The sequence below is a fragment of the Pristiophorus japonicus genome, chromosome 16 (genome assembly GCF_044704955.1).
Source record: "Pristiophorus japonicus isolate sPriJap1 chromosome 16, sPriJap1.hap1, whole genome shotgun sequence".
Taxonomy (NCBI): domain Eukaryota; kingdom Metazoa; phylum Chordata; class Chondrichthyes; family Pristiophoridae; genus Pristiophorus; species Pristiophorus japonicus.
This window is the reverse complement of record NC_091992.1, coordinates 32,897,792-33,041,970: the sequence shown is the minus strand read 5'-3', so window position 1 is coordinate 33,041,970 and position 144,179 is coordinate 32,897,792. Positions and strand designations below refer to the sequence as shown.

At 43.9% G+C, this 144,179-nt stretch overlaps 2 protein-coding genes and 1 pseudogene across 3 annotated transcripts; 2 read left to right on the top strand and 1 right to left on the bottom strand.

The window, feature by feature from the left end:
- Positions 1-32,610: 32,610 nt before the first annotated feature.
- vkorc1l1 (vitamin K epoxide reductase complex, subunit 1-like 1) lies at positions 32,611-99,754 on the top strand. The gene is made up of 3 exons (XM_070857206.1): positions 32,611-32,819; positions 86,325-86,434; positions 96,001-99,754. The coding sequence occupies exons 1-3, from the start codon at positions 32,629-32,631 to the stop codon at positions 96,225-96,227; spliced, it is 528 nt and encodes a 175-aa protein (XP_070713307.1). The 5' UTR covers positions 32,611-32,628; the 3' UTR covers positions 96,228-99,754.
- On the top strand, positions 51,706-51,907 carry LOC139227251 (U2 spliceosomal RNA; annotated as a pseudogene).
- A 1,174-nt stretch (positions 99,755-100,928) lies between the features above and the next one.
- gusb (glucuronidase, beta) lies at positions 100,929-138,294 on the bottom strand. Of its 2 annotated transcripts, XM_070857204.1 has the most exons (12): positions 138,103-138,294; positions 128,005-128,193; positions 124,611-124,792; positions 117,692-117,834; positions 116,868-117,061; positions 115,906-116,058; positions 114,964-115,142; positions 113,072-113,218; positions 112,842-112,926; positions 111,464-111,640; positions 108,542-108,677; positions 100,929-104,362 (listed from the first exon to the last, which is right to left on the bottom strand). In XM_070857204.1, the coding sequence occupies exons 1-12, from the start codon at positions 138,280-138,282 to the stop codon at positions 104,211-104,213; spliced, it is 1,917 nt and encodes a 638-aa protein (XP_070713305.1). In that variant the 5' UTR covers positions 138,283-138,294; the 3' UTR covers positions 100,929-104,210. The 2 variants fall into 2 exon arrangements, with proteins under 2 accessions (XP_070713305.1, XP_070713306.1); XM_070857205.1 differs by lacking the exons at positions 124,611-124,792; positions 138,103-138,294 and having other exon boundaries at positions 128,005-128,187.
- Between the last annotated feature and the right edge of the window lie 5,885 nt (positions 138,295-144,179).

Below are 144,179 nucleotides of genomic sequence, written 5' to 3'. Positions count from 1 at the left end.
CAACATGTTAGAGATCACCACAAGCCTTAGAATGAGGGGACACGGACTCCAGTGTAGAAGAATGAATCTGCACAGTTTACACTTAACTACTTTACGCAGAAGTTGGTGAATGTGTGGAATAGGCTTGGCCAGAGAGACAATGGAAGGAGATAGTCTGGACAAAATTAAGGGAGAATTCAATATATATATTAGGGAATGAACAGTTGAGAGTTTTTTGAACTGGCCAGGTGAACTGCGGAGTTTGTTCACATCCTGTATGATCTTATATTCCCCTGAAGGCACTGATATCTTGCTGGGCAATGGTTCTGTGGGTGTCAGGCACCTCCCATTGTTTCAATCTAGAGGCCATTATTCATGTGTGAGTTCTGATAGTGATTTGACCAAGTGGTGTGAGGAGAGGCAGGAAGGGGGAAATCACAGTGGAATCTGATACCTGCACTTCAATCAGCGGTTATTACGAAAGAAAGAAAGAAAGCATTGGATTTATGTAGCGGCTTTCACGACCACCAGACATCTCAAAGCACTTTACAGCTAATGAAGAATTTTTGGAGTGTAGTCACTGTTGTAATGTAGGAAACACAGCAGCCAATTTGCACACAAGCAAGCTCCCACAAACAGCAATGTGATAATGACCAAATAATCTTTTTTTTCGTATGTTGATTGAGGCCAGGACACCAGGGATAATTCCAATACTCTGCTTCAAAATAGTGCCATGGGATCTTTTACATTCACTTGAGAGAGCTGATGGGACCTCAGTTTAACATCCCATCTGAAAGACAGCACTTCCGACAGTACAGGCTCTCTCAGCACCACACTGGAGTGCCAGCCTAGATTGTTTTGGACTCAAGTCTCTAGAGTGGGACTTGAACCTGTAACCTTCTGACTCAGGCATGAGTGTGCTTCCTACTGAGCCACAGCTGACACTAAAACCCACTTGGTTTTCCCCTGCCTAAGCTAGGGCACTAAGGCAAATTGCAGCATCCCTACTACTGTCCCAATTGAGATTAGCCAGCACTGCACAGGCAGGCATCGAATCTGAGATCATCCTGGTGTGTACATGTGAGCTACTGGTTAAACTCACCAAGGCATTGTGGATAGTTCTCTACATAGACATGTGCTGCATAAATGCGGGCACTTTACATACAAAAGCACTTGAGAAAGTGCAGAGAAGAATATCAGGAATAATTAAAATTCTAGGTCAGAAATAGAAGTTCACAAACTTTAACTTGTTTTTGTTGGAGAAAGATTCCAGTAGGGTCATGAGCCAGATTTTTTTGTAATACTGAAAGGAATGAATAACATAGATTTAAGCAGGTTATTTAGGTTATACCATGCTAAGAAACATGATACAAAATTAACAAGCCTCAACTCTTGTTATCTGAGACTACAATGAATTATTTTCACAGAGTAATAGATATGTGCAACAGATTTTCCTCAAAGACAATTAAAACTTTGTTGATTCATTCCTTTAAAAGGAACCTAAATAAATAGTCCAGACAGGACTGAATGTCATAAGGATAGATGATCAAATTATGAAATACTATAGTTCCAGTAATGCTAGGATTTCTGGAATGTGTCCAATTGAGATTGAGTAATGTTAAGCTGATGTGTGGGAGTTTGGTCTTGCAGGATCGGGGCAGTTATTATGCCCCAAATGTTATTCTGGCTGAGATCATCTAACTCAGTACAGACTAATGATTGAACTGGACCTGCTGCTTTGTCCCATACTTTCACATGCTGTTGTTTTCAGGAGGAGACATAAAGTTGAGGTGCTTTTTTATTAAAAAAAGACTTGGATTTATATAGCGCCTTTCACGACCACTGGACATCTCAAAGAGTTTTACAGCCAATTAAGTACTTGTAAAAAAGTGTAGTCACTGTTGTAATGTAGGAAACGCGGCAGCCAATTTGCACACAGCAATCTCCCACAAACAGCAATGTGATAATGACCAGATAATCTGTTTCTTTGTTATGTTGATTGAGGGATAAATATTGGCCAGGACACTGGGGATAACTCCCCTGCTCCTGTCGTGGAATCTTTTACGTCCACTTGAGAGAGCAAATTATTGTTTAACGTCTCAACTGAAAGATGGCACCTACGACAGCATTGCACTGGAGTGTCAGCCTGGATTTTTTTTTGTGCTCACGTCCCTGAAATGGGACTGGAACCCACCACCCACAAGAGAGAAAATACTCAGTAGTTGACTCATCCTGGGTTATTGTCATGTGCTACATGGAGGAGGCTGGCGAGACAATGCAGTCAGCGGAGGCTTGAAAGCAGGTTATCTGCTCAGCCTTTTGGCTGCAAATTTTGCAGTGCATAGAAAGAACTGTGGGAAGAGAGAGAATTAATTTTAAAGTGGTGTTTTGTTTCTCCTTTTTCAGTAATTCAATATAATGTTCAAGGCTGGCTTTAATTTAAACTTGAAACTGCTGAAAATTCTTATGAGGATGCATTTGAAACAGCTGTCAAGGCCATGCACCCTGGAATTTGCTCCTTAAACTTCTACGCTACTCCACCTCCCTCTCCTTATTGAAAATCCTCCTTAAAACCCACTTCTTACCCATTTCTTACTTTGCATGGCATCTTTGTTTGTCTGAGTGATAAAGTCACTCTAGAAGTGTAAGTTGGTATTGTTACTATTCAGCAGTTGCAAGAGCATTCCTTCTCTACCTGGCCCACAAGGAAACCTTTTACAAGAATAATGTGCTTAGCTTTTCGACCCACTTCTGGGCCCGCTGCTGCTTCACACCAGGAGCTCTTGGTGAGGCGCCGAGAGATAAAATAACATTGGGGTCTGAATGATGTCATCAGACCTGGACTTTGGAATATCAATGAGGCCTTTGCTTGCCCAGAGCATGCCTGTTAAATTGGTGCGTTGTGTGAGGCCAGCAAGGAGCAAATGAGTAGGAAATGGTTTATCCACCTCCCCCACCTTCCATTTCGTTGGGCAAAGGGGGCTACAATTGGAGCTTTTATCCTAATTGCAGAAGCATTGCTTTCCCATTATTTAATTTAACAAAAACATGTCAGCTTATCAGGTTTTCTTATTTGATGATCTATTTATTTAGATCATTAAATTTTATTTTTCCAGTTAGGAATATTGTCTTTTATGCCTTTAAGTAAATTGATATTCCTTGATATCTTCAATCCAACAATAGCCAGAGGCTAGTTACAGCACATTTCATGATGTGTTTTGTGATGATAATATTCTCTTTCTCTCACCAGCATAGAACACTATTTTATCCTTGCGTGAAAATGCAAAAACATCAAAACAATTAACAAAGAAAATGAAAATACAATACACAATCACATATGCTATTAATAGGCTGTAGCATCCATGGATTTATAAGCCTGGATACAGTTGCTGCTAAACTTTATTTGCCTGCACTCCCTGCACAATTTAACAACTTTTAAAATGTATTGCATCAAGCCACTACTTCAAAAAAAAAAATTTTTTTTTAAGTCCAAAAGCTGAAATTGAAACTTATCTGAAGGATGTGTGTGTCCCTTTAAGAAGCTCTGACAGAGTTTCTGTACAACTGATGTATACACGTTCTTCCATGCGTGGTCAGGTGAGGGTGTTATGGTGTGCGGCGATGTCCAAAATCGCAGTTATGCATCAAATCAGGCGCTGCACACTGATTGATGTCCCGATTTGCACATTTGCATCGGAGAGGCGAGCAAAGACAATGGCAGCGCTGCCGACCTCTCCACCATGTCCCACGCCAGAAGCGAGGCGACTGACATTTTTTCAAGAAAACTGGACTTACCGGCCGGTGTTACTATGGGGAATTTCTCAGCCATCAAAATTTCTGCAATGCCCCATTCAGCATTTTCCTCAACAATAAGGCAATAGCCTGGATTTACTCTCACCAAAAATTATTTGAAATATTAATTAGCTATTCAGTGGGAGAACTGCTATGTACAATCTCAAACATTGCAATATCATCACGAGATGAGTCCTGGTGACAGTTCTTGTGCATTCCAGTCACACAGCAGGAGGCTTAGCTAAGGCAGACAGATGATTGACAGCCTCCTACTTTCAAGTCAAAGTCATTCCATACAGGGTAGCAACTTTAATTAACAGCTCTGTTGGCCAAGCGTCCCATCACACAGTCTTAAAGGGGACTTCACTTTTGTGGTCTCCCAGGAAAATGGTGGCTTGCGTTTCACAGCAGAAGCAAGAAACAGCCTTTTATATTTTTTTAAAGTCTAAATCAGATTTGATTTGAAAAACATAGCTTGAGAAGTGAGCCCATGTTGAGGGAGTTAGTTAATTGAATCTTTACTATTTATCATAAATGAGAACGATAGGAAAATTGATTGTTCTTATAGTGAGCACTGTATACTGTCCATTTGTAGTTTTTCTAAAATCTTTTGTAAAGAGAGAATTCAATTGGTGGCATGTGGGAGATTATAGTCTGCACACATGTGAAGCTGTTATGGACCCTGGGTCATGCATGCTACAGTTTACGAACATAAAAACATAAGAAATAGGAGCAGGAGTAGGCCAATTAGCTCCTTGAGCCTGCTCCGCCATTCAATAAGATCATGGTTGATCTGATCTTGTGTTCAGCTCCATTTTCCTGCCCGCTCCCCATAATCCTTCACTCCCTTAGTGCTCAAAAATCTGCCTATCTCCAGCTTAAATATATTCAATAATCCAGCCTCCACAGTTCTCTGAGGCAGAGAATTCCACAAATTTTCAACCCTCTGAGAGAAGAAATTCCTCCTCATCTCAGTTTTAAATAGGTGATCCCTTATTCCTAAACAATGGCCCCTAGTTCTAGATTCCCCCCACGAGTGGAAACATCCTCTCTGCCTCTACCTTGTCGAGCCCCTCAGTATCTTATATGTTTCAATAAAATAAGCTCTCATTCTTCTAAACTCCAATGAGTATAGGCCCAACCTGCTCAACCTTTCTTCATAAGTCAACCCCTTCATCTCAGAAATCAACCCAGTGAATCTTCCCTGAACTGCCAATGCATCCACTATCTCTGCAGCCACTTCTTTTAAGACCCTATGATGCAAGCCATCAGGCCCACCTTTAGTCCCATTATTTTACCGCGTGCCTTTGCTTTAGTGATAGTGATTGTTTTACGTTCCTCCCTCCTATAGCCCGTTGATTATTCACTATTGGGATGTTTTTAATGTCTTCTACCGTGAAGACCGATACAAAATATTTGTTCAAAGTCTCTGCCATTTCCCTATTTTCCATTATTAATGGAGAACACAGCAGAGAGAGAGAGCAGAACATAGCGTGCAGAGAGAGAGAGAGAGAGCTCCTCACCGACCTCCAGGCCTCCCGTTCCTCACCGACCTCCCACTCCTCACCGACCTCCCACTCCTCACCGACCTCCCACTCCTCACTGACCTCCAGGCCTCCCGCTCCTCACCGACCTCCCACTCCTCACCGATCTCCCACTCCTCACCGACCTCCCACTCCTCACCGACCTCCCACTCCTCACCGACCTCCCACTCCTCACCAACCTCCCGCTCCTCACCGACCTCCCAATCCTCACCGACCTCCCACTCCTCACCGACCTCCCAATCCTCACCAACCTCCCACTCCTCACCGACCTCCCAATCCTCACCAACCTCCCACTCCTCACCGACCTCCCACTCCTCACCGACCTCCCAATCCTCACCGACCTCCCACTCCTCACCGACCTCCCACTCCTCACCAACCTCCCGCTCCTCACCGACCTCCCAATCCTCACCGACCTCCCACTCCTCACCAACCTCCCAATCCTCACCAACCTCCCACTCCTCACCAACCTCCCAATCCTCACCGACCTCCCACTCCTCACCGACCTCCCACTCCTCACCGACCTCCCATTCCTCACCGACCTCCCAATCCTCACCAACCTCCCACTCCTCACCGACCTCCCAATCCTCACCGACCTACCAATCCTCACCGACCTCCCACTCCTCACCGACCTCCCAATCCTCACCGACCTCCCACTCCTCACCGACCTCCCAATCCTCACCGACCTCCCACTCCTCACCGACCTCCCACTCCTCACCGACCTCCCAATCCTCACCGACCTCCCACTCCTCACCGACCTCCCACTCCTCACCGACCTCCCACTCCTCACCGACCTCCCACTCCTCACCGACCTCCCACTCCTCACCGACCTCCCAATCCTCACCGACCTCCGACTCCTCACCGACCTCCACTCCTCGCCGACCTCCCACTCCTCACCGACCTCCCAATCCTCACCGACCTCCACTCCTCGCCGACCTCCCACTCCTCACCGACCTCCCACTCCTCACCGACCTCCCACTCCTCACCGACCTCCCAATCCTCACCGACCTCCCACTCCTCGCTGACCTCCCACTCCTCACCGACCTCCCACTCCTCACCGACCTCCCAATCCTCACCGACCTCCGACTCCTCACCGACCTCCCACTCCTCACCGACCTCCCACTCCTCACCGACCTCCCAATCCTCACCGACCTCCCACTCCTCACCGACCTCCCATTCCTCGCTGACCTCCCACTCCTCACCGACCTCCCACTCCTCACCAACCTCCCATTACTCACCGACCTCCCACTCCTCACCGACCTCCCACTCCTCACCGACCTCCCACTCCTCACCGACCTCCCATTCCTCGCTGACCTCCCACTCCTCACCAACCTCCCATTCCTCGCTGACCTCCCAATCCTCACCGACCTCCCATTACTCACCGACCTCCCGCTCCTCGCTGATCTCCCATTCCTCGCCGACCTTCCGCTCCCCACCGACCTCCCGTTCCTCGCCGGCCTCTGGGCCTCCTGTTCCTTGACCAACCTCCCACTCTTTGCCGATCTCTGGGCCTCCCGCTCCTCGCTGACCATCGGGCCTCCTGCTGCCGATTGCGTTACTCCCCTGCACCCCGCTGATTTCGGTTTTGGATCTCTGCCCACTCACAGCCCTCGTCCGGGCAGGTAAGTAATTGGCTGGTTGATTGGTAAGTATCTCTCTTTCTCTTTTATAACAGATAAATCTAATTAGAGGGATGGCAGTGCAGCTCAGTCCTGTGGCGTGCATGTCCTGCGGCATGTGGGAAGTCCTGGATGCTTTGCACAGCTTAGACAACCATGTGTGCAGGAGGTGTCTCCAGCTTCAACTACTTGAGCTCCGTGTTTCGGAACTTGAGCAGCGGCTGGTGTCACTACGGTGCATCCGCGAGGCTGAGAGCTACATGGATAGCACGTTTCAGGAGGTGGTCACCCCGCAGTTTAAAAGCATGCAGGCAGAGAGGGAGTGGGTGACCACCAGATGGAGGAAGAATGCTAGGCAGGTAGTGCAGGAGTTCCCCACTGAGTCCATCTTGCTTTCCAACCGATATTCTCTTCTGAGCACCGGTGGGGGCGATGGTGCTTCTGGGGAGTGTAGCCAGAGCCAAGTCCAAGGCACCATGGGTGGCTCAGCAGCACAGGAGGGAGGGACAAAGAATAAAAGAGCTTTAGTGGTAGGGGATTCAATAGTTAGGGGAATAGAGAGGGATTTCTACAGCCATAGACATGACTCCAGGTTGGTATAGTGCCTCCCTGGCACCAGGGTCAAGGATGTCACAGAGCAGATGCAGGGCATTCTGGCGGAGAGGGTGAACAGCCCAGAGGTCGTGGTCCATATTGGGACCAATGACATAGGTAGAAAGAGGGACGAGGTTTTACAGGCAGAATTTAGGGAACTAGGAGAAAAATTAAAGGGTAGGGCCGCAAAGGTAGTAATCTCCGGGTTACTAGCGGTGCCACGTGCTAATGAGTACAAGATAGAAGGATAGAGAGGATGAATGTGTGGCTGGAGAGTTGGTGCAGGAGGGAGGGCTTTAAATTCCTGAGGCATTGGGACCACTTCTGGGGGAGATGGGACCTGTACAAACCAGATAGGTTGCAACTCAACAGCGCCAGAACCAATATCCTCACGGAGAGTTTTGCGAGTGCTGTGGGGGAGAGTTTAAACTAGCTTGGCAGGGGAATGGGAACCTGAGAGCAAATTCAATCGGGAAGAAAATAAAGCTGAAATTGGAAAGCAAGAATGTAGAAAGTGAATCTGTAAGACAGAGGAAACCAGGGTTAATAAGTAGTAATCAAGGAGGTCTTCCTGTGCTAAATGGTATATACTTCTATGCAAGGAGTGTAACGAATAAGACGGATGAGCGGAGATCACAGGTAGACACTTAGGAGTATGACATTATAGCCATTACAGAGACATGACTGAAAGAGGGGCAGGTTTGGCAGCTCAATATTGCTGGTTACAGGATTTTTAGACAGGACAGAGAAGGGAGTAAAAAGGGGGGTGGGGATCACGGTATTGATTAAATAAACTATTACTGCTGTGAGGAGGGATGATATGTTGGAGGGATCATTAAATGAGGCCATATGAATTGAACTGAAAAGTAAAAAAGGGGCGATTACACTGCTGGGCAAATATGTAGGCAAATTTCTGTGGTCCAAAAACCATAGGGCAGTAATAGGGGATTTCAATTATCCTAATATTGATTGCGACAAATATAATGTGAAGGGTATCGAGGGTGCGGAATTCCTAAAATGCATTCAAGAGAACTTTTTTAGTCAGTATGTAACAAGCCCAACACGGGAGGTGGCGGTTCTGGATTTAGTTTTGGGGAATGAAGCTGGGCAGGCAGAAGGGGTATCAGTGGGAGAGCACTTCGGTGCCAGTTATTGTGTTCCTAACACATATGAGGCTGCATACAGGGAGGTTAAAGTAACAGTGACCTCAGTCTTTATTAAGACACTCCAGAGTAAGGAACAGGCCTTAGGGGCCGGCTTATATACAGTGCTCTCAAGGGATGCTGGGATCCCTTGTGACTTCAGGGGATGCACTCCCTGGTGACGGAACATGGGAGTGCATGCTTTACAGATACACAACACCACTCCCCACCAAAGTCAAAGTGAAAACTATTTACAAGGTGAGGCGGTTGGGAGCCTTTCTTTCCCTGGTGGACCGCCTCGGTACAAATGTCTGTTCTGGTGTGTTGGCTGTGCCCTCGCTAGGCTGGCGTGTTGTTGGTCCTGCAGGGCTGCTGGGTGAGCCTGGCCTTGCTGGACTGTTGGGCGTGATAGGTTCGATTTCCTGGTCCGGGGTGGTGTCGTTGATCCTTTGGGTGTGTGTTGTAGGCTCGAAAAATAAGGTGTCTGCTGTGAGTTGTTCAGGGCAGTCTGTGAACCGCAGCCTCCTTTGGTCCAGGTGCTTTCTGCAAATTTGTCCATTGTCTAGTTTAACTACAAACACCCTACTCCCTTCTTTAGCTATCACAGTGCCCGCGATCCACTTGGGACCATGTCCATAGTTTAGCACATACACAGGGTCATTCAGATCAATTTCCCGTGACACAGTGGCGTGATCATTGTTTATATTGTGTTGCTGCTGCCTGCTCTCTACCTGATCATGCAGGTTGGGGTGAACCAGCGAGAGTCTGGTTTTAAGTGTCCTTTTCATGAGTAGCTCAGCTGGGGGCACCCCTGTGAGTGAGTGGGGTCTCGTGCGGTAGCTGAGCAGTACTCGGGACAGGCGGGTTTGGAGTGAGCCTTCTGTGACTCATTTAAGGCTCTGTTTGATTGTTTGTACTGCCCGCTCTGCCTGCCCATTGGAGGCTGGTTTAAACGGGGCCGAGATGACATGTTTGATCCCATTGCGGGTCATGAATTCTTTAAATTCGGCACTGGTGAAGCATGGCCCATTGTCACTGACCAGTATGTCAGGCAGGCCGTGGGTGGCAAACATGGCCCTCAGGCTTTCAATGGTGGCGGTGGTGGTGCCACCCGACATTATTTCATATTCAATCCATTTTAAAAAAGCATCCACCACCACCAGGAACATTTTACCGAGAAACGGGCCCGCATAGTCAACATGGATCCTTGACCATGGTCTGGAGGGCTAGGACCACAAACTTAGTGGTGCCTCTCTGGGCGCGTTGCTCAACTGAGCACACACGTTGCATTGCCGTACACAGGATTCTAAGTCAGAGTCGATACTGGGCCACCACACGTGGGATCTGGCTATCGCTTTCATCATTACTATACCCGGGTGTGTGCTCTGGCGATCCGAGATGAACGTCTCCCTGCCCTTTTTGGGTAGCACTAGGTGGTTACCCCACAACAGGCAGTCGGCCTGAATGGACAGCTCGTCCTTTCGTCACTGGAACGGCTTGATTTTCTCTTGCATTTCAACGGGGATGCTGGCCCAGCTCCCATGCAGTACACGGTTTTTTTACTAGGGACAGCAGAGGATCTTGGTTGGTCCAAGTCCTAATCTGGCGGGCCGTGACAGGTGATTTATCATTTTCAAATGCTTCCATTACCATCAACAAGTCTGTGGGCTGCGCCATCATCAACAAGTTTGCAGGCTGTGCCATTTCCACCCCCGTGGTGGGCAAAGTTAGCCGACTGAGAGCATCTGCATAGTTCTTGGTGCCTGGCCTGTGGCGGATGGTATAGTTATACGCTGATAGCGCGAGTGCCCACCTTTGTATGCGGGCTGAGGCATTAGTATTTATCCCCTTGTTTTCAGCGAACAGGAATATGAGGGGCCTGTGATCGGTTTCCAGCTCAAATTTGAGGCCAAACAGGTACTGATGCATTTTCTTTACCCCGAACACACACGCTAATGCCACTTTCTCAATCATGCTGTAGGCCTTCTTGGCCTTCGACAAGCTCCTGGAGGCATAGGCGACAGGTTGCAACTTCCCCGCAACGTTAGCTTGTTGTAATACACACCCGACTCCGTATGACGACGCATCACATGCTAGCACAAGTCTTTTACATGGGTTATACAATACAAGCAGCTTGTTGGAGCATAAAATGTTTCTGGCTTTCTCAAAAGCAATTATTTGTTTTTTTCCCCATACCCAGTTCTCACCTTTACGCAATGACACATGGTATTATTGGGGCTCTAAGGGAGTGCTTAACCCAGGTAGGAAGTTACCAAAATAGTTGAGGAATCCCAGGAACGACCGCAGTTCTGTGACATTCTGTGGCCTGGGCGTGTTCCTGATAGCCTCTGTCTTGGCGTCTGTGGGCCGAATGCTGTCCGCCGCGATCTTTCTCCCCAAAAACTCCACTTCTGTTGCGATGAAGACTCATTTCGACCTCTTCAGCCGCAGCCCTATGCGATCCAGTCGCTGGAGGACCTCCTCCAGGTTTTGTAGGTGCTCGATGGTGTCCTGACCCATGACCAATATGTCGTCCTGAAAAACCACCGTGTGTGGTACCGACTCGAGTAGGTTCTCCATGTTTCTCTGGAAGATCGCCGCAGCCGACCGCATTTCAAACGGGCATCTGTTGTAGATGAATAGTCCCCTGTGCGTGTTGATGCAGGTGAGGTTGATGCACCCTTCGAAGACTCCTCCAGCTCCTGCGTCATGTAGGCCGAAGTCAGGTCGAGCTTGGTGAACGTCCTGCCTCCTGCCAGCATCGCAAATAGGTTGTCTGCCTTAGGTAGCGGGAATTGGTCCTGTAGCGAGAAATGATTAATAGTTACTTTATAATCGCCGCAAATCCTGACTGTGCCATCACTTTTCAGTACTGGAACAATTGGGCTGGCCCACTCACTGAATTCCACCGGGGAGATGATGTCCTCAAGTTGCAGCCTGTCTTGCTCGATTTCCACTCTCTCCCTCATCATGTGAGGTACTGCTCTCACCTTGTGGTGAATGGGTTGTGCCTCTGGGACCAAGTGGATCCGCACCTTCGCCCCAGAAAAGTTTCCAATGCCTGGCTCAAAAAGGGAAGGAAATTTGTTAAGAACCTGGGTACATGAGGCCTCATCGACATGTGATAGTGCTCGGATGTCATCCCAGTTCCAGCGGATTTTGCCCAGCCAGCTCCTTCCAAGCAATGTGGGGCCATCGCCTGGGACAATCCAGAGTGGCAGTTCATGCACCGTGCCCTCGTAGGTGACCTTGACCATGGCGCTGCCCAGGACAGTGATAAGCTCTTTGGTGTACATTCTCAGTTTCGTGTGGATGGGGCTCAGGGCTGGTCTGAATGCCTTGTTGCACCACAGTCTCTCAAACATCTTTTTACTCATGATGGATTGGCTAGCGCCAGTGTCTAGTTCCATGGCTACGTGTAAGCCATTCAATTTTACAGTTAGCATTATAGGTGGACATTTCGTCGAAAATGTGTGCACCCTGTGTACTTCAGCATCTGCCTCCTCTCTCTGAGGCTCGAAATTGCTTTGATCCACCATGGACCGATCTTCCTCTGCCACATGGTGGTTAGCAGGTTTTGCAGAGCTTGCAGCTCATCTGCAAGCTTGTTGGAGGTGCCCCATTGTTCCACAGCTCTTGCAAACATACCCTTTGAAGCGGTATGAATAGGTTGAATGGAAGCATTCACAATGCCAACAAGGTGTGAATTGCCTTGCATTCATCCTTTGTTGCGAACTCTGAGTCATCTGGGTCACCTGAGGCCTGCTGGCAGACTCGTGGTTTCTACCCTGTACATTTCTGCTCGCAAACACAGTTCCAGTTAATTTATGAACATTGCTAGCACTTGTGTGCTGAGAGATTTGTTTGGTGTTATCACTGGTGGACATAAACACCTGTGCTATCGCAATGGCCTTACTGAGGGTTGGTGTCTCTACAATCAAAAGTTTTCGTAGAATGGTCTCGTGGCCAATGTCCAGTACAAAAAAAGTCTCTGAGCATTTGCTCCAGTTAGCTATCAAACTCACATTGTCCTGCAAGTCGCCTTAGCTCAGTGACATAGCTCGCCACTTCCTGACCTTCAGATTGCTGGCACGTGTAGAACCGATACCTCACCACCAGCATGCTCTCCCTCGGGTTAAGATGCTCCCGAACCAGTGTACACAGCTCCTCATTCGACTTATCTGTGGGTTTCACCGGAGCCAGAAGATTCTTCATGAGGCTGTCGATCGGTGCCCCGCAGACCGTGAGGAGGACCGCTCTCCTTTTTGCAGTGCTTCCTTCTCCGTCCAGCTCGTTGGCTACAAAGTCCTGGTCTAGCCGTTCAACATAGGCTTCCCAGTCCTCACCCTCCGAGAACATCTCCAGGATGCCCACAGTTTGCTGCATCTTTGCGTTGGATTCGTATAATCGTCGCCAGTTATTGTGTTCCTAACACAGATGAGACTGCACACATGGAGGTTAAAGTAACAGTGACCTCAGTCTTTATTAAAATACTCAAGAGTGAGGAACAGGCTTATATACAGTGCTCCCAAGGGATGCTGGGATCCCTTGGGACTTTAGGGGATGCACTCCCTGGTGGCGGAACATGGGAGTGCATGCTTTACAGATACACAACACCAGTGACCATAATTCAGTCAGATTTAAGGTAGTTATGGATAAGGACAAGGATAGATCAGTACTAAAAGTCCCAAATTGGGGAAAAACTAACTTTGCTATGTTGAAAATTGATTTGGCCACAGTGGATTGGAAACGGCTACTTGAAGGTAAATCAGTGTCGGAACAGTCGGAGGCATTCAAGGAGAAGATCCGGAGGGCTCAGGCGAAACATGTGACCTTAAAGCCCCCTGGATATCTAAGGACTTACAGGGGAGGATAAAGAATAAAAGGGAAGCTTATGTCATATACTGACGGCTAAATACTGTAGAATCTCTGGAGGAGTATAGAAAGTTCAGAGTTGAAATTAAAAAGGATATTACGAATGCTAAGAGAGAGCATGAAAAATTCTTGGCAAGTAAAATCAAAGAAAACCCAAAGATGTTCTCTAAAGATATTAAGAGCAAGAGGATAACTAAAGAAAGGGTAGGGCCTATTAGATACCATGAAGGTAATCTGTGTGTGGAGGCAGAAGATATGGGTATGGTTCTTAATTAATACTTTGCGTCTGTTTTCACAAAGGAAAGGGGCAATGCAGATACTGCTATCGAGGAGGGTGTGAAATTCTGGACGAAATAAACATAGTGAGAGAGGAGGTATTAAGGGTTTAGCACCTTTGAAAGTGGATAAGTGCCTAGACCTGGATGAAATGCATCCCAAGCTGTTGAGCAAAGCAAAAGATGAAGTGGCAGAGGCCTTGACCATCATTTTCCAGTCCTCTTTGAATTCAGGCATGGTGCTGGAGGACTGGAGGACTGCTAATGTGGTACCCTTGTTTAAGAAGGCAGAAAGCGATAGGCTGAGTAATTACAAGCTTGTCAGCCAAACTTCAGTGGTGGGAAAATTATTGGAAAAAATCCTTAAGGACAGGATAAATCTACATTTAGAAAGACAAGGATTAATCAGGGACAGTCCGCGCAGATTTGTTAAGGGAAGATCGTGTTTGACTAACCTGATTGAATTTTTCGAGGAGGTAATCAGGAGGGTTGAAGAGTGTATATGGACTTTAGCCAGGCTTTTGATAAGGTCCCACATGGAAGACTGGTCACGAACGTAAAAGTCAATGGGATCCAGGGCAAAGTGGCAAGTTGGATCCAAAATTGGCTTAGAGGTAGGAAGCAAAGGGTGATGGATGTTTTTGTGACTGGAAGGATGTTTCTAGTGGGGTTCCGCAGGACTCAGTACTGGAGACCTTGCTTTTTATGGTATACATCAATGATCTAGATTTGAATATAGGGGATATGATTAAGAAGTTTGCATATGACACTAAAATTGGCTATGTGGTTGATAATGAAGAGGAAAGTCATGGACTGCAGGAGGATATCAATCTACTGGTCAGGTGGACAGAACAGTGGCAAATGGAATTTAATTCGGAGAAGTGTGAGGTAATGCACTTGGAGAAGGCTAATAAGGAAAGGGTATACACATTAAATAGTAGGCCACTTAGAAGTGTAGAAGAACAAAGGGACCTTGGAGTGCTTGTCCACAGATTCCTGAAAGTAGTAGGCCAGGTGGATAAGGTGGTTCAGGCGGCATATGGAATGCTTGTCTTTATTGACCGAAGCATAGAATATAAGAGCAGGGAGGTTATGCTTAAATTGTATAATGCACTGGTTAGACCACAGCTGGAATACTGCGTGTAGTTCTGGTCGCTGTATTATAGGAAGGACTTGATTGCCTGGAGAGGGTGCAGAGTAGATTTACGAGGATGCTGCCTGGAATGGAGAATCTTAGCTATGAGGACAGATTGGATTTGTTCTCCTTGAAACAGAGGAGGCTGAGGGGAGACCTCACTGAGGTGTATAAAATTTTGAGGAGTCTGGATATAGTGGATAGCAAGAGCCTATTTCCCTTGGTGGAGGGGATATAGGTTTAAGGTGGTTGGTGGAAGCTTTAGAGGGGATTTGAGGGGAAGCTTCTTGACGCAGAGGGTTGTGGGGATCTGGAGCTCACTGCCTGAAAAGGTGGTAGAGGCAGAAACCCTCACCACATTTAAAAGGTCCTCGGATGGGTACTTGAAGTGCCGTAACCTGCAGGGTTACAGTTAAGAGCTGGTAAGTGGGATTAGACTGGATGACCTCTTGTTGGCTAGCGCAGATACGATGGTAAGTACTTCAGGGAATCTAATACGGCCAGATTTTTCCCCCCAAATAGCCTGGGTTTATATCTGTCTTTTTGCCTCTCCTAGGAGATCGCATGTCTCCGTGTGGGTTGGAGTGTAAAATGTTGCGATACATGGGGTATCGCAGTTGTGCGGGGTGGACTGGTTGGGGCGGATAGAAACATAGAAACATAGAAAATAGGTGTAGGAGTAGGCCATTCGGCCCTTCGAGTCTGCACCACCATTCAATATGATCATGACTGATCATGCAACTTCAGTACCCCATTCGTGCTTTTTCTCCATATCCTTTGATCCCTTTAGCCGTAAGGGCCACATCTAACTCCCTTTTGAATATATCTAACGAATTGGCCTCAACAACTTTCTGTGGTAGAGAATTCCACAGGTTCACCACTCTCTGGGTGAAGAAATTTCTCCTCATCTTGGTCCTAAATGGCTTACCCCTTATCCTTAGACTGTGACCCCTGGTTCTGGACTTCCCCAACAATGGGAACATTCTTCCTGCATCTAACCTGACCAATCCCGTCAGAATTTTATATGTTTCCATGAGATCCCCTCTCATTCTTCTAAATTCCAGCGAATATAAGCCTAGTCGATCCAGTCTTTCTTCATATGTCAGTCCTGCCATCCCGGGAATCAGTCTGGTGAACCTTTGCTGCAATCCCTCAATAGCAAGAATGTCCTTCCTCAGATTAGGGGATCAAAACTATACACAATATCACCAACGCCCTGTACAACTGCAGCAAGACCTCCATGCTCCTATACTCAAATCCTCTCGCTATGAAGGCCAACATACCATTTGCCTTCTTCACCGCCTGCTGTACCTGCATGCCAACTTTCAGTGAATGATGTACCATGACACCCAGGTCTCGTTGCACCTCCCCTTTTCCTAATCTGTCACCATTCAGATAATATTCTGCCTCCCTGTTTTTGCCACCCAAGTGGATAACCTCATATTTACCTACATTATACTGCATCTGCCATGCATTTGCCCACTCACCTAACCTGTCCAAGCCACCCTGCAGCCTCTTAGCATCTTCCTTACAACTCACACTGCCACCCAGCTTAGTGTCATCCACAAACTTGGAGATATTACATTCAATTCCTTCATCCAAATCATTAATGTATATTGTAAAGAGCTTTGGTCCCAGCACTGAACCTTGCGGTATCCCACTAGTCACTGCCTGCCATTCTGAAAAGGACCCGTTTATTACTACTCTTTGCTTCCTGTCTGCCAACCAGTTCTCTATCCACGTCAATACATTACCCCCAATACCATGTGCTTTAATTTTGCACAGTAATCTCTTGTGTGGGACCTTGTCAAAAGCCTTTTCAAAGTCCAAATACACCACATCCCTTGTCCACTCTACTCGTTCTAGAAGATTTGTCAAGAATGATTTCCTTTTCATAAATCCATGCTGACTTGGACCGATCCTGTCACTGCTTTCCAAATGTGCTGCTATTAAGTCTTTAATAATTGATTGCAACATTTTCCCCACTATCGTGTCAGGCTAACCGGTCTATAATTCCGTTTTCTCTCTCCCTACTTTTTTAAAAAGTGGGGTCACATGAGCTACCTTCCAATCCAAAGGAACTGATTCAGAGTCTATAGAATGTTGGAAAATGACCACCAATGCATCTACTATTTCTAGGGCTACTTCCTTAAGTACTCTGGGATGCAGACTATCAGGCCCTGGGGATTTATCGGCCTTCAATCCCATCAATTTCCCTAACAAAATTTCCTGACTAATAAGGATTTCCATCAGTTCCTCCTTCTCGCTAGACTCTCGGTCCTCTAATATTTCCGGAAGGTTATTTGTGTCTTCCTCAGTGAAGACAGAACCAAAGTATTTGTTCAATTGGTCTGTCATTTCTTTGTTCCCCATTATAAATTCACCTGATTCTGACTGCAAGGGACCTACATTTGATTTCACTAATCGTTTTCTCTTCACATACCTATAGAAGCTTTTGCAGTCAGTTTTTATGTTCCCTGCAAGCTTACTCTCATACTCTATTTTCCCCCTCTTAATGAAACCCTTTGTCCTCTGCTGAATTCTAAATTTCTCCCAGTCCTTAGGTTTGTTGCTTTTTCTGGCCAATTTATATGCCTCTTCCTTGGATTTAACACTATCCCTAATTTCCCTTGTTAGCCACGGTTGAGCCACCTTCCCCGTTTTGTTTTTATGCCAGACAGGGATGTACAATTGTTGAAGTTCATCCATGTGATCTTTAAATGTCTGCCATTGCCTATCCACTGTCAACCCTTTTAGTATCATTTGCCAGTCTATCCTAGCCAATTCACGTCTCATACCATCGAAGTTACCTTTCTTTAAGTTCAGGACCCTAGCCTCTGAATTAACTGTGTCACTCTCCAGCTTAATGAAGAATTCTACCATATTATGGTCATTCTTCCCCAAGGGGCCTCGCACAACAAGATTGCCAATTAATCCTCTCTCATTACACAAGACCCAGTCTAGGATGGCCTGCTCTCTAGTTGGTTCCTCAACATATTGGTCTAGAAAACCATCCCTTCCAGGAAATCCTCCTCTACCGTATTGCTACCAGTTTGGTTAGCCCAATCTATACGTAGATTAAAGTCACCGATGATAACTGTTGTATCTTTATTGCACGCATCCCTAATTTCCTGTTTGATGCCATCCCCAACCTCACTACCACTGTTTGGTGGTCTGTACGCAACTCCCACTAGCGTTTTCTGCCCTTTGGTGTTCTGCACTCTACCCATACAGATTCCACATCATCCAAGCTAATGTCCTTCCTTAATATTGCCTCAATCTCCTCTTTAACCAGCAAGGCTACCCTACCTATTTTTCCTTTCTGTCTATCCTTCCTGAATATTGAATACCCCTGGATGTTGAGTTCCCAGCCTTGGTCACCCTGGAGCCATGTCTCCATAATCCCAATTACATCATATCCGTTAACAGCTATCTGCGCAGTTAATTCATCCACCTTATTACGAATGCTCCTCGCATTAAGATACAGAGCCTTCAGGCTTGTTTTTTTAACACTCTTTATCCTTTTAGAATTATGCTGTAATGTGGCCCTTTTTGATTTTTGCCTTTGATTTCTCTGCTCTCCAACTTTCCTTAACTCCTTTCTACCTTTTGCTTCTGCCCCCTCTATACCTGTCCACCATTGTTCATTGGTTTATATGTAACCTTCAGGGCTGCTGACTGAGGGCCGTGTGGCTCTTTGTCAGCCGGCGCGGACACGATGGGCCGAAATGGCCTCCTTCTGCGCTGTAAATTTCTCTGTTCCATGTTTCTATTCCCCAGTCTTATCCTCTAAGGGACGAATGTTTACTTTAGGTACTCTTTTCCTTTTTATCTACCTGTAGAAACTCTTACTATCTGTTTTTATATGTCTTGCTAGTTTACTCTCATAATCTATCTTCCCTCTCTTCATTATTTTTTTAGTCATCCTTTGCTGGTTTTTAAAAGTTTCCCAATTCTCTGGCCTCCCACTGATCTTGGCCACTTTGTATGCAATTGTTTTCAATTTGATACCATCCTTTACTTACTTAGTTAGCCACGGATGGTTCTCCCTTCTCTTAAATTATTTTCTTCTCACTAGAATATATTTTTGTTGAGAGTTATGAAATATCTCCTTTAATGTCTGCCACTCCTTATGAACCGTCTTACACTTTAATCTATTTTCGCAGTCCACTTTAGCCAACTCTGCCTTCATAACTTTGTAATCTCCTTTATTTAAGATCAGGACACTGTTAAGCAAAAAAGGATGCATTCTGGTTTATCAGGGACACAAGGTCCGCTTACTGGTAACACTGATCTTGAGAAAATATCTAGCACAAAAACTGTGACAACTTTGTTTTTGATTATCTTTTATTTCAAGTGCTCCTGCTTTACTCACTGTTCTCAAGATAGTGGAGAGGTGATTCTTTTTTCTGGTCCAGTTCCTACCCACTGTGCCACCAGCCTTCGAGAGGTTCACTAGCACAGGACTGCTTTTAACCTGATTCTCACGGTCTCAAGTGAAGCACCTTCCTTGCAATCCCAGCTAAGATCAGAAACTCCCCACATGCAGAGTTATGGTCATGAAGTCCAACTGTTCAGTAAAAAAAAGAAAATATCTTAAACTACTTTCAGTCCATCTGTTTATCTCAAAATGTTTTTTTAAACTTTGTGTTCCTGTTTTTTGAGTTCTGATTGGTCAATTGCTTAGGAGATGTTCACAGAAAGATACATTTGCATGGCACTGTTCAGCTATTCTGTGCCCTCACAATGGGCAGTGTGAATTAAACTCATTGGGAGCATCACTCTGGGGCAGATTGCAAATTCCCAGCTTTTCTGACTGAAGTCACCTTTTTAAGTTAAGTACTTTAATGGGAAAAAACTAAGCAAATAAAGAGAGGATAACAATTCATCAAGGTCTTTTTCAACCCAATGACCCCATAATCAGAAGCAACTACTTTAAACAACATTCCATGACATGAAGTGCAAACATGGATAGAGCAGAGAAGAACTGGAACTACCTCTGCAGCAAGAACACACCAGCTGAGCTTCTTTTGCATTTTTGAAATTAGTGACATTTATGTTGCATTTCAATAGGTGTTATCTTTTCAAGCATTTCATAATTACTGCATTTTGCATCCCATCCCAGATACTTACCATGACTGATTGGCATAAACAATGGTAGGTGTTGCAGATTTAGTACATACTAGTGGTCCATATGCTAAGTCAAAACTTATAATCAGTCTCTTATCTGCCTTAGTTGTCTTTGTTGCTGTTTTTCGATGTCTCTCCCCTTCTACTTCTGTCTTTTCTTCTCTTCCACTCACTCCAAACTCCCCTTAATTCTTTCTGCTTCTCTCTGTTTTGCACGCTGCTTCCTCCCCTCCCCACCCTACACTTCGCTCCCATTGTGTCCCCTACCATTTCACCTTTCCACTGCTCATTCCACTTCTCATTACCCCCTAACTCCTATCACTATCAAGCCCTGCCATTTACCTCACCCTTAACACTACTGCCCCACTCGAACACCATCCCTCCAAGGGCAGGTGGCAAGAGGCCAGCTCATCCTCAACCAGTTCCCTCCTTCCCATATCATCCTCCACTCCCTTCCAATGGTTTCCCCCAAAGCGACCTTTCTGCTCATCTCCCTATTTGTATTTTTCTGGCATCCTCTGCCTTACAGATGTAAGTTGTCATGTATTCAACCAACATTGTAACCCATGTATAAACTGACCTAAGTTGTACACGGTAGAAAGTCTACGGGCAATGTTCGCCGCCCACGGTCTACCGGACATCTTGGTCAGCGACAATGGCCTGTGCTTCACAAGCACTGAATTCCAGGACTTCATGGCAGGCAATGTAATTAACCATATTAGAACGGCACCGTTCAAGCCGGCCTCAAACGGCCAGGCAGAACGAGCAGTGCAGATAATCAAACAGGGGATGCTCAGATTCCAAGGGGGTTCCCTACAAACCCGCTTATCACGCCTCCTGTTGGCCTATAGAACCCGACCACACTTGCTCACAGGGGTTCCACCTGCAGAGCTACTAATGAAAAGGATGCTCAAAACCCGATTATCCCTTATACACCCCACCATGAAAGAAATTGTCGAGAGCAGGCGCCAGTCACAATATCACTACCATGACAGGAATGCGAGGGCGCGATGTATTGATGTAAATGATCCTGTTTTTGTCCTCAACTACGCTGCAGGGCCCAAATGGCTCGCAGGCACTGTGGTTGCCAAAGAGGGAAATAGGATTCTGGTAGTTAAACTTACCAATGGACAAATCTGCCGCAAACATGTGGATCAAACAAAAAGGAGGTTCAGCAACCCCATAGAAGAAGCAGAGGAAGAACACGATATAGAGTTCACTCCACCACAGGTGACTGAACACCGGAACCAAAGGGAGGAGAGCCCAGTCACTGTGGGCAGTCCGGACAGGCCTGAGGCACTGCAAACAGCAGACACTCAGGCCAGCGCCCAACAACCGGAGCCCCAACTCAGGCGCTCTACAAGGGAGCGTAAACCACCAGAGAGACTCAACCTGTGATCCCAATAAGACTTTGGGGGGGGAGGTGATGTCATGTATTCAACCAGCATTGTAACCCATGTATAAACTGACCTAAGTTGTACACCGTGAGAACACTGACCACTAGGTGGGAGACACTCCTAACCTGGACCTTCAGGTATAAAAGGGGAAGCTCCACCCACCTTCATCACTTGAGTGCTAAGGAATAAAGGACAGGTCACAGACTGACCTTCTCTCAAGCATGGGCCTCGTGTGCATTTATACTGTGTAGTAAGGACGTATCAATGGCGACAAGAAACTGGGATTTAAACCACGCGAGCATGGCCACTAGCAGAACAGATGAGAGGTACTGTGTTAAGGAATGGTTGGGACAGAGATTCAACATTGTTAAAGCAGCACACAGTTCTCCAGGCAGACAAGGGCAGTCAGGCATGCCCCAACATGTAGTCGAACCCAGAGGGGGCATTCGACAGAGACAATGGCAAGCTGAACAGCGATTCACGCCATTGCAAGGGACAATGCGGCCAGTAATGGGGCCATCAACACCTGTGAATGGTGCACTCAAGGACAATAACAGGGGCAGTAAGGGATGATCGACTGGCAAGGGACCTTTTGTTTCAAACCGCAACTCATGCTGGAGGCGTGGAGGCATACATTCAGCCGGAGTTTGCAGAGATGAGCAAAATACCTGCAGAAATTGCAGAAATGGACACTGGGGGAAATCGCTGGAAGCTGAAATTCAGCGAGTTCATGTGGAGCACGTATACAGTTCATACACCAGGATGAAAGTGCTCCTCAATGGCATCCCAGTATCAATGGAGTTAGACACGGGTGCCAGCCAGTCCCTGATGGGTATCAAACAGTTCGAAAAGTTGTGGGCATCCAAGGTCAGGAGGCCAAAATTATCGCCGATTGACGCACAGCTACGGACTTACACAAAGCAGATCATTCCGGTGCTAGGCAGCGCCACGGTAGTCGTGACCCACAAAGATTCGGAGAACAGGTTGCCACTCTGGATTGTCCCAGGGGACGGTCCCGTACTACTGGGGAGGAGTTGGCTTGCTGTCATGAACTGGAAATGGGGCAATGTCAATGCAATTTCCTCTGTGGAGCGAGTATCATGCTCACAGGTCCTGGACAAATTTGACTCATTATTTCAACCCGGCATTGGCACTTTCATGGGGGCCAAGGTAGTGATTCACATAAACCCGGACGCCAGACCAGTACACCACAAGGCCAGAGCGGTGCCGTACGTGATGCGGGAAAAGATAGAAGGCGAATTGGACCGCCTGTTGAGGGAAGGCATCATCTCGCCAGTCGAATTCAGTGACTGGGCGAGCCTGATTGTGCCGGTGCTCAAGGCGGATGGGTCGGTCAGGATATGTGGCGATTACAAGGCCACCATCAATTGGGTGTCACTCCAAGACCAGTACCCGCTACCGAGAGCGGAGGACTTCTTTGTGACGCTATCCGGTGGCAAACTTTTTTCAAAATTGGACCTGACCTCAGCTTACATGACCCAGGAGCTGGCGAGTGAGTCGAAGAAGCTGACCACCATCACGACACACAAGGGGTTGTTTGAGTACAGCAGATGTCCGTTCGGGATTCGCTCGGCTGCCGCAATCTTCCAACGAAATATGGAAAGCCTCCTCAAGTCGATTCCAGGGACGGTGGTTTTTCAGGACGACATCCTCATTACGGGTTACGATACTGAAGAACACCTCCACAACCTGGAGGAGGTGCGACGCAGACTGGACCGGATAGGTCTGCGACTGAAAAAGGCGAAGTGCGTCTTCCTAGCTCCAGAGGTAGAATTCCTGGGGATGAGGGTAGCAGCAGACGGGATCAGCCCTACTGCATCCAAGACGGAAGCGATCCAGAGAGCACCCAGACCCCGTAACACGACGGAGCTGCGTTCGTTTCTGGGGCTCCTGAACTATTTTGGTAACTTTCTTCCCAAATTGAGCACGCTGCTAGAGCCGCTACACGTGCTCCTATGCAAAGGTCGCAAATGGGTCTGGGGAGACAGCCAGGAAAGGGCTTTTAATAGAGCACGCAATTTGTTATGTTCCAACAATCTGTTAACGCTATATGACCCATGTAAGAAACTTGTGTTAACGTGTGATGCGTCGTCCTATGGTGTCGGGTGTGTGTTGCAGCATGTCAATGCCAAGGGTCAGTTACAGCCGACCGAGCTTATGCCTCCAGGAGTCTGTCCCAGGCAGAAAGGGGCTACGGGATGGTAGAAAAGGAGGCACTCGCATGTGTATATGCGGTAAAGAAAATGCACCAGTACCTGTTTGGCAGGAAATTTGAGCTGGAGACAGATCACAAACCCCTAACGTCTCTTTTGGCCGACAACAAGGCCATAAATGCAAACGCATCGGCCCGCATACAGAGGTGGGCACTCACGTTAGCTGCCTATGACTACACAATTCGGCACAGACCGGGCACCGAAAACTGCGCCGATGCACTCAGCAGGCTCCCACTAGCCACCACTGAGGGGGCTACCGAGCATGGTGCTGAGATGGTCATGGCTGTTGAAGCTTTCGGAAGCGAAGGCTCACCCGTGACAGCCCGTCAGATTAAAGTCTGGACAAATAGAGACCTGTTATTGTCTCTAGTCAAGAAATGTGTCCTGAATGGGGACTGGGCAGCCACGTACAGGGCATGCCCTGAGAAATTTAAACCATTTCACAGGCGCAAGGATGAACTCTCGATTCAGGCCGATTGCCTACTTTGGGGAAACTGCGTAGTCATGCCCCAGATGGGCAGAGAGGTGTTCATCAGAGAACTCCAAAATGGGCACCCGGGCATTGTCACGATGAAGGCAATTGCCAGGTCACACGTTTGGTGGCCAGGGATAGACGCAGATCTGGAACTTAGTGTTCGCAGGTGCAACCCGTGTGCCCAGCTGGGCCATGCGCACAGGGAAACCCCCCTTAGCCCCTGACCATGGCCCGCCAAGCCTTGGTCACGCATCTATGTGGACTACGCAGGCCCTTTCATGGGAAAAATGTTTTTGATTGTATTAGACGCCTACTCCAAATGGATCGAGTGTGACATTTTAAATTCAAGCACATCCTCTGTCACGGTAGAAAGTCTACGGGCAATGTTCGCCGCCCACGGTCTACCAGACATCTTGGTCAGCGACAATGGCCCGTGCTTCACAAGCACTGAATTCCAGGACTTCATGGCAGGCAATGGAATTAACCATGTTAGAACAGCACCGTTCAAGCCGGCCTCAAACGGCCAGGCAGAACGAGCAGTGCAGATAATCAAACAGGGGATGCTCAGATTCCAAGGGGGTTCCCTACAAACCCGCTTATCACGCCTCCTGTTGGCCTATAGATCCCGACCACACTCGCTCACAGGGGTTCCACCCGCAGAGCTACTAATGAAAAGGATGCTCAAAACCCGATTATCCCTTATACACCCCACCATGAAAGAAATTGTCGAGAGCAGTCGCCAGTCACAATATCACTACCATGACAGGAATGCGAGGGCGCGATGTATTGATGTAAATGATCCTGTTTTTGTCCTCAACTACGCTGCAGGGCCCAAATGGCTCGCAGGCAATGTGGTTGCCAAAGAGGGAAATAAGATTCTGGTAGTTAAACTTACCAATGGACAAATCTGCCGCAAACGTGTGGATCAAACAAAAAGGGGGTTCAGCAACCCCATAGAAGAAGCAGAGGAAGAACACGATATAGAGTTCACTCCATCACAGGTGACTGAACACCGGAACCAAAGGGAGGAGAGCCCAGTCACTGTGGGCAGTCCGGACAGGCCTGAGGCACTGCAAACAGCAGACACTCAGGCCAGCGCCCAACAACCGGAGCCCCAACTCAGGTGCTCTACAAGGGAGCGTAAACCACCAGAGAGACTCAACCTGTGATCCCAATAAGACTTTGGGGGGGGGAGGTGATGTCATGTATTCAACCAGCATTGTAACCCATGTATAAACTGACCTAAGTTGTACACCGTGAGAACACTGAACACTAGGTGGGAGACACTCCTAACCTGGACCTTCAGGTATAAAAGGGGAAGCTCCACCCACCTTCATCACTTGAGTGCTAAGGAATAAAGGACAGGTCACAGACTGACCTTCTCTCAAGCATGGGCCTCGTGTGCATTTATACTGTGTAGTAAGGACGTATTATAAGTGATTCACATTGACCTTTACAAACTGTCGACCAAACACAGATGTGATCATCAGTTGGCTTCAAGTGTCATCCGGTGTATATTTGTTTGAAAATTGAAGTAGCATTAAATTAATATGATAAAATATATATTCCTCTCGTCTCCTTTTCACCATGGATGTCCAATCCCTCTACGCCTCCAACCCCCACCAGGATGGCCTGAGGTTGCTCCGCTTCTTCCTTGAACAGAGGCCCAACCAGTCCCTATCCACCACCCCCCTCCTCCGCCTGGCTCAACTTGTTCTCACATTGAACAACTTTTCCTTTGACTCCACTCACTTCCTCCAAATTAAAGGTGTTGCTATGGGAATCTACATGGGTCCTAACGGTGCCTGCCTTTTCGTGGGATATGTGGAACATTCTTTGTTCCAGTTCCAGTCATGGCCCCTCCCTCACCTCTTTTTCCCGTACATTGATGACTGTATCGGTGACGTTTCCTGCTCTTGCCTGAACTAGAAAATTTCATTTACTTTGGTTCCAATTTCCACCCTTCCCTCACCTTCACATGGTCTATCTCTGACTCTTCCTTTCCCTTCTTCGACTTCTCTGTCTCCATTTCTGGAGATAGGCTATCGACATCCACCACAAGCTCACCGACTCCCATAGCTACCTGAACTACACTTCCTCCCACCCCGCTTCCTGTAAGGACTGCATTCCATTCTCCCAGTTTCTCCGTCTCCATTGCATCTGCTCTGACAATGCCACCTTCCACACGAGTGCTTCCGATATGTCTTCCCTTTTCCTCAACCGAGGATTCCCCTCTCTGTGGTTGACATTTCCTGCATTTCTGCTCTCACCCCTTCCTCTCCCTCCCTCCCAGAACTACGGCAGGGTTCCCCTTGTCCTCACCTTTCACCCCACCAGCCTCCAAATTCAACGGATCAACCCCCGCCATTTCTGCCACCTCCAGGGTGATTTCATCACCAAACATATCTTCTCCTCCCCTCCACTTTCAGCATTCCAAAGGAACTGCTCCCTCCACGACACAAAGCTCAATCACCCCCAACATCCCCTCCCCTTCCCACACACCTTCCCTTTTTTTCTTTCCGCCCCCTCCCCTTTAATGAAGGCATCCAAAGACAATTCAGTGGTTAAAATTAGTCATGTCATTGTGAAAAAATGTGAACTTATTATTTTGTATATATTCTTATTTTAAATATAGAAATTTCAGTTATGGGGGAAATGGCATATGAAAATATTTTCTGAAAACATTTTGAATGACTTATGGGAACCTGGTGGCCATTGTACAATCACAGGTTGATGTACTCTCATTATAAAATAATAGCTATTCTGTGCCATATTGAAAGTACCAATCACAAATCCACCTACAGGAGTAACAAGTACTGTGGCTAATTATGCAATAGTTTTAAATGAAACACATATCCCATGAGAAAATGTAATATATGATTGATATTTTACATAGAGATTAAAAAGGAATCGTTCAGAAGTATACATATTTTTCAAGGTTGCCATGCTGCAATTATACTCTACGCACAGGAGCAAGCTACGCTGTCCAGCTGGTATTTATGCTCCACACAAACCTTCTCACACCTCTCTTCATCTCACCCTATCACTACATCCTTCTATTCCTTTCTCTCTCATGCGTTTATCCAGCTTCTCCTGAAATGCATCTATGTGATTTGCCTCAACTACTCCCTGTGGTAATGGGTTCCACATTCTCACCACTCTCTGGGTAAATACGTTTCTCCTGCATTCCTTATTGGATTTATTGGTGACGATCGTATTTATGGGCCCTGGTTCTGGTTCCCCCCCGCCCCCCCCCCCCCCCCCCCCACAAGTGGAAACATCTTCTTTACGTCTACTCTCTCAAACCCTTTCATAATTTTAAAGCCCTCGATCAGATCATCTCTCCATCTTCTCTCTTCTCGAGAAAAGCGCCCCAGCCTGCTCAATCTTTCCTGATAGTTATAATCTCTCCGTTCTGGTACCATCTCCTTTTGTCCCTTCGCCAGTACCCCTATATCCTTTTTATAATATGGAGACTGGAACTGTGCACAGCATTCCAAGGAAGGAAAATGTGTGACATTAATTCAGTGAAACGAAGTTCATTGGGGGGGAGACGGTGGCGGTGAGAGTGGGGGGGGATGGTGGAAGAAGTCAGCGATGGATCAAATAGTACTGCTGCAACTTGCATTGATAATATTATCAGGGGCCATTGCATCAGAAAGATTTTTAAAATTGTTTTCAATTGTAAAAGGGAAATTTTCCCTTTCTAAAAAGAATGTAGAACTAGGGGGAAAGAAAGTACTCGTGCCAATGACCCCAGCACACCTGAGTCATTGGCATGCTTGTGCATATGTTTGGCATGGCAAATTTTATGGGTTGGTAAAATATGGATTGGCTCCACCAATTCCCTCCGTGGTGTAACTATTGGAGAAGCTGTGTTCGCTGTTACATGTTCTAGTCATGACACTGCTATGTGTTCTATTCAGGTTCCAGTATTCCGCTATTCTGGTAGCAGTTCAGAAAGCCACAGAGAATATAATGGACCTCATATGTGGATCTGTGGCTTCTGAGCCTAGCTACCAAGAGGGGAAGCACCCCTCCCCCACAACATATAGGCAGCACAACTGTCATTGCTAGCTTGAAGAAGATGCTGTGATGAAGTGCATTCCTCCTCAAAGCAAACATACAACAACTTGTATTTATGTAGCATTGTTAACATAGAATATGTTTAACATAGGTGCTTCATAGAAGCATAGTCAGAGAAAAATTGACACCGAGCCAAAAAGGAGATATTAGGATGGGTGACCAAAAGCTTGGTTGAAGAGGTGAGTTTTAAGGAGAGCTTTAAAGAAGGAGAGAGGGTTGGAGAGCTTTAACGAGGGAATTCCGGAACTTAAGGCCTAGACCTCTGAAGGCATAGCCACCAACGATGATGAGACGAAGGGAGTGGGACACGCAGAAGAGGCCAGGGTCGGAGGAACGCAGAGTTCTTGTTAGGTTGTAGGGCTGGAAAAGGCTACAGAGATAGAGACCGAGGCCATGAAGGGATCAGAACACAAGGATGAGAGTTGGGGCATTGGGCAACCAGGCGACAATGTATTGACTACACCTGGAAATCAAGGTACCAGGCTAACTTTTCAATTTCTGGAACCTATTCGCAAATGTCACACGACCTTGGCCCTTTTCATACACTCCCAGATCATTGCCCAAGAAGATCAGAACAAAAACATAAACTAGTAAATCTCACCCAGTGTCCCGCAAATGTTCACTGTCCAATTCTTCAAAAGCCTTCAAAGCAGGAGCTGGATTCTCCTTCATGATCTCACTGGGACTGCTACTGACCATTCTTCCGCTGGATCTCTGGTGGATTTCCCTTCCTTCCGCACGTGCGACCATACTTTTCTGGAGCTGCCACGGGAAAGGTAGGCCCTGGAAAGCAGCAATAACGACCCCGAAGAGTATTCAGGGTGGCACATTTGAAGCTTAGGAGATACAAGAGAGAAAAGTTCAGAGAATTAATGACGGAGAATTAGTGAATGGTTATGTTTATGCCCATACTTTGTTACATTTGAAAATATCAGTTTGAGAGATTTTGAGTTTTGAGATATTAGACAATAGCTTTTTGATAACAGCACGACAGGACTCAGGAGATGCAGTATTAATTTCTGCTAAACTCAAGAATAACGTGAGCAACATAATATAAAATCACTTATCCTGATTCGTATCTGCCAAAAGTTACCCATTTTAAATTAAGAAATTAAGGCTCAAAGATTTCATGTTATGCTTTTTCAATGAGAAATAAGTTACACTTAATATAAATTAGGAGTTAACAAAGAAAAAAAAGGGTTGTTAGTCACGAAATGTGGCAACAATAGATATGAGAGGTCACAGAAATTACTGCTCAGATTCATTCATATCTTTGAACAGGTTGTCTATTTTTAACTCCAGTTTTTAAAATAAGTATTTTTTTTAGATAATGTGAAGATATTAGTTGAGTATCAGCCAGTGACTCAGTTGGTAGCACCCTCACCTCTGAGTCAAAAGGTTGTGGGTTCAAGTCCCACTCCAGAGACTTGAGCACAAAGATCTAGGCTGACACTGCAGTGCAGTGCTGAGGGAGCGCTGCACTGTCGGAAGTGCCATCTTTCAGATGAGATGTTAAACCGAGGCCCCGTTTTCTCTCTCAGGTGGATGTAAAAGATTCCAACATCCGAGCCAGGGTGTCCCTGGAGATGGAGCACGCGGTGTCCATCAGTACGCTTGCGGCCTTCCGCGAGAGGTATGCACCGGAGGGACTGGAGTGCATCATCACCGCCGGCAACCAAATTTCAATTTGACCCAATAAGGTAAAAAGTTTAATTGATTTAATTTGTCGGTTTTAGTGTCCCTTTTAAGGGGGGCACTTGATTTATAATTTTCACTAAAATAATGTAAAAGATCCCATGGCACTATTTCAAAAAAGAGCAGGGGAGTTATCCCTGGTGTCCTGGCCAATATTTATCTCTTGATCAACATCACTAAAAACAGGTTATGTGATCATTTATCACATTGCTGTTTGTGGGACCTTGCTGAGTGCAGGACTGGCTGCTACGTTTCCTACATTACAACAGTGACTGCACTTCAAAAAGTACTTCATTAGTTGTAAAGCGCTTTGAAATGCCTGATGGTTGTCAAAGGTGCTATATAAAGGCATTGAATATATTTAAGGCGGAGATAGACAGATTTTTGAGCGATAAGGGAATAAAGGGTTATGGGGAGCGGGCAGAGAAGTGGAACTGAGCCCATGATCAGATCAGCTATAATCTTATTAAATGGCGGAGCAGACTCGAGGGATCCAATGGCCTACTCCTGCTTCTATTTCTTATGGTCTTATGTTATGTTCTTCCATTAACAGTGTCAATCAATTGTCATCAGCACCAATCACAAACTGGATGAAATGCTTTGCTATTGCAAAGAAAAACCTTAGGTGCAGAAATATCAATCCCTTGCTCTCTATGGGTTGCTGCACTGAATTGAGTGAAAACAGTGAGTGAAGCAATGACTGGGTGGCATTATCACCATCATCATAGGCAGTCCCTCAGAATCGAGGAAGACTTGCTTCCACTCTAAAAATGAGTTCTTAGGTGACTGAACAGTCCAATACGAGAACCACTGTCTCTGTCACAGGTGGGACAGACGGTCGTTGAAGTAAAGGGTGGGTGGGACTGGTTTGCTGCATGCTCCTTCCGCTGCCTGCGCTTGGTCTCTGCCTGCTCGGCGACGAGACTCGAGGTGCTCAGCGCCCTCCTGGATGCACTTCCTCCACTTAGGGCGGTCTTTGGCCAGGAACTCCCAGGTGTCCGTGGGGATGTTGCACTTTATCAAGGAGGCTTTGAGGGTGTCCTTGAAACGTTTCCTCTGCCCACCTTGAGCTCGCTTGCCGTGAAGGAGTTCCAAGTAGAGCCCTTGCTTTGGGAGTCTTGTGTCAGGCATGCGAACAATGTGGCTCGCCCAGCAGAACTGATCGAGTGTGGTCAGTGTTTCAATGCTGGGGATGCTGGCCTGGTTGAGGACGCTAACGGTGCATCTGTCCTGGATTTGCAGGATCTTGCCCCCCCCAGTCATCAAGATCCATGGCGCGGCCCTGGACAACGTGGACCACTTCCCATACCTCGGGAACCTCTTATCAACAAGGGCAGACATTGACGACAAGATTCAGCACCGCCTCCAGTGCCCCAGTGCAGCCTTCGGCCGCCTGAGGAAAAAAGTGTTTGAAGATCAGGCCCTCAAATCTGCCACCAAGCTCATGGTCTACAGGGATGTAGTGATACCCACCCTCCTGTATGGCTCAGACACCTGGACTATGTACAGTAGACACCTCATAACGCTGGAGAAATACCACCAATGATGTCTCCGCAAGATCCTACAAATCCCCTGGGAGGATAGACGCACCGACGTTAGTGTCCTCAATCAGGCCAACATCCCCAGCATTGAAGCACTGGTTGGCATTGACAGCTTGGCTGACAGCCTCCTCCCAGGGTTCCGTCCCCTCCAGGATCCTACCCACAGCCAGGATCCCGCCCACACTCAGGGTCCCGCCCACACTCAGGGTCCCGTCCACAGTCAGGCTCTCACCCCCTCCAGGATCCCACACACAGCCAGGGTCCCGCCCCATCCAGGGTCCCGCCCGCAGCCAGGGTTCTGCCGCCTCCCAGGGTCCCGCCCCCTCCAGGGTCCTGCCCACAGCTAGGGTCCCGCCCACAGCTAGGGTCCCACCCACACTCAGGGTCCCGCCTCCTCCAGGGTCCCACCCACACAGGATCCCATCCACTCCCAGGGTTCCACTTTCTCTCAGGGTCCCATCCACACTCAGGTTCCTGCCCACAGCCAGGGTCACGCCCACACAGGGTCCCGCCTCCTCCCAGGGTCTCACCCACACTCAGGATCCCGCCTCCTCTTAGGGGCCCGCCTTCGCTCAGGGCCCCGCCCACTCTCAGTGCCGCGCTCACTCCCAGGGTCCTGCCCCCTCCAGGGTCACGCCTATACTCAGGGTCCCGTTTCCTCCCAAGGACCCTCCCACAGTCCAGGTCCCACCCACACTCAGGGTCCCGCACAATCCCAGGGTCCCGCTCACAAACAGGGTCCCACCTCCTCCCAGGGTCCCGCCTACACTCAGGGTCCTGCCCACTCTCAGGGCCCCACCCACTCCCAGGGTCCCGCCCCCTCCAAGGTCCCGCCCACACTCAGGGTCCCGCCTCCTCTGGGCCCCGCCCACTCTCAGTGTCCCGCCCCCTCCAGTGTCCAGCCTCCTCCCAGGGTCCCGCCCACACTCAGGGTCCCGCCTCCTCCAGTGTCCCGCCCACTCCCAAGGCCCCGCCCACACCAGGCGCCGCTCTGATGACGCGGGCCGGAGGGGGGCGGGGATGACGCCACGCCGCCGCCGTGCTGACGTCGGACAATGCCCCTCCCGGCCAATCAGAGCGCGCAACGTCTCGGGCTCCGCGGCAGGCAGAGGGGGAAGATGTCGGCGCCCATCCTGAAAGTGGCGACCCCGAAATGGGAGAAAGTGGCGAGGGGGAGCGTCTGCCTGCTCGGGGTGCTGCTGTCCGTGTACGCCTACCATGTGGAGAGCGCCCGGGGCAGCGACCCCGGCTATGTGGCCATGTGCGACCTCAGCGAGCGCATGAGCTGCACCAAGGTGTTCGGCTCGAGGTGAGTTGGCACTGACTTTGTGGTGGTGAGGGTGAGGGAGGGGGCAGCCGGCCTTGCCAGGCACAGGCCTCCCCCTCCCCCTCCCCCTCCCCATCGGAGCTGTGGCGGAGGGACAGAGACAGCGCATTGCCCCAGCCTGCTCCCCATTCATACACAATTGCACGGAAACATGCTGCACAGCTGCAGGGAAAGGTTGCTGCCCACTCCAAGCCCAGGGGGTTTGACAGGTCGGGGGGAACATAAACAATGGGGTAACGCGATGTTGTCAGTCGCTTTAAAGTGCTTTTTTTGCTGGCGGTGATTAGGGGACATGCCACAGGCGACAGTGTTGTCTCTGAGATTTCAGCAAAGTGTGATAGTGGGCATGTGGAATGTGTACCTGCTTGAATTGTGAACTATATCCAACAGTATAGGTTTTGTCTTTCCAAACTTGGGTTGTGTCTGGAGAGAGCATTTTGAGCTTCATCACACCAGGGCGAAGTACTGGTGGTTAAGTGCTCTGTCACTAGTGGTGAGAGCAATTTGAGATGTTGAATGAATTATGAGTCTCTCAGGATCTGTTTTTGCCCAGCATTAAACTTTAACTTTTTCTTTAACTGGTAGTCTGCTGAACAGGCCCAGCGATGACACTGGAGATTACTGTTGAAGCCCATCACTCATTGGAATAGGCGTTGCTTTCTGCAGCCTTTATTTGCAACACAATCTTAATTGGATATGCTGAGATTTTCATGGGCATTGTCAGGGTCTGTTTTGGCGAGTACTACATTGATGCAGCAGAATATTGGGGTGTCATACGTGATGTGTTGTAGTTTTATGTGGAATAGTATGCGCATAATGTACAATGTGAGTCGGCAGATCCAACCATGTGTACTTTTAATATGCAGGAGATCTGAAGGAATATTTGTAACTTAATTTTGCTGAAAGTAATGTACAATCATGAGTAATGTAAGTCACTGACCGTGAGTAAATCTGCAGCAATGTATGCTATTGCACTGAATGTGTGTGCAAAAATTGGCCTTGTGTTGAACTCTGGCCTTGAAGTAGGGTATTTTTTAAACCAGCTGAACTCTGGTTCATGGCCCTCACTGGGAGCTCCTGGCTACTGGTGAAATTCAGGGCTACCATAATGTGCTATGCTAGAATTTATTGATGCAATTCAGGGAGATTGGTTGTTGGGGTACTGCTTGTTCAAAGCTCAGTTGGAACTGTTGATATCCGATTGTTTGACAGATCCATGTGGATATGATTGCATGGAATTGTGGGGTTTATTTAAAAAAAAACTATTCTTATAATTTGCAGCTAAGAGGAAGCAAGAAATGACGCCCCGGTTCAAACATTGGCATTACAAAGGTTTACTTGGCTGGATCATGTGGCATACTCTTTCTACATACCATTGTGACATGGGGTAAGATGGCATGAAGTTGTGGAATTTTAAGAAAAATGTTGTAATTAGAGCAATGAAGAAGAAAGGAGTAATAAACCCAAGTAGTAAAGTAGGCTGCTTGTTGGGGGCAGACTCGTTGTCTTCATCCCTATTTTTTGCCTCTACCTTAAATTTAATGTCATTTCTCCAAACTAATTTTTAGGGGAGAAATGCCATCATGAAGAACCCCATTTGAAAAATATGCTGTTGTGTGGGATTTCAAACCGATGCCCTCTATAAGGATATCTTTTGGAACTCAAATAGTTAGAGGTCTGATTTTAGAGTTCAGTTTTTAAGCTATTTGAAACCATGAGCTCTGATGTCAGATAATACGCTGAGACTGGATGGAGGAGTTGGAGCCCAGTGGGTAGCAAAGCTTAAAAAAAGTGAAAATTTGATTAGTCCTTGGGTAATGATGTTAATCGGTGACCCCATACTATTAGTCAAAACATTAACCCCATTCGGCTCCCCCAATGATCAGCACTTGCCTTTTAATGAATATTAAAATAAGATATTGAGAATGTTCAATAAAACTCGTTCACTTCTTGCTTCCTCATTGCTAGAATTACTCAAAAAAAATCTCATGACTTTGCCATCTTGTCCATAACTGTCATGTTGGAATAGGTCACCAAACTACACTCCTCCAGTCAGTAGACTGTGGTCACATGATCTTCAGTTTAGTCATATTATGCATGATAATAGATTGAATCCTAAAGTGCAAATTTAGTTGCAGCCAACTTATTGAAGTCCTGGCCATTAATAGCATCACTCAATCCTGTCTTAAATGTGTACCCTTTCTATACTGGGAATGTTACTTTGATATGTAGCATTAATAGGTTTTACCACTATCCTCTAGTTTGTTATCGTTCTGTGTAATTATTTGTGGTTGAAGTGAGTAGTGATGCATTTTTAATTTGAGGAGTCCAAATGTACTTTGATATTTTCACTTAATTCAGCCACTCCCTTTTGGCCTGGAAGGGAGTTATTGAGTGGTTTTGATAAGATTATAATGTCATGATCCATGAGGCACAAGCCCAAGTCAATCATGAACATCAGAACCAGATCATTTACTTCCTATATAACTCATTGCACTTAAAAAGGTGTATCACTGTGAAACCGACCGTATATAAATGCAAGCAGCACAGTTATTGCTGCCTTGTATTTGTATAATCTCGTATTTTAATGTTGTATTTTTAATTTTCTTCCTTTACACAGTAGAGGCTGGGTGAAGTAAGTGAAAGAGTCGAGATGGTGATGCAGTAGCAGAAGGTATCTTATAACCTCTAATACATATCGGATGATTGGGATGGTCACTTGGTCTGTGCTGTATGGGTTACTGCATTTAAGTTTGCGAATGATGTAGCTGATGATTGTGGAATTGTGTGGCTGGAATTATGTCAGATTTTTTTTCTCTCTGGCAGAATGCAGAAGAATATAATTAGTTTACTTTGAGCTTCAACATCTCAACATAATAGCTACTTGTGCATTTTGGGGGTTAGCAATGAATTGCCAAGAAATGTGTTAAATACTGTTAAAGCTATTTTTTTGGATTTTTCATTTATTTTTATTAGTAGAAGGATTAGTTGCATCCAGTCTTGTGAATATAGTTCTGAAGTGGGAGCCATTACAGGAGCTTCTCCTCAAACTAGCACTAAGTAATTATGCTGAATCAAATTGTCCTTGAAAGGAGAGATAGGAGAGGTTACTGCTGCACACAGAATGTCTCCCCCGCCTCCCTCATATCTCTTTAAACATAATTTTAAAACATTTCTATCCACACACTTTTCCTCATCCAACTGTTGAAATAGAGACTCATTGCACTGCCTCTGGCTCCAACTCAAAATGTTCCACAACCTGAAAGCTCCTTATTTCCCTTCCTCCAATGATCTACAGGCCTTCAAAACACTTAACCACTTCCTTGCCATCTAACCAACTCTTTTATAACTTGAAGTCCCTGCATTATGGTCATGACCCTTCACCTATATTTCTCTACAGTTTAAAAAAAACTAGAGATATCTTTGTTGGAGATATGATTGTAATTTTGTATCTTTGCCTTTGTTGTGTTCCTAAAACAGGGAAGTTAAAGTAACAGTGACCTCAGTCTTTATTTACACTCCAGAGTGAGGAACAGGCCTTAGGGGGGCCGGCTTATGTACAGTGCTCTCAAGGGATGTTGGGATCCCTTGGGACTTCAGGGGATGCACTCCCTGGTGGCGGAACATGGGAGTGCATGCTTTACAGATACACAACATCACTCCCCACCAAAGTCAAAGTGAAAACTATTTACAAGGTGAGGCGGTCAGGAGCCTTTCTTTCCCAGGTGGACTGCCTCGGTACAAATGTCTGTTCTGGTATGTTGGCTGTGCCCTCGCTGGGCTGGCGTGTTGTTGGCCCCGCAGGGCTGCTGGGTGAGCTTGGCCTTGCTGGGCTGTTGGGCATGGTGGGTTTGATTTCCTCGTCCGGGGTGGTGTCGTTGATCCTTTGGGTGTGTGTTGTGGGCTCGAAAAAGGTGGTGTCTGCTGTGGGTTGTTCAGGGCAGTCTGTGAACCGCAGCCTCGTTTGGTCCAGGTGCTTTCTGTAAATTTGTCCATTGTCTAGTTTGACTACAGATACCCTACTCCCTTCTTTAGCTATCACCGTGCCCGCGATCCACTTGGGACCATGTCCATAGTTTAGCACATACACAGGGTCATTCAGATCAATTTCCCGTGACACAGTGGCGCGACCATCGTTTACATTTTGTTGCTGCCGCCTGCTCTCTACCTGATCATGCAGGTTGGGGTGAACCAGCGGGAGTCTGGATTTTAGTGTCCTTTTCATGAGTAGCTCAGCTGGGGGCACCCCTGTGAGCGAGTGGGGTCTCGTGCGGTAGCAGAGCAGTACTCGGGACAGGTGGGTTTGGAGTGAGCCTTCTGTGACCCGTTTAAGGCTCTGTTTGATTGTTTGTACTGCCTGCTTTGCCTGCCCGTAGGTAAAACCTTCCTGGCTGGAGTAGCGGGTAGAGTTAGATCCCAGCCACCCTGGCCATCTTCCCTCGTGGGCGTAAACCGCGAGTTCTTCCACGTCTCGGGTGCAACCCCTGGCGGTCATGATCGGTGCTCTCCCTCCTGAACACCTGTACGTGAAGGATTCTTCCACGTCTCCTCGGTCGCTGCTGCTCATCCTTATCAGGGCGAGCAGGAACAGGATCCTTCTCGTGCTGTCCTCTTTCCTGTAGGGGCACATAAAACAGATTGTCTAGCCCTGAGAAAGCTCTCTGACTTGACAAAGGTGACTGAGTTCCATGTTGGGCTCTTAGTCTTTAATTGACTGGCTGTCTTATTCAGTTCCTTGTGGACTGGTTGCTTTTAACTTTTATCTTACAATCGTTCTGCTGGTTATCTTACCGGTGCTTCCTTAATAGCCATACCGGTAGATTCCTCTTGCTCCCGGGCGTTACCTGGCCTGTGCTTTTAACAGCTGCACAGGTAGATTCTTTTCCTTACCCCAGTTAACTAATACATATATACTTATCATAACACAGATAAATCTTACACTATTCTAAACTTATTCACTAAACATACTTAAATTCATACTGTTAAACATCCTTAAATTCGCATCGCTATATATGTACATCTGCCACCCGTCCCCAGGTGGCCAGGTTAATTCCTGCCTTCTCTTTTTCTTCTTCTCCCGCTGGGTGTCCAGCGAGGTAGGTGATAGATCGGTCTGCACCGTCTAACCCTAAGTACCCTGACCGGACGTGGGTTTGAGGCCCACACTATCGGGGGAACGTCCCCTCCGGTGCTGCAGCACACCGCTCCTTTGGGGGTGGCTGCCTGGTTCGTTTCTTCCCCTGGGGGTTCTGCCTGGTCGAGGGCTACGGGCTGGGGACTCTCACTTGGTGACTGGTCCACCGCTTATCTCTTCTGGGGGTCCCTTGTTGCCCGAGGCTCCCGGCTGGGTGTCCCTGCTCGCGGGCTGGTCTCTGACCTTGGGTGCCCTTTTGCGGCTGGTCCCTCTCCCGGGGCTGAACCATTCAAATTGGAGTGCAGGTGACCACGGTGTCTTTGGCCGTGGTGTACGGGGAATCCTTCTTAAGGCTCCGGCTGCTGGGGGTGCTTCCGAGTCCCAAATGATTCGGGGGACAGCTCCTCCGGCAACACAGTTCACCGCTCCTCTAGGTACACTCTGTGGGTCTGCCACATCCCCTGTGGGATTTCCACAGTCGGGAGCTGTTGGCTGGGGGTCCCTGTCTTTAGCACGGTTTACAGGTTTTGGCTGTCCCTTGCGTTTAGCTGCTGCCCCTGAGTTGAAATGTTTGCACTGATTTATGTGGCACTACTTTGTTCGGCGGGGCAATTTTATGGCATATACCATGGGGCTTGCCTTGTCGACAATGTGGTAAGGTCCCATGTACAGTACCTCAAAGCCCCCTACTCTAGCGTAATTTCTCACCATAACTGGTCCCCTATCTCCCACTCGTGGTGCTTGTGGGGTTCTAGCAGCAGTCGGTTACTCAGATGCTGGTTCCCCATGTTGTTAGCAGCCTGCCAGTGAATCTGTTTGAGGTGTTCAAACAGATTCTTGACAAAATGGTCCCGGTTCACCTCTCTGAGCTGACCTTCCGTGAGCACGGGGGCTAGGACATGGGTGGGGGTTCGCATTGCCCGACCAGTCATGAGCCCATGTGGGGAATACCCAGTGCTCTTTGACCAGCTACCCCGGATCCTCATTAGGACCAGCAGTAGGACATCTACTCATTTTTGGGGTGAGTCTCCCATCTCCTTCCGCAGCCTTTCTTTAATGGTGCGGTTTAAACGCTCCACAATACCTGATGACAGTGGGTTGTGAGCAACATGCCATCTCCCTTGAATGCCGAGCACATTAAGGGTTGCCTGCATTACCTGACCTGTGAAGTGGCTCCCCTGGTCAGACTCCACATACTGTGGTAGTCCCCACCGGGAGAATACCTCTTTCACAAGGATCTTAGCTGTTCCTAAAGCGGGGGCTGTTCGGCATGGGAAGGCTTCAACCCATTTGGAGAACACATCCACCTGGACTAGGCAGTACTTATATCCTCCCTGGGCGGTGGGTAGGGGCCCGATGTAATCGATCTGAATCGACTGCCATGGTCCCTCTACCCTCCTGATGTATCCCATAGACACCTTCCTTTTCTGGGGGTCAGGGTTGTTAGCAGCACACACTAGGCAATCGGCGGAGAGCTCGCGGACATCCTCCCTGAGTCTTGGCCACCACCCTGCCTGTTCCACCCATTGCCAGGTGGTTTCAGGTCCGGGGTACCCCGCTCCTAGACCCTCATGGGCTAGTTGGAGGAATTCCCTCCTGTGTTGCTGTGATACTACCCATTGCTCTCCCCTAAACAGCATGCCTTCTTTAATGGTCATGGCTGCTGCGCCATATGGTCCTTCTACCTATTCTCCCTTGGTTAGTGCGTTTAAAACCGTTCTTAGGACTGGATCCTGGGTTTGAACTGTTTTCAGGTCCGGGGCTAATACTACCCCTGCCCTGCCTGCCGTTCCTACCCTGCCCCTAACTGCTGCTATGGAGTCTAGGGCGTATGGATGCCAAAACTTCCCTGTGCGAGCACCCTCCTTAGCCAGCACGTCTGCCTGCTGGTTTCCCTGACCTTGAGGTTCAGTGGTCAAGTGGGCATTCACCTTGTGAATGTAAATCTCCCTTTCCTCCCCTACGGCCGTCATGATCGTTTTCAGCAGGGGCTTGATTGCCAAAGGTCTCCCGTCGGCTGAGGTATACCCCCGACGGGACCAGAGGGCCAGGTACTCCGTACACGAGTTGCATGTAAACATACTGTCTGAGCAAATCGTGTACGGGGTAGGGAATTTCTCAGGGTGTGTGACCACATATACTACCGCGGACAGTTCGGCATGCTGGGCGCTCATGGTGCTGGGGAGTTTAATAGACAGGGCAATATTCGCCTCTGGGTCATGGACTCTGCACCCTGTGAGTCGTTCACCAGCAGTTACTGTGCTCGAACCGTCCACATAGATTTCGCGGCCCGTGGGGTGTATCCCGGCCCGAAAACCTACATTGACTTCCCATACCCCTTCTACAGAGCACCGGTGGGCTGTCCCCAGGTAGATCATGTTAGCTGCGAGCCTTGGCTCGCAGAGGCCTTTTACCCTTGGGTCGATCTGGGAGAGGAGTAGGGTCCAGCGAGTGATGCGAGCACTGCTCACTGTTCCATCCTTAATCCTCCCATCCAGGAGCATCTGGGTAGGCATATGGTGAGTGAGGAGTGTGATAGGGGACCCTCCTGTGAAGATTAAGGATCTCTTCACAGCCCAGTGAGTGGCCAGTAAGTGCCTCTCACTGTTGGAGTACCCCTTTTCCACATCGGTGAGTATCCTGGAGGAGTAAACTACTGGTCTCAGCTGGCCGTGCCGTTCCTGTAACAGCACTGCGCTTAGACTGTCTCCGCTGGCTGCCACCTCCAGGAAAAACTCTCTCCACTGATTAATTGCTCCTAGGGCCGGTCCGGTCTGCAGCCTTTCCTTGAGTTGTTTAAATGCTGCCTCGCAACCCTCGTCCAAATCCCACTCCACTCCCTTGTGTAGGAGCCGGAGCAGAGGGGCTGCTGTGGCAGCATAATCCTCAATGAAGTCTCTGCAGTACCCTGTCAGCCCCAGAAAAGATCTCACTCCCGTTGCTGTGTTGGGGGCTGGTAATTCCTGTACTGCCTCCCTTCTGGCTTTGTCAATGGCTCTTTCCCCAGCGCGCACCGTCAGTCCCAGGAACTTTACTTCCTTTTTGCCGATCTGCGCCTTCTTGGGGTTAACTTTAAAACCTTCCTCCCTAAGTAGTTCCAGCAGTGGGCCATGCTCCTCACCCTCATCGGTGAATAGGAGCAGGTCGTCCACATACTGGACCAGCTACTGGGGTCTGCTAAAACCCTTCAAGCAGTTAGCCATGCATTGATGAAAAATGCTGAGGCTCTGATGAAAACCCTGGGGCAGGCAGTTCCAAGTGTACTGTTGGCCTTTAAATGTAAAAGCGAACTTGTACTGGTCCTCCTTTCGCAAGGGAATGGACCAAAACCCGTTGGAAATATCCAGCACCGTGAAGGTGGTTGCGGATGCTGGGATACATCCAATGAGGTCGGCGACAGCTGCGATTGTGGGTGCAGGCGGGGATGTTAAGGTTGAGTAGTCCACCGTGGCTCTCCAGGAATTGTCCGGTTTCTTAACTGGCCACATTGGAGAGTTCACATGGGTGGCTATCTGTCTCAATAGCCCCCTGTTTAACCAAAGAACTTATGGCCGTTTCCATGTCTGCCTCTGCTTCCCTGGGGAAATTGTACTGCTTTTGTGGTCGGGTCATGGGGTCCCCACTCCCACTGACCTTGACCCCGTTTACTCTCCCACAATCATGTTTGTGAGTGGCAAACACGGCGAGGTGTGCTCGCACACCAGCCTGGTACTCCACTGGAGTGTTACTGACCAGTAGTTCAAGGTCGTAACCCTCCTTTGGCTTCATTGTACACAGGGTCCTCTTTCCCTGTTTCTCTGGGATGACTGCTACCTCACTTTCTTTACCGGTACAGGCTGCCCCCCACAGACAATGGCTTCTTAAATCCACTAGAATCCGGTGACCTATAATAAAGTCAGCCCCCAGGATTCCTTTTCCCTCCTGCTCCCACTTCATCAGGACACACGTCCACTTAGTGTGCAATGTTCCTAATTGAATGGACAGCGGGATGGAGAATGAGCCAGCCTGTTCATTGTCCGTGAATCCCACGAGGCTGTACGGGGTCCCGTTTGATAGAGGTGAGGCTGTGGGGTCATCTGCATAGACTATGGTGCATGCTGCTCCAGTGTCCAGCAAATAAGTCCCCTTTACTCTCTCCACCTCCCTCTCGACGTACGGTCGCTTCCAGGCATCGTACACTAGGGGACACAGGTAGACAGGCTGCGCTGGTTTTAGTCATAATTCTGGGTGAGATGGGGCAGATGGTATCACTGTACCGGTGGCCGTGGCTACCTTCCCCGGACCCATGAGTGCAGTTCAGAGTGCAGCCACCACGGTCTCAAATGTTTGGGGAGAGACCGACGGCTCAGTATTTTGGGCTGGGACTGTGGGATTCTTTCCTACCCTGTCCTTCCAGGGATTCCTACAGTCCTTCCTCCAATGTCCATTCTTCCCGCACCCAAAACATTTACGCTTGTTTTCGGAAGGGTTACCCCCTTCCTGGTGTCACTCTTTCTTTCCCTGACTGGGTTTTAACTCATGTACCTTTCCCTTGGGTGGGTGCTCTTTACCCCTCCCTGCAGTTCCGATATGCCTAGGTCAGTTGCCTGATCACTGTTTCCTCGGTGGCTTGGGGGTGTCCCGGGTCAAACCAAAGCTCTGCTCTGGTTTAACCCGGGGGAGGCTGTTCGCCACTGCTCCGGAGCCATTGTGCCCGTTCGCCCGGTGTAAGGTTTGCCCGGTCGAGAGCCAAACTGCAGGCTCGCTGATACACAGGCTACAGCCTGTCAGCGAAAGCCTGAGGGGTTTCTCCCACAAGCTGCACTGTCCTCTCCACTCAGGAGAAGGCACTTTCCTCATTTAGACCCATGGCCTCCAGAACTTTATCCCCAACATTATCATATGTACCCCTGCCCTTTCTGCATTCCGCCGAAAGGGACTGGTACAGCTTGCTGTCCAGGGAGAAAAGGAGCAGTTTTACCTGCTCTGAGTCATCACGTCCACTCATCTCGGCTGCCTGTTCCACTTCCATGAAGTGGACAGAGGGGTCTCCCTTATGTGTAAGCTTACTCAGGTGGCTTACCATAGCCCTCAACTATTGGGTTGTGTGGGGAACCATGAATTAGCTCTCAAGAATCCCTGGTGCTCCACCCACTGTCGCGTTGAACTTTTGCTGCCGGACCGGACACATTGGTCCCGGCTCCGACCCTTTCAGTTCTGGCTCACCCTTCTCTCCCTGCTACCAAACCGAGTTAAACCCCGGCGCCACAGGTGGTGGTAGTCCGTACTCCCTGCCTGCCTGAGCAATTGTCCCTCCCTCCTGCTGCCCAACCGGGTTGTTCCCCGGCGCCACAGGGGAAACTGAACAGTTTTCTCCTGCTCTTCCAGGTCTGCCCGGGTCGTACCCGGACTTATGAGGCACACCAGGCCTCTTGCCCTGGACAGAGCGCTGTTTAAACTTTCAATTTGCTGCTGGCAGGGGCCGTGATCTCCCGACTCAAATCCCTGAGTGCTGGTTACTCTGTAGGCTGCCTGGATGTCTTTGACTCTCTCCTCCTGCTCTTTAATTTGTCTATTAAGACGATCGTTCTCTTCTTGCAGTACCAAATCATTTTTCTTAGCCTCAGTGACCTGACACTGCATATAATCCAACCTATTCCTGAACTTCTTCCCTTTGTACAGCCTTTCCTCGTTGTGCTTATGTAACTCTCTCATTAACCTTTCACCTATGATTGTTTGTGCACTAGACTGTTCCTCTGTCTCTCTCAGTTCAGCCCTTAGTTTCTCCAGTGTCGAATCTAAGAGTTGGACCTGTTTATGCAGACATACTAGCCAAATTGCCTTTTCCACCGCCTTTTTGTGAGTTTTACCCTCTGTTCACTGGGCTGCAACGTCCCCTGGATGCTCAGCGAGCAACAGATCGCGTACCCACTTCTTTGTTACATTCACTCTTTTGACCACATAGGAGGCAATCCTCTCTCCCATTTTACTACTTCTTTTCTCACAACCAAAGTCTGTCTCCTCACATCCCTTTTACCACAGTCCCTTCGTGGTCACCATTATGTAGGGGGTGGTGTTTTGATCAGGTTTCTCTGACTCCTTGACATTTTTGAGGCGCCCCACACCCTGGATTCAAGACTGTGGACTGATTTGGGGGTTGTGAGAAACTGAGACAGTCAACTGGTTTTATTATGTTCAAACAGAGTAAAAAGGGCACGTTTTTAATAATCACAGTAATCAGGTACAAATAGGGAGAAATGGCAACTCAAATGCTCTATATTTGGGAAGAATATATAACACATATAACAGATTAAAAGAACACAGTCCTCCCACCTCCCAAAATACTTATGCACTAAACCTGGAAGGGGAAAACGCACCAGAACATCAACAGGTAGGAACAGTAAGAAAAACTCAACCTCTCAGACCCACTATCTAGCTAGAATAGAACTCTGGGGTTTCAGGGACCATGCTCACCAATTCCCTTTTGACAGTTCCAACTCCGGGGTTCGCCTTAGCTGTCCGGGTTCTGTAGCCTGTTCCCCTGACCCTGTTGGGGACTTCAACCTGCGTCACTTCTTCAGTTGGGCTGAGTCCGCTGATGCGGTAAGGTGCATATTTGACTTGTGGGGTGAGTATTCACTTTTCCTTCGTTGGGGTAGTCTTAAAAGTTCTGTTAGGTAATGTTTTACACCTTGGTAGCATAGGACCAGCTTGTAGAGTGGAAAAATCTTCGGTTTTGTCGGGTTGGTTCCGTTTGACTGTTTGATGGTCCGAAACTTTCTGATAGTCGTTTTGAAAGCCTGTTTGCAGTCGTGGTGCTGTCCTTCTGGGTTTTAGAGATTCCTTTCGCCGATGTTTCGGGGTCCCACTTTTCGAGGCTGGTGTTAAACTTATGCAACGACACCCAGCTGCCAGAACAGGCCCTCAGTTATACTAAAACAGGCTTCCTTATCTTTGTGCTAAATCAGTTCTTGGGCTTTGTTTAAACTGTTCTGTCCATTGATTTTCAAATGTCTTCTTTGTCATGTTTTTGGTAGGCTAGTCAGCAGTAACTCGATTAGGGTGTGATAATGTGCTATCACTGGTTTTGCATTGTTTTGGGATTGTCCAGTTTCCTGGCCATCTAGTTGGGCCCATGATTTCCATAGTGGTTGATTGGGTAATTGGCTTCTTGCATATTTTGGATGAGTTCTGTAGTTTGGATAATGGCTGGTAATTTGATTATCTCTTAGGGGGTGAATTGGTGCTGCATAGTTCCCCCAGACAGTCTGGGATCCTTAATACACGAATTTGCTTCACAGAGGTTAGCCCCACCTCCTGTATTCGGTAACTCTTTTTCGCAGCCAAAATGTTGTAGAATCACCATACACACGACTCGAAGTCAGAGTCGATACCGGGCCACCACACTTGGGATCTGGCTATCGCTTTCATCATTACTATACCCGGGTGTGTGCTGTGCAGATCTGAGATGAACGTACCCCTGTCCTTTTTGGGTAGCACTACGCGGTTACCCCACAACAGGCAGTCGGCCTGAATGGACAGCTCGTCCTTTCGCCGCTGGAACGGCTTGATTAGCTCTTGCATTTCAACAGAGATGCTGGCCCAGCTCCCATGCAGTACACGTTTTTTTACTAGGGACAGCAGAGGATCTTGGTTGGTCCAAGTCCTAATCTGGCGGGCCGTGACAGGTGATTTATCATTTTCAAACGCTTCCATGACCATCAACAAGTCTGTGGGCTGCGCCCATCAACAAGTTTGCAGGCTGCGCCATTTCCACCCCCGTGGTGGGCAATGGTAGCCGACTGAGAGCATCCGCACAGTTCTCGGTGCCTGGCCTGTGGTGGATGGTATAGTTATATGCTGATGGCGCGAGTGCCCACCTTTGTATGCGGGCTGAGGCATTAGTATTTATCCCCTTGTTTTCAGCGAACAGAGATATGAGGGGCTTGTGATCGTTTTCCAGCTCAAATTTGAGGCCAAACAAATACTGATGCATTTTCTTTACCCCGAACACACATGCTAATGCCACTTTCTCAATCATGCTGTAGGCCTTCTCGGCCTTCGACAAACTTCTGGAGGCATAGGCGACAGGTTGCAACTTCCCTGCAACATTAGCTTGTTGTAATACACACCTGATTCCATACGACGACGCATCACATGCTAACACAAGTCTTTTACACGGGTTATACAATACAAGCAGCTTGTTGGAGCATAAAATGTTTCTGGCTTTCTCAAAAGCAATTACTTGTTTTTTTTCCCCATACCCAGTTCTCACCTTTGCGCAATAACACATGTAGGGGCTCTAAGAGGGTGCTTAACCCAGGTAGGAAGTTACCAAAATAGTTGAGGAATCCCAGGAACGACTGCAACTCCGTGACGTTCTGTGGCCTGAGCGCGTTCCTGATAGCCTCTGTCTTGGCGTCTGTGGGCCGAATGCCGTCCATCGCGATCTTTCTCCCCAAAAACTCCACTTCTGTTGCCATGAAGACGCATTTCGACCTCTTCAGCCGCAGCCCTACGCGATCCAGTCGCTGGAGGACCTCCTCCAGGTTTTGTAGGTGCTCGACGGTGTCCCGACCCGTGACCAATATGTCGTCCTGAAAAACCAAATGCGTGGTAGTGACTTGAGTAGGCTCTCCATGTTTCTCTGGAAGATCGCTGCAGCCGACCGAATTCCAAACGGGCATCTGTTGTAGATGAACAGTCCCTTGTGCGTGTTGATGCAGGTGAGGCCCTTTAAAGACTCCTCCAGCTCCTGCGTCATGTAGGCCAAAGTCAGGTCGAGTTTGGTGAACGTCTTGCCTCCTGCCAGCGTCGCAAATAGGTCGTCTGCCTTAGATAGCGGGTATTGGTCCTGTAGCGAGAAACGATTAATAGTTACTTTATAATCGCCGCAAATCCTGACCGTGACATCACTTTGAGTACTGGAACAATCGGGCTGGCCCACTCGCTGAATTTCACTGGGGAGATGATGCCCTCGCGTTGCAACCTGTCCAGTTCGATTTCCACTCTCTCTCCCTCATCATATGAGGTACTGTTCGCGCCTTGTGGTGAATGGGTCGTGCCTCTGGGACCAAGTGGATCCGCACCTTCGCCCCAGAAAAGTTTCCAATGCCTGGCTCAAAGGGAAGGAAATTTGTTGAGAACCTGGGTACATGAGGCCTCATCGACATGTGATAGTGCTCGGATGTCATCTCAGTTCTAGTGGATTTTGTCCAGCTAGCTCCTTCCAAGCAGTGTGAGGCCATCGCCCGGGACAATCCAGAGTGGCAGTTCGTGCGCCGTGCCCTCGTAGGTGACCTTGACCATGGTGCTGCCCAGAACCATGATAAGCTCTTTGGTGTACGTTGTCAGTTTCGTGTGGATGGGGCTCAGGGCTGGTCTGAGTGCCTTGTTGCACCACAGTCTCTCAAACATCTTTTTACTCATGATGGATTGGCTAACGCCAGTGTCCAGTTCCATGGCTACAGGTAAGCCATTCAATTTTACATTTAGCATTATTGGTGGACATTTCATCGAAAATGTGTGCACCCAGTGTACTTCAGCATCTGCCTCCTCTCTCTGAGGCTCGAAATTGCTTTGATCCACCATGGACCGATCTTCCTCTGCCACATGGTAGTTAGCAGGTTTTGCAGAGCTTGCAGCTCATCTGCAAGCTCGTTGGAGGTGCCCCATTGTTCCACAGCTCTTGCAAACATACCCTTTGAAGCGGCATGAATAGGCTGAATGGAAGCCTCCACAACGCCAACAAGATGTGAATTACCTTGCATTCATCCTTTGTTGTGGACTCTGAGTCATCTGGGTCACCTGAGGCCTGCTGGCAGTTGCAGACTCGTGGTTTCTGCCCTGTACATTTCTGCTCGCAAACACAGTTCCAGTTAACTTATGAACATTGCTCGCACTTGTGTGCTGAGAGATTTGTTTGGTATTATCACTGGTGGACATAAATGCCTGTGCTGTGCAACCCTTACTGAGGGTCGGTGTCTCTACAGTCAAATGTTTTCGTAGGATGGTCTCGTGGCCAATGCCCAGTACAAAAAAGTCTCTGAGCATTTGCTCCAGGTAGCCATCAAACTCACATTGTCCTGCAAGTTGCCTTAGCTCAGTGACGTAGCTCGCCACTTCCTGACCTTCAGATCGCTGGCACATGTGGAACCGATACCTCGCCATCAGCATGCTCTCCCTCTGGCTAAGATGCTCCCGAACCAGTGTACACAGCTCCTCATACGACTTATCTGTGGGTTTCACCGGAGCCAAAAGATTCTTCATGAGGCTGTAGTCGGTCCCCGCAGACCGTGAGGAGGACCGCTCTACTTTTTGCAGCTCTTCCTTCTCCGTAAAGCTTGTTGGCTACAAAGTACTGGTCTAGCCGTTCGACATAGGCTTCCTAGTCCTCCCCCTCCGAGAACTTCTCCAGGATGCCCACAGTTTGCTGCATCTTTGCCTTGGATTCGTATACTCGTCGCCAGTTGTTGTGTTCCGAACACAGATGAGACTGCACACAGGGAGGTTAAAGTAACAGTGACCTCAGTCTTTAATAAGACACTCCAGAGTGAGGAACAGGCTTTGGGGGCCGGCTTATATACTGGGATCCCTTGGGACTTCAGGGGATGCACTCCCTGGTGGCGGAACATGGGAGTGCATGCTTTACAGATTCACAACAGCTTTCCTGACCTCCAGTTTCACATCTCGTCTTGTCTTGAGTCTCTAGTTGTATATGTTGTGGGATTGGTTTTAATGGAAGCTAACACTAATACATCCAATGAGGAATTCGGGTGAAACTTCTTTACCCAGGGAGTGGTTAGAATGTGGAACTCGCTACCACAAGTAGAATAACATTGATGCCCCTAAGGGGAAGGTAGATAAGCACAAGATGGAGAAAGGAATAGAGGGTATGCAGAAAGGGTTCGATGAAGTGGAATGGGTGGAGGCTCATTTGGAGCCTAAACACCGGCACAGACCAGTTGGGCTGAATGGCTGTAAATTCTATGTAACCCTCAGGATCAGCCTGAAGCCAATCTGGGGGTACAGACATTGGAGGAGTCACTTCTGGCAGGATACACCCATTAAAATTAGTCGAGCTGTTCAGGAGCACTCTCACTGTACTGCTTCTGTAACCTCACTGGAGTGGACTGGCTCACAATGTCATTGAGAGACCCGTAGTAGCAGCTTTAATTACATTTTCTTACCTTCATGGAAGACTAACAGGTAGACATAATTTCATTTTTTTTCTAAATGGGGGCGAATAGGGGTTTAGAACAAAGAACCATGGATGTTCTAAATCCGAAATAAAAACAAAGTATAGAATCTGAGATGGTTGTAATCTAAACTTTGTAAACACTACTTTTAGTTTTTCCTTCTTCAACATTCCAATGCTGATAGCATAGAGACACCATAGTATACAAAGAAACAATATTAAGGCGGTGATGCTTTCAATCAAAACACAATCCATTTTAGCGACTAGAAAAGTTGTGTTGAGACTCTCCTGCTGGCTTGGTGAGTTTATCTAATGGGCAGTTGCGCCTACAGTTCAGCAATGTCCCAGTTATGATTCTCAATCTTTGCTAGTTTAGCTGGTCTTGGCTGGGGGTGAAGTAGGGTTGCTACGGTTGGCTTAAGCACTGGGAGAGGTGAAAACCACACAGTGTTCCAATAGAACCACAGAGGTTTACAGCACTGAACTGGTTTTGATCCCTGGCTGGAAGTGTCTAGCAAGAACTCTCTCTGGTCTGGGCCTCCCATGGTCAACTATCCTGGTGCACATTGGCGAGGCTTACACATTGAATGATGGCCAGAGAGCTTCTGCCACTGTATCCAAGATGAGACTTTTGGTTAATCGGGCAAGTTGTGGTAAAATCACATGGGAGGCGAAGAGGCTATTGTGATGTTAATTATTGCGAAGTAACACAAACGGTTGATAAGGTAGGATGTTAATGGAAATGAAAAAGTCACATTAGATTCGATATTACTGTGCAAATTTCAGTTGATTCCAGACCTAAAACAAAAGTTGGGAGTGGAAAGGCAAAACCAAGTCAATTGTTAAATCTCTCTTTCAGGTTTGTGTTTTAGGTGTTCAAGTATTTATTCTACTGATGTAAAATAAAGTACAAATTTGTACTCCCAACTTAGACCAAAGATATGTTGCAGTTGAGATATAGTTGGGAATGGCAGCATAATGGTTATGTTACTGGACTAGTAATCCAGAGGTTTGGACTGATGATCCGGAGACATGACTTCAAATCCCACCACACCAGCTGGGGAATTTAAATTCAGTTAATTAAAATAATTCTGGGGAAAAAAAAACTAGTGTTTTTGACCATGGTGACCATGAAACTACCGGGTTGTCATAAAAACCCATCTGCTTCACTAATGTCCTTTAGGGAAGGAGGTCTGGCATCCTTACCCGGTCTGTCCAATCTGCGACTCCAGACGAACTGCAATGTGGTTGACTTTTAACAGCCCTCTGAAATGGTCCAGTAAACCACTCAGTTGTACACAACCGTTACGACGAAGTCACCGTGGGAGTACCTTCACCACACGGACTGCAGCAGTTCAAGAAGGCAGCTCACCACCAGCTTCTCCAGGACAATTAGGGATGGGCAATAAATGCTGGTCTTGCCCACATCCTGTGAATTATTTTTTTTTAAAAGTTCCTTGCTTTATTGATCTTTAAAATGAGAGTTGTCACGATCAGCAATGCCAACTCTCGCAAATTAATCGCGAGATATGCAATTTTTAATGAAACTTTAACCCATCTCGCGATTCACCAGCAAAATCTCACATTTTCTTTCTCTGGGTATGACAGTGATGCTGGGCAGGAGTTGAACAGCACGGCAGTACTCCGATTAGTCAGTGCATGGCGTCGCCACTCAGCATTGGCCACGGAGATTGGAATATTCACCGGGGGCACGGGCTTTCTTATTGTAAAGGATGCCATCCGCTCACACTGGACTGCTCACTGTACAAGATAGAGGTGCTCCATGATCACCGTACACCTCGAACGGTCCACCACCAGGTTTCCCACCCTTGACCGCGCTCTTGGTTTACTTTGCAGCCAGCTCCGCTGAGCCCTTAAAAGCGATTGGAAAACCAGCCAATCAGTCACGCAATCCGACCACCGTGGCAGTCACTACTTTTGAGATGAAGGAAGTGGTGTGGGGTGGGAGCAGTCGGTTAGATTTGAGTTTCTCACAAACAAACCAAATTAGAAATGTAACTGAGGGATGTGTGATTTTTGTAAATATTATTTATATTGTGAAAGCAGTTGGACTTGTTTCCATCCAGTTGAATTCTTATGCGCCATTTATAGAGGGAAAAATAATCTCTAACCAAGATTAAGATTGCATTGGCTTGGATCTCAAAAGATCCCTGGATACAAAAAAAGACAAAGAAGTAAAACCCTGAAAACCTTTACCAAAACCAGCCCAAAGCTGGTAAAGTGCAAGTCAGGGTGGCTCCTGTAAACACTGCAGATCCTGCCTACTATTTGCCAATTGTCTTGGAACACACAATATATGTGCTGCCCATATCCTTCCTTCCCCTAAGGTACAACACCAACATGAATGTGGAAGGATGTCCTTAATAGACTACGTATATCATTGGCAGTTTTTGTTCCGATTACAATAACTTTGTGCTTACCTGATACTGAAAAATCACCCACCCAAAACTCAAGAGGAGTACCCAAACATAGCCATGTGGTGATAACAGATGGGATTGTTTAAAAGTTTTTTGTACAGCATTTTCAGATGCAGTAATATCGCTTCTCGGCCTTTTGGCTAAGATCATGCGTAACTGACCTGACAGGGGAGTAACCATGACCCCAACGTGGTTCTCCCTGGATCAGGAAGGTGATTCTCCTATGCTTTTTGGAAATAGGTGGTGGGTGGGGTGGCTTGACCCATCCACCTCCATGGCACGAACCTGGTATTGCAGTACTTCCAGGAACGGTGCTTGGGCTCTAGGCCTTTTGGCTAAGAGCATTGGCGCAGGGTGATCCTTGATGTGTGCAAGGTGACCTCTGGCGTTTGTGATCTGACAAAGAATTGGAAAGATTGGCAACGAAAAAAAAAAATATATTGTTTTGAAATAGGAGGTGGGTGGGGTGGCTTGACCCATCCACCTCCACGGAGGTGGGTGGGGGTCACACACCCATCTCCATGGCACGAACCTGGTATTGCAGTACTTCCAGGAACGGTGCAGTGGCTCTAGGCCTTTTGGCTAAGAGCATTGGCGCAGAGTGATCCTTGATGTGTGCAAGGTGACCTCTGGCGTTTGTAATCTGACAAGATGATCTGACAAAGAATTGGAAAGATTGGCAACGAATTAAAAAAAATATATATTGTTTTTGTAAAGAGCTTTGACCTGTTAAGAGATTAAATAAAGCCCCTAATGAGCTTTATAAACGAACTGTCAATCTATATTGGTTTATATTTGGTTTATGATTTCTTACCAAATCTCATGATTTTTTAAGAGTTTGTCTCCTGATTTATGAGATGGTGGGGTTGGCATTTATGCACGATCCTATCTCTAGGGTATGAGTTACCAATACATTAAAATAATGGCATTTTCTGTGATCTCTGCATTTTCCAGGGTACTTCATCATCATTATTTGATGCCTTTTACTTGGTTAATGTACTAAAATCATACAGTTGGAATAAATAATTGTATTATAGCGATACAATAATCTAATCTGATCAGTGCAGATATCTGCAGCTTGGTCACATTTCAAATAGTGCCCAGTCAACATGATATCACTTGAGGGTTATGTGTTTCCTTATCCTGCGTGCACGCACCCACTCCTCCCAGAAATGAAAACTTTAAACTATTCCCTTCCACCATGCCCACCTCAGGAATGAAGACTACCAGCATTCTGCTCTCAAAAATGGAGAGATAGTCCTTGCTTCAGCCTGAGGCACACGTGGCTAGCTGCAAATGTAGATATCAAAGCAGTTCAGTTCCATGCAAATAGTTGGTGCTTAATATAACAGCATGAAAATTAGTGGGTCTATTCTAATTACATAGGTTGAAGTTTGGTAAACGATGAGGGCCATCTCCTGAACGATCTTAACTTGCTGTGGATGAGGTTGTGCAATTATTTGACTTCTTGTAACCCATACTTTAGGACGATCAGTCTCCAGATTATGTTGAGCAACTTTTTCTTGAGTTTTTATGTCCGATTTTAAAAGATAGACCAACTGCCACCAGCAACTCGCCTTTGTTGAAAATATTTTCTCCCTTCCTATGTCATGGTTCTCCATGCGTAGTCGCTAGTTGAGAAGCTGGAAAGGCAGCTTGTAGCCCACTTCAGTATTGTATATGACAGCAGCCTGCAGCACCTCTCCTTGAATGGAAATGCCTAGCCTCCACTCTCATTAAAAATGGAATGGTAATTTAGCAAGCTTCCTGGGAGCTTTATACACCAATTTCAAACTTTGGTAAATTTGGCTTTGTATAAGTTATAGAAGTAAAAATATGTTCAGTTACAATACCGGATGTAGCAATTAATTGAAACCGATTTGCTTCCTTTATGTCTTATATAGGTACTCTATTAGCAAAACATGGGAACAGGAGTAGCCCATTCAGCTCCATGATCCTGTTCCAAAATTCAACGAGATCATAGCTGATCTCTTAACTCCATTTACCCGCCTTGGCTCCATATAATTTAATACCCTTGGCTATCAAAATTCTGTCTATCTCGGATTTAAAATTATTGATTGAGCTAGCATGTTCTGCTTTTTGAGGGAGAGTTCCACACTTCTGCCAGCCTTTGTGTGAAGAAGTGTTTCCTAACTTCTCTCCTGAATGGCCTGGCACAGATTTTAAGGTGTTCCCTTGTCCTAGACTCGCCCATCAGCTCTCTATCTAACCTATAAATTCTCTTTAAAATTCTAAGAACCTCACTCAAGTCACCCCTTAATCCTCTATACTCCAGAGAATACAAGCCTAATTTATATAATCTCCCCATATAATTTAACCTTTGGAGTTCTGGTGAATCTGCACTGTACTCCTTCCAAGGCCAGTATATCCTTTCTAAAGTGTGGTGCCCAGAACTGTACACAGTGGTCTAACCAACGCTTTATATAGTTGGAGCAAAACTTCCTTTCCTCTCTATATTCTCACCCTCTAGATAGAAAGAGTTGCCGTTTTGATTATTTTTTGTACCTGACCACTGCATTTTAGTGACTTGTGTACCTGGATCGCTAAATCTCTTTAGACCTCCACTGTTCCTAGCTTTTCACCATTTAAAAAAAATACTCAGATCTATCCTTTTTTTTTGTCAAAAATGGATGACCTTACACTTCCTGCATTGAAATCTATCTAGTGCAGTTGTGCCTCACTTAATCTATCAATATCTCTTTGAAATTTGATGCTCCCATCTACACTACTTAGTATGCAACGTATCTTTGTGCAGTCGGCAAACTTGGATATATGGCTCTCTATTCTAAGTCATGAATAAATATAGTGAATAGTTGAAGTCCCAGCACAGATCCTTGTGGGACACTAGTAGTCACTTTCCAAATCGAGTACATACCCATTATCCCTATTATTGCAATCTCCTAACCAGGTAAATAATTTGCCTTCAATTCCATGAGCTTTAATTTTAACCACCAGTCTCTTATGTGGAACCATATAGATGTCTTCTGGAAGCCCATATACACTACTTCCATAGACCTTTCACTGTCTACTACTTTTAATTCCTCAAAAAATTCAGTTAGGTTCGTTAGATGTGACCTACTCATTACATATTCGCGTTGGCTCTCTCTAATCAGCTCTAAATGCTCAGTCACTCTGTCCTTAATTATAGATTCCAATAACTTCCTCACAACATATGTTAGACTAACGGGTCTATCATTTCCTGGTTTTTCTCTCTCTCACCTTTCTTAAATAATGGAATTACATTTACAATTTTCCAATTTAAAGGGACAATTCCTGAATCGAGATCGCTTTGAAAGATTAGGCTAAAGCAACTGCAATTTTCTCATCAACTTTCTGTAAAACCCTGTGGTGGAAACCCTCCGGTCCTGGGGATTTGTCCGTCTTTATTTTTTCGAATACAGCTAGAGCTTCTGAAATCCGGAAACCTCGGGACCAAGGCCGTGCCGGATATCGTGTATTTCCGGTTTTCTGAATCTGCAATCCTTCAGCCTGAGGAGGGAGGGAGAAAAAGCGAGCGAAAGAGAGAGGACTTTTCTGTGAATGAGAAGAATATATACAGGCATTGTATTCTTTTCTCTTCTCTATTGTAATCTTATTCAGTTTGATTTATTTTTGTTCAGAAAAATTGTGGTACAGCCTACACGAAAATTTCAGATATTAATAGCATGCATGTGAGAACGGGTTGGCTCGGTTCAGGGTCATGGGGCGCATCTCCCTATTTGCGTGGTTTGATTTGGGGGCAGGGTCCGGTTGGTTCCAGACAACTCGCTGTGTTTTGTGCAGGTGTTGTGTTTTATGGGAGGTGCAGAGCAGGCTTTGCGGAGTTTCGCCGGATCTTGCACAGATGGTTTTAGGCGGACTGCCGGCGTGCAAGGCTGGGGTCATCATGCTTTGGACTTTTGGCGTGCCCGTGCTCTGGCCGAGGGAAGACGCCCTGGGGGTGGGGGGGGACCTGCGTTGCGGACCCAGGAATAGCGGTGCCTGTGGGTGTGAAGACCTGCAAGAAGAGGTGGGTTGGAGCTTTTCTCTTTTGGTTCTTTTTCGGCAATTTATTGGGTGGGGGTTTTGAGAGTTTTTGTTTTTTGGAATTTTGTTTGGTGTTTTCCCCCTTCCTTTGGCCCAGCTCGCAGCGGTAATCAGTGTGGCAGGTTGTCTGGATAACATTTTCCAGATTCCGGATGGCCCCTCCACAGATCGACGCAGTGTCAGGATTTCAGAACATTCCGAATTTCGGAACTCTGGATTTCGGACACTCTACCTGTACTGTTTTCTTGCTTGCATTAACTTTAGTGAATTACAATCATTGATTCATTATTTAGTTTCCTTGGAATGTCAGCTATGTTATCCTCTTCCTCTACTGTGAAGACTGACGCAAAGTAATTATTCAGTAAGTCTGCCATTTCCTTATTTTCATTTGCAATATTACCCACAAGTGTTTTTCAAGGTCCCGCATTGTCCTTGACTAGCCTTTTTCTTCTAATATAATTGTAAAAACTTTTTGTGTTAATCTTGATATCCCTTGCAAGTTTCTGTTTGCATTCCTTTTTGTGGCTCTTGCACTCTTTTTTTTTGTCTTTCTCTGCTGTTATATCTTTCCAAGTCTCCTGGATCGGCATGATTCTTTGCACTTTTGTATGCTCTTTCCTTTAGTTGTATGCGATCTCTCCCCTCTCATCGACCATGGGTGTTTTATTTGGTAAGTAGAGCTCTTGCTAAAGCAGCACTTGTCTAGCAATGGGTGTGGCAGTGTAGAGGTTATGTTAATGGTCTAGTAATCCAGCGGCCTAGACTAATAATCCACTTTGGGCATTGGTAGTACTTCTGGGACAATGGAAGCTATTCCCCATGGAAAGGGCTACATCTGAACAGGTAGGGTGCAATGTACTGGCAAAACGATTAAATAGGGAAGTGGTGAGTCATTTAAACTAGCGGGGAGGGACTGGGATAATAGGTTAAAATACACGTATTGCAATGAAGGAGAGTGGATAAGAAACTGGGGGAACCGGAAGCAATTATTTTACTGGAAGATCTGGACTTAATAGTATGAACAGAAACCTGGCTGCAAATTAGATAAGAATGGAAAATAAACATTTTGGGATAGAAAAGAAAGGAGATAAGAGTGGCAATATTGACAAATTAGGGAATACATTGTGTAGAAAGTGTTGATGTCACCAAGGAAGGAGTACAGGCTGTCAATATGGTTGGAGCTCAAAGATAAAATGTTACATTAGTAGGGGTGTACTACAGACTTTCAAATTGTGGGAAGCAAATAGAAGATGAAACAGAGATGAGTAGGAATTAACAATTCTTGCTCTGAGATTTTGGTTATCTGCTTATTGATTTGAGACAGAGGGGGACTAAATAGAGAAAAGGTAATGAATTACTAATGTTGGACTACAAGGGTGTAGGTGTTGCTAGATTTGGTTATGAGTAATTAAATAGACCAGATAGATGAGTGAAATGTGGGTGTGCACTATAGAAACTTGAGTTCATCCAATATTCTGCTGCCGGAATCCTAACTTGCACCAAGTCCCATTCACCTATCACCCCTGTGCTCACTGACCTACATTGCCTCCCGGTCTGGCAATGCCTGAATTTTAAAATGTTTATCTTTGTTTTCAAATCCCTCCATGGCCTCACCCTCATTTTGTAGCCTCCTCCAGCCCTACAACCCTCCGATATCTCTGCGCTTCTCCAATTCTGGTCTCTGGTATGTCCCCAATTTTAATCGCTCTACCATTGCTGACCGTGCCTTCAGCTGCCTAAGCTCTGGAATTCTCTCCCTAAACCGCACCACCTCCCTCATCTTCCTTATGATGCTCCTTAAAACCTACCTCTTTGACCAAGCTTTTGGTCACCGGTCCTAAGATTTCCTTATGTGTCAAATTTTGTTTGATAAAGCTCCTGTGAAGCACCTTGGGACATTTTACTATATTAAAGGTGCTATATAAATGCAAGTTGCTGTTGTTAAAGTGATGACCACAATGTGATGAGGTTACAAATCCAACTGGAAAGTCAGTACAAAAGCTCGAACACCAGATTGGATTAGGGAAGATTTTAGGGAGATGAGAAGTGAGGTAGGTGAGGTTGAAGGAGAAATTGGTACACAGTACAGCAAATGAGATTTTTTTAATAAAAAGATTGCAACGGTACAGAATAAGTCTATTCCATTTTTTTTAAAAAGGAAATAAATTTAATTTTATGGATAAATCAAGGTTAGAAACCAATTAAAATTGAAGAGGGCCTATGAAGACTATAAGTATTAAAAATAATGGCCCAGACTTTGCCGTCAAAATAATGGTGAAGCTTGCTGTTATTTATGCGCAAGTGGTACAGGTATAACGGGACCGAGGCCATTCCGGTTTTCATATTTTTCCGGACTTCGGAGAAGAAATCCGATGTCTTGAATCCAGAAACCCCTTGGCTGAATTTCGGGTATTTCCGGATTTCGGAGAAGAAAATCCGACGTCGCGAATCTGGAAACCTCGGACGATTTTGGGGTATTTCCGGATTTTGGAGACAATCCGACGTCCCGAATCCGGAAACCCTTAGGCCGAGTTTCGGGTATTTCCAGATTTCGGAGACAAAAAGTATGTTTAGCTTAAAAGTCCGGTTTTCGGGAAATATTTCCGGATTCCGGACAACGACTCTTGCAATCTGCACAATGTCCGGCTTTCGGACAATTCCAGTTTTTAGAACTCCGGATTTTGGAAATTCTACCTGTACGGCATCTTCAGGCGAAGGGCGGATGCGTGGTTAAACTCAAATATCCAAAGATGGTATCTCAAGTTGCGCAGCATCTCACTGTCTGGCTCACCATTGAAATGCATTTACTGGCGTGAAGCTGTATCAGCGCAGTAAATCTGAACTAAACTCACCACAGAAAGTTAAGTCTTGTCCATTTAGTCCAAGTATCCTTTTATCAACGTGATCAGTGTTAATTATTGCCAATCAACCTCTGGCACTGAAAATTAACTATTACATTCCTTCAGATTTTAATTGTTTGAGATTTTAAAAATATAAAATTTAAAGTTTAAAACTTTTTGTTTACTTTTCCTTTCTGTCTCTCTAAATCTTGCAATGCAATCTTTCTTTCCCTCTATTTCTCTTTCTGTACCTGATTTGACATTGAATTCACCCGCTCTAATTCACCCTCCTCCTCAGTCCTTCTGTTAATTTCACAATCCTCAATCTGATTGGTTCAGGAGATACCCTGTTGCTTTCCCTGTTCACTCTGGTCCCAGATGCCCTGTTTCCCTCGGTGCGCCATTATCAGCTCGCACTTTCAGCTACTTACCACTCAAAAAAAAAAATTTTAAAACTCAATGTGCAAGGGCAGCACTAACTTAATGGCAAATGACGTTCGAAAGCCTGACAGCAAAATTCAGTCCAATGAAAAACTAAAAGAGAATGAGAAAATAAGATGTTAAGAGTGGGGTAAGGCAAGCTAAGTGGCAGTATAAACTGTGTGAAAATATCGGAAAGAACAGTAAAGTATTTTACAAGTATATGAGTTAAAAACAATTGTCAAATGTGAGGTGGGACCCGGGAGAGGAGAGGATTGTCAATTTGTAGATGATCAAAAAATGGTGGAGATGTTAAAGAAAGTAAGACTTGGATTTATAAAGCGCCTTTCACTACCACCGGACGTCTCAAAGCCCTATGCAGCCAATGAAGTACTTTTGGAATGTAGTCACTTTGTAATGTAGGAAACGTGGCAGCCAATTTGCGCACAAGCAAGCTCCCAGAAACAGCAATGTGATAATGACCAGATAATGTTTTTTGTTATGTTGATTGAGGGATAAATATTGGCCAGGGGATAACTCCCCTGCTCTTCCTTGAAATAGTGCCATGGGATCATTTACATCCACTTGATTAACGTTTCATTCGAAGGACGGTTAAGTACTTTAATAAGTACTTTGCGTTGGTCTTTACTAAAGAGAAGCTATCGGAAAGAGGAGGTAAATCCTGACGTGGTTGAGAGCAAGATGAATGATGTGGATATGAAGACATTTTTACAAAGTTAGTTAAGCCCTAGATCCTCTCCCCTTTATAAATTTGCTTATTTAAAAAAAAAAATTCTTCGTTTAGTGGGCCCCTCTAATTCTTCTATCCCCTGGGCTCCAATGATACTTGTACAGTTCCGAGGGATTTGGAAAGTGGAGTGCTCGCCAAGTGAAGTATTGTATCATATTTTTAAGTTTGTCACCATTTTCTTCCAATACTGATAGCCGATTGGTTGAGGAAATTAAAGGACGACAGGGCACCAGAGCCTCGCTGAACTTCATATGAGAGTACTTCAGGCAGTGGCTAGCAAAATCTGTCATGTGCTTGCCACTATCTTTAGGGAATCAATACAAATGGGAGGAGTAGCCAAGGGCTGGAAAGTGCTTCAGTTTACACCAATCTAAAAAGGATATTGAGATGACCAGTGATCCTAATTACTTGTGAAAAAAGTATCCGAAAGTATCTTCAACGAGGGGATAATAAGATTGGTGGATTTCGTAAAATGAGATCAGCATGCATTTATGAGATGGGGGTATTGAACAACTCTTATTCAAGTTGTGTGAGGATGATGGAAATTCTGTGGATTTAAGAACCTTGTGGGATTAGATAAATTGAACCGTGATTCTATATTTGGAAATACTGCAAACTAGATTTAGGGAACATGAGCTCCCATTTTAGAAGAGGGAAGTTACACAGCCATGTCTGAGAAGGCACCTGTCCGTTAACTGGCACTTTAATCTTTTGAGGGGGTTGGACAGATAGATGTGTGCTCACTGAGGAAATGCCACCTCGTCTGAACCCATCTCCTTCCAAACCCCAGGTCCTGGCCACCCCTGCAGGATGTGCAGCAGTCTGACAGCAAAGGTTTCAGGATGGAGTGCCTTCTAAGAGAGGTAAGGTGCAAATATATTTTGTGCCACACTACTGTTGTGCAATGTACATACATTATTAAAAGAAGGATGGGAAAAGATCATCCTGTTCATCAAACCTGTCCCATCCAAACATGGCGTGGCCACTTACCGCGTTGATCACTCTTTCCTCCCACTCTGTCGTGCAATCTCCTGGGTGAGGTAGAAAAAAGCTGAGATCAATTTAGAAAGATCTCTGGGAATTTCCTCTCCGATTTCTTAAGAGAATTGAACGAAGTTCCAGGAGAGTGCAGTAACCCAAAAATCGAGAGGAGAAATGCCCTCCTCTCTCAGGAACCTGTGCAGCTTCCTTTTACAGGACTTGGGAATTCCATACTTGCAGCGCGCTTCAGTAATCTGTTTCAGAGGGCAATGGCTTTTTACAAAGAATTTTACAGCACACAAACGGGCCATTCGGCCCAATCAGCCCATGCTGGCGTTTTTGCTCCACTTGAGCCTCTCCTGTCCTTCCTCATCTAATTCTATCAGCATAAGCGTCTATTTCCTTCTCCCTCATATACTTATCTAGCCTTCCCTTAAATGCATTTACATTATTTGGCTCAACCATTCCCTGTGGTAGCAAGTTTCACATTCTCACTTTCTGTAAAAATGCAACTGAAAAGGCATGCTTCCGAACTCATGCCTGAAGATTTTTTCTTAATATCCACATCCCTATAACCTGTGTTGTATTCTTAGTTTTATATTGTATTGTTTTAGAAATGCAGCATAAAATGGCATCTTCCTTTTCAATGGCTTTGCCATTCTGTTTGAGGACATTTATTATATTAACAATGATCTGAACTCCCCCTCTAGATCCTTTAACTGGTACCCGTGCATAGTATATACCTGACTACAGTTTCTAAAATCCAAATGCATAAGTGCATTTATCCACATTGAACGACATTTGCCACACAAGCCCATTCCTCCAACTTATCTAAATCTGCCTGCGATTTACTGATTTAGTCTAAATTCCAAACTCCTATCATCATTTTTGTTATCTGCAAACTTAGGACTGGTTCCACCAGTGCCCTTATCCAAATCAGTATGAAAGCTGATGAATTGCAATGCTCTGAACATGGAGCCCTGCAGGACACCCCTCATGACCTGACTGCAAACATCTCCCATCGATGATGGCTCTCTGCTTGTGAGATTGCAACCAGTTACCTATACTGTGTAATGTCTCTCATGATTAAATCTTTTTCCGATCGCGTTCTGCGTGACCCTTAATTTGAGATACTCCTCTGTTAACTGAATAAGGGTAACCATGAGGCTAATAAAAGAAGATACTTGTGGGTAATGGGAGTGCACCCCAAATTTTCCCCTCCACAGATTTTGGGCAAAGAATCCTGATGCCCATAATCTCAAACCTTGACAACTTCTTCAGATTGGAACTTCCCCTTGACATTCTGTGTTTGTGCGCAGTTTTCTGGAAGTAACACGACATCTAGAAATTAGTAGAATATTTAGCCACTCATCCCTTTGGCCAATCCACATCCCTCCCTGTGAGAGTGAAATGCCTCAGGCGTGTAGTTTCTGGTGGCAGCAGAGTTTCAGAACATACATATCAACGTTTGTGTCATAGTGTAAGCTAATTGTGTGCTTTATAGTTTTTCTGAAGTAATAGTGTGTGAAAAATGTTTTGCAAGCTATTTCTCGAAAGGTAATACAGGTCATGGTTATGGTTTGTGCTGTGTGCTTTGCCACATTAGTAATGTATGCAGTGGTGGGTATGCTTACCTTGGCACTCCTCATTCCAGTAACTTTTATACTATTGTTTCCACATCCTATTGACTGGGACAGAGTTGTTCCAACGGAAATTGCTGACTACCCATAGGTGTGACCAAGCCAATGTCATTTTAGCTGCCTGTACTAATTTTAGTAATCATCTTGCATACACTCCCACAATACTTAATGGGGCTGAATTTGTGGTCGGAGGCTTCCTGCAGGCTGATGTCTCCGACCTGCAATAAATCTACGAACTTACCTGGTGGTCCGGGAGGTTCAGCGACTTGCGTTCCTAGGCCTTTGCGCGTAGGCCTGCATAGAGGCCCACGTATCCCAGGGGCGCAAGCGGTTCGCAAGCACCCCTAGGATCACGTGGACTGGTCCAACCAATCAAAGAAAGGTATATCCAATCATACTTATGGGGTTCCTGTTTGTACACTCCTTAAAACCTATCTCTTTGACTAAGCTTTTGGTCACCTGCGCTAATTTCTACTTATGCGGCTCGGTGTCAAATTTTCTATCTCCCAACATTCCTGTGAAGAGCCTTCGGATGTTTCACGACGTTAAGAGTTGTGGTTGTATGGAACTTCCATGAATAATAATATAATAACTTTTATTTATCTAGCGCCTTTAACGTAGTAAAACATCCCAAGGTGCTTCACAACAGTGTTACAGACAAACCGATAAATTTGACATCGAGTCACAGAAGAAATTAAGGCATACGATCAAAAGCTTGTTTAAACAGATAGGTTTTAACAAGCATCGTAAAGAGGAAAGAGAGGTGGAGAGGTTTAGGGAGGGAGTTCCAGAGCTTTAGGGCCCAGGCAGCTGAAGGCACGTCCACCGATGGTCGAGCAGTTATAATGAGGGATGTTCAAGAGGCCAGAATTTGAGGAGCGCAGACATCTTGTGGGATTGTGAGGCTGAAAAAGATTAGAGATAGGGAGGGGCAAGTCCATGGAGTGATTTGTAAACAAGGTTAAGAATTTTAAAATATGAATCAGGATCACAAAAAAACCTGGACACATCAAATAAATTTTAAAAAATTACATATTTAAAATGGCATTTAACTAAATATTTAAGACAAAAGTTAAATTCTTTGAAAAATAAATGTACATGTTTTAACAGGGCTTAAAAAAACCTTGCCTTATTGCACAGGGTTTTTAATGTACAAGTGAATGAAAACATTTTAATGTTTGTTTTTTAATACTCTTACACTGGTAAAATGAGGCCTTGCACCTGACTTTACCAGGCGTAAGAATTTCACGGGCATTCGCTGGGCAGAAGTTGAGCAAATAGCCCAACTCTCTGCCCGCGTAGGCCCTGTTCACGGGGATTCTTGACAGATTGCAAGTTCCGGGTTTTCATGCATGTGCAATGCATGTCTAAACCCAATGTCCAATGGGTGCCTGCGCATCGCGTACGTGCCCGTAGGGCTGCAAATTCAGCCCCAATGTGTCCATTTACTTTATAAACAGCTGCCACCATTCAGTAACCACCATCAACGTCATCATCAAGCACTCACAAAAATCAAAAAACCCTCAGGCACTCTTGTGTCTTCATTTTACCAACCAACAAACATACAATAAGGTTAACGAGCATGAGTCTCATTTTTATTTACTAATCAAAAATGCAATTGGACACATCTGTATTTCTAATTAGCCACATGTTTTTGGACAACACTCACCAGGGAGACTCCCTTCACTTTCTTGGCAGCCACCATTTTGTGCAGTTTGTACTCCGCTTTGACAGGAGAGTGACCGTTCCTTCTGAACAGGGCCATCTTCCTTTACTGTTCCCCCTGCAGTAGAACTCCAAGGTGTTGTCCTTTAAAGGGAAGATTTTCCCTGTATTACTCCTGGCATCTATTGTAGTTCCACCAAAGTGAATCTTCAGCCAAAGAAAAACACTCCTTTTAAGAGCTTCTTCCTCACTAAATACCTCTCCTCTTCCATAACCAGCCAATCGTGCTGCTGACCAGGTTCACTGTGCTCATTTTCCATTCAGAGAGCACCTATTAAAATTAGGAGGGCTTAGCCTTGTACATTAGAAATATCAACGGGAGTAGGCCATCGGCCCCTAGAGCCTGCTCCGCCATTCAGTAAGATCATGGCTGATCTTCTACCTCTACACCACTTTCCTGCCCTATCCCTTAATATAGAATCCTGATAGTTCAGCCCCTCCTAGTGTCGGCAGTCCTGCCTGAGGGAGGGCCACCGTGTTTTCTGCTGCTATTGCAAAATTTGGGCCTGTATCTCCAAAAGGAAAAGAGGCATCATTTTTTGAGTTGGCTACAAACAAGAGGATATTATACCGAGTAATGGTATAATTTTGTAATTTTGGTCATTTGTCCTGAAACCGAATAGGATCGTGTTGCCTCGGTTAGTGGTCCCAGTACCAAAACAAACTGGGAATAGGGGATATTTTTGGCATTGTTCAGAAAGAAGTTGAAAGCTGTTGAGATACAGCAATTTGACTGCTACAGGGGAGATTTGATGAACTGCACTAGAGAGTACATCATTCACTGATGTTTTCTTTTATAGTTTTGCCTTGTGGGACTTTATCTTCCAGATAATGCCCACAGTTAGATAATGGCTATGTTGAAACATCTTTGCTTCTCACAAATTATTATTTTTGTGCCGTGACTGATTCTTGGGCAAACATGGCAGCCTCTCTGCCAATGATGCTCAAAAAAAGCCAATCTGATGGTTAACTAGATGATTTTTGTTGGGATAATTGAGGCAGGAGTGCTGATCAAGACATTGGAAGAATCAGCAGTGTTATTTATTATCTACCTGAACAGCCAAGACCTTGATTTAACTTCTTAACTGAAGAACGGCACCAAAAACAATGTAGCACTCTCACTTGAGTGTCGGCCTTAAATTACGAGCTCCAAATCCTGAGATGGAGCTTGAATCTACATTATCCTGACACACAAATAAGTGCTACCAACTGAGGCAAGCTGATACGCAGATGGGCTATTAACTTGGTCAGGATTTTGTAAAATCTGTATCTGTGGAAGTTTATTTAGTAAATCTAACTGTCTCTATTTTGTCTGGGATAAATGTGATCAATGGTCCCTTCTCTACTGCCTCCCTGAAGACACATTAGCTGTCTTATCCCTAGACAGTTCTTTGTGTGATTCTGATTGAGAGTCTATCATGCAGGAAATCTATTATGTAGAATTTTGCACTGTTCCATTAAGAATTTCACTCGGAGGATTTTGCAGGCTGGTCATGTGCTAACTTGTGGAGATAGATTTGTGCAAAATATTTCAGATTGCTGATGTTCAGAGAACTGAAAAAACTAATATTGATTTAGCAGAGTTGTGTATTATGATTTGTTAGTAATGCTGAGAGCTGAAGGTGTAATTTTCTTTCCTGTCTTTTTTAAAAAATTAACATTGTTTATATTTTATCACCTTTCTCTAAAAAGATCGAGGTATGTCTTGCCAGATTATTTCAGTACTGCCTGGCTATTGCAGCAGTTGGTGTGTTTTATTTTGAGTGAAATAGTGTCCTCTGATGTGTGCATCCCAGAGTACACCACACTACTGATGAGTTCTTCCTCCTCCTCCCCCCCCCCCTTTTGTCTCTGCTCCTGAAGGCACTGACTCTTTGTGGGGTAATGGCCCGGATTTTGTGTTAAGAATAACAGTGAGGCTATCAGCGCTCACTGTTATTATGGAGTAAATCGGACAGCAACTTGTAGAGTCCGCACATGTGCCGGTAAATGTGGAAATCCGAAAGTTGTTGTGGCTTTGCCCTGTTCCACAAGCTGTGTTCCACTGGTACCTCGCCTATAGACTCGGCAATCAAATACATGTAATGGAGTGAAGTTGCTGTACTTGCCCACAAAACATGCCGGAAAAAGTTAGGACTGGTGCATTCTGGTGTATGTAAATTTTTAATGCCATAATAAGTCAGAATTACTGCCAACTACAATCTCTGGCACTGAAAATTTAATTTTACAAGTGTAGAGTCTAATTCCTTCAGAATTCAATTATTGGATTTTTTTTCTTTAATTTTTTAAAACTATTTCTTTATCTCTTCTCGCTCTTAATCCTGTCTTTCTCTTTCGCTTTCTGTACATGATTTTACAATTAATTCTAATTTATACTTCCTGGTTTAGACTCTGCGTGTCTCAGTGAGGATTCTTCAATCTGATTGGTTGAAGAAACATGCTGTTGCTTTCCCAACTCACACGCCACAGATTCCCTGTAGAGGGCGCCGTGCTGGAAATGATCTCTAGGAGCCGTAAGTTGCCACTCAAAAGCCCGCAAAAAGTCTGTGGGCAGCTATAAGCGTAATGAGCGGCGAGCGCCGTTCCTTCGCTGCTGACCACAAAATCCGGGCCATTGTTCATGGGTGCTTGAAGCTCTCTGGTACCTTACCCAATTGAACCTAGAAGGTAAGTGTTCAACAGGGGAGGGCATATCGGCCAAACTTTGTTGCCCTTCCTTGCACATGTACTCCATTAGAAGCTACTGGATACAAATCAGAAACAGGAAAACATTCTAGACTAAGAACACCCAAGGTCAGCTAATTCTGCAGAGACTGGGAATCGCACCATGGACCTTTTGATCTGTATGGTATGGTCTAGTCCTACACTGGGTTGTTCCTTTACCCACTAATCCTACACTGGGTTGTGCTTTTACCCACTAGGCCATCAGGGAGGCTGTCCTTGGAATCTGGCAGTGACAAGTGAGGTTAAGGTATGGGAACTTTGAATGTGATGCAAGGGGGGGGAAGGGGCGAACAACAGTAACAGTTAAATGATATGATTGCATTGAAAGGAATAACATCACGAGAGCAGCAGGAAAGACCCCCAGCTGATGAAGAGATGAAATATTGATGGGGCTATTGAAGGTAGGAGTCTGAAGGAGGAAAAGCATAAAAATAATTTTATTTAAAACCCACCTGAGATAATAACTTTTATTTATATAGTGCCTTTAACGTAGTAAAACGCCCCATGGCGCTTCACAACAGTGTTACAGACAAACAGATAAATTTGACACCGAGCCACAGAAGAAATGAAGGCAGATGATCAAAAGCTTGTTTAAAGAGATAGGTTTTAACGAGCATCTTAAAGGAGGGTAGAGAGGCCTAGAGGTTTAGGGAGGGAATTCCAGAGCTTAGGGCTCAGCCAGCTGAAGGCACGTCCACCGATGGTTGAGCAGTTATAATGAGGGATGTTCAAGAGGCCAGAATTTAAGGAGCGCAGACATCTTGTGGGATTGTGAGGCTGAAAAAGATTACAGAGATAGGGAGGGGCAAGACCATGGAGCGATTTGTAAACCAGGATGAGAATTTTGAAATAGAGGCGTTGTTTAACTGGGAGCCAATGTAGGTCAGAAAGCACAGAGGTGATGGGACTATAATATAATGGGGGTTGGCCTTGAACAGTGGACAAGGATGTTGAAGGAATCTGGGCCAAAGGCAGATCTGGGGCTGAGAGAGAAGCACTGGAGCCTGTATGAACTGAGACGCTGGCTACATGGGGATTGAGTTGTAGTAAAGAGGTGACCAATAATACTATCATGGCTTCCATCAATTCATCAAATTGCTAGAAGAATTAAAGTTGTGGTTATATTATTCCCACAGAACAATCAAATTACTAGAAAACACAAAATTAATAGGCCAATCAGATCACTAGGAGGGGGCCACAACAAACCCTTTTTAATAGACTAGAGGTGAAATATAAATGTTAATGGATTGTCTTGCTAATGCTGCGAAGGCTAATATTTGTAACTGGTGTCCCTGATGCAGCTGTTTCTGTTCTGCTTCTCTGAATACTCCTGGGTGGTTGTTTCTGAAGTTTTAAAAAATTGAATCCTTATCTGGTGGTAAGATAACGAAGAATGTGTAGGTTTTTTTTTACAGTAGCTTAAATACCGATTAAACTGCTAACTATTGCAGTTACCTCAGCCGGCCATCTGGTTATTTTACAGTCATCTTGACTGCTGTGAAAACCCAGTTTATTACCGTAAGTAAAATAAGAAAGAGATTGGGCTTGGCTGTGATATTCCTGTAATGAGGGAACCTGCCGACACTGATCTGGGCCTGGATACATTCCTTCTAGCCCAACAGACTGCACTTGTGCAGCTCATGGCCTTCAGAATCTCTTCAGTTGGGTGCATACATGCTCCACTAGCTGGTGGGACGTTTTAATTGGAAAAAAAAATGCAAATAGGTCCATTGTAGGAGAAAAGGCGTGAGAATTGCCTTAAATGCATCCTGAAAATTGAATCAATAGTCAGACTGTATGCTAGGAAAGGGTTAATACTAATTAAATCATGATGGCTTATGCGAATAGAACATTCCTTACCACGAATGGAAGTCAAGCCTCCGTGTCCGTGTCCGTGTCCGTGTCCGTGTCCGTGTGAGAGATCCCTTAGCAAAGAGCTGAGCTTCAGTATTTGGAGGTCATCGGGATGCCAACATAGCTGTATAGGATGATCGAAACCATTAGGGGTGAACTCTTCTAATACATTCACTCGCATTCGTTAATAGCATTGAGGTCTCTTTGGAAATTAAGGATATATAAGATGATGTTTTTGACACAAGTCTTTAGTTCTTAGTTTAGTTTTAGTTCTTTTTAATAGTGGTTGATGTAGGAGTCTATGTTTTAACATGTATGCAAGGGCATTTCTGTAAAATCGGAAAGTGCATCTTCAACAAAGGTTATAGAAGTTAAGATTGTCTGATCATACCAGCCAGATAGAGGCAGATATATGTGCCATATAGATGTACATGTTTTCATGAGATTTAAGCCAGCTACCAGTGTGGAAGCTGAATTTACCCAGGGGCAGAGGATCCAGGAGGTATGGGTTGCAGTTCTACAGACTGAAGTTCATCACTCTGATGTCTTGAAGGCTAACACCACCTTCCCAGAGGAAGACGAGGCAACGTTCATCCATGTCTGCTCATAAGGACAGAGATTGTACAAGTTCTGGAAACATTGCTAACGACAAGCTTATAGACTTTCATCTATTAAATAGACTGGCTATCTAATGCTGTAAACTTCTCCGCTATCTAAGGAGTCTAATCCTGAATTAATCTTACTAATTTGTATCAATCCCAACTGTAAATTTATAATCAGAAAGCAGTTACTGCTAAATTATTGTGACAACTGAACTTTCTTTGCAACTACTGTTATTTATTTTGTAAGTTAACCCTATATACTAATCATTTGCATCGTCAATGTTTAAGTGCTGCTAACTGTGATTCTAAGATTAATAAACAATTGTAAGTTCATTACTTTGTGTGATTTCTTCTTTGATAATTGGCAAGAAGGAGTTAATTCATTTAGTAACTTGTGCAGATCCTGATGGGAGGTTGGTCGTGTAAATGCTAATATAGTCCAAACTGGTTGATGTAATACAGTTTTGTCAACCAAATTTAGGCTTCATTGACTTAATAAAAAAGTGTGTTCCAGGATGTGGGCGTTGCTGGTAAGGCCAGCATTTATTGCTCATCCCTAATTGCCCTTGAGAAGATAGTGGTGAGCCGCCTTCTTGAACTGTTGCAATCCTTGTGGTGAAGGTATTCCCACAGTGCTGTTAGGGAGAGAGTTCCAGGATTTTGATCTAGTGATGATGAAGGAACGGCGATATATTTCCAAGTCAGGATGGTGTGTAACTTGGAGGGGAACTTGCAGTTGATGGTGCTCCCATGTGCCAGCTGCCCTTGTCCTTCTAAATGGTAGGGGTCGTGGGTTTGGGAGGTGCTGCCGAAAAAGCTGTGGCGAGTTGCTGCAGTGCATCTTGTATATGGTACACACTGCAGCCATGGTGCGTCATTGGTGGAAGGAGTGAATATTTGAAGGTAGTGGATGGGGTGCCAATCAAGCAGGCTACTTTGTCCTGGATGGTGTCGAGCTTCTTGTGTTGTTAGTGCTGCACTCACCCAGGCAAGTGGAGAGTATTCCATCACACTCCTGACTTGTGCCTTGTAGATGGTGGAAAGGCTTTGGGGATTCAGGAGGTGAGACACTCGCTGCAGAATACCCAGCCTCTGACCACCTCTTGTTGCCACAGTATTTATGTGGCTGGTCCAGTTAGGTTTCTGGTCAATGGTGACCCCGAGGATGTTGATGGTGGGGGAGTCAGTGATGGTAATGCCATTGAATATCAAGGGGAGGTGGTTAGTCTCTTGCTTGTTGGAGATGGTCATTGCCTGGCACTTGGAATGTTACTTGCCACTTATCAGCCCAAGCCTGAATGTTGTCCAGGTCTTTCTGCATGAGGGAATGGACTGCTTCATTTGCTGCCAAGTTGCGAATGGAACTGAACACTGCAATCATCCCCACTTCTGACCTTATGATGGAGGGAAGGTCATCGATGAAGCAGCTGAAAAAGGTTGGGCCTAGGACACTGGCCTGAGGAACTCCTGCAGCGATGTCCAAACTGTGCATCAGTGAGCAGGTTATTTGGTGAGTAAGTGCCGCTTGATAGCTCTGTCGACGACACCTTCCATCATTTTGCTGATGATTGAGAGTAGACTGATAGGACGGTAATTGGTTGGATTGGATTTGTCCTGCTTTTTATGGACAGGACATATCTGGGTAGTTTTCCACATTGTCAGGTAGATGCCAGTGTTGTAGCTGTACTAGAACAGCTTGGCTAGAGGCGCAGCTAGTTCTGGAGCACAGGTCTTGGAGCATGATAGCCGGGATGTTGTCTGGGCCCATAGTTTTTGCTGTAGCCAATGCGATCCGCCGCTTCTTGATATCACGTGGAGTGAATCGAATTGGGGAGGACTGCCTTCTGCGATGGGGACCTCAGGCAGAGGCCGATATGGATCATCCACTCAACACTTCTGGCTGAAGATGGTTGCAAATGCTTCAGCCTTGTCTTTTGCACTTGCGTGCTGGGCTCCGCCATCACTGAGGATAGGGAATATTCATGGAGCCTCCTCCTCTCGTTAGTTGTTTAATTGTCCACCATCATTCATGACTGGATGTGGCAGAACTGCAGAGCTTTGATTTAATCTGTTGATTGTGGGATCGTTTAGCTCTGTTTATATCATGCTGCTTCCGCTGCTTAGGTTGGTACCTCATTTTTAGGTACGCCTGCTGCTGGTGCTGGCATGCTCTCTGCACTCCTCATTGAACCAGTGTTGGTCCCCTGGCTTGATGGTAATGGTAGAGTGAGAGATATGCCGGGTCATGAGGTTACAGATTGTAGTGCAATACAGTTCTGCTGCTGATGACCTAAAGTGCCTCATGGATGCCCAGTTATGAGCTGCTAGATCTGTTCTGAATCTATCCCATTTAGCACAGTGGTAGTGCCACACAACACGATGGAGAGTGAAGACGGGATTTCGTCTCCACACTGTGCAGTGATCACTGCTACCAATGCGGTCATGACTCATGCATCTGTGACAAGTAGATTGGTGAGGACAAGGTCAAGTAGATTTTTCCCTCGTGTTGGTTCTCTCCCCACCTGCTGCAGGCCCAGTCTGGCAGCTATGTCTTTCAGGGCTCTGTCAGTAGTGGTGCTACCGAGCCACTTGGTGATGGACATTGAAGTCCCCCACCCAGAGTATATTCTGTGCCCTTTCTACCCTCGGTGTTTCTTCCAAGTGGTGTTCAACATGGAGGAGTACTGATTGATCAGCAGAGGGAGGGCAGTAGGTGGTAATCAGCAGGAGGTTTCCTTGCCCATGCTTGACCTAGGCATAATCTGGCTGCTAAACCCAAGGCGGTCCCTTGATGATCCTAAGTTGAAGGGTTAAGGATTCATGTGACATTCTTGATTAATGTTTATGTCAGGGTATTGATCTCCTGTGTTCTTGCACCATTGTAGGTTTATATATATTTTTTTAAATAGATTTTGGCTGGTAAGAGGAGGAAAATCAACCTCGAGATAACTTCCAGTGATCCCTGCTGGAATTTATGTTTGCAAATCTGGATGTCCAAGGAAGCCAGTTCAAGTTGCAATATGGCTGAATGCAAATTGATTAAGAAGTGCATGCAAAGAACCGCAATTTCCAGCTGAAAAATGTTCTTATTTTTAGAAATTATATGACGAGGGCACATGATGAGCTATCAGAGGATGTGGTCTTGAACGGAGGCCAGATGGTTTAATGGGGGAGATTACAAGCAAGGCATGAGAAACATTGAGGCACCTTCATGGCACTCAACCTGAAACGAAGGCACCCGAGGGGTGATCTTGTAAAGGTATACAAGACGGTTAAAGGTTTGAAAGAGTAAACCTGGAATATTATTTTAAATTGCAAGAGTTGAACACGAGTTCAAACTTAAAAGATAAATTCAAGACTGGTATCAGGAAGTATTTTGTCAGAGAGTGAGCAAAACTTGGAATGGAATTCTGGATAGTCCGGTGGAGGTGTAATTCCTGAAATAATTTCAGAAACAATTGGATACTGCAGTGGGGGAATCTCCATGGGCCAAATGGCTTTCCTCATTAATCTTGTGGCCAGTCAATTGTACAGCGACATTGGAAAAGTCTGGCAGCAGGTTGGCAGCCCACCATAGGAACATAGGAAATAGGAGCAGGAGTAAGCCATTCAGACCCTCGAGCTTGCCCCGCCATACTATAAGATCATGGCGGATCTGATCTTGGGCTCAGCTCCACTTCCCTACCCACTCCCCATAACACTTCACCCTTCTCTTTCAAAAATCTGTCTCTCTCCACCTTGAATATGTTCAATGACCCAGCCTCCACAGCTCTCTGGGGCAGAGAATTCCACAGATTTACGATTTTGAGAGAAAAAATTCCTCCTTCTCCGTTCTAAATGGGTGACCCCTTATTAAACTATGTCCCCTGGTTCTAGATTCCCCCCATGAATGGAAACATCCTCTCTGCACCTACCTTGTCGAGCCCCCTCAGTATCTTATACAGGTGCAGCATCGAGATTCCGGAATCTGGACTCCAGACCGATCGGTGGCAGGGTCGTCCGGAATCCGTAAAATGTTCCGGAATCTGGACCTGACGACCCTGCCGACCTCGGGGTCCCACCGCTGCCTGACCGTAGGCCTTGCCTCGCCACCACTGCCCTTACCTTGGGGCCTTCTTGCCGGCCCGCTTGATGACCTGCTTGGCGGGGCTCGCCCGAACACCACCTCAGCAGGCCCCTGCCCAATGATGACGACCTCCTCGGCGGGGCCCCCACTCCTCGACGAGAATCTTCTCTTTTTTTTTACCCCCCCCTTGCTCGGGTGTTTCCGGATTTATGACGTCAGAAAGCAAATCGAAAGCCCGGAATTCGGAATGGCCTCGGTCCCGAGGATAGGTGCTGCACCTGTATGTTTCAATAAGATCCCCTCTCATTCTTCTAAACTCCAATGAGATTAGGCCCAAACTACTCAACCTTCATAAGTCAATCCCCTCATCTCGGGAATCAACCTGGTGAACCTTCTCTGAACTGCCTCCAATGCAAGTATATCCCTCCTTAAATATGGAGACCAAAACTGTACACAGTCCTTCAGGTGTGGTCTCGCTAATACCCTATACAGTTGCAGCAGTACTTCCCTGCTTTTATACTGTATCCCCCTTGCAATAAAGGCCAACATTTCATTTGCCTTCCTGATTACTTGCTGTACCTTCATACTAACTTTTTGTGTTCCATGCACAAGGACCCCCAGGTCCCTCTCTACTGCAGCATTTTGTAATTTCTCTCCATTTAAATAATTTTGCTTTTTTTACTTTACCTGCCAAAGTGGATAACCTCCCACTTTCCCACATTATACTCCATCCGCCAAATGTTTACCCACTCACTTAGCCTGTCTGTATCCCTTTGCAGATTCTTTGTTCCTCCTCGCAACTTGCTTTCCTACCCATCTTTGTATCATTAGAAAACTTGGCTACATTACACTCGGTCCCTTCATCCAAGTCATTAATATAGATTGTAAATAGTTGAGGCTCCAGCACCGATTCCTGTGGCACCCCATTAGTTACCATTTGCCAACCGGAAAATGACCCATTTATCCCGACTCTCTGTTTTCTGTTAGTTAGCCAGTCTGCTATCCATGCAAATATATTACCCCCAACACTGAGTTTTTATCTTGTGCAGTAACCTTTTATGTAGTACCTTATTGAATGCCTTCTGGAAATCCAAATACACCCCATCCATTGGTTCCCCTTTTGTCCACCCTGCTCGTTACATCCTTGAAGAACTCCAGCAAATTTGTTAAACATGATTTCCCTTTCATAAAACGGTGCTGACTCTGCTTGACTGTATTATGATTTTCCAAATGTCCTGCTACTGCTTCCTTAATAATGGACTCCAGAATTTTCCCAACGACAGATGTTAGGCTTACCTGGTCTATAGTGTCCTGCTTTCTGTCTGCCTCCTTTTTTAAATAGGGGCGTTACATTTGCTGTTTTCCAATCTGCTGGGATCTCTCCAGAATCCAGGGAACTTTGGTAGATAACAACCAATGCATCCACTATCTCTGCAGCCACTTCTTTTAAGACCATCTCTACTGTAGTACAAGGCAGGGAAGAAAGGGTTCGTTCATAGGAGATAGAATTAGACATTATTTGGATTTTACATTAAACACAGTTCCTTTTTAACATTTTCATATGTCTTCACAAAAGTACAGATTTAAAAATATATATATATATTTATTTCACAACTGAATAAGACAGTTCCTTTTAATCCACTTAGTTCCATCTCGAGTCACATCTGTCACTTGTGATGCGCTACCTAGAAACTGGGGGTGGGTAGACAGGAAGCTCAACATGCAACATGGCAGTCCTGGTGAAGTAATAGGTGCTGTTCTGGATATGATTTTTTAAATTGAGTGGGGCTGAAATTGCCCAATTGGGGGCAGTAACCTTCCGGGCCGGGATTTTTATCACCCGATCCGGAGGTCCTGCCCCGACGCAGAATTGGGCTATCTCCGGCGCTCCACTTCCTTGGAAAGGCACTACAACATCCCTCCCCTTCATTTAAAGGGGAGGGCAGCTGCACACTCTGCAGGCCCTTTAGTGGCCAGCCACTGGCCTATCAGGGACATGATTGACCGAGCCAGCGGCCCGGCACCCATAACTGAGTGGCGGGCTGCATGATGGTGGCCCGGTCAATGCGAGGGCTGCCATTGACGGACTAACGCAAGAGTCGCCTGACAAAATAAAATGGCGTCCGGGGCGCTAATGGCTTCCCCGGCAGATATATCGCGAGGCTGGCGTTGACACCCACCCGTGTCAGCCTCCCGGCCCGCAGCGCAATTTCCCCCGCAGGGCGGTAGGTGGTCGGCACAGTGCCCCCCCCACCCCCGGAACATCTGGGGCAATTTCCCCCCTCACCCAGGCGAAAAGGTTATTGCGCCGCCTTAGTGCCCCTCTGGAGGTGCTAACGGGGCTATAAAAGGGGTCAATTTCGCACCCAGTATTTTTTGGACATTGTTGGAGGGTAGATTTTAAATATTACTTTCAGTGGAGCCAAAATGACTCGTATAAATCAAATTTTAATACTTACAGCATGCAAGTTTATCTTTTTTTTTTAATTTTGTAGGTTGCTGTGCACTCTGTCAGGGGTAAAGCATAATTAAGTCAAAATGAGGCAAAAGACCTCAACAAAAAGCATAACTAAATAACGACTTGTGCAGGCTGTTGTTGTGTTCGTTCAGTTACATTTCTTTTGCTGAATTTCCAGGGCTGCAGTGATTTGGCAACTTTTCTGTGCTTCACAGTGAAAGTTCTAAAAGATGAATTGTATAGAAGATTCAAATTTTTACCAGCCCTATAGTTTTTGCAACTTTGTCATTGTTTGCTGGTTTTATGTATGTGTCTGTGTGGATATAGTGTTTATACAATGGAGTTGGCAGTTGGAGGATCTGTAGGGTAGGGGTTGTAGGTGTGTGGATGTGGTGATTGTGCATGGGGTACTCTGTTTTCAGCCAGGGTAGTGCTCAGAGTTCTAGAATTGGCCTCTCCCGTTTCCGAGTGCAATCTAATGATCTCTATTGAAAATGCATTGGCAAATATTTGGTGAATAAAGGATCAGATTTGGCTGCGGAAAATAGTCTGTTGACACTTTTTTTGGTCTAATTAATACACAGTGACCACTTGTGAGGTACTAACGGGTGACTTGTGTCAATGGTCCAGTGTCTTGAGGGGAGGGATTACAGTTGTGCGCATTTTTAGATGCCAGTACCTGTAGCACCATTTCAATCACATCTCTGAAGGGAGACAGCTAGAATCCAAGTATTGTCTGTCCATCTGGAGATTTGTTTGTGAGGAATACAATCCTGATGGGATCAGCTTTCTTCTGACTATGTTTGAAGAAGCACTGATCTTATTTTTTTTTAAATTCCAGTTGCCTATTGATCATTAGCGTTGTCTTTCACTTGAGGCAATGATATCTGTTGTCGTCATTCTGAGTCACAAAACTTTTAATCATGGGATTGCTTCAGTATATATAGATGTCTCGTATAGAAACTGAATTTGCAATTTAAAAAAAAAAGGAAACTAAATCGTGAGTTCGTTATAACATGTATCTATTGGTATCTGTAGGAAACCCAAAAAGAGAGCGGGAGTCAGATGATCACAAATTCTTAAGTCCATGTGTAGTATTATTGTTTATAACTAGATCTCAATTGAAACTTAAATATGAAGTATTGCAGTAGAGTGATATGTTTAGAATCTAAGTAAAAGTCTAAATTTGGAGAAGTCAAAATGTGAACTGCCCTGAGCCGACTGTGCAAGGATTTCTACTTGAAATTAATTAACCAAAAGCTTAGACATGACTCTAATCAGGAATGAGTTACCATATTTGTAAGAGGTTTGGCCTTCATTGGACCATTACAAGATGCCAACAGTTATATTCAGCAGCCAGATATAGAAACGATAGAATGGAGGTGATTGACTGTTTGTAAACACATTTGAAAGTTGTGATGTTTGTTGTAATTGTAGGGCTGCCAGGAAGTCTTATTGGACTGTCATGCTATTGAGAATGAATCAATGTGTTTGGTATGCATTGCCAATGGTGCTGGTTACATGTGGCATGTACAGAATCATCTGTTAACATTGTTCGCAAAAGTTTCATGTTCAGCGTTGCTAATCAATACTTTTTGATTAATTGAGGTCAATATCTGTAAATTAAGCTAGTTGCAATTTGTGTAAATGGGTGGAATGGAGGTTTGGGGGATGAAAATGACAAAGTTGTCTTGATGGATACATTTCAAGCTAATGAGCACAATTCTGATTGTAAAAGCATGATATAATTTTTATTGTAGATTGAACAAATATTGGGAGTGGAAGAGTTAATAGAAATTCCCATGATTATACAATGCTAGCAGTTACCTAGCCTGCTCTGCTTTTAATAATTAATCCAGCTCCAAACAGTCTCTCACTATTTTGCAGAATTAGATTGCATCCCATGTTTTCTCAGTGAACACTTGTTCTTGTGTGTATTACAGTATCTAACTCCATTTTCAATTGAAAAGTCTCAAAGATGCAGGAGTTTTCTGAGTTGGAAAATTGATGCCGTCCCTCTTCTTGAACGCACATCAAATGCATAATCTCTTTCTCATCTGAAGATCACCTTCACTTGGGTGACACAAACCCTCTAGTATTTTGGCAAAAAGGTCACCTCTGAGCCAAGACAGTGAATGTTGGCAGTCTATTCAACTGTTGTGGGTGAGGGGATGGTTACATCACAGCTAAATTCAATCCGGTGACCACAGACTGCATTTTCCAGCTGTAGTCAGGAATTGGTGATTGGGAGCAGAAACCCTTGCCCTTCATCCTAAAGCCCAGGAACACGAAGACCAATTTGTGGCACCTCAACTGTCACAAATTTAACACTGTTTAAATTTTTTTTTAGAATTTTAATAGAATACAGTTTCCTCTCTCTTTCCCCCCCCCCCCCCACCCTTCCCATCCTCACCCAAAAAAATTAAAATGCCCGTTTGAAGATTTAATATCTAATCATCAACATCTAGAGCCTGCATTTATTGTTGTGCTGTTTGTGGCAAATGAAAAAAAGATATCGAGCAAGTGGGAAAAGAAAAGGTAAAATGAAGTGGGTTAATGGTTGAAAAGTCTTTATTAGGCGCTGCTAAAGCAAGGGAGGGAAGAAGGTGCCACAGTTTTAGGCGGGAATTTGAGAAGGTGGATGAAAGAGCAGTTGACATTGGCGGAACAAAGAGTTGATTTTGAATGATTCGAAGTGCGGAGGCCAACTGGGAGACCATCAAAGAAGTCGAGCTGCGAGATAATAGAGGTATCAGTTAGAGTCTCGGTGGCAGTGGGGCAGAAGTGAGCCATGTTGTGAAGGTGGAAGTTGGCTGTCATGGTAACTGGACGTGGGGAAGAAAATTCGACTGGCGATCAAGCAGCATGCTCTGCTGCTTCATCATCAGACTTGGCCTGAGGTGGTAGTTGGGGAGGTTGATGGAATCGAGGAGAGATGTGCATGAATTGATGAGAGCAACAAAGGGTGGCTTTTAGTCTTGCTTAATTAAGCTGGAGAAAATGTTTACTTCTCCAAGACTTCATGTTGAGCAATTTGTGCATCATCGGCACACGAATGGAAGCTGATCCCATGCTTCGGGATGGTGTCAATATGGATAAGCGCATGGATGAGGAAGCGAACCAAAGATTGAGCACTGGGGTACACCAGCAGCGACTGAGCAGTGGCAGGAGTAGGAAACATTGGTGTGAGTGGAGTTAGCAGAAAAAAGTGTCGCACAAGTGGAGAATGATCAACAGTGTTAAAGGCAGCAGAGAGATCAAGATAGATGAGGAAGGATTGCGAACTGTCGCCCTAGAGGATGTTACATTTGTGGGTCACATGCAAACCTGCTCTCTTTGAACTCAAGAGAATCAACATCACAGATTTCTCATTGTACAGTTGGTACAATGGGCTTGGTTAACTGGATTATTGGATTGTGGAGGAAAATATTTGAGGAAGATAGAGGTCCGCAGTAGATAATTTGCCATGTCTTTTCCTTAATTTTTCTGGAACTCTTACCTGGAAGGTGTCACGGAGGAGATCGTTATACTAGGAGTGGATATCCTTCCATGAAGTTTGATGTGCTGCAGTGTAGGCCATCATTTGGAGCAAAGACTAAACAGTACTTTACAAATGTGAGAGGATTGCTTGGTGTAGCTCATTTGTAGGTTATATAAAGGGAGCACTTTTTAAAGAACGGGAACTAACCACCACTCACCAGAAATGGAGTAAATTCAAGTATTGTTCAATTCAAGTTGATTGTATAGAGCCCCAAACTTACTGCACAGACCCAACTAATGGGAAGGACTGATAATTACTTGTCTTTTATGGTATTTGTATTAGAGAAAATATTGTTAAATAAAAGTTCATTTCCTGCTAGAAAATCTCTCCCTCCTGAGGGCCTCTACTCCCTACTGAGGCACAGCCCCTTATTTGCTCTCTGGAGCTACATCCAGATGACCAATATTGATGTGAGCACCTTGTCAGTGTTTTTTTTGGCAGTTTTGACCATGGGGCCATCACACCTGAGTCCAAGTTCTGATAATTTACTATGCCTGGCTTTTTTTCCCACTGCCTTAGCCCAGGATGTTAATCCATGTTGTATTAACCCAACTGCTGCTTTGGCTGGGATTGGCTAATTCAGCACTGACTCGGACCAAGTATTAAACGTGTAACTTCTGATCCACTGGGCAATTGGCAGAGCAAACAAGTCATACTCTCCAATCCCATACTATCCTCTCTTGTACACATTTGAAGCTGATTTACATAGAAAGAGGAATTGATCATTGAACCTCCTCTGGTACCCACGGCAGCTACCTTTTTTTAATCCCAATTCCCTACCTATTCTGTGATCTTGTTTCTCAATTCCATATCTCTCCTTTTTAAATGTCTTTATTCACTTTATATCTCTGATCTTCTGTGTTCTCATCCTTGCTTTCAAATCCCTCCATGACCTCGCTCCTCCCTATCTCTGTAATCTCCTCCAGTCCACGTCCCCCCTCCACAAGATTTCTGCTCCCTTGAGAATCCTTGATTATAATCACTCAACCATTGGTGGCTGTGCCTTCTGTTGCCTAGGCCCTAAGCTCTGGATTTCCCTGCCTAAGCCTATGTGAGAGGATTACTCTCTTTCCTCCTTCAAGACGCTCCTTAAAACTTACCTCCTGTGACCAAGACCTGCATTCATTTCTACTTATGCGGTTCGTTGTCAAATTTTGTAATCTCATAATACTCCTGTGAAGCACCTTGGGACGTTTCATTACGTTAAAGGCATTAGATAACTACAAGTTGTTGTTGTAGTGACTGACAGTCCTTGTGTGAAGGTAGATTGAAATCAAAGATTATATCCCTGTTCTAGATTCATATTTACCCCTATCAGTTCCCTTCACCACTTATCTCAATCATATCATTTTTTAGCCTCCTTATCCTTGGGGAATATAACCCAAGTTTTCCCAGACTCTCATCACAACTCAGTCCCATTATCCTGGTGTGTCATTGTTGGATTTTTACATAGAATCTACAGCACAGAAACCAGCCATTTGGCCCAACTGATCTGTGCCTGTGTTTATGGTCTACATGGCCTCCTCCCACCCATCTTCATCTAACCTGATCAGCATATCCTTCTAATCCTTTCTCCCTTGTATTTATCTAGCTTTCCCTCAAATACATCTATGCTCTTTGCCTCAACGATTCCTTGTGGTAATGGGTTCGACATTCTTGCCACTCTTAAGGTAAACAATTTTCTCCTGAATTCCGTATTGCATTTATTGGTAATTATCTTGTATTTATGGCCCCTAGTTTTGGTCTCCCCCGCTTCTTTTCTACAGAAAATAGCACCAGCCTGTTCAGCCTTTCCTGATAGGTGTATCCTCAATTCTGGTATCATAAGAGCATAGGAACAGGAGTAGGCCATTCAGCCCCTCGAGCCTGTTCTGCCATTCAATGAGATCATAACTGATCTGTATTCTAATTCTATTTACTCACCTTGGCTCCCTATCCCTTATACCCATGGCTAGCAAAAGTCTGTTGATCTAAGATTTAAAGTTATTATTGTGCTAGCATCTACTGCTTTTTGTGGGAGAGTTCGCCACATTTCCACCACCCTTTGTGAAGAAATGTTTCCTAATTTCTCTCCTGAATGGTCTGGCTCTCATTTTAAGATTATGTTGCCTTTCCTAGACTTCCCCACCAGCAGAAAATGTTTCTCTTTACCCTATCAATTCCTTTCAAAATCCTTACAACCCTCAATCAAATCACCCTTAACTTTCTATATTCAAGGGAATGCAAGCCTATTTTATGTAATCTCGCCTCATAATTTAACTCTTGGAGCTCTGGTAACATTCTGGTGAATCTGCTCTGCACTCCTTCCATGGCCAATCTATTCTTTCTAAGGTGTGGTATCATCCTTGTAAATCTTTTCCCACCCTTTCCAATGCCTCTATCCTTTTTATAATATGGAGACCAGTACTGTGATCTAACCAAGGTTGGATACAAGTTTAAAATAACTTCCTTGCTTTTCAATTCTATCCCTTTAGAGAGGATCCCCAGTGCTTTGGTTGTTTTATGGCCTTATTAACCTGCGTCACTTTGCGATTTGTGTATCTGTACCCCCATATCCCTTTGCTCCTCTACTCCATTTCGACTCTTATTATCAAAGCAGTCTGCGGTCTCCTTATTCTTCCTACCAAAATGTTGCACCTCACGCTTGGCTATATTGAAATTAATTTGCCAATTATACACCCATTCTGTAAGTTCATTAATGTCATTGTATTTTGTTGCAGTCTTCCTCAGTATTAACCAAACGCCCAATTTGGTGTTGTACGCAAATTTTGAAATTGTACTTCCGATTTGAGTCCAAATTGTTTATGTAAATTGTGAACAACTGTGGTCTCAGCACTGATCTTTGTGGCACACCACTTTGTACTTTTTGTTAGTCTCAGTAGCTACGTTTAACCACTGTTTCTGTTCTATAGTCAGCTTGCTATCTATTCTACTACTTGTCCCCTGACTTGGCATGCTCTGACGTTAGTCATGAGTCCACTATGCGGTACCTTATCGAAGGCCTTTGGAACACCCAAATATATTACATCTACCACATTACCCTTGTCTACTCTTTCTGTTACGTCTTCAAAGAATTCAATAAGATTGGTCAAGCATTTCCTTCCCTTTTGAAATCCGTGCTAACTACTGTATCAGATTTTCGATTTCTAGATGTTTTTCATCATGGCTGTTGTATCAATTTTAAAGTGAGGTACCTAAAACTGAACACACGAGTTCTGGCCTTTGTTATGTGTAGCTTAGAGATTTGTCTGACTTCCAGCTCTTTATTTTATCTGTTATTGTTTTCCTTTTTACTAATGTGTTTTCTTTACTTCATTAATCACTACAAATGGAATGTTGGCTTTTATTGCAAGGGGGGATAGAGTATAAAAGCAGAGAAGTCCTGCTACAACTGTACAGGGTATGGTGAGGCCACACCTGGAGTACTGCGTGCAGTTTTGGTCTCCGTACTTAACAAAGGATATACTTGCATTGGAGGCTATTCAGAGAAGGTGGTTCACCAGGTTGATTCCGGAGATGAGGGGATTGACTTATGAAGATAGCTTGAGTAGGTTAGGCCTATACACATTGGCGTTCAGAAGAATGAGAGGTGATCTTATCGAAACATACAAGATAATGAGAGGGCTGAACAAGATGGATGCAGAGTATATTTCCACTCATAGGGGAAACTAAAACTAGGGGGCATAGTCTCAGAATAAGGGACTACCCATTTAAAACTGAGATGAGGAGGAATTTCTTCTCTGAGGGTTGTAAATCTGTGGAATTCACTGCCCCAGAGAGCTGTGGAGGCTGGATCTATGAATATATTTAAGGCGGAGATAGGCAGATTTTTGAATGATAAGGGAATGAAGGGTTATGGGGAGCGGGCAGGAAAGTGGAATTAAGTCCATGATCAGATCAGCCATGATCTTATTAAATGGCGGAGCAGGCTCGAGGGGTCAAATGGCCTGCTCCTGCTCCTATTTCTTTTTTCTTGAGTACTTTTCCATGTCCCTCTTGTATCCTGCTCTACAGTGAAGATGGAAGTAAAATATTAATTTAATTCTTCCCCCATGTCCTTATGCTCTATATTGTTACACATAAATCTGTTTTTAATAAGCTTACATCCAATCTCTCTCCTGATGTACTTAACTGTTGCCGTTGCCTTGATACCATCTGCAATTTTTTTTCAAACTCTGTTTTGCATTAGTATATTCTTGGTCTCCTTTTGTTGCTTTCTATAATCCTCATAGCTCTTACTCTTGCAGCTAATTTTTCATGCTTACATAAGATGCATCCTTTTGTTTAGTACTGTACTCATCCTAACCACTCTTGTTCCACTTCCACAGAAGTATTTTTGTTATTATTCATGCTGGGATGTGGGATCGCTGGCAAGACCAGCATTTATTGTCCATCCCTTTTGCCTTGTTTGCAAATTACCTTCTTGAATAAAGTCCAATGTCAAATCTATGTAGATTTGCTGCCTAATTTCTACCAGCCTATTCCAGCCAATTCTTTCTTGACCCTGCAAAGTTAACCCGATGTCATATTTCAAGATTTCCGACTATGTTGCTTGGTGTCATTTGTTTGAAAAAAAAAATGCTCTGAATGGGTTAAATTCACAAAATAGCAGAGTTGGGAAATGTAGTTTAGGATGCAGATGAGTCTGTCGGGGAGCTTTAAGAGAGTCCAGGGACATTCCCACCTATTGTCATCTTTATTTTCAAATCCCTCCACGGCCTCGCCCCTCCCTATCTCTGTAATCTCCTCCAGTCCCACGACCCCCCCACGCCCATTGCGCTCCTCTAATTCTGCCCTCCTGAGCATCCCTGATTATAATCGCTCCACCATTGGTGGCTGTGCCTTCTGTTGCCTTGGCTCGCAGCTCTGGAACTCCCTGCCTAAACTTCTGCGCCTCTCTACCTCGCTCTCCTCCTTCAAGGCCCTCCTTAAAACATACCTCTTAGAAACATAGAAAATAGGTGCAGGAACAGGCCATTCGGCCTTCGAGCCTGCACCGCCATTCAATATGATCATGGCTGATCATGCAACCTCAGTACCCGACCCCTGCATACCCCCTGATCCCTTTAGCTGTATGGGCCACATCTAACTCCCTTTTGAATATGTCCAGCGAACTGGACTCAACAACTTTCTGTGGCAGAGAATTCCCCAGGTTCACAATTCTCTGAGTGAAGAAGTTTCTCCTCAGCTCAGTCCTAAATGGCTTACCCCTTATCTTTAGACTGTGACCCCTGGTAATGGACTTCCCCAACATCAGGAACATTCTTCCCGCATCTAACCTGTCCAATCCTGTCAGAATTTTATAAGTTTCTACGAGATCCCCTCTCATTCTTCTTAATTCTAGTGAGTATAAGCCTAGCCGATCCAGTCTCTCCTCATATGTCAGTCCTGCCATCCCGGGAATCAGTCTGGTGAACCTTCGCTGCACTCCCTCAATAGCAAGCACGTCCTTCCTCAGATTAGGAGATCAAAACTGCGCACAATACTCAAGGTGTGGTCTCACCAAGGCCCTGTGCAACTGCAGTAAGACCTCCCTGCTCCTATACTCAAATCCCCAGCGCTAATTTCTACTTATGAGGCTCGGTGTCACATATTTATCGCATAATACTCCTGTGAAGCGCCTTGGGACGTTTCACTACGTTAAAGGCGCTATATAAATACAAGTTGTTATTGAGCAGGGGATGTTTCTACTCGTGTGAATCCAGTCCAGCTTGAGGTGTCCTGAGAATATACTCTTGGAAGAGGGCGTATTCGGTTTGTTTGATGAGCCTACTGAGGAATCACTGAACATGGAATAAGTCAGAGGGACAGCTCTCTCATTCACTTGCTAGGAACACAAAAGAAAAAGGGAACACAGGCAGCCAGCTAGGTCTGGGGAGGAAGCCTGAGCCAGTCAGGGTCAAGGCTAAGTGAGCCAGCTATGAGAGATCGTGTGACGTATTTTTGTTTTTCTTGTTGAATTGAGGTGAGGTCTGATTGCATCTGTTACTCTGCTCTCAGTTGCTGTCTGTAAAATGGTTCTCAGTCTGGATAAAGTGGAGAAGCACATGAGGGCATATGTGAAATGAAGTGTATCCAGTTCTGATGTCAAGGAGCTCCGATTGCACCCCTGGGTTATGCTATCATACCTGTATAATTACATATGGACGGTACATGCACACTTCCGATTGTAAGACAGATCTGAAACTGGTAACACCTGGTTTAAGTTAAACCAAAGGAACAGATTTAAAGTAATTGGCAAAAGAATCAGAGGGGAGATGAGAATATTTTTTTACGCAGTGAATTGTTACAATCTGGAATGCACTGCCTGAAAGGGTGGGGGAAGCGGATTCAATAATAACTTTCAAAAGGGAATGTGATATATACTTGAGAAGGAATCATTTTCAGGGCTATGGGGAAATATCAGAGGAATGGGATTAATTGGATATCTCTTTCAAAGGGCCGGCAGAGGCACGATGAGCCGAATGGCCTCCTGTGCTGTATGATTCAAAGTTCAAAACCTTCGTGTGTGACCGTTATCACTCTCGAGCTGTTTATGCTGTTTTTTTCCCCCCAGGATTTCTGTGGCTGTTCTGCCAAAGTTACGGCATCCAAGTGGGTGAACCGCTGCAGAAATTTACCCCCATGTCTCTGCTTCCCACCCCAGCCATTCCAGTTGCTAATTTTATCTTTTACAATGTTAAACAAAATTAGCCTCCTTTCACTGGTTCAAGACAAGAACATGTCCTCATGTGGACAATAATTGTGACGTGCGTGAATTATATCCTGCACCATTAGGAACAGATGTTAAATGAACTAATGCTTTTAGAGATGGAAACGAACATCACCTTGGGGTAGGCACTACACAATAAGCACTTTTACCAATTCTACCTATCTTAGAAGCAGCTGAAATTTCACAACTCCCAAAGTGTTTTTGTTCTATCTTGATCCAGTGTAGTATGATTATAAGTTTAATAACCCTGAGCTGGTGTACTTGTAAAAATAGTAGGTGTTATTTTTTCCATGTTGCTGGATGTGCAAACAGATGGTGTTTTCTATCTCCAGTTACTAATATTTCATGCCACTTAACTATAATTATCATTTATTGCAGATGGGGAAGAGGATTTGGCCTTGTTGGGATCATTTTTGGAAAGGATAGTGCTTTGAATCAGCCAAACAGTATATATGGACTTGTTTTCTATATACTACAAATGTTGTTGGGTGAGTACTGTGTACATCTGGGTTAATATGATTCACATCAGGATTTGTTAGGGCATCTCAGCTTCCATTATTTACAACTATTTGACCCGCGTTCATTCAGAATCATATTGAACATGCAACAGTAGCAACTTTCTTATACAATCAAATAGTTGATGCCGCAAAGTTTCATAGCTCATTCAAACAAAACAAGGCATTCCATTTGCAGCATTTCTATTGGTTGCTTACGAATGCAGGAGGCTGTCGAAGTACATTTTGATTGGAGCTGTGCAGCGTGAACGAGGGATAGTGATCCCTTACCATGCAATTGCATTAAGAAAAGAGCAAGAGTGCTCAAAAATTCTACAGCTAAATTTTAATTCAGAGATGGGGGGATTTGGTAAATTATGTTTGTGTTTTGAGTGCTGCGTTATTTTTTAAATTTTAAATAGGATCTCCATTTTAGCTTTCTACATGAATAAAAAGTATTTTTTTGTTCCTTTTTTAAAGATTTTTTTCAATATTAAATAATCAAAAACCATGACTACCATTTGAAGGACTTTACTTCTGCAGCCCGATCATTTCAAACTATTTACTGATGCGATTTTTAAACAGCTTAATTTGCTGAATGATAAATTTGTGCAGGGCTGATCCTTTTTAATACTTAATTTACCAGAGAATGTTGAAATAGCAAATGAGACAGTTTATCCATCCCAGTTTTATTGGTTAAGGCTTTCCTGTTGCTATTTTATTTTGGAGTTAATGGTCTCTTGGTAATCTTTCAGATGACATTCACTTCAAATACGAATTGGTTTTTTAAAATAATGTATATCTGCATTATTGGAACTGTGAACAAAGTTTTATTTCTGAAAATAATTAAACCAAAATTAATCATGGGGCTATGTGATTTTGAATGGCAACATTTACTGATTCCAGTTGTTGCAATGTGAGTGTTTCCATTTTTACCTGTCAAACACCATCATTAACACTTGATCGACCTTCGAGATGCACCATTATTCTGATCAGTGACTACATTTTCCACTATGAAAATTGGGTAGGAAGACCACTGTAGCTGCACTGCACTCCTTGTCAGCCAGTTCAGTCTAGCTGAATGCTGACTCTCCAGAACCTGTCTGACCAGGACTTGTTCTGCATTCAAGTTTCTTTTGTTGGTATCTTGAAAAGAATGCTAAATTCAAGGTTTGATTGCATCACTGCCAACTGGAATGGTCTCAAACAGGGGATTGTTACCGAGACTGGCATTCCCTTTTTCAGTCAAATGATCCAGATGTCATTTATTCTTGGATCAAGTAAATCCTATGTAATGATAAAAAGATACCAAATGTAATCCAAACTAAACATTGGCATCCATTTGAACTGTAGTTTAATAAAGTGTTATAGCTCTAGCCAGAAAGCACACGTTCTTTAGTAAGTGGAGAAAATCGAGGAAATACACCTACATACTAAATTCATGTACCAGTATGGAAATACCCCATTTTCACCAGAATTGTAAGTCTAAAATCTGCTCCAAACTCTGATTTTCAACGGCTATAGAAAATGGTTAAACCTGTTTTCAGCATCTGTACCAATCCCATAACTCTTCACTTGAGCAGATGTAGTTATGTGCCATACATTAATGTTACAATGGAGTTGTTGTAATATTTTCTAGAAAAGAAAATCTGAAACCCTGGATGAAGGACCATAAGTTTGGTTGAGATGGCAGAAAGAAGGTCTAGCAGAACAAAGTTAACTCTCCTAAATAAGATGCCACAGAAATTAATAGTCCCTGATAGTACAGGCATTCTCAGCTGTATTAAGGAAACTAGCTTCTGTCATGATTCATGAATCCTTGTTGACCAGTGTTGCCTCTTCTGAGTGGAAAGCAACATTGTGCTAAAGATCAATACACTATTGCACCATTCTGTTGAAGTTTAAGAACATAGTGAATGAAAACATATTACAATATCTTAATCACAACTTGCTTGGTTCCAGAACAAATGGATTGATTTATAGTGCACTCCATTTCTTATTCCAAGAATGGAATTATTCTCTCCAATGTGAGGTCAGTAGTAGGCCTCAAAATGTGATGGGGCCTATATTGTATGGTTTCTTAAAATCATGAAAATGTACGGCACAGAAGGAGGCCATTTGGCCCGTGTCTTGTGCCATATCTAGTATTAAATGCAACTGCAGATGGATATGTGGATGTTATTGCAACACCTATACAAATGTAGTATGGTTGCCCCATTCTATGTTGGCTTAATATTAATATGGTGCATGCGATCAAATATTAATGGGATTAGTCATTGGAAAAATGATGTGTTGTATAAAGTGCTAAAAAAGAACTGTGACTTTGTTAAAAAAGTGGCGTGGTATTAACATCCGACCATGGCTGTGATGATGGGGGGTGAAAACTGGTTGAAGAATGGGATTTCATAAAATGATCCCTGCTTATTCACAACAAAGTATTTTTCTGGTTTTGCTTCCCCTTGGGAGGATTTTAGAATTCAGCAAAGAATGACCAAAAAAATTGATCGTGAGAGAAAATAGAATTCAAGAGTAAACTAGCAAGAGGCATAAAAACATCCTGTAAAATCTTCGAAATATGTAAAAAGAGATTAGCAAAAGTAAATGTGGGTCCCTTGCAGGCAGACACAGCAGAAATTATAATGGGAAATAAGGAAATGGCAGGGACATTAAACAAATACTTTGTACCTGTCTTCATGGAAAAAAACATTTAAAAGAACATTCAGGAAATAGTGGGGAACCAAGGGTTTAGTGAGAATGAGGAACTTAAAGAAATTAGTATTAGTACAGAAATAGTACTGGAGAAATTAGTGGGACTAAAAGCCAACAAATCCCCTGGACCAGATGGCCTACATCCTAGGGTTCTAAAATAAATGGCTACAGAGATAGTGGATGCATTGGTTTTGACCTTCCAGAATTCCCTAGATTCTGAAACAGTCCCTGCGGATTGGAAGGTAGTAAATGTAACCCTACTATTCAAGAAAGGAGGGTAGGAGAAAGCAGGGAACTATGGACCAGTTAGCTTGACATCAGCAGTAGGGAAAATTTTAGAATCTATGGGTTAACAAGCTCCTTAGTAAATCGTATGATTGGGTCGAGTCAGTATGGATTTCTGAAAGAGAAATAGTGTTTGACAAATCTGTTAGATTTTTGAGGTTGTAACTAACGGGGTAGATAAGGGAGATATGATGTATTTGGATTTTCAAACAGCATTCAATACGGTTCCACACAAGAGGTTATTACACAAAATTACGGCTAATGGGATTGGGGTTACTATCTTAGCATGGATTGAGGATTGGTTAACAGACAGAAAACAGAGTAGGAATAAATAGGCCATTTCAGGTTGCAGGCTGTAACTCGTGGGGTGAAGGTCAGTGCTTGGGCGTCAGCTATTTACAGTCAAAGCAATGACTTACACGAGGGGACCGAGTGTAATGTATCCAAGTTTGCTGACGGTACAAAGCTAGGTGGGAAAGTAAGCTGTGAGGAGGACCCAAAGAGGCTGCAAAGCAACATAGACATGTTAAGTGAATGGGCAAGAAAGTGGCAGAGGGAATAAAATGTGGGAAAATGTGGAAGTTATCCACTTTTGTAAGAAAAATAGAAAAGCAGAATATTTTCTAAATGGTGAGAGATTGGGAAATGTTGGTATTCACAGGGACTTGGGTGTCCTTGTACATGAATCACAAAGTTGACATGCAGGTACAGCAAGCAATTAGGAAAGCAAATGGTACGTTATCCTTTGTTACAAAAGAATTTTAGTACAAGGGTAAAGAAGATTTATTGCAATTATATCATCATCATCATAGGCAGTCCCTCGAACGAGGATGACTTGTTTCCACATTAGTTCACAGTTGATTCAATGAAGGACCCGATATTCCAGTCCTGAACTCCAATTGAAGGGGTGGAAAAAGCCTGTGCGTGGATTTTTTTAACGTGTGGTGAGACAACATCTGGAGAGCAGTGTACAAGTTTTGAAGAATGAGAGGTGACCCCAGTGAAATTTTATAAAATTCTTAAGGGCTTAACATGGTAGATGATGGCAGGATGTTTCCCCTAGCTGGGGAGTCTAGAACGAGGGGTCACTGTCTCAGAATAAGGGGTCGGCCATTTAGGACTGAGATGAAGAGAAACTTCTTCACTCAAAGGATTGTGAATCTTTGGCATTCTCTACTCCAGAGGGCTGTGGAAACTCAGTTGTTGCGTATATTCAAACCAGAAATCGATAGATTTTTGGATATCACTGGAACCAAGGGATATGAGGATAGAATGGGAAGGTGGAATTAAGGTAGAAGATCAGCCATGATCTTATTGAATGGCGGAGCAGGCTCGAAGGGCCAAATGGCCTACTCCTCCTAATTCTTATATTCTTAACTTCACTGCTGTGTGGATGGTGATGACTCGTGCTTGACATGCTTCCATAGATACCAGCAGCCCTCTCGTACCTCTGCCAAGTGATCCAGTTGGTAAATACCAACAGGCTATAACAACGTTGGGAACCTGGATCCTGTCCTCACCCAAAGTCTGTGCTGGGCTTCTAGATATTGATCAGGAGTGGGAATCTTGCCTCTTATTTTTCTTTCCTCTTAGCCTGTGGATGCTGAGGCTGATTTTAGTATCTCTGCTGCCATTAAAAGATTAGTTAGGCTTAAAAAAGGTGACAAAACAATTACTTACATTTATATTATGCTGTAGCAAAATATGCCAAGGCAGTTCACAATAAAACCAGGCATCCAGCAGTGGAAGGAAAAGCATAGAATAAAATCATAGAACCATTCTGCACAGGAGGCCATTCCGCGCATCCTGCCTGTGCAAGCTCTTTGAAGTAGTTCCGTAGCCCTGAAAATGTTTCCTTTTCGTGTGTGTGTGTGTGTGTATATATATACCATTTATTTTTGAAAGTTACTATTGAATCTGCTTCTACCATCCTTTCAGGCAATGCATTCCAGATCATCATAAGTCACTGGTCAAAAAAATTCTCCCCTCTTGTTCTATTGCCAATTACCTTAAATCTGTGTCCTCTGGTTACTGACCCACCTGCCAGTGGGAACAGGTTTTGAATGCCTCTATTAATTCTCTCCTTAACCTTCTCTGCTCAAAGGAAAATAATCCCAACTTCTCCAGTCTCCCCACATAACTGAAGTCCTTCAGTAAATCATCTCTGCAACTTCTCCAAGGCCTTGACATGCTTCCTAAAGTGTGGTGCCCAGAATTAAACACACAACCAGCTGAGACACAACCGGTGTTTTATAAAGGTTTAGTATAACTTCCTTAGAGAAGTTAGGGGAGGGGAACAGTGGCTTGATTAGAGGTAGGTTTTGAGGAGGCTTGTGAAGGTGAGGAGAGAAGGAGCAAAGCAGAATATTTTGAGACTGAGATTTTGAGAAACAGTTTAAAACTCTTGCCTCCAAGCTGGAGTGGAGAGGGGGTGAATGCAAAGTTAATGTGTGCTGGCATGTAGGGCTGAGAGGAAGTTGAATGGATGGGGACATATGAGACTCTAAGGATTTTAAAAAGGTTAAAATGTTAATTTCAGGCAGGGGGGAGAATGGAGAGCCAATGGAGGTTGGTGTGGACTTGGTGTGAGAGGATACAGATGGACAAGCCGAGTTTGTGTAGTGTAGATTTTGAGAAGCTGTTGAGTATTAGAAGTTGAGTTTGGAATTGAGTTGACTAAGGCCTGACTGAAGTTTTCACTGGCGGGGGAGTAAAGTTAGATGCAGGTGACGTTGTCTAGATGGTCTTGGATAGTAGTGTCTGAAGCTTGGCTCAGGGTCAAACAGGACACTGAAGTCTCATAGTCGAGTTGAACTTAAGCAAGCTACTAGGCAGAATGATATGTGAGGACCACTGCAGTGGTTTTGCCAGGAGCTGAATAGGATAGTTTCAGTCTTAAAAGTGTTGAGTTGGAGACAATTTTTAGTCATTCACAAGGTTAGAAGTAAATAGTCTGACAGGGTAGTGTTTGCAACAGAGAGATAGGGCTGAGTAGTGTCAGCATACATGTGGAAGCTGACTATGCCTATGGATGATACAGCTGCGATGTGGTATGTAGATGAGGAAAAAGAGAGAGCCAGAAATGGAACCTGGGGCACTCATGAGGTAAATATCTGGGGGAAGGGGTAGAAGAGAAAAGAAAGACTTACATTTATATAGCGCCTTTCACAACCACCGGAAGTCTCAAAGTGCTTTACAGCCATTGAAGTACTTTTTGGAGTGTAGTCACTGTTGTAATGTCGGAAACATGGCAGCCAATTTGCACACAACAAGCTCCCACAAACAGCAATGTGATAATGACCAGATAATCTGTTTTTGTTATGTTGATTGAGGAATAAATATTGGCCAGGACCATTAAGAGATGTGCTGGCGACTTTAGGACTCAAAAAAGTTGACGAGCAACTGCCGATCTATTAATGCTCAGAATCCGGTATATAATGGAATCAACTTGGAGTAAACTCTGAGGAGAGTGAAATCGAGTCAGATTTGGTGATTGAGGCTAGTTGTGCTCCGGTATGCTGGGTTTTATGCTCTTTTTATTTAAGGGAACAAAGATGGGGATGTAACAAGTGGAACTACAAGATTTGGTTCAGGTTCTGGTGTGAGCTCAGACATGGCAGTTTCTATCACGAATGCGCCAACAGATTCTTAATACCTAACTACCTGGGCTGAATTGTTTTTTTAAGTACATACTGTGAATCAAAACTCCAATGTTATTTGCTGGAATTGAAAATGTCTTTGTGCTTAATATTGCTTCACATTTATGAAAGGACAGAATTTTTAAATCTTTGCTGGGAACCAGGGTGTCAAATGTGGAGGTGAGGGAACGGTTTAGTAGGTTGATATCAGCAATTGTCTCATGGCCAAAGGAGAGGGGGTTGGAGATTCTAGCCACCTCATTAACTTTAAGTTTGTGACATCCCAAGTGGTTCAGGGACCTCTACTGTTTTCAATTTACATTAACCACTTGGATTTGTGAGCTCAATGCAAATTTGCTGATGTTACGAAACCTAAGAGGGGTAGTTAAATCTTGCAAAGTAGCTTGGAAACTACAAAAATGAGTTGGACAGAATACACAAGTGGGGTGTAACAATGGCATATTAAATATAATGGAGACAAGTGTAAAGTACTGAATATAGAGAGGAAAAATAAGTAACACGAGGACTCCATGAATGATATTAAAGTGGTTATGAAACTGCCATGGTCTGGGGGTTTTGGTGGGCTTGACACTCTTATCGTTACAGAGCAAATAGAATGTTGAACTATATATATACACAAAACAGAAGGGTACAAGTGAAAAGTCAGGTCCTTATCTTTATCTGGTGAATTTTGTGTAGACTCTAAATTAAACCTGTGACCTTCCTAGTCCATTGCTTAGTATCATAGCGTTTGATCTTTTTGCTTTTTGCTTTTCTCCCCTTTCTTAGCCTGGAGCTACTGAAGCCAATTGTGGCACCCTCGCTTCTAAATTAGCACAGAACAACTGTTGTCATTACTGGTGTTCAACAAATCTTGTCCACCTAGTTGGTACATTCATAGAATCATAGAAATTTACAGCACGGAAGGAAGCCATTTTGGCCCATCACGTCCGCGCTGGCCGACAGAGCTATCCAGCCTAATCCCACTTTCCAGCTCTTGATCAGTAACCCTGTAGGTTATTGCATTTCAAGTGCATATCCAAGTACTTTTTAAAAGTGGTGAGGGTTTCTGCCTCTACCACCCTTGCAAGGCAGTGCGCTCCAGACCCACATCACTATCTGAGTGAAGACATTTCCCCTCAAATCCACTCTACATCTCCTACCAATTACTTTAAATCTATGCCCCCTGGTTGTTGACCCCTCTGCTAAGGGAAATAGGTGCTTCCTTACCACTCTATCTAGGCCCCTCATAATTTTATACACCTCAATAAAGTCTCCCTCAGCCTGCTCTGTTCCAAAGAGAACAAACCCAGCCTTATCCAATCTTTCCTCATAGCTAAAATTCTCCAGTCCAGGCAACATCCTCGTAAATCTCCTCTGCACCCTCTCTAGTGCAATCACATCTTTCCTGTAATGTAATGTGGTGACACCCCAGGGTGCTTCACAGGAGTGTAATCAGACATAAAGCGATACCAAGCCAAAGAAGGAGACTTCATGACAGGTGACCAAAAGCTTGGTCAAATAGGTAGATTTTAAGTAGCATTTTAAAGGAGGGGAGAGGTGAAGAGGTTTAGGGAGGAAATTCCAGAGCTTCGGGCCTAGATGGCTGAAGGCACAGCCGCCAATGTAGGGGCAAAGGAAGTGGGGGATACACTAGAGGACATAGTTGAAGGAACGGAGAGCTGCCAGAGGGTTGTGGGGCTGAAGGAGATTACAGACATAGGAAACAGCGAGGCCATGGTGGGATTTCAACACAAGGAATTTTAAAATCAAGGCGTTGTGGGACCAGGAGACGGTGTCGGTCAGCGAGCACGGGGGTGATGGGTGAATGGGACTTGGTGCAAGTTCAATACAGGCAACAGTTTTGGAGGGCACGGCATGTTTAAGAAAATGCAATTGTGAATGTTTTTCAATTTTATTGCAACTCATACTGCCATAAAGATGCATTCAAAGATACAGAAGATACATTTTGAGTCTCGTGAGGGAAAAATGAAAGAAATCACTGAACTAATTGCCATAAAACACCAGAAAAATAACTTTGGGTTCTGTTGCATCTAAAGTTTCAGGCCTAAATTTATAGCCTGATCAGAACTGGTGGGAATTTGCGCAAACTGCACTTTTGCATGGGGGCGGAGCTATGTTAATGAGCGGTAGAATAGTTTGGCGGAGATTTTGCAAAATCCCCGTTAAAGATCGAGGAATTTTGTGTGCAGTATAAAAATGAGCGAGTTATTTATACCCCAAATCCATATTATAGCATACTTATGGCATAGGTTTGGCACAAGTTTTCAGGAAATACCAGGCCAAGATGCCTGGTGAAATTTTATATATCATTCCACCTGCCTGTGAACACTTCCTTCATGTGCAGAAGTTTAGGTGCAGCTAACCGTTGGTTGCTGGAGCATATATTCTGTTACTGGAACTCTCTCTTGCTTACTGCTCCAGTAGTTTATCCTTTGTCCTTCAAGCAGCCACCTAGATAAGTTTCATTATCTTTCCTTCAAGTCTACTTTGACTGCACAATTGTATGTACATCGCACTTGCAGGAAAACCTGATTGTGGGGTTATACTGTGATATCTACATGTACATTTCTGAATCATCCTCGGGTGATATTTCAAAGGACTAATCTGTTTTCTTGGTATAAGAATCACACTTATTCTATGGAAACGGTGTAATTTTAGCCTCTTCACTATCAGTTTCTTGCACATAATTTGCGATAAATATCCAGCTTGAGCATTGGTACAGCGGTCTTGTACAGTAGAACATACTTGTCGACTGTGGCCATTATCAATTCATAATTTATTGTGATGCAAATTACCGTTTCAAATGCCGTGACATTTACTTATGCAAATATGTGTAACTGTTAAAGCCTTGTGTAGAGAGGAAGAACTTCTGTTCATGAAATAACATTCCTCCCTTTCTTACAGGTATGACAGTGAGTGCAATGGCTGCTTTAATACTAATGACGACGTCCATAGTGTCTGTGGTGGGTGCACTGTATCTAAGTTACATCCTGTACTTTGTGCTGAAGGACTTTTGCATAATCTGCATCACCACATATGTCCTGAACTTCATTCTCTTTATCATCAACTATAAACGACTGGTTTACTTGAATGAGGCCTGGAAACAGCAACTCCAATCCAAACAGGAATAATCTATATGATCTATATAATCTATATGATCTGCAAACCTAACACCTGGAGAGCCTGCTTCCATTATGTCTATATGGCAGTAATTTTTTTTGAGAGAGATGTAAATGATATAAAAGAAATCAAAATCATTGAGAACCAATTTTTTAAAAATTGAATACTTGTTGTGTGGGACCTTGGACTTTACTTTGGTTTATCCTCCCTCACATGAAGATTAACAGACAAGCCAACTGAAAGCAAGCTTTAACTGTATTACACATTCCTTAGAAGATCTGAATTCTGAAAAACTTGCATACACTAAGTCGCATTTGTGTTTTATTTAAAGCATTCCCTCCCCCCCCCCACCCCCCCCAATAATACAAATTGTGTGTTAAATTGTGATTGAAAGTGCCTTCTGTTACAGAGGAATTGCTATTTTTTTTTAATCATATACAAGTGTTTTATATTGCACAGAAGTGGCTAATAGGTGTCCTGGGTCTTGGTGCTCTAATAAGCGGGTCTGGAAATTGTACATCTTGGTTGAATGACCAGATGAGAATGTTGCAAGTCCAATTTCTTCCAGTACTGTAGTAATTTGTCACGTGTCGGAGGGTAACTTTACATTCAAAAATGCTCAGGTCCTCTAGGCCTAAACTTTGTCCGAGTGCCCGCATGACTTTAAAAGGGCCAGCAACTATGCAGTCGCAGCATACCACAAAGGTATTTAAACTAGCACAATTCGCAGTGCGGGAAAGCTCTCGTCACAGCTTGCTAGGATTTAAAAAATATGCTTGAGAGGATCTTGTAGTTAAATAACAAGTTTTAATCTTTTCAGATTTAACTATAATATTGGGCCAAGATTTTATGTAAAAAGCAGATCGCTTTAAAAATTTGTGACACGGTTTAGCAAAAGTGCAGTATAATAGGTGACCAATGCTTTTGATTTTTACTGAAAGTTTAAAACTTCTCATGGGTTGCACTTTAAGACGGTTTCATTTGGACTGTCATTTCACAGTTTATTTCAGTATTTTAATACTGCTGAATAAAGCAGCATCAGGACCAAGACTGTATAAATATATGTGGTCAACCAGGCCCATAATGTTGGAAAATTGGGTTCCTTTTAAGGACCTTATTTAAGGGACCCCTATTGGTTTCAATCTGATCGTGCTGCATACGACTTTATTTCTTTTTAAGTAGTATTTTGTTTGTATTGAGGTTTTCATTAGGTTGAGGCCCTTTTTGTCTCTAATGTAACACCATTGTGCCATGTATTCGATTAATAAGGAATAGATGATAATTTAGAAGCATTGCTATATTAAAATATAACTTTTACAAATTAATTGGCTGGGTGGAGATGAGGCTTTTTTATATAATAAAACAAACATGTTTAATAACTGGCATTAAAAAGTATTTAAATTAAAGTCTTACCTACTTAAACCATATTTAGATATACACGACCACTGCTTGAATAAAAAAATCCTTTTCTGCATTCTATACAAATGCCTGTTCATAAAATGAAAAAGATGCTGTTTTTGGAAGGGCTCGTTTAATCCACCCCAGTTTATTCAGGTAGACAACTGAGTCAGAGGCTTTTGCCTAGATTTGAAACTTCCTCAATTATTACTGGAAGGAACTTGTAGTTGTGTACATTCACTGTGACGGTGGGCTGACCACCTTGTGATTTTAATTGAGACCTTCTGTACCTATTGCAGCAATGGACACCAAAGTCTCAATTAAATGTATTAATGTCCCCAAAACTACTAGAATTGAGTAAAGGTGGTAACAAATTTAATAGCTTTTTCAAACCTGATGTAATTATTTACATCAAGAAACATTCTGGACCATTGCGCTTGATGATGGCCTTAACAGCCTTTTGAATTTCCCAAGTAGCTTATGATTTCATTAGAAGGAGGTTACTTTCATTTTGTGGAACCAACCTATTGAATTGTATTGCAAAAATGATTAATCAAATAGTGTAATACCAACTTAGAACTGGTAAATAATGGTTTCTAACATCAGTGGTTTAAATAAATTTTTTCTCCTGCCTATGAATCAACCTACAATAACATGTATCAATTTTACTATACCTCAGATACTGTGTTCATAAGCACAGGATCCACCTTTACATGGCTGATAAATCTATAGTCACCCAACAGTTCGTATCAATTTTCTGTAAGCCTTTACTGTGCCTACTTGACGTGTATAGATGGTTGTCTAATGGATGGGGCAGAGCTTTTGATCAGTGGATCAGGTATCTAGTGATAGAAAAAGTCCAGTTCTATCAAACGACTTTCTTTGTCAAATGGGCACTTGTATGTAAATCTAATGCAGTGATTTTTTTTTTGAAACCTAAAGCTTGTTAATGTGCAGGATGCTGCACATGTAAACTTAGTAACTTATGCAATCAGTATTTTCTCAACACTAAATTTGCTGTATGTGCTTTTTTTGTGTCCTTAACTAAACTGGGTCTCTCAGATTATTTTTAGCCCTTGCACTGTAAATGTTTAGTTGGCAAACTTTAAAGCCATTCTATGTTCTTCATAGAACGCAAATAATCCAGAGGATGTTGGGTACAGTTAAAGCTTGTCTCAAAGGATTGAATCCTGGACACGGGGGAAATGCCTTTATCGTATCTGTGCTCATTGAAGCTGCTGGTACAGTAAGTTACCTGAAGTCCATCTCTGTCTGAGCTCCAGAAGACCACTGAATGCTATTGTACTATTATTGTGACATTCCTGTGACCCAACAAGCTGTAAAAATTCCAAAGGGGTTTACTGATACTGTAGTACCGATACTTTATATCTTGGCTGTGGACGACACTTCTGCTCATCCTTGATCCTATTTTTTGAAGTAAAACTATACTATGTAACTGCAATTCTACATGTGTTTGGTGCAAAACAAATTGAATATTGATTTTAGCCAATGTTTTGGGCTTGGTTCAAATATTTTCCTTTGTGCATCTCCTGGTGTTAGACCTTCACTAGCAGCAGAGGGATGGACAAATTTAAGATTTCAGAAGTCCAGTTGTATTTACCCTCTTTTCCCACCCACCATCATTTGTTTATATTGCACTGTCTAGCATGAAGCCCATGTTTACTGCTCATGATGTACTGTAATTGAATATAACTATAGATTCATTCCTATTGGTATATCACTACTTCTCCCTGGTATCGGTGTCAATACAGGCACAAGTGGGCCCCTAATTTAGGAACAGTGAAATAAAATGGTTTTCATTACAGTAAATCATTGCAAATTCAATATGAAAGTGACAGGGTGACAGATGCTCTTTATTTTTGTAAACTGTATTTAGCATGGCAGAAGTACTATGTTCTTGATCTGTATAATATGTTCCATCAAAGTTATTTATTAATGCTGCTTCAAGCTCATGAGCACATGTGTTAAAACTTTTAAGGTGGACTCTCTGGGCATTGATCCCCTTCACAGCCACAGATGAGAACGTTTTTATACATAGGTTCAGGAATATGATTTTGCTAAATGGCAAAAATTGTAAATATGTATGAATGTGTATTCATTGCACAGAAATTTTTGGTATGAAATAAATGTAGAATCTACATGATGCCGTCTTCTGCGATTCTTGAATACTAATTTTGGTTACAATGGACTGCTCTTACCATTCATCATTTCTTGCAAGCAAACTTGTAGGTGAAGTTCAAATAGGACCATGAACTGAGGATAACCTACAGCTATCAATACTGGATAGATTTTCATCTTGCAATGTGGATTTATGTTACTCTCCTTGTCCTTTTATACAATGTGCTGAATTGTGGATTACACTGTATATTATTAACCAGCTTTCAATCAGTTTTGCTTGTGTTAAGACGTGTAAAGAGATGTGGATGGAATACAAAGTATACTATAAGCTCATTATATTGGTGCCTACAACCTTTGGATGAAATCAATTGTAAAGAACACTGTTAATTTTTTGACTCAGCTTGGCTCTATGCTGCTATCAGATGTGTATAAGAATAGATTTTAATCATTTCAATACTAGGTTTTCACACTTAAAAGAAAATTATCTAATGAAACTAATTCATCCTAAAATGTTCACATTTTCTGGTCCTTGAAGTAAAGCTTATGCTGGGAAAAAAAAGTTATGGATGAACTACACCATTGTCTTTTATATTAAAATTCTTGCATAGCACTTTTTGACCATGTTTATAATGAAAACTTGTTAACATTTATAACAAGAAACCTTCTGAACATTTAAAAACATAGTTTGATGAACTATTCAGATCACTTTGCTTTTTTTGAAAAACATTTACTGTTTTCACAGTAACTGAAGCTTTTATAATCAAAAAATGGTTTTAAGCATTAAAAATACATGTCACATGATCAAACTTAATCAGTCTTTTAAAACTGTTTATTTTAAGGCCTTAAGCTCATGCAGAAACTTGGACCGGGTATTTTTAGCCACAGCTACAAAATGTGTGTACGTGCTCAATTTCCCAGTACCATTTTGTCAACTTATTGCAGTTTCTACTTAGTTTTTCAAATTTATTTGAATGAAAGCTACAGGAAAAATTGAAAAGTATTATTGGGTCAAACCCACATTTAAAAAAAAACTACTGAAAGCTGTATCAAAGCTTTTAAAATATCTTTCCTTATTTTGAAGCAAACAGCCTCATTATCCATCTGTGTTTTGTTGACACATGTAAACATTCTAATTACTGACACAGGTGAGAGAAAGAGAGGCAGACTGTCGATCATAAATTGAGTTTTTTTAATTCAAAACTCCCAACTGATACACTTGGTATACTATCTTGTGTGGATTCTTGGCTTCCAAACTGGTGAGATAAAATGTTATAAAGTAAGGCCACTCATTTATAATTCACAGAATAATGGGAGTTGTGGAATTCAATCCCAAAGCACCAGTAAACAATCCCAGCAAACCATTTACAGGTTGAGCGTCTGAAATCCGGAGTTCCGAAATTCGGAATGTTCTGGCATCCGGACACTGGGCCGATCCGTGACGGGGTCATCTGGAATCTGGACTTTTTTTTTTTTTTAAACTGATTCCCGCTGAGAGTTGGGGCTAAGAAGCAGGAAAAACACCAAAAAATAAAAATTCCCAAAACCCTTACCTACTAAATCGCTGAAAAATAATTTAAATAAAAACTTTAACTTGCCTTTTTTTGCAGGTCTTCAACGCAGATTTTTCCGAGCCGTCAACGCTACCGAACCCTTGACCCAGAACCGCTGACTCCATCGCTGATCGCTGACCTCCCCCCAACCCATGCAGACGACTCCTGCTCCATAGCCCCCCCCACCCACACCCACAATTTACCTTGGACCAGGTGTTTCCAAACCCTGGACGTTGGAAAGACGTTCCAAAATCTGGAAATACCCAAACCTCGACCTGGGCATTTCTGGATTCGGGATGTCGGAAAGACGTTCTGAAATCCGGACATAGCCAAAATCAGAAATGGCCTCGATCCTGAGGTTTTCTGGATTTCGGACGCCCCACCTAATAAAATAATAATTTGTAAAATGTAACCAATATCCCCTACATAGCATCAACACATTGTTTATAAAAATGTATCTCCTGTCTCACCATGAGCAATGCCACTAATTAATCCTAAAAATACAGAAAGTGGCAGGGAAGTCGTCTGCAATCTCAATGTTTTGCTGTTCACCTAGTTTAGAGGGGGAAATATGCTTAAAACTTCTGAAATTGGGGTAAGGCTGCACAATGGTATCATCCTTTTGCGATTGGCAATGGAACAGGTACCTGCCAAAGTAACCTTAAACTGGGTTGTTCAGTCTAGATACATACCAAGCAGGGATATATTTGTGCATTTTTGCACATTTCACACATCACACGTGTATATACTGTAACATCTCACGGCGTAGGTATATTGCAACATATCACACACGTGTATATTGTAACATTAGACAGCGTGTATATTGTAACGTGTGTATATTGCAGCACATCACATACATGTATATTGTAATAGCACATAGCAGAAACATTGTTACACATCGCACATTGTCACACATCACAATGTAACCCCATTTTTTAAAAAAGGAAGGAGAGAAAACGGAATTATAGACCGGTCAGCCTGCCATCGGTAGTGGGCAAAATGATGGAATCAATTATTAAGGATGTCACAACAGCACATTTGGAAAGTGGTGACATAATAGGTACAAGTCAGCATGGATTTGTGAAAGGGAAAGCATGCTTGACAAATCTTCAGGAATTTTTTGAGGATGTTTCCAGTAGAGTGGACAAGGGAGAACCAGTTGATGTGGTGTATTTGGACTTTCAGAAGGCTTTCGACAAGGTCCCACACAAGAGATTAATGTGCAAAGTTAAAGCACATGGGATTGGGGGTAGTGTGCTGACGTGGATTGAGAACTGGTTGGCAGACAGGAAGCAAAGAGTAGGAGTAAATGGGGACTTTTCAGAATGGCAGGCAGTGACTAGTGGAGTACCTCAAGGTTCTGTGCTGGGGCCCCAACTGTTTACATTAATGATTTAGACGAGGGGATTAAATGTAGTATCTCCAAATTTGCAGATGACACTAAGTTGGGTGGCAGTGTGAGCTGCGAGGAGGATGCTATGAGGCTACAGAGTGACTTGGATAGGTTAGGTGAGTGGGCAAATGCATGGCAGATGAAGTATAATGTGGATAAATGTGAGGTTATCCACTTTGGTGGTAAAAGCAGAGAGACAGACTATTATGTGAATGGTGACAGATTAGGAAAAGGGGAGGTGCAGCGAGACCTGGGTGTCATGATATCAGTCATTGAAGGTTGGCATGCAGGTACAGCAGGTGGTTAAGAAAGCAAATGGCATGTTGGCCTTCCTAGTGAGGGGATTTGAGTACAGGGGCAGGGAGGTGTTGCTAGTTGTACAGGGCCTTGGTGAGGCCACACCTGGAGTATTGTGTACAGTTTTGGTCTCCTAACTTGAGGAAGGACATTCTTGCTATTGAGAGAGTGCAGCAAAGGTTCACCAGACTGATTCCCAGGATGGTGGGACTGACCCCCATCAAGAAAGACTGGATCAACTGGGCTTGTATTCACTGGAGTTCAGAAGAATGAGAGGGGATCTCATAGAAACGTTTAAAATTCTGAAGGTTTTAGACAGGTTAGATGCAGAAAGAATGTTCCCAATGTTGGGGAAGTCCAGAACCAGGGGTCACAGTCTGAGGATAAGGGGTAAGCCATTTAGGACCGAGATGAGGAGAAACCTCTTCACCCAGAGAATGGTGAACCTGTGGAATACTCTACCACAGAAAGTTGTTGAGATCAATTCACGAAATATATTCAAAAAGGAGTTGGATGTCGTCCTTACTACTAGGGGGATCAAGGGGTATGGCGCGAAAGCAGGAATGGGGTACTGAAGTTGCATGTTCAGCCATGAACTCATTGAATGGCGGTGCAGGCTAGAAGGGCCAAATGGCCTACTCCTGCACCTATTTTCTATGTTTCTATGTTAAAATATAAGTGAATCATTGCAGTTTCTGACAGTGATGCCAGATACATATAATAGGATTGGTATTTCAATTTAACATTAGCATACTTCCCATCCTGAAATAGTATTGTTGGCTTTAAAACACATTCAACAAGTACACTTGAGAGAGTTTAAAAAAAACCCACTAATTTCTGCTGTGTAATATAAATCCATTTTAGCTATGGAAACTGCTACTGCCATTCTGATACACAAGTCAGTGTCATCAATAGAATAGGACTTCAATAATGTAATTAGGTAAGAGCATTTCCTATCTAAACTTGAATGGATAAATAAGCACTTGTACTATTGTCCTTCCCAACTTGGGATATGTGACTAGACAGTATGTTGACCTACAGAATTCTAAGGGGAAGTACGAGCCTTCAAAGCAAGTTGAAATAAATTTGGTTTCCCTTAGGAATTGTATTGACACAATATTCAATTTCCCATAGCAAAGTAGAACCAATACTTTAGGCTCCATATTAACACTGATATTTACAATTAATAACTTTCTGTAGCAGTTTCTTCTGTAATTTCAGTGATGGCCACCAGCATGATACCTCAAAGGAATGTATCTGGTCTCATTTGCTAGTTTCCAGTAGCGATCCCGAAGAATGAAAGCTGACGATTTAGGCTGTCTCTGGCGAGTGAAGATCCCTTTTTTGTTCCCGCCTACACGTGTTGTGGCTGCAAGCAAATGAAGCTCTTAATACAATATGTGCTTACATCACTTAATGCAACTTTTCCCCCTCCATCCAGCAGCTTGTATATTTAAACAATGTGAAGTAGGATTGCACAGGTTTTTCCCCTAGTGTTGGTTCTCTCACCACCTGCCGCAGTCCCAGTCTGGCAGCTATGTCCTTGGACTCGGCCAGCAGTGGTGCTACCGAGCCATTCTTGGTGATGGACATTGAAGTCCCCCACCCAGAGTACATTCTGTGCCCTTGCTATCCTCAGTGTTCAACATCGAGGAGGACTAATTCACCAGCTGTGAGGGAGGACAGTAGGGGGTACTCAGCAGGTTTCCTTGCCTATGCTTGACCTAAAGCCATGACACTTCATGGCTAGACTTGGTAAAGACAGCAGATTTCCTCCCTAAAAGGACATTAGTGAGCCAGATGGGTTTTTAACCACAAGAGTTTCACCGTTACCATTACTGATGCTAGCTTATTTTAAATTCCAAATTTAGTTGATTAACTGAATTTAAATTCCCCAGCTGCCATAGCAGGATTTGAACTCATGTCTCTGGCTCATTAATCCAGGCCTCCGGATTACCCGTCCAGTAATATAACCACAATGCCATCGTTCCCTATAGTTAACTTTTCAGAGAATTGTAATCCTTGAACTAGCTACAAGTGGACTTAACAAGTTCTTGAGGGATGAAGGCACTGGCTTGTATGGTCTAAGCTTGTCCAGTGCTGCATTATAGATAACTGGTCTCAGAGATTGCTTTGTAGAAGCCGAGTGCGAGTGGGAAGAGAGAGAAAAGCAAACAATAAACGCTCTCCTTCCTCAGTCATATACTCCAATCCCATTTTCCTGGACACTAATGAAAATGGGTGGAGTTTTTTTGTGATCAAGGAAGGTTGATGCTGGGAAAGGCAAGACATTCCATTTCAGGCACCCAGTGTCAGCATCACGCACTCCTAAATCAGGTATACCATAGTTGGATGCAGGGTATAACTCCCTCCATTATGCCTCAAAATGCTTCAGCTCCCAACTACTGCAAGAGCGTGACATTTTTCTATTTCCCATACTCGCATCCAGTGGCCTCGTAACAATTTAGTGCAGTATTAGAAGCCTATGCTTACTAGGTAAAGGCCAAACTCTTAAAATAAGACCTGTACAACCAACTAACAGACGCATCCCATCAGTCCAGGTCAGATTGAGAACCCAGACCTCAGGAAAAATATTTAAGATTCACGAGAAAGTTCCAGTAAATGGTAGGGCCAGCAGGCTGGGCCATTATACTTTTGTCACCAAAAATGGTGTATTTGGTGTGTGGCACAATTAAGCAGCAGGATTGCTGCATGTAGGCAATTCAAAATAAACAAAACCATCCACAAAGTCAATTTAATTTATTCTGGATGCTTTTATGGTTCAAGATTTTTCTGCTACTATAGATATGATATGACATAGCTTAACAAAAACCAGAGAGCTTTTAAAAAAAAGTTTCTAAATAACATCTGCCAGAAGCAGAGCCCCATCATGTCTCAAACAGAAAAGTTTTTACCCTTGGCTTTCGGTATAGTATTAGCTGTGCTGAGAGTTATTGGCCCGGATTTTGCGGAACGAGGCTCCGTGCTTACTGTTGAGTAAATCGGACAGCAACTTCCGGCGCCCACACATGCGCAGTAAAACCCAGAAAATCAGGAAGTTGCCGTCCGATTTGCCCTGCTCCTCCAGCAGTTTCGCTACACACCTGGCCGAGAGACTTGGCATTTACACATTGAAGGGCGTGAAGTTGCTCTACTTGCCCACTAGATACCCCTAAACACGCCAGAAAAAGTTGGGGCTTGTCCATTAAAGTGTAAGTGAATTTTTAACAGCATGATTAAGTCTTAATTGCTACCAAACGACCTCTCTGACACTGAAAATTTACTTTTAAGTGTATACTCTCCTTCCTTCGTATTTAAAAATTGTTTAAAAAAATGCTTTTGCTTTGTTTGTCTCCTATTGCTCGCTCTCAATCCCCTCTATTTCGCATTCTGGACATGGTTTTACATTGTATTAAATATTCTAACTTGCATTTCCTGGTTTAGACTCTACATCTTAGTGAGCATTCTTCAATCTGATTGGTTGAAGCAACACACTGTTGCTTTCCCTGTTCGCATGCCATAAATCCTCTGTACAGGGCGCCCCGCGCAGTAAACCGTAAGTTGCCGCACAAAAGTCTGTGGGCACCTGCACCGTTTGATGGAGTATAATGTGGGAAAATGTGAGGTTATCCACTTTGGCAGAAAAAAATAGAAAAACAAATAATTTAAATGGAGAAAAATTGCAAAGTGCTGCAGTACAGAGGAACTTGGGGGTCCTTGTGCATGGAACGCAAAGTTAGTATGCAGATACAGCAAGTAATCAGATAGGCAAATGGAATGTTGGCCTTTATTGCAAGGGAGATAGAGTATAAAAGCAGAGAAGTCCTGCTACAACTGTACAGGGTATTGGTGAGGCCACACCTAGAGTACTGCATACAGTTTTGGTCTCCCTATTTAAGAAAGGATATACTTGCATTGGAGGATGTTCAGAAAAGGTTCACTAGGTTGATTCCGGAGATGAGGGGGTTGACTTATGAAGATAGGTTGGGCCTATACTCATTGGAATTCAGAAGAATGGAGGGGATCTTATCGGAACATGTAAGATAATGAGGGGGCTCGACAAGGTGGATGCAGAGGATATTTCCACTCGTAGGGGAAATTAAAACTAGGGGACATAGTCTCAGAATAAGGGGCCGCCCATTTAGGAGGAATTTCTTCAGAGGGTTGTAAATCTATGGAATTCTCTGCCCCAGAGAGCTGTGGAGGCTGGGTCACTGAATATATTTAAAGGTGGAGAAAAGGGAATAAAGGGTTATGGGGAGCAAGCAGGGAAGTGGAGCCGAGTCCATGATCAGATTAGCCATGATCTTATTAAATGGTGGAGCAGGCTCGAGGGGCCAAATGGCCTATTCCTGCTTCTATTTCTTATGTTGATCGCCGCTGGCTGTAAAATGTGGGCCATTTTGTCTTCACTTCAGGGAAGAAAAACCTTAAAGGTGGCTGGAAATAATACTTCTGGGGATTGGGGGTGGGGGTTGGGGAAGGGGGGAAGGGTCATCTGGCCTAGCCAATTTCCTCGCAGCGATGTCACTGCCTGTATTCATGATTACAGCAGAAACTCATATCTTTGAAATATGCAAATTACAGACTCAAATCAGGCAAGAATGATTTCTCTAGGGGTCAGACATCCTGAGGAAGCAACTCAACGGAAAGCCAAGAGCCTACTGGTCACACCTTAATTATGTAACAAGTTAATATCCAGAGTGCCCAACTATTAAAGGGCCCCTTTGATCTTGGGTATTAAAACCAATCTATGATGATAAAATGTTGTACTAGAGCGAATTTCATTTATTATAAAAAGAGGTTGCAGTATGGCAGTCTACAACTTTCATTTACAGTAGAAGTCTTTATAAAAGTGATGTTATTCTCCTTTCCCGTGGGCTATTATCTGTTGGTCATATGCAAAAATCACTGATTACATTCCGCCAATTATTTTTTTATTCATATTCTTACCAAAATGAAATTTTGCCCAGTGCACTGTAGCGAAATAAAAATCTCCAAGATACTGCTACTATGGCAGTTCACTATCCAATACCCCTGTACCTCTAAAATAAAAAGTTTAGAAGACAAGAAAATTCAATTCAGGGGGCTGGGAGAGGGAGCATTCCTGACCTCAGGTGCATTTTCTCCCAGTAAGTCACCACCCAGCCCGTCCAGCTAAGGTCTCACATTTTAAGGTAAACAAAAGCACTACAGCTCCCACAAGCCATTACCTGGCGTGGCCTCCATCATAACACATGTACAAAGTGTGCCTGTGTAACAAGAGACCAATGCAACATTCACGGAACCAGACAACTTCTTGAAGCCAACCTGTAGTTCCAGATTCCCCCTCTCGCCGACACAACCCCATATCTCATTATTCCCACTTGCCATTTAATTTAGGATAATTACAAGATGACTTCCTAATGAACAATTTTGAGGTCACACTTCATAGTCCTATGATAAGTATTGAGCCTGGGAGAAATACAAACCACTCCAGTATCTATTAGATATAAATATTTCAAAGTTTTCTGGTCAGTCAACACAACTGATAACACAAAATACTTACATTGGGCAGTCATGAAGTCTGCAAAATTCCAAATGAGTTCTCCAATCAAGTAGTCTTTCCTTTTTTCATCGAATATTTTAAAATATTCATGCATTACAGCTTGCTGGTACTCTTCTGTAAACATTACTGGGGGATCCTAAAGACACAAATGTACATAATCCACTAAAGAAGTCAACATTAAATCTTGTGTATAGCATGCACTTCCTGTTAACAATTATTTCTATCATGCCTGTCTGTCACACTTAAATTTGTCTCAGTCATTTCAGCTGTCTCCAAGGCAGGTGATTTTGTTTTTCGCCTCATCAATCCATCTCATCTCAGAGCCAAAATGGCTCAAGCTGCCTGCCTTTGCCTTTTCTCATCTCTCTCTCAGGTGCCTCTCCCTCCCACTTCCACACTAGTACCCCGACCTAACTCCTTGCCAGCTCTCTAATATCTGCATTCCCACTCTTGACTGCGTTCAAAGCTGTTTAAATACTTCTACAATGATTGTATCTGCTACATTGTTTTTAATGGAAATATTTCTATAAAACTGGTTTTACCATTAAAATTCTTTGAGTGTGGGGATTTGGGCTGTCAAATATTCATGAATGTGCAAGATATGTTGCACAGTCTATTCAATCTGTTTACAACTTGCATAGACCTACTGGCCAAAGTCCTCAACTCTCTTCCAGGGAAGCTTTTTCTATTAAGTGAGTGAAACAACAGGGGACGCTCGTACAATTTAGTCTATTGAATTACCTGCCAATGCAAACAACTGGATGAATACCACCCTCCCCATTTCGTTTATCTTTACAAATGATCCATTTAACATCTCAAAACTCTGCCGCCCGTATCCTATCCCACTCCCCTCAGCCCTGTCCTTCCTGACCTGCATCATCTCCCAGTCCCTCAACATAGCAGATTTAAAATTCTCACCCTGGTGATTAAATCCCTTCATGGCCTTGCCCATCCCTATCTATAACTTCTTCCAGCCTCACCATTGGCAAGTGTGCCTTCAGTCATCTATGACACACACTCTGGAATCCCTTCCCTGAACCCATCCACTTTTCAGGCCCTTCTTAAAACCTGCCTCTTTGACCAAACTTTTGGTCACACTTAATGGGCTCAATTTTCCCCAGTGATTTGCGCGTTTTTTTGGCCTAAGTTTAAAAAAAACAGTTTCCCCGATCAATTTGCACCAGCATAAATCAGTTATGATTTTTTTTTTTTTTTTTTTTTTTTTTGGTCAAGTTTTTTCCAGCCAAAGGGGGCGTAACCTGCCACCCGCACCAATTCTGGCCAGTTCGGCAAGTTTGGCCAGCTAAGAGTTACTCCAGTTCTTGACTGATGAATCATGACACCCAGGTAAAAAAAAACCATCAGTCATTGAAGGTTGGCATGCAGGTACAGCAGGCGGTTAAGAAAGCAAATGGCATGTTGGCCTTCATAGCGAGGGGATTTGAGTACAGGGGCAGGGAGGTGTTGCTACAGTTGTACAGGGCCTTGGTGAGGCCACACCTGGAGTATTATGTACAGTTTTGGTCTCCTAACTTGAGGAAGGACATTCTTGCTATTGAGGGAGTGCAGCGAAGGTTCACCAGACTGATTCCCGGGATGGCGGGACTGACATATCAAGAAAGACTGGATCAACTGAGCTTGTATTCACTGGTGTTCAGAAGAATGAGAGGGGACCTCATAGAGAAACGTTTAAAATTCTGATGGGTTCAGACAGGTTAGATGCAGGAAGAATGTTCCCAATGTTGGGGAAGTCCAGAACCAGGGGTCACAGTCTAAGGATAAGGGGTAAGCCATTTAGGACCGAGATGAGGAGAAACTTCTTCACCCAGAGAGTGGTGAACCTGTGGAATTCTCTACCACAGAAAGTTGTTGAGGCCAATTCACTAAATATATTCAAAAAGGAGTTAGATGTAGTCCTTACTACTAGGGGGATCAAGGGGTATGGTGAGAAAGCAGGAATGGGGTACTGAAGTTGCATGTTCAGCCATGAACTCAATGAATGGTGGTGCAGGCTAGAAGGGCCGAATGGCCTACTCCTGCACCTATTTTCTATGTTTCTATGTTAGGCCAGCGTATGTGGCCTCTGTAGAAAAGCCTTCTGGAGAGTTAAGGAAATGGGTGCAGGCAAGTGCAGCAAATGCCCGGACAGCAGCAGCTGGAGGTGTAAGAGAGGGGGGGAGCCTTTCTGGTATAGTTAGGTGCAGGGACCGGGAGAGAGGCAGCCACTCGGCCTGAGATAGGTGCCGGCGCAGACTGGCAAGCCACTCGACCAGGGGCAGGGCCACTCTGCCTGGGGTAGGAGTGGGGATCGGCACCGGCGAGGGGGGGGGGGGAAAACGGGACTTTAATAATTTAACAATGGTCAGTTGCTACAATGTATTTTAATGTGCTTGTGCAGGTTGCGAGCTGAGCTGTGTCACTTTCCAGCCTCAGCCTGCATTGTGTGTACGGTTACCGTGGCAACCAGATCTTTTTGGCGCAGATCAAGGCTCCACCCCCAAAACTAAAGGACAGGTTAAGCTGCGCCAAAAAAGAAGAAATCAAACGGGGAAACTAAGAAAAAAACATTTGGCCTACTTGGGTCCCAGAAATACAGGCGTAACTCTTCAAGTATGCCAAAAAAAAGCTCTGGGGAAAATTGAGCCCACAATCTCTAACTTTGTCTTGGATGTCCATTTGTGTCAGGTTATACCCCTGTGAAGCACCTTGGGACCTTTTTCCTACATTCAGTGGACAATGCAACTCCTGGTCTGCCTGTATTGCACCAAAAATGCTGCCATTAGTATAACTACACCACAAGCTGCGCAAACATTACAGGGAATCCTTAGCCTTTCATTCCCAACTTCCGTTTGTAGAATTCATTAAGTATAAACTAATACTGAGTTCTGTACAGCCATGCAATTGTTGATGATTGTTACTTACACTATGCATTCCTGCAATAGTATCTGCTCCATATTCGCTCTGAATAATTGGTTTTTGGTATTTATTATACCAGTCCTCAAACTGGTTGGCAAGTTGCAACTGAATGATCCCCAGATGGCCCGAGTCATGGTACCAGGAAAAATAGCTGTTCACACAAATAACATCTGTGTATTGCATCTGTGAAAACATAACCAAACCTTCACTTTTCCAGAAATGTGTGTTTTTTCAATAAACAGTTTGCAGTCCAACACAAATTGGATGTTTCAAAAATCAAATTGTTGGTTTTCTCAACAATTCTTCACTTGGGGATTTTCAGAAGGAACACGAGTTACAATTCAAACACTCAATACAACCAACAGCTTGGATATTACTGACTCAGTGTGGCCAGCAACAAGGGAAATTATGATGAAAGCCAAAAACCGATGCGAGAATAAACCTTTAGAGAGCTTGAAACATGAATATTCAATGCATCAAGCCAGCAGTCAAACACGGAAGAGACGATCTTCTTGTGCTGCCATGTCAAACATAAATGTTTCCCCCCCCCCCAAACTCGTCACTGACCAATCCCATAAGGCCACAGTGCAAGTATTCACACAATAGGTATCAGACTTAAAAAAGGAGGCAAAAGGGCAAATAAAAGTCAATGGAGAGCAACAAGATATCAGGAAGACCTAGAAAATAGTCCACCCGCCCCCTCCCCTCCCCTCCAAATGGACATTAGCCTAGCATTACAACCATTCATCATTTGTTGAGCAGACCTCATTTTCTAGTTAGCTTTATTATCCTCATAGTTGGTCTGTTGCAAAGGTACCAGATCTGGTTGGATCCATTGCTTAGGTATACAATATTAAACTCATACACAATATTCCTTAATGGGAAACTTTAAAAAAAAATGTCACCCATTTCAGGCATATTACATACTTCACACATGGACCTCAAAAGGAACCGCCCTCTTGGCATGACTGGAATGCAGCAATGAATACCCCACCCATCTCGAGGACAATCAATGGAAATTCCAAATTAGCCACAACAATTTTAGTTCACTTTTTAGGATTCATCAACAAAAGGTGCTCGGCAAAAGAAAACTTTTGCACTTTGGGAATCCAGTGTCAGCGTTAAGCTTTCCCGGGTCAATGAGACAGTGACCAAGTGCACAGCAAAAATCCCTTTCCTTCAGCCCAACACTGCACAGTGCACAATGTAAAAACATGGCCTGAAACAGAATTCCCAGGGTTCTAACAATGACATAAAACAGGCAAATGTTACACTGCTTTAGATCTTCAGAAATCCAGTGCATTACAACCATGTCAAACAGGTTCCATACATGTTGAACAGACTTCATTTTCTGTAGCTGCAGTCATTTTCTACGGTTACTCACAGCTTTGTCAATCGCATAGCTGGTGTCTGTTACAAAGGTAACAGGCCTGGTTGGATCCATTGCTTTAGTATACGATATTAAAGTCCTGTTTAAAAAGAAAAACAGTCTATATTATCAACAAACAAAAGCTAAATGCTAATTAGATTTCACAAAAAAAGTTTAAAATTTACTCCTGAAATATTCATGACTGACATTAAAAGCATGAAATCATTGCAATGCGCAGTTCTTACTTGAAGTAATAATCTGCTTCTAGTAGCCCGGATGCTGGTTCATTAGCAACGGACCACATCACTACCGACGGCCTGTTTTTATCTCTGTGTACCAGCTCCTCCATTACAGTCAAATGATGAGTGAGAGACTTATTTCCAAAGCTCAGACTAAAGAAATCAGATGTAAACGGTTAGCATTAAAGTTTGTATATGCTAATGGTCACCTGTGCAAAAGGAATATGTTTTATGCTATGCAACAGTTGTTATCTGGGTCAGTGATTAATGGGTTATTGAATAAGGCGAATTATGTTTTTACTATGGAGCACATGATGTCAGGCACAAAAATCGATGATTATGTGCATATTTGCGTGGAAAGTAAATCTGCGACCTTGATGACTATTAAAGCGTTTGCTTTTAGCTCTAACTGTTTGTTACAGCTCAGGATGCAGAAGATAGTTGGGAGATCACATCAGGCTGCTGCCTGGGTTTTTAAGTCACATGCCCAACTTTCTGATAATTAGCTGACTCTGGGAAATGGGCTGGGATTAGCAATGTAAACTAGATTCCACTTGGTCTTTTGTTGTCTAGCAATTCCTACCTTCCTATGCACACAATGGTGGGGAGAAGTCCCAACTGCCCCACACTTCCGGTACTGTCACAGGGAAATCCAGACCGAAGTGTTTACTTTGCAGTCTTCAAGGGACATGTATTAAATGGTATAATGGTCCTGATCTTGTATACAGCGCACCCCATGATTTACTGCAAGCAGCGCCACAGGACATTTATTATCTAGCGTGCAGTTTTTTGTCCGTCACACTTAATTTCTGTGCCACATTTGAAATTAACAAACAAAGGCAACATTTGACACAGATGTTAAGAGTTGCTGTAACCTGTGTAACTTTGTCAATCACATTTAAAAGAGAAAGCCAGAATTAGGCCTTGCAGGCTAAAGAGCAACTAGATTCCAATGTCACGCAGTGTTTACTTAACAGCAATTAGACTTTGTGGCCTTAAATGGACAAATCAGCAACAGAATGCTACATTCTGCAATAACATAGTCAAACAGAAAATAGCACATCATGTGACTTTCCATAACCAATGGCACAGGAGATCTATTAATTCCCTTATAAAGATGACTGTATTTACTTGACAAGAGCAGGCAACATAAACCATATTTTCTGCAAATGGCAATGTCTCTCAGAGAATGTGATGCAAGAACTTCAAGATCGAAAAATGTATGATTTTACAGAACACGGAAGCATTATGTACATCAATTGTAAAAATCCCATTTCACATGAAATAAAATCAAGTGAACCTGTTTTCGCAGTGAAGGTGGGGGAGGGAATGAGGAAACTTAATCAAACTTCAGTTTGAACTCGAAGCATTGCTCAGTATCAAATATACCAATAACCACATTTTATTAGCCTAAAATAATTTGAATAAAATGTTCAACTTAATTCAAAAAAGAGGCCATATTTGACCTTGAAACAAAATGATACGGTTACCTTGGTGAGAAAATCGATGGGAGTCCATTTTGGCCCTTACAGGGAATATAGGTATTAACTATGCTGTTAGCAGTGTGGCAAACTGTACTCTGTTCAGCAAATATGGATTCTACCAATTCAAATGTACTTGACTCATAACCAAACATTTAACTCAACAGCCCACTGTTGGTCCAAATTTAACAGAAATGACAACTGCTCACCGACAAGGGAAGAGAATGTGATGCAAGAACCTCGATCGAAAAATGTGTGATTTTACATAACACTGAAACATTATGTACATCACTTGTAAAAATCCCATTTCACATGAAATAAAATTGACAGCGAACCAGAAACATTCTTGCTGTAGTTCAGCACCGCATGAGAATTCTACCAGACCTTTTTTTTTTAAATTTAAGAAATATTTCTTACGGATCTTTGATTCCCACGCCTGGGCACTCATCAATGACCACAATCCCATATTTGTCACACAAATCCATAATTTCTTCTGCATATGGATAATGGCTTGTACGAAATGAATTTGCTCCCAGCCATTGAAGAAGGTTAAAGTCCTTGATAATCACTGACCAGTCGAGGCCTTTCCCTCGCATCTGGTGGATAGGGGTACGGGGGATGGGAATAAATGAACATTTCATATAAAGGCATGCTTGCAAAACATCTTTTTTTTTTTTTAAATACTCTCTCCTCCAGCCCCAAGATTGAACCAATAGCTTTGACAAATCTGAAAAATTCTCCATTTAATGGGCAATACTACTGCTCTCTGTGCCTGGCAATTTCTCCAGTTTGAGGATTTGGATATCCTACCTACAATTAGTCTTTAGCAGTTAATGGATGCGGAGATGATTCAGGGGATCACGATGCCTGAGGAAGCTGATGGTCACTTAATCAAAGATCTAAAAACAAAGCTGAAATTAGAAATAGGATAATGTGTTTAAGGTTTGCCGAGGAGGAAAAGTTAACAATCACTCTGGAGACACAATGCAGTGCCCATTTCCAATTACACAGAATTTACAGCACAGACACAGGCCATTTGGCCCAACTGGCATTTATGCTGCACACAAGCCTATTTGCAATACGAGTGTCCTTTGGAGATAAACCTACTGTTACTTGGAGTAAATTTAACCTACTTCAAATGGAGGAACTTTATGATATAATACTAATCAATTTATTAGTGAATGAATGTTTGCTGCCAACAGTGACGCCTTTGTTCAAATGGAGATAAAATGGTGGACAAACACATTGAATATGGTTCCAATACTACTTAATGGCCCAAGAAATGGTGCTGTAGCCAAGTCAAAACTGATACAAACAGGTAAGATAGGCAGAGTACAGAAAGTGTACACAAATACTCACATCTGAATCTTCATGTTTATTTACTCCATGGAAATAAAATGGCTTCCCATTGATAAGGAATTGGGTCTTGGTAACTTGGACCTTGCGAATTCCTACAGGTAATTTGTAAACATCTTCATACTGAGTGCTACCATTTCTGCTCTTCATGTAAACCTAGGTATAAATGTTTAATAAAAATATATATTAAGCTAGCAATATAGCTGAATTTAGAGATTCTAATGTAATCCCCATTTTCCAAGGAACTGTCAAATTATATTTTAAAGTTTAACTGGTTGATGGAGATGAGAGAGATAAGGGAATTAAGGGTTATGGGGAGCAGGCAGGGAAATCTGTAACTGTTCCGTGTTGGAGCTGAGTCCATGATCAGATCAGCCTTGATCTTATTAAATGGCGGAGCATGCTCGAGGGGCCAAATGGCCTACTCCTGCTCCTATTTCTTTTGTTATTATGGGATATAAAACTGCTCAGCTATATAAAAAGGTGGGTTGAAAGGCACACATTTGCAGAACACACCCTTAAACATTAATTTTCAACTTCATTGTAATGTTGACAAGAAACCAGGTTACACAACTTCAGTGATCATAACAAAGTTGAGCAATCTTCTCGGTATTTATTTTGCAATACTTTACAATCATAAGCAAAGGAATGACTTTGTAGTGCTTCCTTATAACAATGGAGGACAGGAATGAAAATAAGCTGACACATTAAAAATTGCTTCAAAGATTTTGAAAATATATCAACAGCTATTCAGATTTGTACAACTCTACAGACCCAGAGGAGCTGGTATTAATGCAAGTCGAATTATTTTGCTACAACTACCTTAAGTTACATCGCTGCAGCAAGTGTCATTTTGTGTTACAAAGCCTTGAGATTATTTCATTTCCCGACAGAGAAAAGTACTATTCTGCAATTGGATTAGTTATTTTAACATGGAGACTTATCAAAAATATTGGGAGTCTTACCTCGAGGCTATAAAGGTATGCAGGGTTCTCATGCATAAGGTATGGCCACCACAGAGTAGGTTTATATAATTTCAGCTGTCCAATTGTAGGTGCATCTGTGACTGAAGCAACAACCTGCCCTCTTTGATCACACAACGTTAGTGACAATGAAACGTGTGTACTCCCCTGTATGGACACATTATAATTTACAATCCCTAGAGAAAAGCAGAATCAGTTACTTGCAATTAGAAAGTCTGAAAGCTATTTGGTGTCTATGCAGAACAAAAGTAGGATAGATTTCAAGTAAAGTCACCCCACAGCATCCTATTACCAAAAATGGTACTCTTTCGGATGAGACATTAAACCGAGGCCTCGTCTGCTCTCTTAGGTGGACATAAAAGATCCCATGGCACTATTTGAAGGGAGCAGAGGAGCTATCCCCGGTGTTCTGGCCAATATTTATCTCTCAATCAAAATAACAAAAAACAGATTATCTGGTCATTATCACATTGCTGTTTGTGGGAGCTTGCTGTGTGTAAATTTAAAAGCGCTTCCTGGTCTGTAAAGTGTTTTGGGGGTGTCCCGAGGTCGTGAAAGGTGCTAGATAAATGCAAGTCTTTCTTCATGGTGGGATTGATACCAATATATAAAATGTTAATGTATCCAAGAACAAATACCATTATGTTGTACTGCACACCGCTTTTGGTATGGAAAGCCATGAAGGATCCTTCTGGTCTTCTACATCAAGCATTTGAAGCTAATGTCAGCACCTAGTACATTTACTTGCAAGGATTACATCTGATGGTTTCACTACTGGAGGAGGTCAAATCGTCGGAATGACCTACCTGTGTCATCTTGAAAGTCTGTTGTAACCGTTAGATCATCTATGTAGACATTGGGTGTGGTGTATAGTACAACTGGCCGATGAATCCCAGCATAGTTGAAGAAATCAAAGCTGGTCATCTGCACAAAATAACCCGGAGGATATCTGAAGAAATGCAAAGAAGGGAGTTTAATCGGGAAACAAAATGCTCAACACTGTTTTGTAACTCTACACCTAATTATACACCACTAAATACATCACCAGTAACCAAGGCGTCTTACTTTATTGTGGAACATGGTGATGATGTTTCAGTTAGAACTCAAAAATCCCTGTAAATTAGTGCAACTTTGTGGTTCTAGAACACAAGAAAAAGGAGTAAAGAAAACTACTATGTCCAGTAATGTTTCATCCAATGCAACATTTTTTAAACATGCTCGTTACAAGGAATAAATTAAATCCAAATTAATCAATGCAAGTGATTGAGAACTGTCTCTCTGGAGTGTTGACATTCTAAGCATCACTTTGTCCAGTGAGTGTACGAAATTGCAGGCACAAGGGTGTCACAGGGTTTCTGAGCTGCAGGAGAGACTCTCCGAGCTGGGACAAAAGATCGAGCAGCAGTGATCCAAGTCTATTCAGGTAAGGCAGCTTTGTGACCAAGTCGGCTGATATCAACCAACATGGCTGAGAGCACTACCTTTAGGGCTGGAAATTCACCAACCTTGCGCCCGTTTTTTTCAGCGATATTTTGCCGCTTTTGGCGAAAAACCAATCCGATAGTTTCGCTGAAGTCTTGCGCCGACGGTTTTGAAATACCACTGAAAAGCGGACCGCCGGCGTGCAAGACTAGAAATACCACTATCGCCGTGCTTTTGTCCTTTGGCACACCCGTATTCTGGGCGGAAAAAAACCACCCGAGAAAAACCTGCATTGCAGCCCTAAAAACGGCGGTACGTATGAAGACTTGCAAAAAAAAGTTAAAGTTTTTAAGATTTTTTTGCAGCGATTACTTAGTTAAAGGGTCTTGTAAATGTTTTGTGATTTTTTATTTTTTGCAATTGTTTCTTTCGTGTTTTCCCCCTCCCTAGGCCGAACTCGCAGCGGTAAATCGGCCTCGGACTAAAGTTGCCGAAGATCGTGGTTTCCGCTGCGAATCCTTGTGCAATGCCAATTTTTTAACGCTGGGTGCATTTTTTTAACAAAACTTAGGCCTTTCGAAAATGGCGGTGTGATTAGCGGTATTTTTGGCGATAAATGCCGAAAAAATACCGGCCAAGAAATGAATTTCTAGCCCTAATTAGTTTCAGTGCCCAGGATTAGGCAGGGGAAAAACCTAGTGTGTGTTTCTGCTTCTCAACAGTATGCACTGCCCCCTGCTGGGAAGGTTTTAAGAAATTAATTCCTGGGATGTGGGCGACGCTGGCAAGGCCAGCATTTATTGCCCATCCCTAATTGCCCTCGAGAAGGTGGTGGTGAGCCGCCACCTTGAACCGCTGCAGTCCGTGTGGTGAAGGTGCTCCCCACAGTAAGGTTAGGGAGGGAGTGCCAGGATTTTGACCCCGCGATGAAGGAACGGTGATATATTTCCAAGTCACGATGGTGTGTAACTTCGAGGTGCTGGTGTTCCCATGCACCTGCTGCCCTTGAAGGAGAACAACCCCAGTTTCACTAGTCTCTTCACATAACTGAAGTTCCCCCAGCCCTGATACTATTCTAGTAAATCTCCATTGGAACCCTCTCCAAGGCCTTGAAATCCTTCCTAAAATGTGGTACCCAGTATTTGCAACAATACTCCAAGCTGGGGCCTCATCAGTGTTTTATAACCTCCTTGCTTTTGTACTCTCTGCTTCTATTTATAAAGCCAAAGATCCTATATGGCTTTTTAAACAGCCTTTTCAACTTGCCACTTTCAAAAACTTACACATACACCCCCAGGTCTCTCTGCATCTCCTTTAAAAATGTACCTTTTACAACAACAACAACGTGTATTTATATAGCACATTTAACGTAGTGAAATGTCCCAAGGCACTTCAAAGGAATATTATGCGATAATAATTTGACACTAAACCACATAAGTAGAAATTAGCCCATGACCAAAAGCTTGGTCAAAGAGGTAGGTTTTAAGGAGCGTCTTGAAGGAAGAAAGAGAGGTAGAGAGACGGAGAGGTTTAAGCAGGGAGTTCCAGAGCTTGGGGCCCAGGCAACAGAAGGCACAACCACTAATGGTTGAGCAATTATAATCAGGGATGCCCAGAAGGGCAGAATTAGAGAAGCGCAGATATCTCGGGGGGGGGGGGGGGGGGGGGTGGTTATGGGGCTGGAGGAGATTAGAGATAGGGAGGGGCGAGGCCATGGAGGGATTTGAAAATACGGATGTGAATTTTGAAATCGAGGCATTGCTTAACCAGTAGCCAATGTAGGTCAGTGAGCACAGGGGTAATGAGTGAGCGGGACTTGGTGCGAGTTAGGACATGGGCAGCCGAGTTTTGGATCACTTCTAGTTTACTCAGCCTCCTCTGTTCCAAAGAAAACAACCAACCTATCAAATCTTTCCTCATAGCTAAAATTCTCCAGTCCAGGGTAGAATGTGAGACTCAAGCCAGGAGTGCATTGGAATAGTCAAGTCTGTAGGCAACAAAGGCATGGATGAGGGCTTCAGCAACAGATAAGCTAAAGCAAGAGCGGAGACGGGCGATGTTACGGAGGTGGAAATAGGCGGTCTTAGTTATGCTGCGGATATGTGGTCAAAAGTTCATTTCAGGGTCAAATATGCCACCAAGGTTCAGCCTCAGACAGTGGTTTAGTTTATATTGCCTGATTCTTCCTACCAAAATGATCGCTTCACACTTCTCTGCATTAAATTTAATCTGCCATGTGTCTGCCCATTTCACCAGTCTTTCTCTGTCCTTCTGAAATCTATTACTATCCTGCTCACGGTTGACTGCAGTTCCAAGTTTTGTGCCATCTGCAAACTTTGATATTATGCTCTCTATACCCACGTCCAGGTCATTAATATATATCTAAACGAGTATCGGTTCCAGAACCGATGCCTAGGGAACACTGCACTTTCCTCCAGTCTGAAAAACAACCAGCCGTTCACCACTGCTCTCTGCTTTCTGTCGCTCAGCCAATGTTTCAAATATCAAACATATCCTCTTATTTACAACCAACACTAGTTGAATATTTGCACCACGTTAGAAACATAGAAGTGTACAGCACGGAAGGAGGCCATTTGGCCAATCATGTCCGTGCCGGCTAACAACGAGCTATCCAGCCGAACCCCACTTTCCAGCTCTTGGTCCGTAGCCCTGCAGGTTATGGCACTTCAAGTGCATATCCAAATACTTTTTAAACGTTATGAGGGTTTCGGTCTTTACCACCCTTTCAGACAGTGGGTTCCAGACCCCCACCACCCTCTGGGTGAAAACGATTCTCCTCAAACTCTCTCTAAACCTCCTACACTTACTTTAAATCTATGCCCCTAGTTATTGACCCCTCTGCTAAGGGGAATAGGTCCTTCCAATCCACTCTATCTAGGTCCCTCATAATTTTATACACCTCAATTAGGTCTCCCTTCAATCTTCCAAAGAAAACAACCCCAGCCTATCCAATCTTCCCTCATAGCTAAAAATTTTCCAGTCCAGGCAACATCCTCATAAATCTCCTCTCTAACTTCTCTAGTTCAGTCACATCTTTCCTATGATGTGGTGACCAGAACTGCACGCAGTACTCCAGCTATGACCTAACTAATGTTTTATACAGTTCAAGCATAACCTCCCTGCTCTTATGTTCTATGCCTCGTCTATCCTGTATGCCTTCCTAACCACCTTATCTACCTGTCCTGCTACCTTCAGGGATCTGTGGACATGCACTCCAAAGTCCCTCTGTACTTCTCAGTGTCCTACCATTTATTGTGTACCCCCTTGCCTTGTTCGTCCTCCCCAAATGCATTACCTCACACTTCTCTGGATTGAATTCCATTTGCCACTGTTCTGCCCACCTGACCAGTCCATTAATATCTTCCTGCAGTCTACAGCTTTCTTTTTCATCATCAACCACACGGCCAATTTTTTGTATCATCTGAAAACCTCTTAATCATACCCCCTACATTTAAGTCTAAATCATTGAGATATACCACAAAAAGCAAGGGACCTAGTACTGAGCCCTGCGGAACCCCACTGATCTTATTCAAGGGTTGGCAGGGGCATAGCAATTGGATGCTGTGCTCTTGGGCTAGAATCAAAAGGAAAAAAGGTCAGAGAGTTCCAGCTCCTGATTGTTAGGTTCTGCTATGACCCACTGCTGGAATCACTGATGTGTGAACTTCAGGCATTCACAGAATCCAGCTTAGCAGCAGTGTCTCTGCCACAGTCAGACAGCTTGCCAGCACACATGGGCTACACATGGAAAATTGCCACTTGGTTATGGTACTGGAGGGCACCCAGTGTGGGGCATCAAATATTAATCAGCACCTTCAGAACAAAAATTGGATTCTCATCCACCCTCCCCCTCCCCCTCCCTAACTTCAGCAGCAAGTTCTGGTGACTAAGTCTTTTAGTAAAATTCAAGAGTTAAAGAAAGGAATGTAGCTGAATTGTTTGATATCCTACCAAAAAATGTTTAAGAACATAAGAAATAGGAGCAGGAGTAGGCCATTTGACCCCTCAAGCCTGCGCCACCATTTAATAAGATCATGATCTGAGCTCCTCTTTCCTGCCCGCTTCCCATAACTGTCTTATCGTTCAAAAATCTGTTTATCTCCACCTTAAATATATTCAATGACCCAGCCTCCACAGTTCTCTGGGGCAGAGAATTCCACAGATTTACAACCCTCAGAAGAAGTTCCTCCTCATCTCAGTTTTAAATGGGACACCCCTTATTCTGAAACTATACCCCCTAGTTCAAGATTCCCCCACAAGTGGAAACATCCTCTCTGCATCCACCTTGTCAAACTCACTCAGTATCATACGTTTCGATAAGATCACCTCTCATTCTTCTGAACTCCAATGAGTATAGGCCTAACCTTTCTTCATAAGTCAACCCCCTCATCTCCGGAATCAACCTAGTGAATCTTCTCTGAACTGCCTCCAATGTAAGTATACCCTTCCTTAATACAGAGACCAAAACTGTATGCAGTACTCTAGGTGTGGCCTCACCAATACCCTGTACAGTTGTAGAAGGACTTCTCTGCTTTTATAGTCTATTCCCCTTGCAATAAAGGCCAACATTCCATTTGCCTTCCTGATTACTTGCTGTACCTGCATACTAACTTTTTGTGTTTCATGCACAAGAACCCCCAGGTCCCTCTGTACTGCAGCATCTTGTAATTTCTCTCCATTTAAATAATTTGCTTTTTTATTTTTCCTGCCAAAGTGGATAACCTCACACTTTCCCACATTAAACTCCATCTGCCAAATGTTTGCCCACTCATTTAGCCTGTCTATATCCTTTGCAGATTTTTTTGTGTCCTCCTCACAATTTGCGTTCCCACCCATCTTTGTATCATCAGCAAACCTGGCTACATTATACTTGGTCCCTTCATCCAAGTCATTAATATAGATTGTAAATAGTTGAGGACCCAACACCGATCCCTGTGACACCCCATTAGTAACCGTTTGCCAACCGGAAAATGACCCATTTATCCAGACTCTGTTTTCTGTTAGACAGCCAATCCTCTATCCATGCTAATATATTACCCCCCAACCCAGTGAGCTCTTATCTTGTGCAGTATCCTTTTATGTGGCACCTTTTCCAAATGTCCTGCTAATGCTTCCTTAATAATGGACTCCAGTATTTTCCCAACGACAGATGTCAGGCTAACTGGTCTATAAGTTTTCTGCTGTCTGTCTCTCCCTTTTTTAAATAGGGGCATTACATTTTCCAATCTGCAGGGACCTCCTCAGAATCCAGGTAATTATGGTAGATTATAACCAATGCATCCACTATCTCTGCAGCCACTTCTTTTAAGACCCTAGAATGCAGGCCATCGGGTCCAGGTGACTTGTCCATCATTAGTCCTATTATTGTACCGAGTATTTTTTCTTTAGTGATTGAAGTTCCCCCCTACCTTAAGCTCCTTGACTATCTATTATTGGGATGTTTTTAGTGTCTTCTACCATGAAGACTGATGTAAAATATTTGTTCAAAGTTTCTGCCATTTCCCTGTTCTCCATTATTAATTCCTAGTCTCATCCTCTAAGGGATGAACGTTTACTTTAGCTACCCTCTCCCTTTTTGTATGCACCTGTAGAAGCTCTTACTATCTGTTTTTATAATTATTGCTAGTTTACTCTCATAATCCATCTTCTCTATTATTTTTTAGTCCTTTGCTGGTTTTTAAAAATTTCCTAATCCTCTGGCCTCCCACTAATCTTAGCAACGTTGTATGCCATGGTTTTCAATTTGATACCATCCTTTACTTCCTTAGTTAGCCAGGGGTGGTTATCCCTTCTCTTACAGCCTTTCCTTCTCACTGGAATATATTTTTGTTGAGAGTTATGAAATATCTCCTTAAATGTCTGCCACTGCTCATTAACCATCTTACACTTTAATCTATTTTCCCAGTCCACTTTAACCAATTCTGCTTTCATACCTTTGTAATTGTGTTTATTTAAGATCAGGACACTGGTTTGAAACCCAACTTTCTCACCCTCCAACTGAATTTGAAATTCAACCATGCTATGATCACTCTTTCCTTGAGGATCCTTTACTATGAGATCATTTATTAATCCTGTCTCATTACAGAGTTACATTGTTATATTCTCCCAAAGCCCTTTAGCTTAATTAGACAAATTTTAAAAATATTAAGACATAGTTTACAAAGATAAATTAATCCCAATATGACAGACAAAAAAAATCCAGTTTCTGGTATTTCAGAATAGTAAAGAAATAACAACAATGTACGGTTTATCACTGTCGATTAGTGAAACTGTCTGTCTCACCTTTTTGTATCAGTCATGTATTGAATCCTTCCTGGAGGTAAAGTATATGGGGTAAGTGTGTTGTTTACTGCAATGGTGATTCTGCACTGAAGAGTTGGACTACTCTGAATAACTTTAGTAATGTCAGCTTCAAAAGGAAGGTGGCCACCTTCATGGAAGGCAACGCGAGCTCCATTTACCCACTGCAAAAGGACAAAAGTCACATGAATTACGACACAGAAATTTTTCACTTTGCAAAACTCTAAAGTTAATGGGATTGTTTGGGGTGATCAAAATATAGACACAGGATTATATAAATCTTTACCCATTTAAGTTTATATAATTATGTAAAGTAAAATAAATGCCCAGAATTTCCTGGAATTTAGTGCAAGAGTGGCATAGTGCGATACAGGCAAATCTCTGCAATCGTTTGCCCCGATTCCGAGACCCGTCTGCTGAACTTTGTTTACATAGCCTCCTGTGCAAAAGACCAAGTCATCCGAGTTAACTGCATTTATGCCACTAATGCGCTGGCGCAGTTATGCCCAATAATCTTTTTGCAGCACAGACTGAAGTCACCTCATAAATCAACGTAACTGAGATTTTGGGGGTTTGAGAATGATTTTCCTCAGATTTTGGGGGGATACTTAACCAAGGTGCTGTCAATCTCAGTGCATCCGCTATTTTTTGGGCCCCCAACCTTCCTCCCATACGTTAAGGACTAAGCACCTGGAATGGCTTTTCTAATGGGTATACCCATGGTTCTGTCTAATATTGGAAGAGACAAGGAGCAGCAGTTGCAAGAGGCTCGGAGAGTGAGGCACCGTGTCAGAAAGCAGCAGCCCACCCGCTATTACCACACCAGTGGCGCTGCAGTAGCTACACGTCAGTTTGTAACATTCCAATGTAAGCAAATAAGCTCCGCAGGAAATTTGGACGCAAGCTCCTGTCAGAAAGTTCGGCGTAGAACCAGCCACTAACTGTGCACTGCTACAGTATGTTTACCAGAGAGACAAAGACATTTTTCGGTTACAAAAAGTCACACTGGCAAGAAAATAGGAAGTTGCACCGTTTCACATACATCAAAATGACTTCCTTGGTGAGAAATTTCAATTAAACAAAGTCCCATTTTATTAATAAGGATTCCATGCACTGTTCTCTGTTTAAAAAGGATCTCACGAGACAGATTTTCTTGTAAAAAAGAAAAGCACTAAGCCTAGTCCAGAGGAGTGGACAGAATGAGTTAAAAAGTGTTTCACAGTAGAGCTCGGTACAAAGATGTCCTAATGTGAGCCTTATCACTGAAGCTCACTGTCCAAAATGATCTTCATTAACATCGTTTCTGAAAGTATGGCAAAAAATGTGAGTTGTAAAACGTAACGAGATGTGCACTTCCTTTAATCCTCTCTCCATTTACTGGATAATTCACTTCTGCTACTTTTGGTGTTAGATATTTGCCACAACGATTGATATATCAGCTGACAAAACAATTTTATACTAAGTGGAATTATTAATCATCTTTAACCCCCATCCTCAAGCAAATTGCAAAAGCTATTAAAAGATTAATAAAATAAAGATCTGCACAAAATTGTAAATACTCATCCTAACCAATGGTTCACAGTGAATAAGCAACGGGTAACTGAGCTATGAAGGACAGGAATGAACCAGGTTTGATTCAAAGTCTGTGCTCAGCCACATTATGAGTGCTACCATTTGGCCCCATCAACTCAACCAGCATTCCCATGGCAGACCCCTATCGAGCAACTCCTACTGGAATTACACGTGAAAATCAGGAGAGGGTTTAGGCTCAATATCAAGGCCGACATGAATAATTGTCACTTGAGTGAAATGCTAGAGTGTCCTGTACCCATAATAGCAAACATATTAAGGAGCCAACGCCTTCAGAGAAGCAGATGGAAATAACAGAGCATCCATCCTAGACAGACCTATTAATGTAACAAAACCTATATATAATATATATATATATATAAATACACACACACACACATAACCTACTGTAGCAGTGCTCAGGAGGAATGTGTAAAACTTAACGTTTTTTTTATTAAAGCATTTCTCCATTGCGTTGCCCTCTCTATTTATTCACAACATGTTTTATCCTTTTCCTATTAGTGCTGCAGAAAGGTGCAACATCTAATATCAGGCAAAGTGCTGAAGTATTCAGAACTTCTTGTTTTGGCCTTATGACTAGCAGTATACTTGCAACAAATTCTAGATGAGGAAGGTGATTCGACCCATCTTAATTCATCCATCGAAGACCCTGCTGCCTTTGCACGTTTCTTAAAATGATTCCAGGGTTTTCACCTCTATCTGGAAGTGCTACATTTGCATTTTACTATTTTGAATTTGTATACCCTTGTTGTATCCCCACAGGTTAATTTAATATCTGTATTCCACATGCATCTTTTCCACTCCCTTACCTATTTTACATCTCTCTGCCAGCTGAAAATCTCAGGTTTCTCCAGGCTTTCTTCATAACGCAAACCTTTGAGACTAGGGATCAGCCTCGCAGCTCCTCCCCACTTTACTGCCAGTGCTTACGTGTCTCCCTTGCTCCTCCGTTACCAGAACTGCACACTGTACCCGAGGTGAGGTCTGACCAGAGCACTATGCAGTTTGATCACGACTTCCTCCGACTTACATTCTACAGTTTTGGCTATGTAGTTCAACATTCTATTATCTTTATAGAGACTGTGACTCTGTATTGAGTAAGCATGCAGAATGTCAAGTCTACTAGGTCTCCTTCAATTTTATCCTTAGTTATTTCAACCGCATTAATGGAGTGTTGGTCACCAGTTTTTCCTTCCCATGTGTTGCACTTTACATTTATCTGCATTAAACTTCAACTTCCATTACTCTGTCCGCTTAAACATTTTGTTCAGCTCATTGTCATTTCTGAGCCGTTATCTTCAATTCCACTTCCTCTCCCTCGCCTGGTATCATTGGCATTTCCAGCCAATTTGCATTGTATTTCCGAATCCAAGTCACTGAACTAGAGGCTACAAAACAAATTCTTCAACAGAAATTTAGACTGAAAATTTTTCAAACAGAAGTTAGAACCGGACCATCCCTGAGCAAGATGCTTAATCAGTTACTTGTACCAGACTCAGACACTATAAAATGTGCGTATACTTCAATTTTGTGAGTTGCAGTTACATTTCTAAGCCCCTGTAATTACATGACTAGTTCACTGGCACATTATCATCAACTTAAATGCCTATTATTTAACCACATCACTCACTGTGCTGATCAAATCAAAATTCTAATACTTACCTGCTGTGTGCATTCCAAAGAACTTGACATATTCAAATACTTTACCCAAAATAAAACAACCATGCCAGTGACTATTTTTCCAAACGTTAGCAAAATACAATATGCAACGATTAAGAACACTTACAACAACAGAGTAGTAACTGGCACTGCCAACACAGAGTACAACTCTCTTCCCCGCATCAGATGAAATCCACTGCCTGGGCACCCAAACCTCCTTTTCATACCACACCCAGCCAATGAAATCTCTCAACTTGTGGTCCTGTGTGAGGTCGTTGTAACTTGCTGGAACAGGCATGTCAATCACTGGCCCTGTCTAACAAAAAGAAGAAAATACTTTGTGATGGGACACACAGTTATGATGCAAATATCTGGTGCATTTCAAAAGGCTCTTCTAATGAGGCAAAGTTTCTGATGATCTCTATTACATATTTGAATGGATACAGTACACAAGGTGTCTTTCACAGGTGAAGGGCAGTATTTTCAGGCTGATAATGTACATGAAGCTGGTACGTTTTGCATTGATAATCCCTACTGGGGGGATAAACAAACACAAGAAATAGGAACAGGAGTAGGCCAACTGGCCCCTCGAGCCTGCTCCACCATTTACCGTATATACTCGCGTATCATGCGACTTTTGAAGACCTAAATTGTAACCTAAATTTGGGGGGTAGCATGATACGCGAGATACAAAATTTGCAGGTGTGAAGTGCTGGCCAAGATTAGGCTGTTAAGCAGACCGTATCCATTTACGGTAAGTCAAATAGTACATATGTATATCAAATAAAGATGATTTTGATAAAACTGCTGTTTTACTTGCTGATACACACGTAATGTTTACGCTTTCCAAATCAGCTGAGAGGCTAACTACCAAAGGAAAACAGAAATGATTCTTAATGAAACTATTATATTTATTTTTGGACATAATGAAATATAAAACAGGAATACATATGTAGGTTAATTAACATTTAATAAAATAGAAACACTATTAAAACAAACTATTACAGGTAAACTAAAATCCTTCAAATTCGCTTTCATTGTTATCAGTGTCATCATCAAATAAAGCTTGGAATTCTTCTTCATCGAGGCAGTCGTCATACTGATCATCTTCCAGGTCGTCAATATTTTCATCCTCTTCTCCTGCATCTTCGAATAAAGCATCATCTTCACTTCCATCCAAAGCATTTGCTATTCCACATTTTTTAAATGCTTTAACAATCAAATCTCCATCTATCTCAGCCCATGCTTCTTTTACCCACAAACACAGTAGAGGCAAATCCGGAGCCTTCATATTCCCTCCCTTCGTAAATGATTTCTCTTCTTCCATCATCCAGTCATTCCATTTCTTTCTTATATTGTCTTTAAATGGCTTATTAATGGATACGTCAAGTGGCTGAACGACGCTAGTCAAGGCAGCTGGAATGATTGCTATATCGGTGTTCGATTCACGAACAGCTTTCACAACAGAATCCACTCGATGTGACCTAAATATATCCCACACAAGTAAACTTTTTTGGCGTCATAAACCACCTGCTCTTGATTCCCAAACTCTCTTCAGCCAAATCTTGCAGCCATTATCGTTCATCCATCCTTTTTCATGGACATGGACAATGATACCATTTGGAAGTTTTAGTTTGGACATTAATTTCCGTTTAAAGATAACCATTGGAGGAAGTTTCGTCCCATCTGCCATACACGTTAGTACAACCGTAAAATGTGTCTTTTCATGCCCTGTAGTTTTGATAAAAATACTTTTCTCGCCGACTTTATCAACGGTCGAGTTTGATGGCATATCAAAATTCACGGGTGTCTCATCCATGTTTCCAATGCACGATAACTTATAGCTGTTAGCTTTGCGGTGTTTGATTACAAATGTTTGAAAACTAGTCACTTTTTCTTCTAATTCTTTTGGGAGTTTCTGTGCAATTTTTGTTTTTCTTCTTAACACAAAGTCATGTCTTTTCATGAACCGCGTACACCATCCGGGACTTGCAGTAAACACACGAATGCCCATTTTTCTTGCTTCTCGTAAAGCATAAAGTCTTATTTTAGATCGTGTTATAATATAACCATTTTCTCGATTTTCGGACACCCACTTTGATACTTTATCTTCTAAATGCGGCCAATGACATTTCGACCCGCGATTTGCGCATTTATAGGAAGGAGTTTCCTTCAATTTTTCTTTTTGTTTTCTCCAGTTTCGGACACAGCTTTCTCCGACACCAAACAGCTTTGCAGCTTTAACGTTGTTGCTTTGTTCCGCTTAGGCAACAACTTGCAGCTTAAATTTGGCAGTATATTTCTTCGCAGATCTTTTCTCCATAGTGGCTAAGGGTAGAATGCAAAACAGCTGTTTCTCATTCGGTTGTTTACGGCGGAAGAGTCGTTTCATGATTCGGTTGTTAAGGTCTGTATTCGATCATTGTTATGTGTTAGGGTACTTGTTACGTGTTGGGTACTTGTTAAACTTGTTTGAAAGCCTAGCCTAGTGTCATCTGGTATCTCAAAAAAGTGACTCGCATGATACACAAGATATATGATAAAATCATGTTTTGGGGACGAAAATTTAGGGGTCGCATGATACGCGAGATCGTAGGATACGCGAGTATATAAGATCATGGCTGATCTGATCATGGACTCAGCTCCACTTCCCTGCCCGCTCCCCATAACCCTTTATTCCCTTATCGCTCAAACATCTGTATCTCCAGCTTAAATGCATTCAATGACCCAGCTTCCAAAGCTCTCTGGGGCAGAGAATTCCATAGATTTACAAACATCTGAGAGGAAATTCCTTGTCATCTCAGTTTTAAATGGGCGGCCCCTTATTCTAAGACTATGTCCCCTACTTTTAGTTTCCCCAATGAGTGGAAATACCCTCTCTGGATCCACCTTGTCTAGCCCCTCATTATCTTGTATGTTTCGATAAGATCACCTCTCATTCTTCTGAACTTCAATGAGTATAGGCCCAACCTATCTTCATAAGTCAACCCCCTCATAGAAACATAGAAAATAGGTGCAGGAGTAGGCCATTCGGCCCTTCTAGCCTGCACCACCATTCAATGAGTTCATGGCTGAACATGCAACTTCAGTACCCCATTCCTGCTTTCTTGCCATACCCCTTGATCCCCTTATTAGTAAGGAGTACATCTAACTCCTTTTTGAATTTATTTAGTGAATTGGCCTCAACAACTTTCTGTGGTAGAGAATTCCACAGGTTCACCACTCTCTGGGTGAAGAAGTTTCTCCTCATCTCGGTCCTAAATGGCTTACCCCTTATTCTTAGACTGTGACCCCTGGTTCTGGACTTCCCCAACATTGGGAACATTCTTCCTGCATCTAATCTGTCTAAACCCATCAGAATTTTAAACGTTTCTATAAGGTCCCCTCTCATTCTTCTGAACTCCAGTGAATACAAGCCCAGTTGATCCAGTCTTTCTTGATAGGTCAGTCCCGCCATCCCAGGAATCAGTCTGGTGAACCTTCGCTGCACTCCCTCAATAACAAGAATGTCCTTCCTCAGGTTAGGAGACCAAAACTGTACGCAATACTCCATGTGTGGCCTCATCAAGGCCCTGTACAACTGTAGCAACACCTCCCTGCCCCTGTACTCAAATCCCCTCGCTATGAAGGCCAACATGCCATTTGCTTTCTTAACCGCCTGCTGTACCTGCATGCCAACCTTCAATGACTGATGTACCATGACACCCAGGTCTCATTGCACCTCCCCTTTTCCTAATCTGTCACCATTCAGATAATAGTCTGTCTCTCTGTTTTTACCACCAAAGTGGACAACCTCACATTTATCCACATTATACTTCATCTGCCATGCATTTGCCCACTCACCTAACCTATCCAAGTTGCTCTGCAGCCTCATAGCATCCTCCTCGCAGCTCAAACTGCCACCCAACTTGGTGTCATCCGCAAATTTGGAGATACTACATTTAATCCCCTTGTCTAAATCATTAATATACAGTGTAAACAGCTGGGGCCCCAGCACAGAACCTTGCGGTACCCCACTAGTCACTGTCTGAAAAGTACCCATTTACTCCTACTCTTTGCTTCATGTCTGACAACCAGTTCTCAATCCATGTCAGCACACTACCCCCAATCCCATGTGCTTTAACTTTGCACATTAATCTTTGTGTGGAACCTTGTCGAAAGCCTTCTGAAAGTCCAAATATACCACATCAACTGGTTCTCCCTTGTCCACTCTACTGGAAACATCCTCAAAAAATTCCAGAAGATTTGTCAAGCATGATTTCCCTTTCACAAATCCATGCTGACTTGGACCGATCATGTCACCTCTTTCCAAATGCAGTGCTACGACATCCTTAATAATTGATTCCATCATCTTACCCACTACCGATGTCAGGCTGACCGGTCTATAATTCCCTGTTTTCTCTCTCCCTCCTTTTTTAAAAAGTGGGGTTACATTGGATCAGTTCCTATGGAGTGGAGGGTAGCCAGAGTCAATGGAATGTTGGAAAATGACTGTCAATGCATCCACTATTTCCAAGGCCACCTCCTTAAGTACCCTGGGATGCAGTCCATCAGGCCCTGGAGATTTATCGGCCTTCAATCCCATCAATTTCCCCAATACAATTTCCCGACTAATAAGGATTTCCCTCATTTCCTCCTCCTTACTAGACCCTCTGACCCTTCTTATATCCGGAATGTTGTTTGTGTCCTCCTTAGTGAATACCGAACCAAAGTACTTGTTCAATTGGTCCGCCATTTCTTTGTTCCCCGTTATGACTTCCCCCGATTCTGACTGCAGGGGACCTACATTTGTCTTTACTAACCTTTTTCTCTTTACTCATCTCCAGAATCAACCCAGTAAACCTTCTCTGAACAGCCTCCAAAGCAAGTATATCCTTCCTTAAATACGGACCAAAACTGTACTTAGTACCCCAGGTGTGGCCTTACAAATACCCTGTACAGTTGTAGCAGGACTTCTCTGCTTTTATACTCTATCCCCTTGCAATAAAAGCCAACATTCCATTTGCCTTCCTGATTACTTGCTGTACCAGCATACTTACTTTTTGTGTTTCATGCATAAGGACCCCCCAGGTCCCTCTGTACTGCATCACTTTGCAATTTTTCTCCATTTAAATTATAATTTGCTTTTCTATTTTTTCTGCCAAAGTGGATAACCTCACATTTACCCATATTATGTACCATCTGCCAAATTTTTGACCACTCAACTTAACCTGTCTATATCCCTTTGCAGATTTTGTGTGTCCTCCTCACAATTTTCTTTCCCACCCATCTTTATATCATCAGCAAACTTGACTACATTACACTCGGTCCCTTCACCTAAGTCAATAATATAGATTGTAAATAGTTGAGACCCCAGCACTGATCCCTGCGGCACTCCACTAGTTATTGTTTGCCAATTGGAAAATGATCTATTTATCCCGACTCTCTGTTTTTTGTTAGTTAGCCAATCCATTATCCATGCTAAGATATTACCCCCAACCCCGTGAACTTTTATCTTGTGCATAAGTAATGTGGCACCTTATCGAATGCCTTCTGGAAATCCAAATACACCACATTCACTGGTTCCCCTTTATCCACGTGGCTTATTGCATCCTCAAAGAACTCCAGCAAATTTGTCAAACATGATTTCCCTTTCATAAAACCATGCTGACTCCGCTTAATTGAATTATGCTTTTCCAAATGACCCGCTACTGCTTCCTTAGAATTGGACTCCAGCATTTTCCCAACGACAGATGTTAGGCCAACTGGTCTATAGTTTCCTGCTTTTTGTCTGCCTCTTTTAAATAGGGGCTTTATATTTGTGGTTTTCCAATCCGCTGGGGCCTCCCCAGAATCCAGGGAATTTTGGTAGATTACAACCAATGCACCTACTATCTCCGCAGCCACTTCTTTTAAGATCCTAGGATGTAAGCCATTGGGTCCAGAGAACTTGTCCACCTTTAGTCCCATTATTTTACCGAGTACTACTTCTTTAGTGATAGTGATTGTATTAAGTTCCTCCCTCCCTATAGCCCCTTGATTATCCACCAGTGGAATGTTTTTAGTGTCTTCTACCATGAAGACCGATACAAAATATTTGTTCAAATGTCTCTGACATTTCCCTGTTCTCCATTATTAATTCCCCAGTCTCATCCTCTAGGGGACCAACATTTACTTTAGCCATTCTTTTCCTTTTTATGTACCTGTAGAAACTCTTACGATCTGTTTTTATATTTCTTGCTAGTTTGCTTTCATAATCTATCTTCACACTCTATTATTTTTTGATTTGTTATTTGCTGGCTTTTAAAAGTTTCCCAATCCTCTGGCCTCCCACATTGTATGCCCTTGTTTTCAATTTGATATCATCCCTTATTTCCTTAGCCACGGATAGTTATCCCTTCTCTTACAGTCTTTCCTTCTCATTGGGATATATTTTTGTTGCGAGTTATGAAATATCTCCTTAAATGTCTGCCACTGCTCATCAACTGTCCCATACTTTAATCTATTTTCCCAGTCCACTTTAGCCAACTCTGCCCTCATACCTTTGTAGTCTTCTTTATTTAAGCTTAGGATGGTTATAAGTTCAAGTCCCACTCCAGAGACTTTAGCACAAAATCCTGTGCAGCACTGAGGGAGTGAAGCACTGCTTGAGGAGCAGTTTCTCAGATGAGACATTAAACCAAGGTCCCGTCTGCCCTCTCAGGTGCATGTAATGAATCCTATAGCACTATTTTGAAGAGCTGGAGAGTTCTCCCCGATGTCCTTGCAAATATTTATCCCTCAACCAACACCACTAAAATAGATCATCTGGCCATTTTATCGCATTGCTCTTTGCGCTTGTTATGTTTCCTACATTACTACATTCCTACATTATGTTTCCTACATTACTCCTAGGGGGAGTGTTTGCTAGTGCTGTTGGGGAGGAGTTAAACTAATATGGCAGGGGGATGGGAACCAATGCAGGGAGACAGAGAGAAACAAAAAGGAGACAAAAGCAAAAGACAGAAAGGAGATGAGGAAAAGGAGGGCAGAGAAACCCAAGGCAAAGAACAAAAAGGGCCACTGTACAGCAAAATTCTAAAAGGACAAAGGGTGTTAAAAAAAACAAGCCTGAAGGCTTTGTGTCTTAATGCAAGGAGTATCCGTAATAAGGTGGATGAATTAACTGTGCAAATAGATGTTAACAAATATGATGTGATTGGGATTACGGAGACGTGGCTCCAGGATGATCAGGGCTGGGAACTCAACATCCAGGGGTACTCAACATTCAGGAAGGATATAATAAAAGGAAAATTAGGTGGGGTAGCATTGCTGGTTAAAGAGGAGATTAATGCAATAGTTAGGAAGGACATTAGCTTGGATGATGTGGAATCTATATGGGTAGAGCTGCAGAACACCAAAGGGCAAAAAACATTAGTGGGAGTTGTGTACAGACCTCCAAACAGTAGTGGTGACGTTGGGGAGGCCATAAAACAGGAAATTAGGGGTGCATGCAATAAGGGTGCAGCAGCTATATGGGTGACTTTAATATGCACATAGATTGGGCTAACCAAACTGGAAGAAATACAGTGGAGGAGGATTTCCTGGAGTGCATAAGGGATGGTTTTCTAGACCAGTATGTCGAGGAACCAACTAGGGGGGAGGCCATCTTAGACTGGGTGTTGTGTAATGAGAGAGGATTAATTAGCAATCTCGTTGTGCGAGGCCCCTTGGGGAAGAGTGACCATAATATGGTGGAATTCTGCATTAGGATGGAGAATGAAACAGTTAATTCAGAGACCATGGTCCAGAACTTAAAGAAGGGTAACTTTGAAGGTATGAGGCGTGAATTGGCAAGGATAGATTGGCGAATGATACTTAAGGGGTTGACTGTGGATGGGCAATGGCAGACATTTAGAGACTGCACGGATGAACTACAACAATTGTACATTCCTGTCTGGCGTAAAAATAAAAAAGGGAAGGTGGCTCAACCGTGGCTATCAAGGGAAATCAGGGACAGTATTAAAGCCAAGGAAGTGGCATACAAATTGGCCAGAAATAGCAGTGAACCCAGAGACTGGGAGAAATTTAGAACTCAGCAGAGGAGGACAAAGGGTTTGATTAGGGCAGGGAAAATGGAGTACGAGAAGAAGCTTGCAGGGAACATTAAGACGGATTGCAAAAGTTTCTATAGATATGTAAAGAGAAAAAGGTTAGTAAAGACAAACGTAGGTCCCCTGCAGTCAGAATCAGGGGAAGTCATAACGGGGAACAAAGAAATGGCGGACCAATTGAACAAGTACTTTGGTTCGGTATTCACTAAGGAGGACACTAACAACCTTCCGGATATAAAAGGGGTCAGAGGGTCTAGTAAGGAGGAGGAACTGAGGGAAATCCTTATTAGACGGGAAATTGTGTTGGGGAAATTGATGGGATTGAAGGCCGATAAATCCCCAGGGTCTGATTGATTGCATCCCAGAGTACTTAAGGAGGTGGCCTTGGAAATAGCGGATGCATTGACAGTCATTTTCCAACATTCCATCGACTGTGGATCAGTTCCTATCGAGTGGAGGGTAGCCAATGTAACCCCACTTTTTAAAAAAGGAGAGAGAGAAAACAGGGAATTATAGACCGGTCAGCCTGACATCGGTAGTGGGTAAAATGATGGAATCAATTATTAAGGATGTCATAGCAGCGCATTTGGAAAGAGGTGACATGATAGGTCCAAGTCAGCTTGGATTTGTGAAAGGGAAATCATGCTTGACAAATCTTCTGGAATTTTTTGAGGAAGTTTCCAGTAGAGTGGACAAGGGAGAACCAGTTGATGTAACATATTTGGACTTTCAGAAGGCTTTCGACAAGGTCCCACACAAGAGATTAATGTGCAAAGTTAAAGCACATGGGATTGGGGGTAGTGTGCTGACATGGATTGAGAACTGGTTGTTAGACAGGAAGCAAAGAGTAGGAGTAAATGGGCACTTTTCAGAATGGCAGGCAGTGACTAGTGGGGTACCGCAAGGTTCTGTGCTGGGGCCCCAGCTGTTTACATTGTACATTAATGATTTGGACGAGGGGATTAAATGTAGTATCTCCAAATTTGCGGATGACACCAAGTTGGGTGGCAGTGTGAGCTGTGAGGAGGATGCTATGAGGCTGCAGAGCGACTTGGATAGGTTAGGTGAGTGGGCAAATGCATGGCAGATGAAGTATAATGTGGATAAATGTGAGGTTATCCACTTTGGTGGTAAAAACAGAGAGACAGACTATTATCTGAATGGTGACAGATTAGGAAAAGGGGAGGTGCAACGAGACCTGGGTGTCATGGTACATCAGTCATTGAAGGTTGGCATGCAGGTACAGCAGGCGGTTAAGAAAGCAAATGGCATGTTGGCCTTTATAGCGAGGGGATTTGAGTACAGGGGCAAGGAAGTGTTGCTACAGTTGTACAGGGCCTTGGTGAGGCCACACCTGGAGTATTGTGTACAGTTTTGGTCTCCCAACCTGAGGATGGACATTCTTGCTATTGAGGGAGTGCAGCGAAGGTTCACCAGACTGATTCCCGGGATGGCGGGACTGACCTATCAAGAAAGACTGGATCAACTGGGCTTGTATTCACTGGAGTTCAGAAGAATGAGAGGGGACCTCATAGAGAAACGTTTAAAATTCTGATGGGTTTAGACAGGTTAGATGCAGGAAGAATGTTCCCAATGTTGGGGAAGTCCAGAACCAGGGGTCACAGTCTAAGGATAAGGGGTAAGCCATATAGGACCGAGATGAGGAGAAACTTCTTCACCCAGAGAGTGGTGAACCTGTGGAATTCTCTACCACAGAAAGTTGTCGAGGCCAATTCACTAAATATATTCAAAAAGGAGTTAGATGTCGACCTTACTACTAGGGGGATCAAGGGGTATGGTGAGAAAGCAGGAATGGGGTACTGAAGTTGCATGTTCAGCCATGAACTCATTGAATGGCGGTGCAGGCTAGAAGGGCCGAATGGCCTACTCCTGCACCTATTTTCTATGTCTATGTCTAATAGTGACTATGCTTCTAAAGTACTTCATTGGCTGTAAAGTGCTTTGGAATATCCCAAGACCACGAAAGGTGCTACATAAATGCAAGTTATTACATTATTGCCTTTAGAGGCTGCTGGGAACGAACGATAGATATCAGGTGTGCTGGGACATTATCTCGCTGAGATAGTAGCCTTTTCATAGAATAGGACATAAACCCTCTGACTGTGACGTAACCCTTTCAACGGGGACGTTACCTCTCTCAGGGGTCGCCGGTACCAATCCTCCTCGAAGCCCTGGTTCCTGTTGGCGGACTGATCCGCTCGGAAGCTCCACAATCCGCTCAGCTCCTTCAGCTCCCGGGAATGGGTCTCCCGGGGGGTCAGAGCGCAGGTGAAGCCGAGCAGCGAGACCCAGAACAACCACACCACCTCCATCCTGCAGGCTGATAGCCGTCACCTGACTTCCGCGACACATGACCAGCCTCCGTCACATGACCAGAAAAGTATCCAGCCGAAGTTTGGCGGCGTTCTACGTCAATATCCAGCGGCGGCAACCCCCATGTCCACAGGGTCCCCATTTACCTGCAATACGCCTCTACTTAGCGTTGCTGTAAGCGGTTTAAACGTTAACCCGTCACATAATGTTAGTTTTTGCTGGAGAGTTTTGATGTGTCAGTAGATTCCGAGGGACTGCCTATGATGATGATACAAGATAACCTCTTGTGATTGCCAACTTTCCAGGATTGCCAGGAATTGAAGATTTATCTCCAGGGACACTCCTGCCAGCAGCCCAGGAGAGAAATCATAGGGGCATTAAAAAAGATTTTTTAATTTTTCTTTGAACACTTATTAGTTACAAAATGATTAGAGATGGGGAAGATGGCGCTTTGACCGGGTGGGGCGGTTGGAGACATTAGTTCCTTGTGATGAAACCTCCAGGACTATGTCCAGCCAGTGTTGGTATCTGGGTGTCTTTCTAGCAATGGGTTCTCACACGGCGACAATCGAGGCCGGATTTAAAGCTGTTTTTAAGGTGAAAGAATTGAATAGATTAAGTGTCCAACTGTAGAGAAAGATTAAGCTCCAGTTAAACAGAATGGCCTGGAATTTGCGATCAGCAGCGAAGCAACAGCAAGCGCCGCTGACCTCAAAAAGCTGGCCACAGTATTCCCTGTGGCGAAAACTTTCAGTTTCTCAACGCTAATTTGATTGTAGCGGTGTGAAACGGGGGTACCTGAGCGTTGAGCAGCAGTGATGTCATCAAGCTATCTAAGCAGCCAATCACGTTGAAGAATTCTCACAGACAGCAAACCAGGAAATAAAAAGCACTGATTCAATTCACTTTTTAAATTTTTTACAGAGAGTGAAATAAAGATTGGTATATGCACATGGGGTTAAGGTAGAAGCTGAAATATCATAAGCAAACTGAATAAAAATATTTTAAATGGTTTTTTAAAAATCTAGTAATTTTCTATCATGATGGAGAAATTTGACATGCCACAAATATAACGTTAGTCTTTCAGGACCAGAATGGTTGTTCAGCAGTCAAAACACCATTAAAACCCCAGTTACAACAAGGCTTAATTTTTAATGGGGTGTTTAACAACGTAATTAGATCGGACATGCTTAAGTTTTCATACAATCATACCTTTTGTCATTTAATCTCTCCTGCCTTCCACTCTATCACAGACCTTCCCTTTGGTTCTTTCCTCTCATCCCTCTTTCCCTGCTTCTGCACTTGCTTAAAACCTTGTTTTATCTCTAACTTTTCCAGTTCTGACAAAAGGTCACCGACCTGAAACGTTAACTCTGTTTCTCTCCACAGATGCTGCCTGACCTGCTGAGTATTTCCAGCATTTTCTGTTTTTATTTCAGATGTCCAGCAACTGCCGTATTTTGCTTTTGTGTTAAGTTTTTGTCAGTTCAACTGATTTAATTGATTGCCGGTTCTGGGGGGGGGGGGGGGTTTCCATGACGCAGCCTGTGGAAAGCAGGGAATAATTGGCTGCAACTGCAGGATTTTCACGTTTACCTGTGCATGCGCTAAATCCTGAATTTACGGACAGTTTCAGAGGGGTAATGACGGCAACCACCGACAGTTCGCCATCATTACCACCACAGAATTCGGCCCTTTGCCTCTGCTTTCTGTGGTTCTGAGCATCTAATCACTTGCAGGCCTGGCAAATGATGTAGGCTGACTAAACTCCCCTGTTGTTTAGAAATCTGCAATGCGAGGGCACACTGACAGTGGTGCAACCTTCCCAGTCACATTGGAAGTCTGAAGTGTGAGGTCATACTGACATTTGGAGCCCTTCATAACTAGTTGTGCACTGCTTCTCCCCACAGCCGTTAACTTTCCTGACCCAGCCCATCTCTATTCCCTATAATAAATTGGAGGTCTTTCTCCACCCTCACCACCTTTATTCTGTTTTTCTCTTCATTTTCTATTTTTTTCTGTGTTCACCTTTCCTCTCTTCACAGCCCTCCTCCCCACCCTGTGCAGTGTTTTCTCTTTCTGGTAAAGACCCTCAATTAGAATATAAACCCTACAGTTTTGATAGAAAGCTAACGCTGCTGATGTGGTAGTCCCTTACTTTCCTTCACTGGACCGTGGAGAAAGCAGATGGAAAAGACATAGGACAACTTTAAAAAGACAAACAATGTTGTGTACTCTGCTTCTAACTAACGGAAGCCTCCCCTGTGTTGTTAGCAGTGTCAAAGATAATCCACCATTGTATTCAAAAATGTAGCTTTATTATGGAAGGACGCATTGTCTATCAAGCAACTATAACTGATTAATTTTGGTCTCTCATTTCTCATTTAATGTATGGAAGTTGCAATCATCGTAACAGGAAGAATATTGCAAAGTGATAGGAAATGTGAGCAACATTTAAGAAACAACTGTGTTTGCATGGTGTCCTAATATCTAGAACCGTTATAAGTATAGAAATTACAGTTGGCCACATTAGTGTGCAAGCACTTAACATATTCATGTGACCTTTTTCTGTCCTTGTTTTTTTACAGAGGCATTAGCTCTTTTAAAATTAACTGATTTACACCTTCGTTAAAATATCTTGAAAATGAATGTCAAAGGAATGCATTAAGCGCGGTTCGCTTACATCACCAACAATAATTTCTAGGCTATCAAGAACTGTTTGCATCATGCGCTAAAAGGAGACAAGTGACAGGTTCAGCCATTCGTGCTCTTGAAGTATCCTCTCTTTCCGAGCTGGCCCCATGAGATTGGTATCACAAAGCAACTAAGCAGGGCCTGTGATGATGCTCAGCAGCAACCAGCTTCTTCTTTAGCCACCACTTCTTCCCCTTTCACACCTGCAAATAGTAATTGGCCCTGTGTTTCCTTTTCTAAATCAGTAAAAAAAAATCTTTGGAATGTGTGTCACTGGGCTAATGCGTGCTTCAAGTGCTGATGATGCTAAACAGGGAATGTGGATCCACTACAAACATTCACAAGGGAGCTGGATGAGTTTCTGACATCACTACATTTGAAAGATAAGTGGGGTATTGGTGACGTGGTAAGGCTCATTCCCTAAATTAGAGTTCAGGACTGGAACATTGGGTCCTTCATTGAAACATCTCTGAATTCTTGTGGAAGCAAGTCATCCTCGTTTGAGGGACCGTCAATGATGATGAAGGTTCATTCATGAGAGCGCCTGGCTTGATACTGCTGGACAATAAAGAAAATTTTAAACGTAAATGCATTGTTGTTGCTACACAGATAGATGCCATATTTTGCAGCATAATACAGTCACTGTTTTACGCCAGTTTTGCACAGAGCACATATGTCTTTCAAAGTGTAAAAATCAGGAGCATATTCTTCTTCTCCTGCCTGAACAATGTCCATGCTGTCTGTCATGTATTCAACCAGCATTGTAACCCATGTATAAACTGACCTAAGTTGTACACCGTGAGAACACTGACCACTAGGTGGGAGACACTCTTAACCTGGACCTTCAGGTATAAAAGGGGAAGCTCCACCCACCTTCATCACTTGAGTGCTAAGGAATAAAGGACAGGCCACAGACTGACCTCTTAAGCAAGGGCCTTGTGTGCATTTATACTGTGTAGTAAGGACGTATCAATGGCGACAAGAAACTGGGATTTAAACCACGCGAGCATGGCCACTAGCAGAACAGACGAGAGGTATTGTGTTAAGGAATGGTTGGGACTGAGATTCAACATTGTTAAAGCAGCACACAGTTCTCCAGGCAGACAAGGGCAGTCAGGCATGCCCCAACATGTAGTCGAACCCAGAGGGGGAGTTCGACAGAGACAATGGCAAGCTGAACAGCGACTCATGCTGGAGGCGTGGAGGCATACATTCAGCCGGAGTTTGCAGAGATGAGCAAAATACCTGCAGAAATTGCAGAAATGGACACTGGGGGAAATCGCTGGAAGCTGAAGTTCAGCGAGTTCATGTGGAGCACGTATACAGTTCATACACCAGGACGCCACCGATAATGATGAAAGTGCTCCTCAATGGCATCCCAGTATCAATGGAGTTAGATACGGGGGCCAGCCAGTCCCTGATGGGTATCAAACAGTTCGAAAAGTTGTGGGCATCCAAGGCCAGGAAGCCAAAATTATCGCCGATTGACACACAGCTACGGACTTACACAAAGCAGATCATTCCAGTGCTAGGCAGCGCCACGGTAGTCGTGATCCACAAAGATTTGGAGAACAGATTACCACTCTGGATTGTCCCAGGGGACGGTCCCACACTACTGGGGAGGAGTTGGCTTGCTGTCATGAACTGGAAATGGGGCGATGTCAATGCAATTTCCTCTGTGGAGCGAGTATCATGCTCACAGGTCCTGGACAAATTTGACTCATTATTTCAACCCGGCATTGGCACTTTCATGGGGGCCAAGGTAGTGATTCACATAAACCCGGACGCCAGACCAGTACACCACAAGGCCAGAGCGGTGCCGTACGTGATGCGGGAAAAGATAGAAGGCGAATTGGACCACTTGTTGAGGGAAGGCATCATCTCGCCAGTCGAATTCAGTGACTGGGCGAGCCCGATTGTGCCGGTGCTCAAGGCGGATGGGTCGGTCAGGATATGTGGCGATTACAAGGCCACCATCAATTGGGTGTCACTCCAAGACCAGTACCCGCTACCGAGAGCGGAGGACCTCTTTGCGACGCTATCCGGTGGCAAACTTTTTTCAAAATTGGACCTGCCCTCAGCTTACATGACCCAGGAGCTGGCGAGTGAGTCGAAGAAGCTGACCACCATCACGACACACAAGGGGTTGTTTGAGTACAACAGATGTCCATTCGGGATTCGCTCGGCCGCCGCGATCTTCCAACGAAATATGGAAAGCCTCCTCAAGTCGATTCCAGGGTCGGTGGTTTTTCAGGACGACATCCTCATTACAGGTTACGATACTGAAGAACACCTCCACAACCTGGAGGAGGTGCTACGCAGACTGGACCGGGTAGGTCTGCGACTGAAAAAGGCGAAGTGCGTCTTCCTAGCTCCAGAGGTAGAATTCCTGGGGATGAGGGTAGCAGCAGAGAGGATCAGCCCTACTGCATCCAAGACAGAAGCGATCCAGAGAGCACCCAGACCCCATAACACGATGGAGCTGCGTTCGTTCCTGGGGCTCCTGAACTATTTTGGTAACTTTCTTCCCAAATTGAGCACGTTGCTAGAGCTGCTACACATGCTCCTACGCAAAGGTCGCGAATGGGTCTGGGGGGACAGCCAGGTAAGGGCTTTTAATAGAGCACGCAATTTGTTATGTTCCAACAATCTGTTAACGCTATATGACCCATGTAAGAAACTTTTGTTAACGTGCGATGCGTCGTCCTATGGCGTCGGGTGTGTGTTGCAGCATGTCGATGCCAAGGGTCAGTTACAGCCGGTAGCTTATGCCTCCAGGAGTCTGTCCCAGGCAGAAAGGGGCTACGGGATGGTAGAAAAGGAGGCGCTCGCATGTGTATATGCGGTAAAGAAAATGCACCAGTACCTGTTTGGCAGGAAATTTGAGCTGGAGACAGATCACAAACCCCTAACGTCCCTTTTGGCCGACAACAAGGCCATAAATGCAAACGCATCGGCCCGCATACAGAGGTGGGCACTCACATTAGCTGCCTATGACTACACAATTCGGCACAGACCGGGCACCGAAAACTGCGCCGATGCACTCAGCAGGCTCCCACTAGCCACCACTGAGGGGGCTACCGAGCATGGTGCTGAGATGGTCATGGCTGTTGAAGCTTTCGGAAGCGAAGGCTCACCCGTGACAGCCCGTCAGATTAAAGTCTGGACAAATAGAGACCCGTTATTGAATGTGTCCTGAATG

Coding starts and splice junctions, on each gene's coding strand:
- vkorc1l1 (XM_070857206.1), top strand. CDS start 32,629: ATGTCGGCGCCCATCCTGAAAGTGGCGACCCCGAAATGGGAGAAAGTG. Junction 32,820..86,324: donor ACCAAGGTGTTCGGCTCGAG/GTGAGTTGGCAC, acceptor CATTTATTGCAG/ATGGGGAAGAGGATTTGGCC. Junction 86,435..96,000: donor TATACTACAAATGTTGTTGG/GTGAGTACTGTG, acceptor CCTTTCTTACAG/GTATGACAGTGAGTGCAATG.
- gusb (XM_070857204.1), bottom strand. CDS start 138,282: ATGGAGGTGGTGTGGTTGTTCTGGGTCTCGCTGCTCGGCTTCACCTGC. Junction 128,194..138,102: donor ACCGGCGACCCCTGAGAGAG/GTAACGTCCCCG, acceptor TCTTTTTGTTAG/ACAGGGCCAGTGATTGACAT. Junction 117,835..124,610: donor TACATGACTGATACAAAAAG/GTGAGACAGACA, acceptor GCATTTCTTCAG/ATATCCTCCGGGTTATTTTG.